Genomic DNA, 144,179 nt, shown 5'->3' on the forward strand with positions numbered 1-144,179 from the left:
ACTTGGCAGACCATGTCTCCTTTCACCCCGGAGACTGGGCCACTTGCCCTCTGTACGCAAGCCTTTGGCTTCCCCCAACATTGTCCTCACTAGCCTCTGGTTGGCTTTTGCGACTTGCAAGCAATGGGCCATCTCAAGGTCTTTGTGTCCTCAGATGCCTGTGGCTGGGCCTCCTGCCTCACAGGTTCACTGTGATGGCCTTACTGTGCCAACTTTCAACTCCAATCCTCTCTCTCCTGCATTCACCTCCACTGGAGTTTATTTAACATATTTTCTTATTTATGGGTGTCTCTATCCGACTGCCAGTCTATATAAATAGGCACCCGACCCATCCTCTTCCCCTCTGGTCTTCTGGCTTCAAGGAAACTTAGAAATAATTTGCTTTTCCACCTGTATTTGTTGAGCAAGTGCGTGATGGTTGAATATGACTTGCAGGGTGCCTGGGAGAGCATGTGTATTCTTCCCTTGTGGATTTTTTTTTGGGTTAGAGGTTGCCTGTTTAGGTTTTTGCCGTCCATTGTTCTCTCTAATTATCCTAATTATGCACCACACAAAAGATGATAAAAAAGTTTAGCGAAGACAAAAGTGTCCTTGGCAGGAGGAAGGAATTGGAACAAATTGGAAAAAGTCAGAGCCCCTTTTAGCCACAAGGAAGTGGGCAAAGCTGGACACAAAATATACTGATGTTTTTCATGCGCACACACCTGTGTGTGTGTCTGTGTTTGCACGTGTGCTCAGGATACACTGGTCTGAACGGGAGCACTGGAATGATGGTGGTGTGGCCGATGGTTGAGGCTCTGGTGAGAGGCGGGGCTGTTTCCACTTGCTCATTAGCTGGTCAACTTTCTTTTCTGCTCCATGGCCTTTAAGATAAGAAGGTGAAAAATTGGTTTTAGCTCATATGCTAAATCTGACTGGGAAGTGAAGGGAAAATCATGTCCCTCAGTGACATCTGCCTTAAGTGTTTAAGGAAGGAGGAATACTGGACTGGACTTGACCTTACTTGATTAGATGACCCCCAAAGCATGTTGGTGCTCAATTCTAGACTCCTCTCATGTCCTGAGTTAGGTTGGAGACTCTGAGAGGAGAGGGGATTCTCTATATCCAGGGCTTGGCTTTGGAGGACATAGGAGGAAGATCCTTGGGGACAGTGGGAGGTGACTGTCATCTGGATGATGAAGGAATGAATCTCACTATCTCTCTAAATTCTCGGTACTGAAAAGTGAGTCCTTAGAAAAACTTTATGTACTGGATCATTTAGGATACGCATATACCCCCCCCCCCCATGAAATCTTCATACCATTAAGGTGACTGGAACATCTGCCATCTTCTAAAGTTTCCTCTGTCATTGGGACAGGGGTTGTAGGAAAGCATACCCTTCTCTGTAGGCACCGCAGGGCTGTGAACTGCAGTGGCCATCTTGTGTAGCTCTCTGGAATGCATTTGTGATGACACCTGTTGATGTTGGTCATCAAATGCAAGGACCTAGAATGACAAGCAAGACGAGCCCCGAACACACCTGCAGGATGTTACTTAGATTTGGCTAATTGAGTGGGAAGACAGGTGAGTGTGGGCAACGCCATTCCACAGACTTGGGTCTTGGCCAGAGCAAAAGGACAAAGCAATCTGAGTACAAGTGTGCATTGTTCTCTGGTTGCCTGACTGTGAATGCGACATAACCACTCAGCTGCTCCAAGCGGCTGCCAGTGTGACTTCCCACAGTGATGGACTGTACCCTTGAATCGTGGGCTGAAATAAACTCTCCTTCAAGTTGCTTTTGTCAGGAAAATTAACTAATAACTAATTAGCCAATAGAGCGTCCATCCCTCTGACTGTTTCTGCCACCATCCCCTGCTGGTCACCATTTAACTCTGCTTGGATGAGTGTCTTCCATTGCCCATGGGACAGGATGCAGAACTTCCTGGTCTTCATGCCTGGCTTGTTTCCCTTAGTGCACTGCCATCAGTGTCTCTGCCCTGCTGTGGAGGCCACTGTGCCTTCTGGTTTTTAAAGAATGAATGAGTGCTTCCACAAAGTGCTTTTAATGAAGAATAAAAATATATGAAAATAAAAACAAAGTCCTAGTGAGAGCCAGCTGGTGAGCCCTGTGCTTAGGGAAGAGATGGGCTGATGTCTCCCAAGTGCTTCTCTGCTTGGGGGATGTGCTTCTGAACTTTCTTTCGTTTTGGAGCCAAATTGAGTGGATTGGTCTGTGTTCTGCCTCTTTCCAAAAAAGGATTTGAAGTGGAGTAAGAACACAGCCAAAGGACAGACAGTGGGAAATAAACCACAAGAAGAGCTCAAGAGATCACAAATCAAGGTCCCAAGAAGGGTCAAGACCTCCCAGACCAGTCCTTTGATTCAAGGACCTGTTGTCAATGGGTTTCTCAAGGATGGGAGGCTTCTTGGCTTGTAGAGATGGCTGGCTGAGGCTAATACACAAATCTGTGTTTTAATCTGTTTATTGAAATGTTAAAACATACTGCTTTATAAATATACCCAACAGGCACTGATTAACCAACTTCCCCACCCCACCGTGGTGGGTGTGGCAGGGTCTTAGCCAGCCATATTGTTCCCCATCTGGACTGATGAACTCATTTCTTAAAAATAAAAGGAAAACAACTCCTTACTTAGGGAACTTTGTGAACATAAGGAAAGGGAGCAAGGTTTTATTTATTTGTTTGATTTCACTAAAATTTCAAGATTTTTTTTCCCCCTTTCTTTCTGGCCTCAAAAATTTAATCTACCAAACAGTGGGTGATACCAGCAAAATCACTTCCGGTGCTGAAAAAACAATTTCTTTTTTACACTCTGTGATTAGAAATGGGAGAGCCAAGTACTCAGGAGCCACATCACAGCTTCCTGAACAGGGACACAATCTTAGGGACATAAACGCTCTGCTTTCCCCTGATTTTTCAGCTGTCACTCAGCCACTTTCATTACGTGTGGCACTGCGTGAGTTCAGCCCGCAGCGATAGTTTGGGCAATTACCTGCAAGAGAACATTGGTGTACAGCCCTGGGAGGTGGGCCATTGTGCCTTTCCCGAGAGAATCAGTCACGGCCTCCCTCTTGATGGAGCCAGCTCTGCCAACGTGAGGGGAACTGTTCCAAAATGAACCCTGGGGGCATTTACTTCCCAAACAGCCTTGGCTGCCCAGGGACAGGATGGGGCCCCGGGTCAGAGGAGGTGAGCGGGTGCATTGTGGGTAAAGTTGACTATTGTGGGGTCAGAAGGATCCTGTCTTTTGAGGTTCTAGCCATTCTGGGCCCACTGGGTCTCTGGGATGGCAGTGTGGAGTGTCCATCTCTCTGCTGTCTGTCATCAGTGTCCCTACAGGGCTTTGGCCAGAGAGACCAACCCCAGTACAACCCACCTGGTTACTGGATGTATGTGGGATCTCAGATATGCAGTCTGGCCTGACAGTCCCCCAATATTGGTCTGCAAAGCTCTATGGGTACTGGGTAAATTTTTCTTTTTAGCTTTTATAACTTCTCTTTTTAACTTTAGCAGGGATTTCTATTAGTAACAATAATTATTATTACTAATAAACACATTGCTAAATTACTATTAAATAAGTATTAAATGTAGAAATTATTACTGTCTTTGAACTTTTTATTTGGGATTATTTTAGATTTACAGAAAGCTTGCAAACTTATCCCAGGAGTCCTTATTCTCTTTGACACTGTGACCCTCATCATTGGCCATGGCTGAGGAATGCACAGGTTGAGGCCCAGACTTCTCACATGTACCAACAGCCTTGCTGGATGTTGACCTCTGGTTCCCACTCCAAGCTGCAGCTGGTGGTACCTTTTACAGCACAACTCTTCTTTTAAAAAATATTTTTGGCCGGGTGGTGGTGGCGGCGGCGGCGGCGGCGGCGGCGGCGGCGGCGGCGGCGGCGCAAGCCTTTAATCCCAGCACTCGGGAGGCAGAGCCAGGCAGATCTCTGTGAGTCCGAGGCCAGCCTGGACTACCAAGTGAGTCCCAGGAAAGGCGCAAAGCTACACAGAGAAACCCTGTCTCAAAAAAACAAAAAAACAAAAATTTTTATTTCATTTGCACTGGTGTTTTGCCTGTCTGTCTGTCTGTGTGAGGGCATCAGATCCCCTTGAACTGGAGTTACAGACAGTTGTGAGCTGCCATGTGGGTGCTGAGAATTAAATCTGGGTCCTCTGGGAGAGCAGCCACTGAGCCATCTCTCAAGCCCCACACAACATAACTCTTTAAAAGAGGTGTACTACCCAGGGCTGGGGAGAGGTGGCTCAGTGGATTAAGAGACTGACTTGCAAGTGCAAAGGCTCAGTGGATTAAGAGACTGACTTGCAAGTGCAAAGGCCTGGGTTCAGATCCCCAGCACCCATGCCAGACGCCAGGCATAGTGGCACATGTCTGTAATCTCAGGGAGGCTGATCCCTAGGGCTTGCTAGCTGGTCAGTCTAGCTACTTCAGCGATCTCCAGGTTCAGTGAGAGACCCTGTCTCAGAAAACAAGGCAGAGAGCTGTTGAGGAAAACACCCAATGTCAACTTTCATTGTCTACATGTGCATGCAAGTGTGTGTCTTCCTACACAGAGGAGCACGCGTGTGCGCGCGCACACGCGCACACACACAATCATTATGGAACATTTCCATGGTTGTTATATAAGTACAGCTTGGAACAAATGAAAGGATAAAAGCAAGTTAGTGGGAATAAAGGTGTCACACATACAAATATGAAGTCACAGAGAGTGAATGTTCGGAATGGGACCTTTGTTTCTTCCACAGATCCCCTGGGAGGTTGTGCTGCTTCAGGTCCACTCTGCAAGGTGGGAGCCATGTCCTGGCTGGGGTGGGATTGGGCACACAGCACAGCATCTCTTCCATGCTCCATGGGGACCTGAGCCCTGGTTGGGGAACCATGAAAAGAGAGAAGGAGCGAGCAGAGAGAAACTTTCAGGAGGAGTAAAGTTTGTTTCAATTATCCAGCTGACCCTTCACCCCCATTTCCATGGGTAATCAAAAACCGGCTGGATGCATCATGCTTTAAATAAAGACATCATTTCCCTGACAAGAGAACAAGCAGACAGGTAATTGCATGGGGTGCTGGTCCAATTACACTTCGGGAGAGGCACTTTGCTGTGTGCTGGTGAATAACAGCCCTCAGCACGCGGTCACACATCTGTGGAGTGCTTCTCCTTAAAGAGACTCCACAGGCGCAACCTGTTTTCTCAGGACACAAGGATGGTGATTAGTACCTGCTTTTGACACTGGAAGGAACCCTGCAGAGGCTGTCAGGGGGACCAGACACCCAAAGGGCTCTAGCGCAACATGAAGTCCTGATATATGTGTTTACAAGGTAGGGCGTTGCCGAGCCCCACAGGGAAGCCTAACAGGGTTTTGACAGCTCTTGTCTTTGTTTCCTGACTGTGTTTTGAAGCTTTTGAGGTCTCTCACTATACAGAGTTTCCACCTGGTGTGTCCATTCTAAGCATCTCCAAATCATGTCAGGGAAAGGAGAGCTTTGGCCTAGCCTTGTTTGGTGGATGTTGCCTGAGAGTCAACTTTGTTCTTGGAAGAGGTACCGGGGACCCCAGAGCTAAGTGGGCGGCCCTTCGTGTGAGATGGATGCTCACGTCTGTGATGGCACATGGGGTTAATAAACCAGAAAAGGGGTGGGGACGTAGACCCAGGGTCCACTGCTGGTCATCCAGAAGAGAATGAATGGCTGTTTCTCACAAATGGATGTGGAGTGTGTTGGCTTTTCTGAAATTGTGTCCTGTGCTGTGAACATCAGTACTGAAACAAGTGAGAATATTCCCCAACTTGACTCATTTGTTGAGCACATACTTTGGAGGTCATGAATTTGGTATTTGAAGAGGGGGAAGAGACAGTAGCAAGGTGGTGACTGGGCCCTGGCTCCTGGAAAGAGCACAGGGGATGTGTCTTACATGGATTTGACTCATGGGGATACCAGAAGCCTTGCACATTGCTCCAGTTCGTGAGTTCATCTTGAATGCCCATACCCAGCGTCTGTCCAGATGGGATTAGGGAAGCCTTGCAATTGAACTCCGAGCTCCCAAAGCCAAGGTAGCCCATTAGTGCTCCCAACATAGCTGTGAATAGGGATAAAGGTGCCAGCCATGGTGTGAGAACAGCGTAGCCTGGACTGAGCTTGCTCTTTCCAGCTGTGAACCTTGAACACAGGCTTCTGGTGTCCTCTCATAGCTTGTGACTCACTCATTTAGCAGCATTAACCAGTTTTACCTTTAAAGACAGTTTATATGAACTGCAATTTGACCAAAGAACCTTGATCTTAGTATGGAGCCATTTCTCTTTATCCTTGAGGGAAAAATGACCTTAGAAAGTGAGTTGATTCTGAATTTTTTTCTTTGATGACTATGGCCATTGAAGCTTTTTGGGTGTCTGTTGCATGTTGTGGACAAGCTCTATGGTAGTGCTTAGAAGAACTACTGAATATTCTGATAGAAGTCGCATATTATACAACCCACCCTTTAATTTTTATTGTTTTATCAGGTTTTTTTCTGATAGAGTCTCATGTATTTCAAGTTGACTTCAAACTCCCCGTGTATCTGAGGAAGACCTTGATGTCTCCTCCTGCCTCTATCTCCTGAGTACTGGGGCCACAGATACACAATACCTCATATGCATTTGCACCATGTACACATGTGCACCATGAATACACTCAAGCACACTTGGACACACACACACACACACACACACTCATAGCAAGTACCAATAAATCAAAGGGGATGCTGATGTAAGAGACGGGTAGCTTCCTCATGTGCTGAGCTGCAGAGGAGACACTGGAGGCTGTTATGAGAGATGCTGTAGCTGCATCAAGGTCCATCAAGGTTCGCACGAACCAAGGATACTATACCTGGCCCTGCAGCATCCTAACTGCCCCAACTTCACATTCCTGAGGCTCTTATACCTGTGATGACTTGCATGGCTCGAACATAAGGCCATGGGCACTTGCTCAATTTGATCCTTCCAAGGTTTAGAGGAAATGCCCCCTCTCCTAATCTAGCTGAAAACAAGGCTGAAGCTTACAATCACCTGGAGACAACTGATATCAAAATGGAGCAAATCTGTGGCCATCTTTTGAGTTTCAAAGTCATGACCATTCAGCCTGCAGACATTCATAGCCAGCAGGACTTCTGGCCTGCCATGTCTCAGGACATTTTCTTTTAACTAGACCCTTCTCTGCTTCTCAGATTGCACCTAGAGAAACTCTGATGTTTGAAGGTCAGCCGAGTAATTACTGCTTCACTCTTGACAAGGTCAGACAGAGCAAAGTGGAGACAGGGGCAGAAGAAGAAACTCCTCTTGGGGGAGATCACTTTAGTGCAATATTCTAAGATAAAAATGATTGCAAACATACCCATGTTGAACAAATTCACAACATTTTAGCTGGAAATGGCACCTCAGGGACTAAGGGACGCTCCCTGCTCCCCTGCCATGGCCGTTTCCACAAAGGAAATACTCACACTGAGCCTTGTCGATGCTCATGTCAACCCCATCTCCAGAAGGACCAACACTCTGGCTCTCTCTCAGCCCCGGAACAGCCTCATCTCTAGAGCAGAATGTTACACGAACACTTTCTGGGCCTCTTGGGTTTCCAGATCAATAGTCACGGTCCCCAGAGACTTTTGAAGTCTCTGCTTCGACCTCTTCCTGTTTTCTGAGTGTTGCCCCCGCTGCTGTGTTGAGTAAGGCATAGAAAACAATTTACTTCCTTTTTCTGAGCCAGACCGAGCTTTATCTCTACTGGAGTGTCCTCCAGGTTCCTCAAGATGCTTTATTTTGTTTTCTTCAGGGAAACATGGAGTTGACTCAATTGCCAGCTTCAGGGACACCGTCTTGTTCTCTTTCCTCCTCTTTGCTGAGGTGTGTGGGGTGTATGCAGGGCATCTCTCTGTGCTGAGATTCTGCTTATGCATCAGGCACTGATAGAGAATGACAAGATACCTTGCTGGCAGACTAGCAACCTCCCCAGAAGATGAGGGGGGAGGGGAGGGAAAGGGAGAGAGAGCAAGAGCGAATTTCTAGGTTCCCCTCACTTCCATGGACCTGAGGCTGTATCTCTCAGGACTGGCCTGGGCCACCTGGCTTTAGAACAGAACTTCACTGGCTGAGAACCTACCACCCTTCGTAAAGGTATGTGAATATTGCAGGCCATCAGCATATAGAAGCTTCTTGTGGTGTTTTTAAACAACAAACTCCTTTGCCTCCAGTGTGTTTACCTCCATGGCTGCGTCTGTCAAAATGTTTACTGTAATTCATAATGGCTGTCAGAAACCAGGCCCACAGCTGATGTTCTGCTAAACAGAAAAAGACAAGTAAGGGAGCTGGAGAGATGTCTCAGCATTTAAGAGCACTTGTTACTCCTGCGGGGGACCTGGTTTGGGTTCCCAGGACCCACAGGGAGGGTCATAGCCATCTGTGATTCCAGTTCCAAGTGAACCAATGTCCTCTTCTATCCTCTTTGGATAGCAGGCACACATGGTACACATACGTACACATAGGCAAAATACTCACACACATAAAGTAAAGTGATCTACATTTTTAAGGATTAATAAACAAATACATTGATAAGCTGAACTTCATCAAAAGTAGCCTAATTAAATTAAAGATGTGAATTAGCTAGAAGTATACATTAGCCCAAGAGTTTGGAAAATACACCCCTCTACACACACCCACATCCCCACATGCACCCCTAAGTATCCAATGACTTGATAGTATTTACAAGCATTCTGATCAGCCACTCGGCAGAATCATTTTTCAGTGAGATTTCCAAGGGCTCACAAACCATACATTTATACACATGCTTGCCTTTCCAGACTTCTAGATGGCTAAGAGTTTGAGGGAATCTCAGATAAGCCTGGGAGGCAGGTCTAAGGGAGACAAACCTCCCCTCTCCTTAGAGAAAGTATATAGTTTAAGGCCGAGATGCTAACTGCTGACCCAGCAAAGGACAGGATGTAACTGAGAGAGGAGGCATGAGCTCACAGGCAGGCAGAGTAAATGTCTGGGCTGATTTAAAATAACACTGTGGCCCCTAGCCACCCTACCCATTGTCCCTGCTAAGAGAAAGTCTGGGATCATAGGTGAATGCCAATCAGAGTGGACCTTGAGCTCTGGATCCATCTCAGTATCTGCAAGGAGACTCCAAGGCTGGGGTGGGAATCCTGGCTTCCTTCAGCACTTGGCTGGGCAGCCAGGGGAGGGATGGTCACAGAGGAGGCGCTCTCTGCTCACAGGGTTACCCAGAAGGACCTGAGGGACTACTACACAGCTGCCTGGGGAAATGAGCTCACGGTGAGGGACCAGGGGTCACCAGCCAGAGACACCTTTTCCCTGGCAGAGGCCACAGACATTGTGTACACAGAGCCAGGCCTGGAAAAGGAAGGTGGGAGGGCCTTGACTTAATGCAGGGGCAAGCCAAGGGGGAGTGAGCCTGGGCTGCCAGTCACAGCTGCTGTCTCACCGAACCCTTTAAACAAAGGCCCGAGAGCCTATTGTGAGACATGGTGAACACCCCAGAGAGCAGGAGTCTCCAGGTTTGTAGGTAGAGAAGATACAAGGACAGGGCTTGTCTTTGGGGTCTCAGGACTCTGTCACCCCTCAACCACGGGAATGGCATACAAATGGTCTTGAGAGGGGCGTGTCTGTTTCTCAGCAGGTCTACAGAGCAGGCAAGGCAATGGTTGACTACTATAGGGAGGGTCTTGAGTGTCTCCTTCGTATCAGTTGAAGTTTGTGATGGTTTCCAATTCACAGCCACACTGAAGCATTTCCATGTGTGGCAGTAAGGTGAATTTCCTTTCAATATAAGGGAACTCAGAAGAAGGTAAAGTGAACCAGAATTAAGAAAACCAAGAGTGGGACATGAATTTTGCCAGTTATTCTGGTATGGGAGCTTGAGGCAGGAGAATCACTGGGGAGTTTCATGCCAGCCTGGCCTATAAACCTGCCTATGTTACAGAAAATGGCCTGTCACAGCCAGTCAGTGGGACTCATGGCTGGGGTACAGAGTCAATACACCGCACAGGTTCACTAAACAGCATGTGCTCAGCAGGAACTTTCTTTTCATTTTGACTCTATTTATTAACTTGCTTTTATTTTAATGAATCAGTCTTTTATGGAAATAATTGTAGCTTTGTAAGAAATAAGCAGACTCCCTATGTGTTTCCACACTGGCAGTGGTACAGACTTTCCTAGCATGTCAACGACCTGCTAGTGGCCAGCTGACTCTCCCCTGCTACCCCATGGCCCTGCCCTCTTCCCAACCTGGTAACCATTGTTCTGTCTCCTTGCCCCAGAGTTTGTCACTTTAGGGATGTTTATAGTGGGATAAAGGCACTTGCGGGTGAGCTTGTTAACCCGAGTTTGGTACCTGGGACCCCCACGGAAGAAGATTTTCCCCTGGCCTCCACATTTGTGATGCGGCATGCTCATACCCACATACCTGAATATATACACACAAACAAGTACACAAGCAAACAAATGAATGTATTTAAACTCCAGTTCTACTTCATAAAATTTTTAAAAGAATATTTTATAAAGATTACATAGTGTGTAGCTCTTGGGCTCTGGCTTTGCTCATTCAGCCTAATTCTCTAGAGATTCACCCAACTTATTATTTCGCCTCCCTATTTTTATTTCTATTTTAAATTTCTTTGGTGTGTATGCTCTTGCATGTGCAGGTGTGGGGCTGGGAGAGGCATCATGTTCATGCGTAGAACTTGCCAAATAGAGTAGGATAGTTGACCAGTGAGCCCCAGGGACCCTCTTGTCTTTGCCTCTCTGATGATAAGGTGACAAGTGTGTATTAGCACACCCATCTTTCTTCAGCTGGGTTTGGGGATCGAACTCAGGTCCTCATGCTTGCCTGGCAGGTACTTAACCAACTGAGATACCTCCCAGTCTCCAGTTTGTGTCTTCTTATTGCCGAGGGAGATTCTATGACACAGGTATGCACAGTTAGATTAAACGTGCATGTGTGGAAGACCAGGTAAGCTGCTACTGGCTCTGGCTATGAGGAATGAAGCCAGGCTAAACATGTATGGTGCAGGCTTTGGTGAGAGCATGCTTTCTTCTCTTGGGGAAGCACTCGTGTAAGATGGTAGCTGGCTGCATATTTATTATAACCACATTTTCTAGATGCTCATAGAGCTGGCTGCCATGAGTACATCCTTAGTGACCTCTCTCTTATGCTTTTCACTAATTTTCTACCTGGATTATTGTTGGATTTTTTTTCACAGTTAAGTTTTCATGACTCTTTATAAACTCTAGACCAGAGTGCTTTGGTAGCTCTGTTGGTTGCAACCATGTCCCCCATGTTTGTGGCTCTGTTTTTCTTCTCCTTCTATAAGGAGAAGCATTCACAGAACAAAGAATTTTCAATTTGTTGAGGTCTAACATAGCAAAGGTCTAACCTTATCTCACAGTTTCTGCTGTGTGGGTGACTCTCCTGCCTTAGATGTGCAGGGTTTCCCTGGTCCTTTCCCCTCCAACGCCTCACAGTTTCACAATCTGTACTTCTTTACTCTACATTTGGAGCTAATTTTAGTCTAACTGAGGTAAGCACAGACTGGAATTTCTCCTTTTGCTTTTGTGGACAAGAATAGATTCCCTATTCCATAAAGAGTTGATTCCTCAGTACCATATGCAACAGTGCTAGGCTTTCCCCACTGAATTACCTTGAACTTTTGTCAAAAATCGACTGGAGTGTGGTGGCACACACCTTTAATCCTGCACCAGGGAGGCAGAGGCAGGTGGATTGTAGCTGGAGTTTTCGCCAGTCCTGCTCGGGCCCATAGCCACTCAGAGCCAAGTAAACACACAGAAGCTTATATTACTTATACACTGTATGGCTGTGGCAGCTTCTTGTTAGCTAGATCTTACAGCTTAAATTAACCCATTTCTATAAATCTATACCTTGCCACGTGGCTCGTGACTTACCGGTATCTGTACATCTTGCTTCTCATGGTGGTGGCTGGCAGCATCTCCTGCCTCAGCCTTCCACTTCCCAGAATTCTCCTCTCTGCTTATCTCACCTATACTATACTTCCTGAGTGGCTACTGGCCAATCAGAGTTTTATTTATCAACCAGTCAGAGCAACACATTCACAGCATACAGAGCAATATCCACAGTACTTCCCCTTTTCTTTTTTTTTCAAAAAGGAAGGTTTTAACTTTAACATAGTAAAATTACATATAACAAAACAATTATCAAGCAAGAATTACAGTTACAATATCTAGTCTATTTATAATAGTAGATCTCTGATTTTGAAGCCAGCCTGGACTATACACTGAGACATTGTCTCAGATGGGCACTTTATACAGGTCCATTTCTACTTTGTGTTATTATGATGACATGTCACTGACCAGTATGTCTATTCCTCTGAAAACACAGCCTTGGTTACCATGGCTCTCTAATGAGTTTTCAAACCATGTAAATCAGGGTTTTCTTCTTTTATTGTCCTTTCAGATGTTAAAAAATTCTTACTGGGATTTTAATAATACTTGATCTACACCTTTATCCCAATTAGGGAGATAATTGAAATTTTTACTGGGTTGAATCTTCTAATCCAGGGACCCAATAAGTCTTTTTATTATTTATATTTTCTTTGAGTTATTTCATCAGTGTTCTGTAAGATGCAATCTGTGAGCCCTTGGAATGTTTTGTTAGGGTATTACATAAGTGGTTTTGAGTATAAATGACATTGTAATTTGAATTTTGATGGAATTCGCTGGTATCATAGAAATATAATTAATGTTTGTATGTTGATCTTGTGCCTGTGGAACTTCTTATTAATTCTGAAGGTTTGTTCTTTAATTCTTTAGGAATTTATACACAGACAGTCATGCCACCTTCCAATGAGGACACTTTCATTTCTTCCTTTGTTGTCTGTGTGTCCTTCCGTAGCCTGTATTTTGTAATATTTTTCCCACTTTCTTTCACTGGCTGAAGCTTGAGAAGTGTTGGTTCAGTTCAATGGACACCTCCCTCTCCCTCATTAGCTCATCTTGCTGGCTAATGTTCACTTTGTAGCATTATGAATGGTAATCGTCACACTGAGAAGATGACATTTTTCTTCCAATAATGGGTATTAGATATAATCATGTGGTCTCCTTCTTTATTCTGTTAATGTGATAGAACACATTGAATATATCCCAAACCCTTGGTCATGGTGTGTGATTCTTTTTATATCTTAGCATTTAATTAATAAGGCTTTGCCCAGGGTTTGTGTCTAGATTCATGAGGGGTGTTGTTTCTGCTTGACTTTCTTCATACTAGAGATGTCAGGATGATATCTGGGTGCATAAAACATGGTCTTCTTTCCAGCCTTCGGATAGAACTGGTATTAATTTCTCTGTGAAATTAATTCTCTACACCAGCACCTAGAGACTTCTTATTTGTGAGTTTTGAAATCACAAATTCAATTTGATAATAGTTCGAGTGCTGTTCATATTATTGATTTCAGATGAGGTGGATTGTAGCAGTTTATGCCTTTTGGAGAACTGGTCCATTTCATGCACATTATTGAATGCATCGGGGTTGAATGATTCCCTTGGGAACCTTTTGAAGTCTGTGGGGTCTGTTGTGATAGCCCCTGGTTCATTTCTGATATTGATAGTTTGTGTCTTGTCTGATTTTTTCCTTTGTCTGTCTTTGAAGAGATTCTAAATCAATTTTATTAAACTTGTCTAAGAACAAGCTTTCTGTTTCATTGATTTTTCCCTCTGTTATTTTTGTTTCAATTTTATTGATTTCTTTCCCAGCCTTTATTATTTTCTTCCTTCTGCTTGCTTTAGGATTATTATACTTTTGTGTATGTGTGGCTACTTTGCAGAAGGAACTTAGAGCTTTCACCTAAAACTGTCTTTTCTAATGCTAACATTTCATCTACAAATTTCCCCCTCAGTATTCTCTAAGGTGTGCTCCACAAATTTTGAGCTTTTTTTTTTTGCTTCTATTCAGCAGTGTACTTTGGATTGCCTCTGAGACGACTTCTTTGACCCGTAGGTTGTTTTCAAGTGTGCTGTTTAGTTCCCAAGCATTTGGAGCTTTTCCTGTTTCCTTTCTCTTATTGATTTCTAGTTTTATTCCATTATGGTTTAAGAACACACTTGGTTTTATTTTAATTCTTTAAGTCTGTTTAGGCTCCTTTATGACTTAGGATGCAGCCTCTCATTGTGTAGCTGTTTGGATCTATTGAAGATGCAGAGGCCACATAGTAGGTGTAACAGAAATAATTTAGTATAAGAATAACTAGCTCTTCAAGAGTCACTCTAAGACCCAAGAGTATCCCCATGGATGACAAAGAGAGCACCAAGGAAGAGAATGTGGAGAGAAACTAGACCCTGGGGAAGCAGAGGCATTGGCTTGTTTAGCATGACTACAACTCGTATGGAGCTGCTAGGCAAACAGTAGGTAACATTCCAGCATCTAAGTTGGAGACAGCCCACTCACAGCTGGAGACATAGGTGTGTGCTGAGAGCCTGGGTATGGGGCACACAGGTCTTTTGAGCTCACAGGTTACAGGTGAGAACAGGACTATTCCTGTTGTTAGCACCATGGATGTGCTAACCAGAGCCAGACTACCCAGAATGGCAGGTGTTTGTGAGTTGCTGGACCTTGGGAGGCTGCTGAGGCTGAGCTCTGGGTCTGTGCTGTGGGTTGCTTCTTGGACAAGGCTGCTGTGGTGCTCAGGAGGTATGTTTTGAGGCCCATGGCTAGGGTAGTTCCATGGCCCACCCCACGCCCACACCACTGACCCTCAACTTGGAATGTTCAGGAAACTTCTTTCTCTTGAAGTGTCCTTTCAACATTCTCTGCTGGGAAAACCGCTCTGTGCACAGCGTAGGGAAAAAAGCTGGATAGAATTGCACTGTTTCCCATACAGCACATATGGAAGGAAGGGTGTGTGGGGTGTTGAGCCACGCTATGCTTGTAATTGACACAGCTAGAACAGATGCTCAGCAGCACGTACCCTTCTACATGGTGACCTTCCTGCCAACAGTGCACATCTCTGCTTTTGCCTCACAAGAAGCGGGTGTCTCTCCTGCTGAAGAGGTTCCTACCTGTCTTCAGGGTGAGAAGGTGGAGGTGCTGTCTGCTGCAAAGGCTGTGCTCTTTTAATTCAGCGAGGGTCACGCTGAATATTTTCCTCGCTGAAGACCAAGTCGGAAAGTTACGTGCCAGCATCTCATGTATAAAACTTAACAATTAAAAGCAGAGCCAAGAAGCACAGCCTAGTTAAATAGAGATAAAGATATCTGTGCGAAGCTTTCATAGAAAACCCATGCAAAGCCACCCCAGTGGCTTACCAATTGTGTAACTGCTTGTGAGTTACAGTACACCGATTTGGCTTCCTTCTTCAGTAGCCATCCCATAATTTCCTCTCCTTTAGCTCATTACCTCTTGGAGAACCTGGTAATCCCCAAAGAGTCTGAGGAATCCCTCTTCTGATGCCACAGATATCCTTTGTGAGGATTACAGCAAGAAGTCTGTGTGTCTTTGTAGCCCTGGAGGGCCTCTCTCCAGGGCACTTTGGCTCGCCTTCAGTGGAGGGTCCATCGATCTGTGACTTCATCTGAGAAGGCAGGGAGTGAAAGCTGTAGCTCCCCACTGGGGGACCAGAGTCAGGCTCCTTGCTCTTTTCTCCTGCAGAGGTAGCACTATCTAGCAGGCTGATCATTCTTCTACTGCTAGGGATGCCACGGCTTGGCAGTTGCTGTTACAGGTCTCCATGTGCCAGAAAGCTTGCTCTGTTGGGGTGCCACTGTTACCTATGGTCAACAAGCCCATCTTGCCTTTGACAACCAAGTGCCACTACTGTTCTGAGATCATCTCCACCTTGTGATGATGGAACTACTCTTCATGATGACATCACCCACAGCTCTCCCTGTCCACAGAGTTGTGGGGGGATGTGGGTGCTCTCTTGAACTTCTCAGTGCTCCATCCAGGAGCACTTGTGGCTCTTCATGAGAAATGTAGTTGACCTAAGCCTTTGGATTCCCTTGTCCTTGTGTGAGGGAAGCCCTGGTGCTTTAACTTTATTAGTTGGAGGTCACCGTCACTTCCAGATCTCTGTCTCCTAGCCTAGGACACAGTTAAAGCTGTATCTTGCTGTTTAGCCAGCACATTAAACCAAAGACTCTCTGGGGAAAATACCTGTGTCAGTGAACTCTTGGGGGTCACTGCTGTGGGTCCCTGCTCTCCCTCATGGAAACTCGCAGACTCATTTGCATATGGTACATGGTGTCGGCTGGTAGGTGCTGCAAGCATGGTCTCCTTGGTTGTACCCCGATTTCTTCCTGGGTTATTCTGAGTGCCTGGCCCCAGTTACCCTGCTCATGAGTTTCAGTGCACACAGGGGAAGGTCATGGTGAGTTCCATCTCTTACAAGGTATCTGCCCCAGGTGAGGGTCTCACAGGGATCTCCAGCTGAGGAAGGTAACTCTTCTAAGACAGGGAGACACAAGAGGGTTCAGAGCAGCTGACTCAACCCAGTTCTTTCTCATGAGTCTGAGATACCCTCATTCCAAGTTTCAGGATTCCCATTAACCGCCCCCCGCACCCCCTCAATTCTCACATGAAAAGCTTGGCAAGACTTTGAACTTATCAACTTGCACCAGTAAATTTTCAATCAGTGTGTGATTTTCAGCTATGTCAGCCCCCCAGCTCCAAGGAACAAGAGATTCTTCAGGGCTGTCATGGAAACTGTCTGACTTTCAGAGCATGACTTGAGGTGCGAGTTAATGGAGCTGAGATTGTCATTTTCTCTGTGTAAGCACTCAAGGACACTTATGGAAATCCATTGAACACCACAGTTCTCACACTCGCCACTACTGCTGTGTGCATGGCCACGCCATTCCAGCTCCCAGGGCACCTGCTCTACTTGTCATTTTAACTCAATTGACCCCAATTGACAGCTTGATTCATTTTAATGCCCTGGCATGCCAGGGGTTGCAAGACTCAAATTTCTCATTGGAAAGGAACTTAGCATCCTGTTTGAGTCCATAGCCATCATAAAGTCCATCCCAATGTCCCGTAGGGATCTACCCTTGGGACCACATATTCAAGACCAAGTCTGTATAGACCACTTGTATTCAATCAGGAGATTAGCACCACCCTGGGAGCCATGTTGGGAAGTGTAACATATAACAATTAATGATGCTCAGAGAGCAGCTATTAGATGTCAAGGGGCTCTAGGCAGTACCCTGAAAGGGCACACGTGGGTGGGCTTCTGAACTCCTGGAGAAGCTGTGGTTTAGACTACCAGAGATGGGTGCTGGAGGAATGACTACCATTGCCTCTGGAAAGGAGTCCCAGCAAGTGGGTTTCGAGGGATGGTCCTACACCCGTGACATGTTTGCCGTAAGTGTCATGTTAGGTACAGTGTGCCCTCTGAAACCATATCATCTGTAGATTCAAACAGCTCTGGCTAGAACATGTTTGAAAAGGCCCTGAGAGGTAACTCAGGAAAAAGAGACATCTCCGTAGGTACAGTGCCTACTAGCCAAGCATGAAGACTTGACTTGGGATCCCCAGCACCTACGTAAAATGTCTGACATAGCAGCATGTGGGGAGGCAGGGGTGGACAGATCTCTGGAGTTCACTGGCCAGCCAGCCTGGCAAATCAGTGAGAGACCTGGCTTCAGAAAATGAGGTGGAGAGTGACTAAAAGTGGTGACACCCAACTTCAACCTATGGACTCCATGTTTGCTTGCACATATGTCTGCTTACATATGTATGTGCACATACACCAGACACACATGAAGAAAGGAAGAACTGAGTCAGCAAAGACTTCTTCTTTCCTGTCACTCTCCAACAAGACAGCACAACAACCATTTACATAGTGGCTGCTTGTGTTACGTACCATAGGTCTTCCGGCTATGACCTAAATGTAACAAAGGATGTGCATGGCTTCTTTGCAAAGCCATAGGAGGTCTACACGAGGGACCTGAGCACCCCCGGATTGGGATATCCTTGGACTGATCCCTGTGCACTCTGGGCATGGCTTGGTCTGCATGCGTGCAACTTGCCACAGTGGGTGAGTGTCACTGATTCATTGTTGGAGCAAAGTGTAGAGACCTTTTTAATTTTTTGTGCATGTGTGGTTCCTTGTGTGCGCACACACACACACACACACACACACACACACACACACACGTGTATGTGAATGCATGTGTACATGTTATCACATGGATGTGGAGGCCTGAGGTGGATGTTAGGTATCTTTCTTTGGGGGCTCTCTGACTATTTTTTGAGACAGAGTTTCTCACTGGACTGGAGTCTCAGCCTAGACTGGTTGGCTGATGAGCTTCAGGCCGATGATCTTTGTCTCCATCACCCTGATCCTCAAAGTCAGGGTTACAGGAACACACTGCCATGCTCAGTGTTTTATGTGGATTTTGGGGACCAAACTCAGGTTTTCATGCTTGTCCTTAATCTGCTGAGTCAGATCCATAGCCTGCCCCCCACCCTGTACGTCACTACATTTATTTTCTGCACATATACTTAAAACCGTATCAAATCATATTATAATGCTTGTCTTTACCATCAAACATAATTTAAAAACTCAGAAGTGTTTTTACCCATACTTTTTCTATCATTCTTGTTCCTTTCTGAAATTCTAGGGGTTTTTCTTTATACTTTATTCTTTCTTCTAATACTTTCCCACTCCTTTTGAAGAGCTAGCCCAGCGGTTCTCAACCTTCCTAATGCTGTGACCCTTTAATACAGTTCCTTATGCTCTGATGGCCCCCAACTATAAAATTATTTCATTGCTGTTTCATAACTGTAATTTTGTACTTGTTATGAATCATAATATAAATATCTGATATGCAGGACATCTGATATACAACCTCCAAAGGGATCCCGACCCACAGGTTGAGAACCACTGCTCTGGCTCATTCCCTTATTTGAGATAATCTTGATTTCTTCTTGGTGTTTAAGAGTCTCACTGGATATGGGGACAGAGTTGGTTGTTTCTTTCTTTCATCGCATGGAAAATGTCTCACCCTTCCTGCTGGTCTCTGGATTCTGAGAAGCTGCTGTCCAACTCTCCTTCCTCCCTGGCTACCCATGGTTAGGGTGCTCCACACTTGCTCCACACTCACTTTGGTCAAATCTCTCCATCTTCAGCGGCAGAAGTTTGATGCTGTGTGATTTGGTGAGGGATTCTTTGGGTTAGGGTTGGGGTTAGTTGTTAGGATTAGGGTTAGCGTTAGGGGTTAGGGTTAGGGTTAGGGCTAGGGGTTAGGATTAGGGTTAGGGGTAGGGTTGGGGTAGGGGTTAAGGTTAGGTTAGGGTAGGACATAGGTTAGGCTTAGGTTTATATTTTGATTAACGTTTGTATGAAATGATGGGTTAGTGTTCACTTAGCTTTTTGCATGTGCAGATTTATGCCATTTGGTGTATTGAAGTTTTTTTTATTCTTTCTTGAAAGCTTTTTTTTTTTTTTTTTTAAATTATTTTGAGAGAGGCTCTTGCCCTATAGCCCAGGCTAATGTTGAACTTGCAATCCTCCTGCCTCAACCTCGTACGTGCTAGGATTACTAAACTCGTTAATTAGCCAGTTTTTGTTTTTTCGCCCCCCCCCCCATTTTATTTTATTTCTTTTTTGAACATAAAATCATTTTATGTTTAACTGCAGGAGAAATAAGCTGGTTTTTTCATGTGTTTAAAAATGCATCTTTTTATATGTATGATGTTCGTGTGTCTGCATGTTTATGTGCGTGAATACAGATGCTCACATGCTACGGTGTGCTTGTGGAGGTCAGAGGGCAGCCTCGGGTGTCAGTCATCACGTTCTGCCTGTCTGAGGAAGCATCTGTTTTGTTCATTGTTGTACTGGCCAGCCTAGGCAGCCCTCAACCTTGCTGCAATTATCCTGTCTCTGGCCCATCCCCCTCCAGGAGAGTGCTAAGACTGCAGATGTGCGACCCCACCCAGCTTTACACAGGTCCTTTGGCGTCAAAATCAGGCCTTGATTGCACGGCAAGGACTTTTATCCACTCAGCCATCTTCAGCCATCTTCATCACTTTGTAAGGCCCACTTTCCTTTTCCTGTTTTTCCAGAATTCTAATGTCACAAATGTCAGATCCTTTTCAGTCTCCTGGGTCCCTGGTACTCCTGTCTCTGCTTCCTCGTGTGTTTCTTTATGTTGTCCTCAGAGGTTTGTCTTGATTATCTTGTTTCCAGAGCTCTAGTTCTCCTTGCTGCTTGGTGCCTTCCGTTTCTGGTGAGCTGCCTAGTGAGCACTGAAACTTTTGGTGATAGTGTTTTTTCCTTCTAAAAATGACTACTTTAAAAACTTTTATTTCTTTGCCAGTCTTCCCATTTTCCATGTGCTCAGGGTTTATTTGCAAATGTTCACTGAAGCCGTCTACCATGGTTGGCTTTCTCCTGGCCAGATAACCAATGCCTCTCATCGTTGGGATTGTCTCTCTGGCTCTCTGTTCCCACTCACTTTGAGGTATGGGTCTCGATATGACTCTTGATTTTTTTGGCATTTGGAGGAGTCTGGTGTGAGAGTCTGGGTCCACTGAACCCTCTGCTGTAGCTAGAGGCGTGACTGTCACTTCTCGTCATTGACATGATTAGGTCGTGAAACACCTGAGATATTAGGAGGGGTCCTCTGGCACACCTGTGAGGTTGTTTTTGGAGAGGATTGGTTGAGGGTAGAAGACCGGCTTGGATGTGGGAATCCCCATCCCCTGGGCTAGGGGCCCAGACTGAAGTAAAATGGAGGTAGTGCTGGTACAAGCACCTTCTGTATGGTGGAAATACAGGATCTCAGCCATATAACCCCACTGTTGTGCTCCCCTTGTGCCTCCCCTGCCATGGTTGGGGTACTGTATCACACCCAGCCACGCCAAGCCTTTTCCCCAATAAACTGCTTCCAGATGGGGGCTGGGACACAGTAACAGGAAGAGCAATGCTGACTCCTGTCTTCCTTTGATCTGCTGGGGAAGGGTGGCTGAGGTGCAGGCTCCTGCTCAGCTCCTCTATCTCCTGCTATACCTTCATCCATGCCTCCCTGTCTGAGACAGAAAGTGTTGCCTTGTCCTTGTCCCACGTGGCCTCCCCTGACAGTGTGAACACCCTGGAGCACACCTACCCAGTGGAGTTACACTTAACAATGAAAAGGAGTGTGCTACCGAAGCACACTCCAGCGTGGGCAAGTCTCAATAGCACTGTCTCAAACAGAGGCCGGACTGAGCAGCGACTTCCTCCGTGCTTCCATTTACGATCGTCTAGTAAACTCTGGGCCTAGGAGCAGATCTTTTGTCACCAGGGTTTGGAGTGGGAGGAAGGGGCTCACCACAGCATGGTCTGAGGAGCTTTGGGGGGAATGTTCTTTGTCTTCATTGTATTGGAAGTAACACTACCATACCTGCTTGTCAAAACACACAGAACTGTATGTACACCTGGAAAAAGAGACTTCATTGTATATGCATGGTGCTTAATTAAAGACCAGCTTTCTGTAGGCACGGGGGAATTTGAGAAGCTGTGCAGCATGAATTGTTAGGAGAATTGTTAGGAGGTCTTATTAATAAAAGCAAACCTGAGGCCAGGTATTGAAAGATCAGAGAGACAGAACAGGCCACAGCTTCCTCACCCTGCCAATTCCTCAGCTGATCCTGTTTCCTCAGACTGGAAGCCTCTGTGTCCTGAATCTCAGCTGAACTGCTACTCACAAGCCTAAAAGCTTAACCAGGCCAGAAGCTTCTAGTTCCTGGTCCTCACGTCTTATATAGCTTTCTGCTTCCTGCCATCACTTCCTGGGATTAAAGGCGTGAGTCATCATGCCTGGATGTTTCCAGGGTGGCTTTGAAATCGCAGAGATCCAGACAGATCTCTGCCTTTGGAATGCTAGGATTAAAGGTGTGTATACCACCATTTTCTGGCCTCTATGTCTGTCTAGTGGCTGTTCTGTTCTCTGACCCCAGATAAGTTTATTAGGGTGTACAATATTTTGGGGAACACAATATCACCACAAAGCTGACTACTTCTCTCTCTCAGTCTGTAGTCAAAGGATCCTGCTTTCAGCTTTTCAAATGTAAACCCTCAGCTCCCATGATACATTTCTATGTGATGTGTTTATTGTAGAGGCAATGTTTGCATGGGATGTACCCATGACATTCTGTGTCTCCAGAGTGGACAGCCAGCATGGTGTACTGACTACTTTCCATGTCCTTCTGACAGAATACTTGACGGAAGTAACGGAGGAGGAAGGATTTATTTGGCTCAGTGTTTGAGGGTTCAGTCAACCAACAACCACTGCAGGAGAGAGCAGCTGCTTGCTCACCCCTGGATGAATTAAAAAACAGAGATAAATGAATGCTATTGTTCATTTGACTTTCTCCTTTTCCATTTTTAGTCAGTCTGGACGGGTACTTCCTGCATTTGGGGTATGTGTTTCCTCCTCGTCAGTCCCCTGGAAAGGCCCTCCGAGGTGCACCCAGAGATATCTCCCCCAGGTGATTCTGAGTCCAGTCAAATTGACAATGAAGTTCAACCACCCAAGCCATACTTCGAGCCACCCATGCAGCTAAGAAACTCTAAGCCAGGAGTGTCCAGCCCTAGCCTCTGGGCTACATGAAGCCCAGGATAACCGTAAAAGCACTATACAAAATCTTAAACATTGTTTAAAGTGAGACTTGTTTTGTTTTTTTAACTTGACTGGCCAGTTTTCAAGTACAAACTTTGTAGATGACAACATGGCCCAGAGAAGCCAAACATTTTTCTTAATCCAATCAAGGTGACCGTGGAAATTAGCCGCCACAGGGGGTTAACGCTTCTAGAACTCTGACTCACACACAGGCTCTGGGGACTTGTTCCCATCTCCCTTTGAACTCAGCATGCTATCTGTTTGCTGGTTTCCTGGCAAATTATTGTAATTATATGAAACAATAACCATCCCCAATACAGCGGTCTGAATTACATTATCTCCCAACTCTGTTTATAGTCCAAGGCAATCGGGAGCAGCATCATTTTATCTGACATGTTCTAGGCTGCAGGGACATATGGACGGCCTCCAGCTGGCCTAGGGGTCTGTGAGGCTCTGTGTTCACTGGAGGAAGGAGAGCAGCCCTGGGTGGTGGCTTTGGTCTCAGCATCCTCCTCCAGTAAGAAGGAAGGTTTAAGACCTGCTTTCTCCACTTACCACTCAGAAGAGCTACCCAGGCCTGAGGCTGGTCCCCTCCCTTGTCATTGAACACAACACAGTCTTAAAATTCTCCCTCCCTCCCTCCCTCCTTCCCTCCCTCCCTCCCTCCCTCCCTTCCTTCCTTCCTTTCTTCCTTCCTTCCTCCCTTCTTCCTTTCTTTCCCAAAGGCCCATAGAAATGAAAGACTTGGCCAGAAAGAAGGGCAAAATATTGTCTAGCATCTACAAATGTAGTTCCTTTAACTTAGAAGGCCAAGCCTCAGGGCCAAAGACGTGACTCAGTGGACGAGTACTTGCTTAGCACATGTAAGGGCCTGAAATCCCCACGACATGATATCTGCACATGCCTCAAACATGTGAGGCATGCCCGTGGCTCAGGGCCATTGCCTGGCTCTCGTCTGCATTTGGTTTGGGTCTCCCATTTGTATTTTCCCCCAACCGCTCGTGTTTGCTCCTTTGCCAGATTTCCACCAGGTCCATTTCAGCCTCCTCAGTGAGACTCACCCAACCCACACCATTAAAACTGCCACCTTCAAATCCTTCCTTCTCTGCTCACACTTCTACCATGCCTTGGTCACCCCCTTTCCATTATATGTTTTCCAGCACATTATATAATTATTTTGAAAAAGCGGTCTCTTGCTGCTTTACTAAAACAGGAGTCTCCCAGTAGGAGTTCTTTTATTTAGTGTTGTCCTGTAGTGCCAACTCATAATCTGACAAGTTTCACATCCTTGGAGCTTTCTCTGTCCCAGCAAAAATGGGACCCATGACCGTCAGTGTACAAGGCTGTGCTTTGCTCTAAGCAGGCATTTAGCAAACACTGGAAGAGAAGGAACAGATTTTTTTTTTTTTTGCGGGTGGAGGCTAAATTGAAATGGTTGTCTGGTTTTTATAAGTCACAGGCCTGTTTAATGTCCTTCGGAGCCACTATATCAACTTAGTGATTTGTGAAAGTAAGAGTCCTCAGTGGCGCTGCATTGATGCCAACTAATGAGCCGCAGTGCGGCAGGCTGTGGGTGCTGCAGGACCCGAGCCTTGGCGTCCCTAGGCCGCCGGCTCCACTACACCACTTGGCATCACGTGGTGCCTCTTCTGTCCCTCCCTCTTGCTTTCTTGAATTCTAGCAAAATGCCTGATTGAAATGATGTCCAGAAGTATCTAAGCAGGGCTGGAGAGATGGCTCAGCAGTTAAGATCACTGGCTGCTCTTCCACAGGACTGGGGTTCAATTCCCAGCACCTACATGGCAATTCACAACTGTCTCTAACTCCAGTTCCACGGGACCTGACACCCTCACACAGACATATAGATAGGCAAAACCCCAATGTACATTAAATAAACCAATCTTTTTTTTAAAAGCATCCAAGTGTTGGCTGAGGAGATGCTTGCTATGCTATCAGGAGGGCCTGCATATAAAACTGGGTGTGGTGGCATGTGCTAGGGACCCCAGTGCTGGAGAGGCAGAGACGAGCAGATCCCTGGGGCTTGCTGGTCAGACAGCCTCGTCTGATGGACAAGTTCCAGGAGAAACCCCAACTTGATCAAATAAAGTGGACAGTACCTAGGAACTATATCCAAGGTTGACTTCTGGCCTCCATGTATATGTCCTTATTCTTGCACACATGTGAACACATGCACACACACACACACACACACACACACACACACACACACACACACACACGTACACCAACCCCCAAAAGGAAAAAAGGATACCTGTAGCAGGAATCTTAAAAGTTCTTATTAATAAAATCAAACCTGAGGCGAGTTATTGGGGTTCATGCTGGTAGATCAGAGAGACAGAACAAGCCACAGCTATCTCACCTCGCCGGATCCTCAGCTGGTCTTGTCTCCTCAGACTGGAGGCCTCTGAGTCCTCATCCCAATGGCTCTCAGCTGAACTGCTGCTGGAAAGCCTGAAGCTTAACCAGCCAAAATCTAACCAGCCAAATGCTTCTAGTTTCTGGTCCTCACGCCTTATATATCTTTCTGTTTTCTACCACCACTCCCTGGGATTAAAGGCTGGCTTTCTGGGGTTAAAGGTGTGTGTCACCATGCTTGGCTATTTCCAGTGTGGCCTTGAACTCACAGAGATCCAGAGGGATTTCTATCTCTGGAATGCTAGGATTAAAGGTGTGAGTGCCACCATTTTCTAGCCTTTGTATCTAGTGGCTGTCTGTTCTCTGACCCCAGATAAATTTATTAGAGTACACAATATTTTGGGGAACACAGTACCACCACAGATACCTGTGATTGAGCTGGATGGAGACAAGAAACCAAAGAAGAGAATGCTCCTGATGTTAAATGCTATCAGTAGAGTGTCCAAGGCTCTTGGGGAAGCGGATGGGAGTACACCGGCTGCCGCACTGGCCTTGGGTTCCCACAGGCTGAAGGGATGCTGCTTGAGCTCATGTTGTGCAAGGGCCTTGGGACAGATGAAGATGCACACTGCCATCTCCATGGTCCAGGGGTCTCTCAGACCTGATGATCCCTTCTAACATCCATTAGTTGGTGACCTGTTCTAGCAGTGCATCCTGGGAAAGTGGGTGTCGGCTGGTGGTAAGGCAAAGACACCCTTAGCGCAAATGACCATGAATGCTCTTTAGGAGACTATGCTCTCGTAAGTCATTTGGACCTTGCTGTCTGACAAACACCCTAAACACCGCAGAGCGGAATGACCATCTTGTGTTTGGCCCATGTGGAAGTTCAGAGTGGCTTCCCCAGAGCTCTCTTTTTGTGTTGCTAGACTTATGGGTATGTCTGTGGTTGAGGGCAGATCTACTGGGGTTTCATGTGGCCACTTACCACCCAGTGCACTGGCCTGCGCTAGGGCTTCTGACCAAGGCAGGGCAGAATACTCCGAGCACCTTGAGCCCCAGGCACAGCATCGCGATGGTCATGGACCAGCCAGCACTGAGGAGTGGCGAGGAAGCCACCATGTCTCTATGCCAGGAACAGCCAGGCTGCAAGGTAGGAATGGAGAAGGGGATGCTGGGGCTGTTTGGGGCTGGCTACACATAGTAATTTTTAGTGCTCTGACCCAGTGGGGCCACCCTCCATGGTGAATTTCTCCATATTCTTTAAAACATGTTTTTCACTGTATTTATTCACTTTAGTGTGTGTATGGAGGATAGCAGTCTCTTATGTGGAGCTCAGAGGACAACTTGCAGGAGTCAGGTCTCTCCTTCTTCCAAGTAGGTCCTAGGGATATAACTCAGGTTATCAGGCTTGGTTGGCAACAGGTCCTGCCCTGTATCTTTGTCAGTTCAACAGATGTAGTGAAGGCTTGTGTGTGATGCTCACTGTAGCCTGAATACTATGTACACTGGAGCAGCATTCAGTACCAGTGGAGGAAGTGGGGACTCCACTCAGGGAGTCTGGGCCAGCATCTCCTCCTTTCCTCTGGCTCTGTGCTTACTGGCTGCTGACCTGGTGGAAATGACTGTCTCCTTTTTGTGTGTTACCCATGGACGAACTCTGGGGAATTCAGTTTTCATTGTTGCTGGACAGAGTTTGGGAGTTCCAGGAACTCAAGAGAGGAGAACTGTATTGGCTCCACGCAAACAGAGGAGTGCCAGCTTCAAGGTGATTGTGGTAAAACTGAATGTCCTGGGAAAAGCAAAGTATATGAATAGTTTTCAGGAGATCGCTCACATTCGGCTGAGAAAGGTACTTTGGGAGAGTACCCGCGTAACTCTCACTGACCCCTAAGGCTCCAGAAGCTTCCTGAGCTACACAAGTCAATAGCGATTACCAGCTACTCGTCTCTCTGTAGCAACAAAATGTCTGTTGAAAGAAACTTCAGGAAAGAGAGTTTGTCTTGGCTCAGCTCCCCTGTATTGAGGGGATACAGTCCACCACTGCAGGAAAGTCACAAGAACGTGAGGCCGCCGGGAAGCAAGCAGTGAGAGATGGTGCTGGTGCTCAAGGCTTTTGGTTCGGTCTGGCAGCCCAGCCCTAGAGAACAGAGCTGCTCACATTTGGGGTGGGGCTGCCCACTGCGATTAACTCAGTGTAGATACTCTGCCACAGAGGTGCCCAGAGGTTCATCTTCCAGGAGATTCTCGATCTTGTCAAGTTGACAAGCAACCTGAACTAGCACAGGCCAGAACTGGGATTTGAACTTAGTTCTTCTTTCTCAACTGAGCCCAACACCCAGGCCCTGCCTAAGGCAAAGCCAGCTGGACATCAGGCTTTCTCCTCCAAACATCTGCAACCTATTGCCCATCTTTGCACGAGCCATGGCGTTTGTGTATGAGAACGAGGGAGTTCCTTTGGGCTTGGACTCACTCGCTCTCTTTCTGCACATTGTGCCTTTGTAAACTCTCTCTTGGCCTGCCCAGTTATCTTAATTTGTTTAAGCAAAACATAATTTCATCACCAAACGGAATTAATTTAGGTGAAGCTGTAGTCTGACTAACAAGCAATTGAGTCTGACAGGTTCTGGGCATCCTTGGAGATGGGTTCTCATGTTCAGGGGATGGCATACAGAACCAGGAAACCCCACCCTTACATAGACCCTTCTAGGTTCTTCTTGACCATGACGAAAGTTACAGAGGCCCCTTTTCTGTGGGAAGATTCACACATACACATAATTTAAGTTCCAAATTCACTATGGGCCCTGGAAGGGGACACACACACACACACACACAAAGAGAGGGGGGCAGACAGAGAGGCAGGCAGAGAAGCAGACAGAGTGGGGGTGGAGGAGGCATGTGTCCTCATGGGCAGCTCAGAGCTTGGTAGGGTGGACTGTTTGTGCAGAGTGGGCCTGGCTAAGGGGTGTGGATGCTTAGAGGGTAACAGAGCAGTTGAGGAAGGGTGTTGTCATCTCAGAACCATGATTAGGATGGGAGGGGACCTCCTGGAAGAAGCGTGGCCTCTGGTAAGGGCCAGAGGCCATCAGAGCCAGCGTCCACCTTTGCCTTTCTAATCTGCAGTGTCTCCCACCGAGCAAAGACAGCACAGTGCCAGACGGCTGACTAGGAAGCCGTTACCACGGAGGGGAGGGATGAACGAAGGCAGTCACAGGTTAGGATTTAAATTAGAGAAGTCACAGGAGCCCACAACCACATTCAGTGGCCCCTGATACACACACTGCTAGATTTAGAAGCTGAATGTTTATTTTAACGGTCCCTGTACTGACAAAGCACAGCAATGTGCGACTCCTGCATGTTGTTGTGGTAAGGATGGATGTCGGTCCATGTATAACTCTCCTAAACATTGCTTGGATTAAAAGAAAAGTTAGTTGATACACACTTTTAGAGTAGTTTTAGGCCAACTAACAAGTGGCAAGGGGAATGTCTGGGGCTGGAAAAGAGTTTGCTCGGTGGTATCCCAGCGGGTTTGACTTCTGAATCCTTAGGCCCTACTTATAAAACTGGGTGTGGGGGCACGTGTCGGAAACTCTTGTGATACTGATGGAGGATGGTACATGGATGGAGACAGCGACAGGCAGATCCCCAGGGCTCCATGGCCAGCTAGCCTAGCTGGATCAGCAAGCTCCAAGGTCAGTGGACGACTCTGCCTCAAAAAGTAGGGTGGAGAGTGATGAAGAAAGACAGCTGACCTCTCGCCTCTGCGAGTACACACACAGACACACACAGACACACACACACACACACACAAGAGAGAGAGAGAGAGAGAGAGAGAGAGAGAGAGAGAGAGAGAGAGAGAGAAAGAGAGAGAGAGGTGATGCTTGGGACCCCAGTACTGGGGAGACTGAGGAGGAAGGAGTGCTTCTAGTTTGAGGTCAGCTTGGGCTACATAGTGAGTTCTAGTTTAACCTGAGCTACAGAATGAGATCCTACTTCACACACACAGAAAAAAAAAATCTAAAAATGATAAGAGAAGGCTGGAGAGTTCCTCCCTGCTGCGTTGAAGTCCATCTTTCCTGCAGTTTCTCCTGCTATTAGGATCTTGTGTTAGTGAGGTGTGCATGTGACAGTCAGTGAGCCCACCACTGTGTCACATAGGTCCTTACCTGAGAGTCCACTCTTCCTGTGGTGTATTTTATGGCTTTGTTTGTGTATAGACATGTGTCTATGTGCACGTGGAGGCCAGGGGTTGATGACAGGTCTCTCACCAAACCTATGGCTCACTGATGTGGTGACAGCCTGTCTAGTGAGCTCTAGGGATCCTTCTGTCTCCACTCCCAGCCCTAGAATTGGGATTACAGGTGAGCACTGCCATGCCTCATTTTTAAATGGCTTCTGGGAATCCAAACTCAGGTTCTTATGTTTGCAACAGCAAATGTTTCATCCACCAAGCCACCTCCACATGCCCCGGATTTTGGCAGTGGTCTTCCTGGTACCCCTTGACAGTATCATACAGATGGTTTCACCGCTGCTAATGTCCTCTGGGTTATGTCTGTTCATCCCTTCTTCCCCTCCAACTGCGGCACTCACAGATCTTATTGTCCCATGGTTTTGTTAGTTCTAGAGTGTCTACAGCTGGAGCCACACAGGAAGCAGCCTGTTGAGTATGGCTTCTTTCACTTAGCAACATACACTGAATGTGTCTCTTTGTAGCTTGATGGCTCATTTCTTTTTATTGCTGAATAATACTCAATTGTCTGGCTGTGCCAATGTCTGTTTATTCTTTCGCATACTGAAGGACATCTCAGGCGCTCCCCTATTTTCACTGTGATGAATAAACCAACATTAATCATCTGGGTGAGAGTTTCTGTGTGAACATCAAGTTTCCAACCCATTGTGGAACAGTGAGCTTTTGTTTTTGAAGATCACAGTTGAGGCTATGTAACATAAAAGGGTCACATCACATTCACTCTCTTCTGTATGCCTTTCCTTCTTAAAAAGATTTTTCCAGAAAAAAAAAAAAAAGGATTTATGCAGGAATGGAAAGCTGTCAAAGCCTAGAGTGCTTACCCGGTGGCCAAGCGGGTGACTGTGGTACATGATGGACTGAAATTAGGTAACGTTGTCTCAGAAGCCACTACCTCTACATCCAGTTCCCCCAACACGCTGAGCAACTCAATGGGTTTCTCACCTTGAACGTGGATTTTGCAAACCTGGCTGGGGTTTGGGTTTCCTCTCCGCCCCGGCCCACTGAGGGGCTGTTTTGCTCCTGAAAGCTTTGAAGATCAGCATTGGTTCTCTCCACCGTTCTTCTGCATGTCCCTCTTGGACCACCTCTTCCCCCGTAAAGCCACATGTTTGTACTGGAGAATGTGACCCTCAGTGGGCAGTGGCACACACTGGCAGGGCAGGGGTGGGAGTCCTGTTTTCTGTGTGAACGCTTGACATTGGGCCAGCTGAAGTGACGGGAATCTGGATTCTGCTCTTCCTTCCTATCCAATCCCCTTAATTTCACCATCGGTCCAACAGGGGTGGCACCACTGGTCCCCTCCTTGTTTAAAATCGGCTGCGTCCATAGACATTTGCCTGGGAGGAGAGTGGTGGTCTCCCAAGAGGTCCCAGCAGGAATCCATTGTAATTACAGATCAGGCTTGAGAGAGCAAAGCTGTAAGGGTGGCAGGTAGGTCTGCAGTGTTTCAAATGGCTGAGCTTCCTACCCACGACAGTCGGTTCTGGCTATGATTTTTGTTCTCCCTGATAATGGGCTTGTGTTTGCTGGAACCACCTGTCACTGAGCTTCAGCTCCCGGGGTACCTGCTGAGATCCTGCCATTCAGCAGCATCTTTCCCACTAGGCAGGGATGCAGCTCTGGAGGAGGACATCGGTCTGCGTTATTCGCCAGCGGAGTACTCTGTGGGCTGTCTTCCCCTCCCATCAGGACACTTGCTGCTCTCTGCTGCTCTTCGCAGACTGCCTGGCATGGGGTCCCACTTACCTCTCTCTCAACTCCCCATGAGGCAGGCTGAGGTGGGAAGCACTCCTCCCTTCCTTCTGGCTCCCCTCCCTTCCACTTCCTCCCCACCCGCCCACTGGGACTATCAGAGAAGTGTTAGTAGCTAAGTAAGTCTCTACTCATTATGCTTCCTTCCTTTGGATGAGGGCTCAGAATTCAGATGTCTTGACTCTGATTCTGCCACCAGGACTCCAACAGTACCCTCAGGCACCATTTCAGAACCGACCAGGGAAGCCTTGCCTGCCAATCAGGAGGGACACCAAAGCCTGCTGTAGTACTCATGTGCCAGGTGACAGTGTCACCCAAGGCAGTCAGCTACAGATTTGTGGGTGACCCCCATGGAGTCCACCTTGCTTGCCCTCGGGGGGACCCATGGGGCGACGTACACTCGGCAGCCTCCTCCACTACAGCCTTCTTGCTCCTCTGGAGTGTCCCAAGAATTACCTTTCCTGGAGAACCACACTAGAGACACATCCCAGTAATGAAGAAGGGCTGCTTTGCTGAGGGGTGGAGGAGGAAGAGGCAAAGGTGGGAAGAACCACTGGGGAAGAGTTCAGAATAGTATGGTTTTTTACTGAAAACACAAATGAATCAAGCTCTTATCCATGGTAGGCATAGATAGCCCTCTGTGTTTTCACATGAATTATTTCATCTACCAGTCCTGGTGGCACACACCTGTAATCTCAATATCCAGAGTGCTGAGACAGGGGGATGGTGAATTCCAGGCCAGCCTGGACTATGGCAGTAAGACCTCAACATTAACTAAGGAAGGAAGCAAGGAAGAAAATGAATTAAGTTGGGCATGGTGGCACATGCCTGCAATCTCAGAAATCATGAGGTTAAGGCAGGAGGATTGCTATATATTCAAAGTCAGGCTGAAGACCTTATCTCAAAACAAAATAGAACAAAATTAAATGAAACATGAGCCAGCGAGTTTACTGGGGTTATAGCAGTGTAGTGACTCAAAGGCCGTACCACCTAAAAGCCCAGCCCAGCATGGGGATGAGTGGAGAAAGCTGCCCACCTCCCTACAGCTCAGCACAGTCTGCATGCGGGCAACTCCACCCAAGAGTCTCCTCTCACTTCACCAGCCTTGAATCCAAGGAGTCTGCTTCCTTCCTGCAGTAGAGAGTGTTTGAATTCAGAGGAAGTAGCCACGAAACTAAAGAACTGTGTTCTGCAGAAGCCACATGGGGTTACTCCTACTAGCAGAGTGTGAGGATTTCTCATCCTCCAAACTCTTACCAAGATTTGTTGTTTTCAGTTTATTATCCTTACTGTGCCATGCCAGTGAATGGGAAATCATCCCACTGGTTTTTCCCTTCAAACCTCATTTTGTGACGGGCTCTTCCTAGATAGCTTAGACTAACTTCAGTCTTGGAATAATCTCATCTCAGCCTCTCCACTGCTCTTGTTCATTTAGTTAATTTATTTCTTTGTGTATGTGTGGGCATGTGCGTGTGACATGGTACATGTATGGAGGTCAGAGGACTATTTGTGGGAGTCAATTCTCTCTCCTTCCACACGTGGGTCCCAGGAATGAAATTCAGGTTGTCAGCCTTGGAAGCAAGGGCCCTTACCTGCTGAGCCACCTTGCAAGTCCTGCTGATTTTAAAATGGAGTTGTTTGGACTTTTATCATTGAGTTATAAAATTCTGTGCATGTATGTGTGTATACATGTGTATGATCCCATGTGTGTATGTGTGTGAAGGTCAGAGGTCAGCCCTGGGCATCTTCCTCAACATCTCACTGCTTTATTTATTTTTATTATTTTGAAGCTTCTTACTTTTTTATTTATTATTATGTGAGTGTATGTATGATGGGGAGTGGTGTGCATGTACCACAGTGTGCCCAGGGAGGCCAGAAGAGAACTGTGGAGTCAATACTTTCTTTCTACCTTTATGTTGGTTCTGGAGATCGAACTCAGGCCATCAAACTTGTACCACCAGTGTCCTCACCTTCTGAACAGGATTGCTTATCAACCTTATCATGCGCAACAGGACCTCTGGCTGAATCCGGAGCTCATTGATTTGGCTAGCATGGCTGAGCACCGAGCTCCAGGGACCAGCCTGTCTCTCCTTCCCTGCACCAGGTGTGCAGGTGTGCACCACTGCACCTGGCTTTACCTCAGGTCCTTGTGCCTACATGGCAGATACTTCCCCAGCTGAGCCATCGCCTCAGCCAATCACGTTCTTCTTCATACTTCCCAAATGCATCAGATGGTCCGCGTTCTCCCATTGCGCATCCTTTCTCTTTCTTGATAGAGTTTTTGACACACAGATGTTTTAATGAGTCATTTTTTTTCTACTTTTCCTTTCATTGCCCATGCTTCTGGCATCGTCTCTTGGAGCCACTGCCAAATGCAAAGCCCAGGTTTAACTCCATGTCTTCTAAGAATCTTAGAGCTTTTGATCTTTCATGTATCTCTGATCTGTTTTTGAATTGTTCTCTTGCAGATGGCATGAAGCTGAGGCTAACTTCAGTTATATATCTAGCATGTATATCCAGCTGTAAGGCCCCAAATTGTAAGACTTAACAGGTAATTGGGCTTGCCGTGGAAGTCCGGTGTTATTTCAATCCCTGGGACTCACAGAAAGATAGAGAAGAACAGAACTGATTCCTCAAAGTTGCCCTTTGACCTCTCTGCTTCCACGCACATGATGCACATATGCATACACAGTAATAATAGTTTTTTTTAAAAGAATATATGTAGTTGTAGTATCTTTTCTTTCAACGAAACTTATTTCATAGCATAGTTATATACCGCCCCACCCCAATTTTTAAATGCAGGGCTTTGCTATTTAGCCCAGGCTGGCCTAGAATTCATGATCCTCCAGATGCTGGGCTCACAGACATGTAGCACTACATGTGGAACAATTTGACTTTAAGTAAGGCCATCTTTAACAGCTGGCTTGCAAACTTTCTGGAAAATCTAACATCAGCTTTCTCAGACCAGCGCTTGCTCAAGCTGGCCCTGTCACCCCAGCACTGAGAGGACTGACGTTTGGAGTTTCCTTGAGGAACTCTCAGGGTGGGACAGTGGTCACAGAAGCTCAGGTGGGGACGGGTGTCACCAGCCTACCTAATATTTCCCTCCAGGGCCTGACTTTCCCTTCCTGACTGGAAGGACAGAAGGTGGCCTGGTATTAGCTTATATACTCCTCCTGGTCTAGTGGTGGCTGACTTAACCTCAACTGGATGTGGCAGGGCTTTGAGTAGAGACCTAATCTTCATCCTGAGGTTGCCTGAGAGCTCCTTGCAGGGCCGTGAGACCAAATCCAGGGTCCCCGCTTACGTTTGAACTTGACAACACCATAATGTTTTAGCATACACGTGACCCATTGGGTCTGGGGAGAAACTTATACTGTGAGAATTCATCACGCACTATTTGGGTCATACTTCTGTGGGTTGAAAGAATGAAGCATAATTTTTCTAAAATTCAAGTTTGTCTCACAGTCCTGCCTTTCAGTCTCCTAATCCAGGAAGTCCCCCACAAGGTCAGTTCTGGTTCCCACTGACATCCTCCTGGCTGAAGACTCAGGACCTCAGAGTGAGAAGGGCCTGACTCTGGACACTTCATGGATCTAGAAATGTCATCATAGGCAATGAGGGATTTGAACCTACTAGAGTACTAGCCATTGTGGGTAACTGTGGACTTGTGTGTGTGTGTGTGTGTGTGTGTGTGTGTGTGTGTGTGTGTGTGTAGGGCATGTGTGTGTATGTAGGTATATGTGTGTGCCTGTGTGTAGGTGTGTGTGTGTATGTGTGTAGGGGAGTATGTATATGTGTATAGGTGTGTGTGTGTGTGTGTGTGTGTGTATGTGTATGTGTGCCTGTGTGTAGGGGTGTGTGTTTGTGTATGGTATGTGTGTGTGGTGTGTGTGTGAATGTATATGTGTGAGTGCATGCCTGTGTGTAGGGGTGTGTGTGTATAGGGGCATGTGTGTGTATGTAAGTGTATGGGTGTGCCTGTGTGTAGGTGTGTGTGTGTGTATAGGGGTATATGTGTATGTGTATAGGTGTGTGTGTGTGCCTGTGTGTAGGGGTGTGTGTTTGTGTGTGTGTGTGTGTGTGTAGGGGTGTATGTGTATAGGTGTGTGTGTGCCTATGTGTAGGGGTGTGTGTTTGTGTATGGTATGTGTGTGTGGTGTGTGTGTGTGAATGTATGTGTGTGTGTGTGTGCATGCCTGTGTGTAGGGGTGTGTGTGTTTGTGTATGGTATGTGTGTGTGGTGTGTGTGTGTGTGTGTGAATGTATGTGTGTGTGTGTGTGTGTGTGTGTGTGTGTGTGTGTGTGTGCATGCCTGTGTGTAGGGGTGTGTGTGTAATTGAGGATTCAACTGAGAGCCCTGTTGCCTGCCAGGCAAGCACTCTATCACTGAGCTACACACCCAGCCTGTTTTGTATGTTTTATTTTGAAGATCCCACTCTGTCAGCCAAACAGGACTAGAACTTGTAATCCTCCTGCCTCCGTCTCTTGAGTAGCTAGGATTACAGTTTGGCAACACCACACCTTTCTTAGCTCGGGGACAAGAGTGCTATGGGGCTGTTGGGGCTCACAGAGGTACTGTAACGCCTTCTGATAGTGAGAAGAGAGACGCCCTTGGTAACTGTGGTTCTTGTTCACAGGCTGATACAAACCTGGGCTACGCAGGTGATGAGGAATGGAGGCTTCAGAACCCACCCACCCTGCCCCATCCTCCAGGGACCAGCCAGCTCCTGCCCCTGGTGTTCCAGGGGGCCCAGGTGGGCAGGCCTCACCTCGCCTGACCCTGGGCCCTGTCATCCTGCCACCAGAGCAGGGCTTGCCCCCAACTGTGTTCCTGAAGGCTTTGCCTGTCCCTCTGTACCACACAGTACCTCCTGGGGGTCTCCAGCCACGTGCACCCCTGGTGACAGGAAGTCTGGAGGGGCCCAGCGTACCTTTCATCCTCAGTCCCTTGCTGCAGCCCGAAGGGCCCAGTCCCACCCAGATGGGCAAGCCGACCACCCCGGCCCTGACTGTGAACATTGTGGGCACACTGCCTGTACTCTCCCCGGGTGTGGGGTCCACGCTGGTCAGCACAGGCAGGGTGAAGAATGCTGGGAAGTACCTGTGCCCACACTGTGGCCGGGATTGCTTGAAGCCCAGTGTGCTGGAGAAACACATCCGATCCCACACGGGGGAGAGGCCCTTCCCGTGCACCACCTGTGGTATTGCCTTTAAGACCCAGAGCAACCTATATAAACACAGGCGGACACAGACACATCTCAACAACTCTCGGCTGTCCTTGGAGTCTGAAGGGAGTGGGAGCAGCCTTCTGGAAGAAGGAGACAGGCCTGGAGAGACTGCCTCAGTGGATAGCCGGGGAGATGAAGGAGCGCCAGAGAGAGCGCTTTCCCCAGGTGCCCATCCCACCCTTGCTACTAAGAACAGGGAACGGATGATAGAAACAACTTCCTGTCTTGGAGCCACCCTCCCCCACAGGGAGGCCCCTGTGGACCAGCCCCAGATGGTGTCACCTGAGCTCCCACTAGCCAGCCCACAGCCTAGGCGGAAGCTTCCAGAACCAAAGCCATCCTCCTTGCAGAGGCAGCAGGAGACATGCGCAGAGAAGCCCTGGGACTCCAAGGCCTTGGAGGGCCAGCTGAGGAAGTGTGAGAGCACAGACTCGGGCTACCTGTCCCGCTCAGACAGCGTGGAGCAGCCTCCTGTTACCTCCAGCCCCTTGCACAGTCTATCAGAGCACAGTGCAGAGTCCGAGGGGGAGGGAGGTCCCGGCTGCGGGACTTCGGGCAACGGGGTCGAGCAGGGAACGCCAGGGGCCAGCCTGGAGCTAGAGAAGAAGAAACTGGAGGAACGCATTGCCCAGCTCATCTCCCACAACCAGGCAGTGGTAGACGACCCACAGCTGGACCACGTGCGGCCCCGCAAGACTGTGCTGTCCAAGCAGGGCAGCATCGACCTGCCCATGCCATATACCTACAAGGATTCCTTCCACTTTGACATCCGGGCGCTGGAGCCCAGCCGCAGGAGGGCTGCGCTCAGCCCTGCTCGTTCTACCTACACACCCCTGGAGAAGGCCAGACCCCTCTTCTTCCACTCTGTCCCCACACAGCTCTCCACCACCGTGGAGTGTGTCCCTGTCACCAGAAGCAACTCATTGCCTTTCATTGAGGGGTCGAAGTTGTGGCCAGAGCCGCGGGACCCACAGGATGCCTTTCCCAGGATGCAGAAGGCCCTGAGCCCCAGGCTCACCCCAGCTCGGCTGGGAGACCGCCCAGGAGTGACCTTGGCAGGCATCCCCAGTGGTCACCCTCGGGCCCTGGTGAGACAGGCTGCTGTGGAAGACCTGCCGTGCACCCCTACTGGAGACCCCTCGGCTGTTGCGGAGGACCTCGATGGAAAGAGGGCGGCAGTAAAGGAGGGGGTGGTATGCAAGGGCAGAGCCGGTAAGAAGTACAACCAGAAGAAGCAGATGTTCTCCCAGGAGAAATGGCAGGTGTATGGGAATGAGACGTTCAAGAGGATATACCAGAAGATGAAGACCACCCACCAGGGAGGACAGAAACACAGGGAGGTGAAGCAGGGCCAGAGGTCGCGACTGGACCTGCCTCCCCAGGAAGAGGTAGTAGGGACTGAGGGTGCAAGCCTGTCTCGAGACAATAGGATCCCTGTCCTGGGGGATGCCACAGCAGGGGCCAAGCCAGGATCTTGGGGAAGTAGACCATCCCTGGAGGACTCATTGGAGACTGGGTTTCCTAAGCAACTGAAGGCAGTGGCCAGAGCCAAGTCCTCTCCTACCCTTGGCAGCACAGATGCCCTCTGTCTAAGCAGCAAAAGCCCTCTGCTCCTTCCATGCGAGAAATCCGACCTGAGATGTCAGCTGTCTCCAGAGCCTGTGCCCCTCCAAGGAAGAGACTTAGAAGCTCCTGACATGGCTTTGCCAGACCCCGGTGAGGCTATAAAAGAAAGCTGCCCTGGGGACCAAACTGTCCTCCGGCGGCCCAGTGATGGGTCTGTGGGTCCCCAGCTTGCAGAAGACAAGTCACCGTCAGAGAGAAAGCGACTAAAGGTGGAAGGACTGGACCATGAGGAACAGCTAGGGCCTCTGGAAGCTGAGGCTTCAAGTGGCTTTCTGCGGACTGACTCCCAGCCACCCCAGAAACAGGTCAGTGATGCTGAGGAGGTTCTGGGTAGCTCAGCTGAGAGTATCCAGCATGTGACCATGACCCTGAAGTCCTCTGATGCCTCCTCAGCTGTTTCTGCTGTTGCCCTGAGGTGGCCAGGGCTAGGAGACAAGGATCCCACATTACCTTCTGTATCTAGGATGTTTGGACTTCACTCCCTGCTGCCTGCCCAGCCCCAGGATCCTGGTGTTCCCACTGCTGTGTCAGGTGGTTCCTTTGCTCCCAAGTACCTCCTCAGGTTGCCTCAGGGAGAGAAGCCCTCACCACATGTTGCTCTGGGGACTGGGAAAGGCCCCGACTCTCTGTGTACAAGTGCACAGCCTACAGAACAGGCCCTTCTCGCTGGATCAGAATTGGGAATGCTCCGGCTACCTGGAGCACACTCAGGCCCAGGTGAGGCAGCTGGCAGCTCAGAGGATCCTAGCTGGTCCAGGTCACTGGATGGAAGAGAAGAGGCACAAACAGGAAGCGAGAAAAGAGACAGGGCCGACAGCAGCATTCCCAACACCGGCACCGCCCAGGAGACAGCCTCCATTGTGCCTGCTCACACATGTGACAGTCATGTGACCAAGAATGCAGTGGGTGAGAGCCACGCCATCCATTGCCTCTGCAGAGACAGCCCACCAGCAAGAGCTGGAACATATGGGAATCTCTTGAACCCATGGACATTGTTCCAGAAGCTGGGAACACCTAGGAATGCCCTAGAAGGTCCTTCTTCAGAGACCAAGGAAGGGCTGCCTGTCTGCTTTCCCTCCCAAGCACATTATTTCCCCACATCTTTCACAAGGCCCCAGGGTTTACCCCTGGGCCAGCAGAAACTGGCCTTGTCACACCACTTAGGGACCCCCAGAAGCTGTGAGGCCCCAAGCTCCTTCCCTTCACTTAAGGCTGAGCCTCAGCTCACCTGGTGTTGCTTAAGTCGCAGCCTGCCCCTGGCCGCAGAGCAACAGAGGGCAGCTCCTGGGCACTTGTCTCCATGCTCACCTGATAGAAGCCTCCAGGGTAAGAGTGACAAAGGGCTGCTGCCCAAGAGCAGTGGAGGACGGACCAAGACAAGCCGAGGAGGAGCGACTTCGAGGGCACCTGAGGTAACACTAGCTAGGCCTGGGGACTTGGCCATGAGAGAGAGAGACAGGGAGAGAAAGACTGGGGGGAGAGAAAGGAAACAAGAGGGGAGGGGGAGAAAGGAAAAGCAGTGGATCTATCCCTGTGGATATCACCACCATTGTGACGTTTTCTGTTCCCAAAGGAGGCTCGGGTGGCCATACATGGGGTGGGAAGAAGTAAAGGCCCTAGATATGAACAAAACCCAACAGATTCATAAAAATGAAGTGATAAAGATCTCTTGTACTAGGGTCTGGGTCGTGGCTGACTTGAAGTGCTTGCCTCACAAGTTTGAGGACCTGAGGACCCCTGTTTAAAAAGCCAGGAGTGATGGCAGGCCTTTCTAATCCCAGCTCTGAGGAAGGTCACTGAGGTTGGCTTAGATTAGCCTAATCCTTGAGTCCTAGGCCAGTGAAAGACCCAAAACACAAGCTGGATGGCTCCTGAGAGAAGACACCCAAGACTGTTCTCTGACCTCCATATGTATGTATACACACCACACACACACACACACACACACACACACACACACACATACACACACACACACATGTATACACACCACACACACACACACACACATGTATACACACCACACACACACACACACACACACACACACACACGCATGTATACACACCACACACACACACACACACCCAAAGAAATATTTCACTAGAGCATCCAGGTAAGATATTTGTGATTAGACATAAAACTTCATTCTATTCCTGGTAACAGGCAAAACAAAAAAACAAAAACAAACAAACAAATCATACCGTCCTTAACTCTCTAGGTCATCTAAGAATCACAACTATACTTTTAAAAATATATATATCTCCCCAGAAACTAGAAACTCATGTTAACAGATAAACTTCAGACAGAAAACCAAAGCAGAACAAAAATGGAACAAACTAAGGAAAGCTCTTAAATGGAGAAGCTCACTATCTCGGGTGCGCTAGAGAAATCACTCTAATGTCATCACAGTAACTGGTCTCAGATCTAACTCTGAGGTCCTTAGGAGCAATGATAAGAAGGAAAATGTGACAGAAGTTTAAGGAGGGTCTTTCCAGGGAATTGAGCCATGAGTGTATGGCCCCATCTTCAAAGGGTTGAGGTCTTCTCCTGTTAGAAGATGGCATGGGTCAGGAAGCTAAAAGGAGCCTCGAGGCCTCAGTTCTAATTGGGCTTTATGGAACAAAGACAAGGGTGGGACCTGAGACTGTTAAGCAATCCCCAGGGGTTAGGGGTGGTGATCCAAGGTCTGGTTTATATTTCTTCCCTCCAAATTGTAGGGATTCCTGAGGTGGGTGATATGGACTATGGCACTAGGTAACTCTTCACTCATTTCAAGGGTCCAGCATTTCCACTGGAGGTCCAGTCTAGGCATGGTTCTGGAAGGTTCCATGTGGCATACAACTGGTTGCTGGGTAAGAATATCTCACAGGCTCAGACCATTTGATAATACAACATTTTGGTGTCTTAATTTTCATAGATAGATATCCTGTCTTTAGAGAGAGAACCCATCATGGTGTTCTCCACCATGAGGACTTTGAGTGACATGATGACAACATGCTTGGTATTTTCAGCTTCCCTACCCAGCAGTCTCAGAGGCAAGGGCTCAGGACCAGGTATCCAGTCCACAGTGGAAGAAAGGACTGTGCCATAGGAGGGTGAAGATATCTCATGAGAACAGCAAGCAGAAGAAACTGAGGCTTCATTCCAAGAGGTAAAATATGTGGCCTTCTCTTCCCCTTCCATGCTGACTTGATTTCAGGAACCCAGGAACTGAATGTGGCATTCAAATGGCAGCTCACTACTGAGGGATGTCTTTCTGTACTCTGTGAATATGTGTTGCTATGACTGGATAATAAAGAAGCTGCTCTGGCTTATGGTGAGGTATGTTATAAGCCAGGCAGGAAATCCAAGAGACAGACAGGAAGAAGAAAGGCAGAGAGAGATGCCAGCCTGCCACCCTGCCACCCTGCCACCCAAGGAACAACATGCCAGCGAACTGGTAACCCATAGAATATGTGGCAAAACATAGATTAATAGAAATGGGTTAATTTAAGACAAAAGAGCCAGCTAGCAAGAAGCCTACTATAGGCCATATAGTTTGTAAATAATATTAAGCCTCTGAGTGATTTTTTTTTATAAGCAGCTGTGGGACCACAGGGCTGGGTGGGACAAGGCCGGACCAGAGAAACCTTCTGACTGCATCTTACCCCCTGAGGGAGGCTCCTATTCCATTGGTCTGAAGTTCTGCTGCTCCAAACCTGCCTCTATTGCCCATTGCCCACCCAGCATGATACCACTGACCTTGTAATTGTTTACTGGTGTCTTTATAAGGCAGGAACACAGTAAATAGTTGAGATAACCAGGTTGAAAATACATTAATCTAATTTTAGTCTTGAGAGAGTATGTGGTAATTATTACTTTTAATACATTTTTAATATTTGCAAGAAAATGTGCTTTTTGGGAAAAAAATTAAAAATCCAGAGAAGCAATCCCAAGATTAGGGATAATTCTCTGAACGTTCAGAAGCACTGTCTTCTAGAAAAGATCAGGGACATCTTTTAGGAGGCCTTAAAAGCTCAGCAGCAGTTCTTGGGACAAGTCCATCAAGCTAGGGGTCTGTCTAAAAGTTGCAGTCACATCATAAAAATCAGATTTCACACGTGTTTGTATCTTCCACTCCTCTCAAGTTATCAGAAGTTCTGAGAACATGGTGCTTGCCCTCTTGAGTGGCCATGGGTGGCCAAAGAGGAGTAGTAGCCACCCTGGCAGGGTGAGAGCTGTGCTTTGTAAATGTCTCAGTCCCCATCTCTCTCTAGCACTGGATTTTCATCCATGTTTCTTAGATGTGTTTATGCCTACCTCCAAAGACACTTGAATTTGGAGATCTTAATAGTTGACCTTGTGGGAGCCAAGAGAGGGCATCTCTATTAGAGAAGTGCTTTATAAGTGCCTTAAAGGTGAACATGTAGAGTTGGGCAAAAGGCAGCAAGGAAATTCTAAGCAAGGGCCTTGTTTTAGTTTTTAATTGTTTGATAAAATGCCATGACCAAGGCAACTTATAAAAGGAACTACTTTATTTGGGGCTCATGGCTCCAGAGAGTTAGGGTCAGTGACCATCTTGCAGTGACCAAGCAGGCAGACATGGTACTAAAGCAGTGGCTTATCTATTCATTCATCTATCTATCTACTTATCCACCTATGTATATATCAGTCATCTATCCCATCCATCCATCCATCCATCCATCCATCCATCCATCCATCCATCCTTCCATCCTTCCATTTATCCGTCCACTATGTGTCTGTCATCTGTCTCATCTATCCATTCATATAGTGTCAGTCATTTATCTCATTTATTCATCCATTCAACCATGTATCTATCAATCATCTACTCTATCTATCTATCTATCTATCTATCTATCTATCTATCTATCTATCTATCATCTATCTATCTATCATCTCTCTCTCTCTCTCTCTCTCTCTCTCTCTCTCTCTCTCTCTCTCTTACTTGCTTGTTTTCTGGTCTCACCAACCTGACTGCCTAAATATTTTAAGTTTTTTGAGACAAGTGCTTGACTTATGTTCCTCCTGTCTCAGTCATCTCGGTGTGGGACTATAGGCATGTACTACCTACCATGCTTGGCCCAGATAGTTCTCTTTCTTTAATTGTTTGTTTATTTGTTTATTTGGGTGCTTAAGATTATACCCAGGGCCATACAAATGCTGGCCAAATGGTCTACCACTGTGCTATATCTCTAGTTACCACTTTTATTTTCATAACAGAGTGACCATCTTTAATTTTAATGACTCATTTTCTTCTCTCTTCCCTTCCATTGAGCATGTGCTTAGTGGGAGAACTTAGAAGTCTCTTACTAACCATGATCACACATTTTCTTCTGTCATTCACCTTAGGTTTCAAATTCCAGCCTTTTCAAATTCTGCCTTTTATTTATGGTGTGAGTTATAGACAGATGCTCTGAGTTTTGCAGGTAGCCACCTGGTTGCCCTAACGTGACCTATTTGTCTATTTTGATGCAAATATTACACCATTTTGATTATACCACCTAACCCCAGGATTTTCTATATAAGGCTGATGAATTCAAGACAATGTAGTACTTCTATCAGAATAGACAAAGACTGCTTGGAGAAATAAGGTGGAGAGGGACTTTTGATAAGATTTTAAGGAAAATCAATAGAGAAAGGGAGAAGGATGGTCTTTTCAGCCTATAGTGTTCAGCCTGGAGACCATCTCCCTGGTAAGTGGAAGGAAGCCTTGAGAGGGAATCTTCATGAGACTCTGCTCTAGAGAGCAATAGCTTCCTCACACAATGTCCATCAGGCTATACATTTGTCCAGGGTTTTATTTGAGATATAGATCTAATTAATGTTCTCTCATCTTGACCAGAAAGTCCATAGCCTCCTGTGTGGCCTCTTCTTCATTGACATCCTGTCTTTATTGGTCTGATTTTTAAATATTTTATTACATGTATTTGTTTGTTCTGTGTCTGTTGAGGTCAGAGGACAATGTACGGAGCAGGCACTCTCCTTCTACTGTGTGGGTCCTGAGGATGGAACTCAGCTCGTCAGGCTTGGTGGCAAGCACCTTTACCTGATGAGCCATCTTGCAAGGAAGGTTTACTGATACTTAAATGTAGTTGTTCATAGATATTGTTTTATCTCCAATAAGTTTAATTAATTTTCAGACCTGCTTGGTAAAAGTCTGCTTTGTTCTCTTGCTCTTTATTTTTATTTTCAAACGTGTGTGTGTGTGTGTGTGTGTGTGTGTGTGTGTGTGTGTGTGTGTGCTGTATGTATATGCATGCATATGGAGGCCAGAGGTTTCTATCCAGCCTCTTACTCAGAGTATTTCCACCTCATCTTTTGAGGTGGGGTCTCTCACTGAACCTAGAGCTCATGAATTCAGCTTGGCTGTCTGGCCAGCACAGTTCCCTGTCTCTACCTCCCCAGCTCTGGGACTGCAGACTCTCACTACCCACTGCACCAGACTTTTTGTGCTGGTATTGAGGATCTGAACTGAGTGAGTTCCTGTGCTTAGCATGGCAACTGCCTTTCTGATTTAGTCATCTCCCCAACCCCACAATCCTTTTCTTTTTAAATCACATTTTAGAGTTTGCTGAATTTGCTCTTGAAGATCCCAATGTCTGAAGCCTCCATGTCTGCCTGTTTTACTTATTAACTCTCACTTCCAGCATCTGAATCCCTCATGTTCATGGTATGGGAGCTTAGAGACTTGAGTGGAAAGCACTATTCTTGTGGTGGATGGGAGAATGCTTGATTTACTTCTGCTAAGTACCTGTCAGATTCTAGGCTAAGAGAAGTTCTTGATGTCTCAGGCCCTATGAGTTGAGGAAGGTCTCTTCTCTTTATAAAATTGACTGGAGAGATTTCTCCCCCTTCTCTCCGGGGCAGGATGTGGGGGTGGGAGCACTCACTTCTTAGTCACTTGTGTGGTGAGTGCATGGCCTGATATTGCCTCAGCTCTCTACAGCAGTGGAAATTGACCCTTGACTTCCATTAAAGTCCTGTCCCACCTGAGCAAGGGAATACATCCAGAATTCACCTAGTCTGGCAAAACCATTGGGATGAAAACAACCTTAACCACCCAGGTTTTCTGTCTTGTGAATTTTAACTGTTTTGTACCTTCCATTCGTCTATTAATACATTTAAGTGTATTTAATTTTTAAGAACAACTTGGTTGGGGTTGGAGAGATGGCTGAGTGATTAAGAGTACTGATTGCTCTTCCAGAGGACCTGGGTTCAATTCCCAGCATACATGTGGCAGCTCACAACTCCAGTTCCAGGGGATCTGAGCTCCAGATCCAGGGGATCTGACACCCTCACACAGACATACTTGCAGGCAAGATACCAATGTACATTAAATAAAAATAAATCATTAAGAAAAAGAACAAAATTGTATTTCCATGGTAAGGAGGGCTGTGATATGACTAGTGTCAGGTCAGGCGCTCTCAATTTCCTGTGCCTTATCATTAAGGAGTTTTTTGTTGGGCATGGTAACACACAACTTTAGTACCAGTACTCAGAAAGCAGAGGCAGGTGGATCTCTGTGAGTTTGAGGTCAGCCTGATCTACAAAGAGAGTTCCAGGGCAGCCACGGTGCTACACAGAGAAACCCTGTCTCAAAAAAAAAAAAAAAAAAAAAAAAAAAAGAAAGAAAAAAAGGGAAAAAAGACCTTGTTTTTACTCTTATTATTTTTTTAAGCTGTGATTTCACTAATTTGACCAAGCTGATCTCAAACTTTTGACCTTCCTGCATGAGTTTCTGAGAGCTGGGATGATGTGTGAGAAGTTGCACATTTTGATATATCCACAAGGCTATCTTTTCTTCTTCAGCTACCCATTGTTGGTCTTGTCTAAGAAGCCTTCCCTAACTCTCAATCTCCTAATGTCATGAGCATATAAAGACTCCCTCTGATATTTTTTCTAACATACATAAATACATGCCTTTATATATATGGAAGAATTTGGTTTGCTTTTTGTGACCTAAACAACCAGGGAGCATGGATCAAATGTGATTTTTCATTTGTTTTAGCAACTAGGTATGACTTCATATTTTTGAAACTACATATATGCTTATATATTGCTCATGCATATTCCACATATAGAGATTTTGTTTGATTGGAAAACTCTAATACATTATGTAGAATTTACATAAAAACCTCTCAGATCTGTATATAAATTGTTGGTCCCTGATCTGTTTGCTGTTTTTAGCTCCTTGTTTATACTTGAAGTTCATCTCAGGGCTTTCCATTCTGTTTAATATCTCTCTCTCTCTCTCTCTCTCTCTCTCTCTCTCTCTCTCTCTCTCTCTCTCTCTCAACACTGTAATGAAAATGGCTGTTTCATTAATGAAACTACACATGTTAAAGGACAGGGAGTCAAAGGCACGGGGTCTGTCTGGAGAGTAGAAATGAAAACACAGAGAAACTTCGTGCTTGTATGCCTAATTACTCCTGTGTTAACTTGAGACCTGGAGATTCACAAAGTTCTCAGAATCCATCTGCACTGGACCCACAGCAAGCACTGGACCATGGAATTGGGTTTTATTGATTAATTCATGGCGGTATACAAGCACAAAGTGCTCAGAGGCTTGGCTGAGGAAGCTTCCGGCAAATGCTATATAGATGGCACCAAATGATGGGAGATGGGCGAGGCCGTGTGGGAGCATGGCAGTCCTAAAAGGCACACTCCTCACCAAAGGAGTGAGGCTCACCCCAGGCTCTGAAGAAAGGATTCTAGTCATCCTGAGGGTCTTCCTTGTGCACTTGCTGTTCCTGTTGAGGGATGTGCAGCTGTTCTTCAGTCATGATGCAGTTTATTCAGTTAGAGAAGTCTGTGAGGTATAGGGATATGGGCAGGTAGATGGTGGTCCTGAGCTCACCTGTGCAGCATATGGGCTCTGTGCACAAGAATCTGAGACCCCTTGACCTGTCAGCCACAGAAGCAGAGCTTTGAGCATGGTCACAGACATCTCTCAGCTTCTACTCTTTGCTTTGATATGTCCTTGGGGCTGTGACAGGAGCTTGGAGACACAAATGGCAGGATGGAGCATGGTCTTTGTCTGGGTGAACACATGTGAGGCTGGCCTACACACCAACCTGACAATTCCCCTAGATAGCTAAACACGAAGTGATGTTTAGAGGAACCAAGGGTTAATATATTCCAACCAGTGTCAAGATTCATGACAACAACCTCAGCCTTCCCCTTTCCTGAGTCAACCAAGGGCCTCTAGTCCAAACTGAAGCCCCTGAGCTCAGTAACTTAACCAACCAGTTTTCAGGAATTCCTACTGGACTGACCTGGGTAAGAAATGCTCCCCATGACTGATCTCCATAAGATCGAGGAAGAAATGGACCATGAAATGCATAAAGACCCAAAGGATAGAGAAGAAGCTTTTATGGAGCCTAAGAGTCCAGTTCAACATCCGAATCTAGAGGGGCTTCTTTTTAGAAGTATAAATGAGAAAACGGATCAGCTCTGAGTTGCAAATCAGATGTGAACTTGGAAAAGTGAGTTGATCTTAAATTCAGCCTTGAGGAAACAAAACGAGAAGGAACAGGTCTAACATCACGTACGAGGTTGACATGTACCTACTATCAGTCACGTGCGTGCTTGAGGTCCTTCAAACCAAAGCAAGCATTTGGAGGAGAAGGGCACTCACATCCAACCCTTGAGTGGGATTCTTTAGAAAATGGAACTTGAGGTGAGGGTTTTAAGGCTAAGTGACTAAGGAGGGCGAGCTCTTAGGAAGAGGACAGGAAGGCTGTGAGGAGGAGGGCAGGGAAAGGGGAGTAGAGATATGTTGTAATGATAATGTTGTAATGTAATGGGGGCCTCAGCATGGGCCTCCAGGGACTCTGGAGAGAGAACTGTACCATTTAGATTGTCCTACTTAGAGGTAAGTGTGACTGAACCTCCTCATCCTACACCACCTAGTCTGCCAGAAGGGAGTGAGGTGAGGTGGGAAGTTTCCCAGGCATACATGAGCAAGTTGAGTTCCCACTGTCCCAGATGATATTTGTGTTCCCCCACCAGTAGAAGGGGAAGAGTTGTGTAGCCCCGAGGGAGAACTGTTAGATGTTGCCTTACAGCACCTGGCATGCCTGGTGGGGGGGGGGGGTGGTCCCTGAATGACAGGAGATGAAAAACTGCCTATCCAGGCTAATTTTCTGAATGCAGCTGCTTGGGGGAGGGGCTCCACACAAAGACTCCTCTGACAGGACCAAAGCAAGATGGGAACAGCCCCAGCCAACAATAGCACCAGGGTCCACGTGGGCTCCTCAAGAATGATGGGGCCCAGATCCCGCTTGGGTAAGATTGCCTTGGGGGCCAGGAACTCTTCTGACAGTCCCCCAGCAACTTTGATTGAATGACGGTCCCCAAGGTCCAGGTGATGTGCCTGCCATCCTCACTGCCTGCAAAGGGGCAAAGGTGAGCCTGCACACTTGCTGGCAGCCCGGTCCCCACAGGTCCCACTTCCCTTCCTTCCTTTGTCTGTGGGCTTTGAAATCACTGCTGGAGCTCCAGTGGGCTTGGGGATGGGGATGCGTGAAACAGCAGCCTGCCCTCCCTCCCCTGATGGCACTCTGGGGGATTTATGGTCTTGACAAACGGGACAGAGGCATCAGGGAAAGGAGCCAGGTACCCCCACCCCAATTCCCAGGGGCGACAGCTCCTGATCCAGGTGGGCAAGACAAGTTTTTTTCAAATGTAGACACCTGGAAAGATGAACAAAGAGCCAGTGTCTTGTTGTCGGTGATAGAAAAAGTCAGTATCTGAGGGGATGCTGCATTCTTCAGCCCTTATTTAAATAAAATTCTGCAGTCAGCCCCTGTGACTAGGTCCGGTGCCTGGGTTCTTGGCAGAAGCTCAAACAAACAAGGCAGGAGAGTAGCTAAGCATGTTGCCTCTTCTCCAGAAGGTCTGTGGAGCTCCATGGGAGTCAAGAGCTTGCAAAGTGAAGCCTGTACAGGGAGGGGGCTCCCACAAGTATTTGCAAACAGTGCAAAGAGCTTTCAAACAAGCTTAAGGCATGTGGCAGTGGACCTTCATCTCAGTTTGCTTACCTACAAGATAAGGGTGCTAGACCAGATGGCTGGTCCACTTAGGGCTTTACCTGCTTGCCAATAGAACACTGGGAACCCACATCCTAAGAAAGGGTACAAGTTCATTAGCGGGTTACTCGCTAGATACATGGCATGCATTACCAAGGGCACATGCCAAGGGGAGTGTACAATCCCTATGATAATCAGTAAAGTCAACTCCCAGCCCTTTCTCTTGCCCCATCCTTGAGATGAGTTCCTCTGGGTTGTGAGTGACATTTTGTTTTGGGGACCACTAGATCAGATGATCTGGAAGGGGCTCTCTGATGGGGAATCTGTGCAGACCTCAAGATGCAAGCTGCCAACACCACCCATGATGGCAGCAGTGACCACGTGTGGCTCTTAACACAACTGTAGTTCACATGCTCAGTAGTCCAGGGGGGGGGGTGGCAGCTATCATGCGGATCCATGCTGATTATAAAACATTTTTACCTTTGCACAAAGTTCTGTCCGGTGACCTGGTTAGCAAGTAGCGAAGGACTGGAGTCTAACATCAATATCTACCCACAGCATCATTTCCCCAAGCTGTTCCTAAGTAGCATGAGTAACACGGAAACATGATCTCAGGCTGGGGTGTGCCTCAGTGGGCAGAGTGCCTTCCTCACATGCATGAAGTCCGGGCTTCCAGCCTGGGCATCGCACAACCCAGGCATGGTGGTGCTCACCTGTGATCTTAGCACTCAGAAGGTTGAGGCAGGGGAATCAGAAGTACAAGCTCATCCTCAGCTAAGTAGGAAGTTCAAGGCCAGACTGGGCTCCATGAGACCATGTTTCAAAACAAAATGTCAACCCCATCTCACTTAGTCCCTACACAGCCTTGTGAGTTGTGTGATTTCAACCCTCACATCCTGTGGCTAGAAGATGAGTTAGGAGAGTGGGCTGAGGAGAGAAGGTGAGCAGGGGTGGGTGGGTGAGGAGTCACTCAGAGCTTATCAACTTCAAGTCTAGCCCCAGGTTTCCCAGCTACCCTCAGGGCCTCTCTGGCTTTCCTGGCACATACTAAGTGTGCACCACTCTGCCCCACAGATATGAAGGACGTTTCTGGCAGAGAGCCAAACGACTGTGCAAGCCACCCTGGTTGTCAAGAAGAAACTGTCTCCCCCAGCAACTTGAGGGGTTGGAGCCACGAGGGACCCTTGGGACGGCTTCATCAGAAGTGGCAGGTAACACTTTCCCTGGAGGTGAATCCAGCTGAGGGGCACAAAGGCATCAGGCTCTGGCATCTGTGTTGGAATAGTAGTAAATGGGCAGGCGCCAGGCCAGATCCAGAGGGGTCACGTGTGTGAAGGGCCATGATGAGGTTTTTATCTGTGAGACAATCGGTACCAATCTATGGAAATGGCATGGGGTAAGATGTCAAGATGCCAGTTCTGGGCAGTGCAAACATAGTCCCGGCCGGGCCAGGCAACAACAGGCCCTGTGTGTACAGGTACAGATCCTGTCTGGAATCCGGGAACGATCTGGGAATATACACACTAGGACTCCTGATGCTTCTACCTCCCCTATCTGTAGACAGGAAGTGAGCTCAGTTCTTTGCACAATGCTATCATTGTAAGGCTCTGGGGAGGAGGCAGTAGGGGCTGTGGTTGGTGTCGGAGCCCACGGATAGGATGATAGTTCTGTGAGAAGTACATGTCCAATGCTTGCCTTGGCAGCAGTGAGGACCAGGCTCAGAGGAAAATGTCACCTGAACTCACAGAGGCTACTTCCTGGAAAAGAGATGTTTCAAGTTCCCATCCCTGAGCAACTAGGACAAGTCAGTGAACTTCTCTGGGCCAACATGTCTCCTTCCTTGCACCCAACAGTGATGACACCAGACTTGGTCTTGCTTGCAGAGACTTGCCTGGGAAGAATGGAGCCATCTGTGAGAGGCTGTGGGGCCCATCTGGCCAGCAGTATCTGAATTACCATCTCTTCGTGTCTGGTTGTTGACTGGTTTGTTCAAGAGCTGACCCTGGGCTTTGTCCTTAGGACCCCTGGTGGGGCATTTACCCCATCTCTGTGTAGCTCCAGCACCCCCTACAGGCGAAGGGCACTTGCTCCACCCCTCTTCCCCTTTACCCTGTCCCCAAAGTCTCCTCTTCATGTAGAGAGGAAGATGAGGCCTAGTGTTTTGCTACTCAGAATCCACCTGATGCAGGGATCCACTCTTACTGTTGGATGGAAAGCTGCAGATGGCAAAATGCTATTTTTATGAAAGAATCTCAAGGGGAAGGCTGGCTTGTAGAAAGATGAAGGAACTCAAGCCTACTTTTTCTCGGTTGCCCATGGCACTCATCTTCATCCCTTTGTTCCTTATTCAGTGAAATCAGCTACTAGGCTCAGTGATATCCTCTGTGGAGGACATCTCAGAGCTACATATGGGTTCGTCTGTATATCAGAACGAGAGAAAAGTCTTCCATACAAGGGCCACAGGATACTATATGACTATGCTTTCTCAGTGTGCCTTCATATGACAGTATTGATAGCATCTGTGCTTTCTAGACTCTTAGGGCATGCCTCTTCTCATTCCTTGAGAGGTCCTTCAATTTGCATCCCATTGTTGGGAACCCAGACCTCAGAGCCCAGGAAGGTAAAGAGCTATAGACAGAGGAGTCCCACATTGAAGGGACCCCATGTCAGAACCATGGCCCCTGCTGTCTGCTCTTCATTCTGTGTTTCCATGTGCCCCATCTTCATCTGTTCCCATCAGAGTTTGGTTCTAGAATTTTCCTTCATGTGGCATGGAGCTCCAGTAACATCCCTGATTGGCCTCTGCTGCTGATCTGTCAGGGAGCCGATGGTCATGGATGTCTGTGGGCAGGAGGTTGCCAGCAGTCACAGGTGAACGCTGACAGTTGTCGTCCAGAATGAACGTCTCCAGCTCTCTTCCCAAACAACTTTGGAATGGTGACTCCAGCTGTTTTGGGTGCTTACACCAGCCTAGTTATAGCCCTAGGCTCTGTGCTGTGCAGGTGGGAGGGCCAAAGAGAATCCCTGCTCTTGATAACAGGGAAGACAGGTTGGCTGGCTCCTTCTCCATCTTTGGCCACACTGAGAATGGCACCAGTGACCTGTTCACTTCCCCATGGATGATTTTGACTGTAAAGCTAAGACACCTAAGGTCTGGCCTATAGATCCAAATGCTCAGTATGTGATCACAGTGGCTTCTGGGTGCAGCCGTACTTTGCAGCATCCAAAGTAGCTAATGATGTTGGTTGTTAATACACATATGTGTGTGACAGTGGCATATGCAGAATGCTGAGTGAAAGAGAGACCGTGGTGACCAGTTCTCATGCTGAGAGGAGGAATCTAAAGCCACTCTTATGAGTCTTGGTAGGAGGTTCCCTTTGGAGAGCAGGGCCTTTTTCTGGAAAGGTGGGTGTGGCTTTCTGGCTGGGTATTGGGCATGTGAAGGAGAATGGCCAGGAAGGAGGAGTGTGGGGGAGAGTGTAGGAGCTGCCCTGTGGGGTGGTCCAGTTAAGGGTGCATCATCATCTAGCATGCTTATTGGATGTAGGCGCTTGTGCTGGTTTCCCATATAATACCATCACAAACCCGGTGCTTCCTATCCCCTCATGGTTCTCCCAGGCAACCCCGGAGCCTCATGCTCCCCAAAGGTTCAAAAGAGAGGCTTCTCCCTGTTCTTCAAGCCCCATGATCCTAGTTTCTTTGGTCTGTGGCCTCATCTTTCCAGTAGTTGACTCCATTTTTACACGGCCTTGTCTCCTGTATCACCATAGGTAGAGCCACCCTCAGCTTTTCACTTCAAGGACACCTGTTATTGTATTCAGGGTCCCACTAAACCTAGGGTCACCTCATCTTAATTAATTAATAAGTTCTGTAGACCTACCAACATCATTTTCACAGATCACCAGGGGTGTTCAGGCCTTTGTAATTCACTCCCATCCAATCTCACATAAGTGGTTGTAACTGTCTTTGAATGAACAAAGGGCATGGTATGTGTGGACATCAGTGTGTAGACAGGGACAGTAAACACATTTACCAGAACATTCCAGTTCACCTAAGCCGTAAGAACAGACTCAGAGCTGGGGAAACTGCTCACTAGGCGAAGTGCTTCCTGGGTAAGGGTGTAGGTCTGAGTTCAGTCCCTGATACCCAAATGAAAAGCCAGGCATGTAATCTCAGCACTGGGGAGATGGATACAGGAGACTGGCTAGGGTTCACTGAGAAGCCAGTTTGGCCAAATTGATGAGCTACTGGTTCAATGAGAGACTGTGTCTCAAAAGACAAGGTGGCAAGTAATTGCAGGGGACACTTGATGTTGATTCTAGGCTTTTACCAACATCTAATAACACTTGTACACGTGTGTGTGTGTGCGCGCGCGCACGTGTGTATACACACACACACACACACACACACACACTAGTCCCCACCTCCACCCAGCCTCAGCAGCAGGCTCTGTAATACTTTGGGATACAGGATTCTCAGACTTCAGGTAGCATTCCTCTCAGGAACCTTGGGACAAATCAGTGTCCCTTTCAAGAGAAGGCTGGGAGACTGGCTGGGAGAGCCATAGGCAGGGCCTCAGCATGCGGCTTTGTGGGCTGAGTAGACATTCAGCTCAACATTCCCCTAAAGTGTGCCTAGCCTTACCCTGTGGCCCCAGCCTTGGGAATTATGTAAGGCAAAAAAAAAAGAGCACCTACCCTCTGCAGGCCTTCCTAGGCCCACCTGGGAAGTGCTGGCCCTGCTCATGGGCGTGCATGCACTGGCTTGACCATGAAGATACAGGGGTCTTAGGATGATCAGAGCAGCCTTAGAGCGCCACTGTCTCTTTGATCTCTTGAAAAGTTCCTCTCAACCTAGAGGGAGGCTCTGTATCCACCCAGCAGGATGTCTGTGAGGTCCTAGACAATCCCCCATGTCCTTCCACTTGGGAGTAATCTACTCTCTATAGTCCAAACTCAACAGTAGCCTGCCATAGCTTTGGTACAGTCCCAAGAACAAAGTTGTAGGCTAATGAATAAGACCAGGTCTCAACAGAAACAGAAACCAAGGATTGAGGGTGCTAAGTTAATTATCCCAGGGGGAATTGCTTGTACCCCATGTAGGTAACAGCACCCTGAACAGCCTGCAGGGCTCTCAGGTGTCTGCTCTCTTATCTGATCTTTGAGCAGCAGGCTGAGCCTGGGGGTGGGGTCCCTAGTGCCCATTTTCAAAGGCCTCCTGCCCCTGTAATTAGGAAGAGCCAGAAGCACAGCCACTGCAGGGCAGGTGTTGAGCCTGCAGGGTGAGGTCTACATACTGACCTGGGAAGAATTAATCACTGTGTGTCTTTATTGAAGTATCAGAGGGGACCTCAGAAGGGGTGGCAGGGCAGCCCAGCAAGCTGGAGTTGACAGAGTATGATGGACACTTGAGTTGGGGGATGGGAAAGCATGTCAAAATAAACACTGCTTGGAAACCAAGGGGCCAAAGGATTTCATTACCACTGCTCAACAGTATGTCCATGCTAGAGAAGTGAAGGGCACTCAGAATTGAAAGGTGTGGCAGACAAAATGCTCTAACTTCAAAGGAAGCCAGGCAGGGCCTTGGTGGTCCGCCATTTATAAATGACCGTGCTGAGTGTCCTTGACAGAGTGGGTGCTGGACGGAGAGACCTGAGCTGATTCCCAGTGATCAAGATGACTTGGGAGTGTGCCTGCCACTATGTATGCAACTGTGGTGTGTGAGTACTTGTAACTGTGAGTATTGTGATTGTGTATGTACCAGTGGATGTGTGTATCTATGACTGTGTGTTACCTGTGATTGTGTGTACCTTTGACTGTGTGGGACTACAACTGTGTGTGTCTTTTTGAGGGTGAGAGAGGAAGAACTTACATCCCAGGGCAGAGTGATATGTGGTGACTTGTGTGGGTAGTCCAAAAGCCTGGAATTGGAGAAAACCGATGGAATCAAAAGAAGAACTAGAGAATCTCACTGATTGGGGATGAGGAGTTTGCTGGTTCAAAGGTGGGAAAATCACGGCTTCTGGCCCTGGAGGCTCCCAAGAAACAGACATTTCCAAATACTGGTCAAGAGCACACATATCCAAGAACAAGTTAGACTTAATATTTTTTCATAGTTTTTGAAGTCTCTTCCTGTCAATAACTTAGGATGAGACAGAGTAAGAGGATGTTTTTAAAAAATATTTTTAAAGATGTTTGATTTCTCTCTAAACCATTCCAATGGCTCAGAGTTAATCACTCCGATTAACAGATGGTGTGGGATGAAGCTGTCTGTAAGCAGAAGGCCAGTGAACTTAACAAGGAGGGAGACCCAAGGCAAAAGATTCTACACTGATTCCAGGCTGTGAGATACTCCTGAGAACAGAGCCCTTTTAACTTCCTTAAACCTAAACCCAACGTTACCTTAGCCAACTGTTCAGCAAGGCAAAGAGGGATCTAGAACTTCCTAGGTAGATACAAGACTTTCCAGGCCTCCAGGTCCAGTAAATGTGAAGACTGTGTATGTGTCTGTGTGTGTGTATCTGTGTGTGGCTCTGTGTGTGTATGTATACATACAATCACAAGAAGCAGTTATATAGATTTAATCGTACAAGCTTGAACTACCTCATTGAAAAGACTGGTTTTTAAATAGTAAGTCACTGAACATCTCAAGAAAGCAAATGTCTACCTTATAATCCAGATGGTTGGGGTGCCACCAGATGGTTGGGGTGCCCCAACCATGAGGGTGGCTGCTTAGCTGGGAACAGGGGAACCTCTCCAACCCCCTCTAATAAGATGAATGCTGGCAACTCCAGCCCCATCTCTCTCTGCCCCTCCATGCCTCCCTCCCTGCTTCCTTCCCTCTTATTGATCTCCCTATTTCCTCATCTCTCTTGGCTTCTCCTCTTTGTCTTCATCCTGCACTCACACATGCCCTTCAGCATAATTTTCACAGTAGACATCCCTTCTCCACAGTGGCACCTTCTGCTGTTTCAGTTACCCATCACCTAGAGTGGTGGAAACATTAAGTGGAAACTTCTAGAAATAAACAGTTTGCAAGTTCTTAGCCACTTTTATAACATCATATTGCTGTAAATATTCAACTTTATTTCTAATTAATCTCTTCATGGGCCTAATTTATAAACCAAACACAATTGTAGGCAGTGGTGTCCAGGTAAGCACAGAGTCAATTTAGGGCTTGATACTGTCTGAAGTTCTGGTCACCCATGGTGGGTCTTGACACATATTCCCTGTGAGTAAGGGGACAGCTGTGAATTGATTGTTAAGTGAAAATTACAGCCAGGATGTTGAAGGTCATGGAGCTGATGGAAGTGACCCTGGGAAGCCCACTTCATTCACACTCATGGGGGAGTCAGGCCAGGTGATGAGCGAGCAGGAGAAACCCAGCAAGGATGACTGTAGGGGAAGAGACTCAGGGGTCTCAGGCCCAAGAGAAGCACCTCAAAGATATTGATGAAATCCTGTAATGTGTTTATGAAGGGAAATAAAAAATGCATCCTTCTGTGGGGGGGGCCTGCTATGGAAGTCAGTTGACAATAAAGGAGCCCCTTGGGCACCTCATAGGTGTCAAAACGGACTCCACATTCATCAATACCTAATTGGCTTTTATTGATATTCTTAGTTAATGCAGAGCTTGCTTTTATAACTTCTAATAGTGGGTTTACTTTTATTTTATCTTTGTGGGCCCATGTCTTAGTTTTTTGCTGTGTGTTGCCCCCTGCCCCCCCACTTTAGGCTTCATTGTTTTTCAGGACAATGGTGAAAGTTGCTAATTCTCTTCTACATACGGTGAGAGCTCGGCTCCCTTTGTTGACTAGTGCATCTCAGGTACGTTCTCAGTGGCCATGACCTTAGACTGGCCATGCCAGGGCCTCTGCCCCAGGGTGCCTAATTCTGTGCTAAGTTCTTGTGTTCACCGAGCAAATACCTGAGCAGAGCATCTTCGCTGTCCGCTGAACGTCATCTGACAGTACAGTTGGAACCCAGTTCCAGACCTTCACGACTGAGTAGGAAGGACGAGGGATGGAACCCAGGGGTTAAAGCCTTTGCCTAGCAGGTATGATGCCCTGGACTGGATCCTCAGCACAACAACAATAAACAAATAGATAATAGAAAGGAAGGAAGAAAGGAAGAAGAAAGAAAGCCAAACCACACATAGCGGTATATGATCGCAATCCCACACTCAGTTGGAGGTAGTAGGATCAGGAGTTCAAGGTCATCCTTGGGTATCTAGTCAGTTTGAGGTCAGCTTGGGATACAGGAGAGCCTGCCTCCAATAAATAAATAACTAGCATATAAGTAAGATTGAAGACCAAGTGTAGGCTTGGACATTTGGTTGTGTTTTCAAGTTGTGTCAATCAAGGAAGAATCCAGACAGCAGGTGTCTAGTTTGGATGGCAGTGGGCAGACCAGCATAATTCAATTTCACAGAATCATAATCTTCAATCTTAGGGCTCATCAGCTGTCACCTCATTTTCACAGATGAAAACTCTGGAGAGATGAAGGTAGCTAGTACCAGCCTGTTACTGCCCCTTTCATCCTCTTCAGGCCTCTCCTACACTGTGGTGGGGACCAGAGTCTTGAAGGGTGGGCCAGGCCCTAAGGCCAAAAAAAACAAAAACAACAACAACAACAACAAAAACCACCACCACAACCACCACCACCACAAAAAACCCATAATGAAAATTGTCTTTGAAAATGCTGAAAAATCCATTCTTGGGTATGAATTTGTGTGTACAAGTGAAAGCAGAGATGTCCACAGACAGCGTGTTGGCAGATAAGCTAGAAGAAGAAGGGGAAGGCCATCTGGGCATTCACCCACCTGGGCGGCTCTGGAGCTAAGCAGTAAATCCAGGCACAGAAGACAGGGGCATGAGGAGGTCTCAGGTGTCCCCGCTTCTCTCCGGGGCATGGGCCCTTTGGTTTTAGCACTAAGCCTCAGAAAGGCCTGTGCTGTCTTAATGGAGTGGTTTGCTGTGATGGGGATTAGGCAAGATACTAGAGTTGCGGTCTTCCTGGGTCAGGGGCCGGTGAGATGCAGGTGACATCACGTCATTTACATGTATATGCGATGGGGTTTAGCCTTTCCCCTGCACACCTGACTCTTACCAGCTTGGAGACAGGGGGCAATTTTCCACCAAGTGCCAGCTTGAGCCAGCTGGATCTGGTTAGCTCAAGACTGACCTTTCAAGGCCATGGGGGAAGTTCACCAAAAAAATCTTGTTCTGAAAATGATTTTTCCACTGTGTTTCCCAAGCTGGGGTCTCACTTGGGAAGCACTGTGGGTACAGCTTGTGTGTACATATGAACATTCAGCCACGGGCTCTTGTGTTATATTCCAGAAGGGGCTGGGAGATGGCTCAGTTAGTAATGTGCTTGTCACACAAGTGCAGAGACCTGAGTTCAATCCCCAGCTGGGGCTGGGGCTGGAGAGATGGCTCAGCACTTAAGACCGTAGACTGCTCTTGCAGAGGACCTGAGTTGGTTTCCCAGCATGCACCTCAGGCAACTGGCTATTGTCTGTAAGTCCAGCTTTGGGATCTTGAACCCTCTTCTGGCCTCTGTAGGCACCTGCACTCACATGCACATACCCTTGCACAGACACATAGCACTTTCTTGTTTTTGAAAGGCTGGGTTTGATGGGGTGCACCGATCCCAGTGCTGCGGAGGTAGAGACATGAAGATCTCTGGGGCTCAGTGGACAGTCAGCCTAATTAGGGTCCAACCTTGTCTCAAAAAAGAGAATGAATAATACCCCCAGGTTGACCTCTGGCCTTCACATGCGTGCATACATGAGTACCTATATACACATGCACACCCATATCTATACCTGCACACATGCACACTCAAAGGAAAAAAAGAAAAGAAAAAAGCATCTGAGAACTCCATCAATCTGTCCAAAGGGCAGACCCCACCTGAGCGAGGCTGTTGGGGCGTTCGGCTGTGTGGCACAGGACGTGCACTGCTTTGATGTGCTGTACCCTGGCTTTCAGAACATAATAGGGGGAGGGGGCAATGGGTGCCACATCCCTGGGACTTGTTTGTGTTTCCAGTGGGACATTCTCTTCTCAGTGAGCTGGAAACGAAGCCGCTTCCAGTCTCATTACCATCCGCCTAATATTGCAGTTATTGACCCAGGGCTGCAGAAAGAATCTGTTAATTAGTTTGGGCGGCTGTTGTGTTTCTATGTGCATCTCTCTCGAATGGATGACATATCCGCTTTGATTATTATTATTATTGAGATTCCTTGCAGTAAAAAGGCCTTTTCCATTAAGTGAGCCCTGTCCTGTTTACTCTGGAGCTGGGGCTGGGGTACATTAGAACATTCTGTGGTAGAAAGATTACTCTTATATATTTCCTTAGAAACGAATTTTGCGGAAGCGAAGGGAGAACATTGATGTAATGGAGGTTAATTATTTGAGTTGTTTTTTTTTTTTTTTCTGGGTGGATTGGAAGGCCTGCCACTCTTCTCAGTACACAGACTAAAATTGGAACACTGAAGAGGAACCGAGTGTGGCCCTGTGCCCGATGACACATCCGAAGCCATACTGATTGAAGGAGATGTTTTATGGAATGATAAGAAGTACATTGGGTTTATGATCTGCTGTTTCCGGCAGGCAGCATGGCTTACAGCAGTAAACATGGTGATGTTCTCGCTGTATCTCTAAAGGGAGTCTGTAGAAACAGCTCTCAAATTTAAGTTTAGGAAGCAATCTCTGCAGTCTCGAAGGCTCATCTCTGTCTATACCTCTGGGCAAACTTGTGAGGAATGACTCTTGTCCTCATTGTGCAGACAGGAAAACTGCAGATAGAGACATGCGTCTACTGACCTGTATGCAATCCCTCAGAGGAGAAATCTGGTGGACTGCGTAATAGTTGGCTTTACTCAGTTCAAAACGTCCACGTGTTCCCTCAGAAATGGTGTTGAACTGGAGTGGGTGGTAACACTCACCAGTAATCCCAGACCTGAGAAGGCAGAGGCAAGAGGATTATTGTGAGTTTGAGACCAGCCTGGACTATGGAGTAAGACACTGTCTCAAAAAGCAACAACAACAACAACAACAACAACAACGATAACAAAGCCAAAAACAAAGAGAAAGGAAAGAAAAATAGGGTTACATCCACATGACCCCTAAGTAATTATTTACTTATGTTTTGTTTCAAGATCACTCAAAAAACAAACAAAAAGCAAAAACAACCAAACTAACCAAAAACAAAACAAAACAAAAAAACCACTCAAAACCTTACATTTATTTAAAACAGAAACTATTTACCATTTTAGCAAGTAGAAGACTGATATGGTATACTCAAAGGCAGTGTAACAAAGCTAAGCAACACTACAGACAAGATGTTTGGTTAATACATTCTAGCCAGAGTCCTGTGGGCTCAGGCCCATGAGCTCAAGTTACATTGTGCCTCTGAAGAAATTGGCTACTGTGGGGAGCATCTGAGACCAGTTGAGACCTTTTTGTATGATCTGAATGTTGAGAGGAACTAGGTTGGTATGGCAGGAGAGAAAGATACAGAGAAGGGTCAAATTAGTATATGAAAACATTCCTGTTGGCAGAGAAACATGGGCCCCACCAGCACCAGCACCAAGGCTCTTGGGAACAGAGATGGTATGCTGTGAGAATGAACCCAGAGTGGGTCCTGGTCTTTCCAACAGCACCTGCCATTAGTCCTCAGATATGTCATCCTTAATAAAACTTGTCTGCTGCTCTCCATCTGTCCCTGGTCCAATTTTCCTTGTTCTGGACACAGGGATCTGGAAGTGACAGTGTGTGCCCCCTGCACCCCAATTTCTGCCTGTAACACTGGTGGCGATCCCCAGGCACATGTTCAGAAGGATCTGGAGGGAGCCAGAGTTGAGGCTTTGTCTTCCAATTTAAAGAGAGAGAGAGAAGAGAGAAGGAAAGGGAGAGAGGAAAGGAGGGAGGGAGGGAGAGAGAGAGAGAGAGAGAGAGAGAGAGAGAGAGAGAGAGAGAGAGAGAGAGAGAGAGATGATTTCTCTTTAATGACTTCCATGGATACTACCTCCAAAATGCTGTAATACAGTCAATGAGGCTGAGGCTTGGGCAACCATTTCCCATCCAGCACCTCTGTCAGTGAGATTGGAGTTAGAGAATCACGCAGGCCTTGATCTATGACTCCCGAGGGACCATGTGATGCTGGTGTGGAGGTCAGAAGTTGATGTTGGGTCTCTTTCCCAGCTGTTTGCCATCTTGCTTTTAAGACAGGGTTAATCACCAAACCTGGAGCTTGAAGATTTGGCTAGGCTGGCTGGCTGGCCAGCAAGCCCCCAGAGAGTTGCCTGCCCCTGCCTCCTCAGAGCTGGGTCTGTAGGCGCATGGTGCTATGCCTGGCTTCTACTTGTGTGCAGGGGTGAACTCTGGTCCTGTGGCTGAGCCCTCCCCTCAGCCTCCTGCTTCACAGTTTCAGCAGAGACTTTCAAATTGCTTGCTAATTAATCTCTGCCTGTAGCATATTAGAAGATCCTTCTGTCCCTTCATCTCACCCAGCTGTGTCCTCTGACCCCCCACAATGTGAGGCATGCTGCCCTTGGAACCCAAAAACCCCAGGCCTCTCTGCTTGCTTCTCCCCGAGTCTCCTCCCCATGTCTCAGAGTTGTGAGCATCACCACAGGCAGGAACCTGAGAGTTCTGCTCAGAATCTTTTTCTGTTTAGATCTCAGAGAAGTTTCTCCTGAGCAAACTTGAAGTCCACTGGGCACAATTTGATGTTCTTTCCAAATATTAATTGATTTGTTCTCCAGCAGAGGCATGATGTCTCAGCCCTGCTCAGGGACAGTCTTGTCACTGCTAAGGACACAGAGCCACACAGGACTTCCTCTGTGCCTGGCCAATTCATTAGACCCGGTTAGCAATTTGCAGAAGAGATTAATTGATTTGCAGGCTGCTGAGCCCTGAGTGTTAGTCAGCCCTCTCCTGGCAGCAAGCTCAGAGAAGCACAGGCCACCCCTGGGAACCCAAGAGAGCCAACAGCAATATGGAAGGCAGTGAGCAAAGACTGGAGAGGGGGTCATTCTTCATCACAAACAGGAGCTTAGACATGGCTATCTTGATCCCTTCTGGGTCAGGGTTGTATGTAGGGCCCAAAGCAGGGACTTCTGGGATAAAACAAGAAGACTGGCCATAGAAAATGTGGGTTTCTTAATTTTTTTTTTTTTGTGGTGTGTGTGTGTGTGTGTGTGTGTGTGTGTGTGTGTGTGTGTGTGTGTGTTCAGATGAACACATGCTCCACCTTTTTTCTTTTTCTTTTTCTTTTTTTGGTTTTTGAGACAGGGTCTCACGATGTATTTCTGGCTGTCTTAGAACTCACTGTGTATACCAGACTGGCCTGCCTCTGCCTTCCCAGTGCTGGGATTAAAAGCGTATAATATCGGGTCCATTTGAGCCATTTTCGTTCTTTCTTTCTTTTAAATTTTTAATTATGACGTGTGTGTGTGTGTGTGTGTGTGTGTAGGAAAAGGAGGAGGAAGAGGTCAGAGGGCTCTCATATCCCCTGGAGCTGGAGTTACAGGCCTGTTGCGGATGCTGGGAATCGAACTCTGGTCCTCTGCAAGAACAGTATGTACTTCTAACCATTGAGCCATCCTTCCAGCCCTCTCCACCTTACTTTTTGAGTCAGGGCCGTTAGGCTGACTAACTAGAAATTCCCCTCAAATTCTCATCTCTCTATTAATTTTTAATAATTAATAATTAACTGGCATTATTCTGGGAGTGCTAGAAGTAGAACTCAGGGCTTCCTGTTTGAGGGGCAAGCACCTATGGCCTAAACCATCTCCCAAGCCCTTTAAAGATTTCATTGCGGCTCAACTGATGCCCTGTTGTCTGATTTTGAACACTGGACATTGTATACCTGTGTTAGGAAGATTCTGTTGTGAGGAAAGTAGACTTGATTCCAGTTTGACACACACACACTAATTACAATTTTAAAAGAAAGAAATCAAGAAAATGGCTCAGCACAGCAAGGGGGTAAGCAAGAGAAAGAAGGAAGGAGCCATTATCTCACGTAAAAGGAAAATAAATAATGGCTTCAGGTTTGCCTGATGTCTGCTGGACTTGGTTACTTTGTCTCTGGGCAACAGGAACCTCCACAGACTCCCCATGCTTCTGTGACCTCAGCTGCTTGTCCCAGCCCAAGTCCCAAAACTAAATCTCTTGAGCCTAGCCTGGGTCGCTGCCTGTCTTTAATCCAGCCATTGAGATGTTGTATGGCCACCCGCGGGGATTTAATCACCTCTGTGGAGCTGCCTAAAAGAGGAGGGGTCAGAGAAGTGACCAGAGAAGATGTTGTTTATCCATGCAAACTTGGAGATGGTGTTGCGCCCTAGATTAATGCAAGGAAACACGTTCTTATGAGTGGGTGCTTGCTTTGACACCCCATGAGGGAGGAAGGCCGCAGAAGATGCCATGGGCACTCCTCCAGGTGCTCAGGGGCCAGCTAGAGGACCACGTCTCCTTTATGAAGGAGATAAGTCCTGAGGTTTGCATGCAATTACTGGCCCTGCTGTGTGCCAGGCAGTGTGTGGGAGCAGAAGACGGGCAAATGGGAACCCGGCATGGCCCTTGTCCTTTGGGAGAGCTGGGTCTGGCAAGGGGAGCCGACAGAGACTGGTAAACAAGGCATTACAGATGCAGCGCGGTGAGCTTGCTGATGTGATTAAGCTTCCGAATGAGGGGTCTTGACAAGGCCGGCTAGAAGAGAAGGAGGGCCGGGCAGACAGGAACTGGAGGGGGGCTGCAGTGCCGCACCTGTCCCCAAGGCCTCTCCATCCAGCCCCCACTGCAGATGGAGGGCTGGGGTCTGGGGGATGGCTGGTATCTCCATCCTCCCCGCTTCCCTCCTTGAATCATAAAGATTATTTTTTTAAAACCATACTGCTAAAACAGCCAGTGGAGGCAAATAGCACATAACCACTATTTACCTGTTTATCTAAAACTCTGTTTCCTTAGAATCATTAATAGAGTCTTGTTTACCAGAGTAACTTGTTCTCTCTCTCTCTCTCTCTCTCTCTCTCTCTCTCTCTCTCTCTCTCTCTCTCTCTCTCTCTCTCTCCCTCTCCCCATCACTCCCTTTGTTTTTTGAGTCAGGGTCCCATGTAGCCCAGGCTGGCTTTGAACTCCCTATGTAGTCCAGGATGACTGTGAAATGATCTTTGTGCCTCCCACCACCAGAGTGCTGGGATGACAGATGTGCACCGTCATGCCTTGTTTATGTGCTGCTGGGAATTGAACCCAGGGCTTTGTGTATGCTAGGCAAACACTCTACTGACTGAGCCAGCTCAGCTGGGAGATGGGGAGGTAGGATGGAGTCTGAAGGAGTGGTCGAGATGGGGTTACTTGAAACAATAAGCATGTTTTCATGCAGATGGGAGAGGGCTTCTGAAAGCCTTTCGGTAAACTATACCTTTGGTTTAGGAGAGTCCCCTTCCCAAAGGTACTACAAACGAAGTCTGAATTTTGTTCTAGAATTTTCTCATGTGGAATGTTAGAACAAGCAACCAAATGGAAGCAGAGGATGGAGTAGGATGAACAGCATCCTCATCCCTGTTGGGTCCTCCACTCTCATCCGCTACCACCCCTCCAGTTCCCAAGCAGCCTTTTTGGTTAGAACCTTTAGGATTAATTCTAACTAAGGTGTTAGCAGAAAAGCGAGACAGAAAACGTCCTCAACAGTGAGTCCTGGAGGGGACTTGTTAGGTGATGTGCCACCAACCTCAGGTGACAGAATCACAAGGAGAAGGGGATTTGCAGTTCAGTCCTATAAGCCCCCTGATGATGTCATGGGGAACGTTTGATTTTGATGCTAATAGCCTTTTGCCACCTGCCTAACCTTTTCCTAATCCCTTTGCATCAAGAGGGGTTAGGTGTCCACATCTGGCTGGGAGCTGAGAACAGGTTGTTTTGATGAAACTTGTTTTTGCCGGAGCATCTGCTGTCCTAACGCTTTGCCTTGAAATCCCCCAACTTGTACCCAGCTCACCTGGGAAGCCGCTGTCCTCGCCTCTCAGCTTCCTGTGAAGCCGCGGGCGGGGGCGGGAGCGGGGGCGGGGGGCACACAAAGACCGGTAATTTCATTTGTGGACTTAGAATTCATTTGTTTCTAAGTCAAGGGACATCTGTCTCTTTTTGCCCGAGGCTTTCATCTGTAAAATGGAGTATAGTCACCGCTCCTGTGATTCATCTAATCTGGCTCTTGTCTAGGAGTCCTGACTCACACCAAGGTGGGCGGGTGGGGGGGGGAGGATTGCTGAGAGGCCCACCTTACAGGGGTCCTCAAGGTCCTAGCGCTGTTTACAAAATTATGGCACTCAGCATGGTGACCATGGTAGTAGACAGTAGGGGGCGCACTACCGTTTTTACCCCAGAGACAATGGTTTGCGCCCATAGGAGTGAGCCATGGAATCTCATTCAGGGAGTGGGTATCTAGGGAGACGCAGGGAAGGCCAGTTATATGGTTCATGAACATCTCCAATGGCTGTCCCAGAGGGAGCTCAAGGAGTCCCTGGTACTCTGATCAAGGTCCCTAGCCTCCAGACAGGCGCCCCGATTCCTGCTGGCCTTCACCCCAAACTTGGATGCTGGCAGGGAGGTTGGAGAATCAGCTACAACAATAAGCAGCTTCCTGCTTCCTCATTTGAGGGTTTTCGTCCAATGTTTTCCCTCATCTGATTTTCAATATGGCCCATGGGGTCAGAGGTGTCTATCAAGGCCACCCCCTCCCCATCCTCACTGGCAGGGAGCCATGCCCAAGTTCATACGTGCAGGAAAACATAGGTCCTTAGATTCCCCCACCCCTCTCCTACAACTCTTAAAATGTTGGCTTATTTCTTTAACTTTCATAAGTATTTTTTTTTTGTCCCAGTCTCAAAGGCATTAGTGTTTGAGGGCTACAAGGCACCTGGCATGCTGAAGACGGACAAAAGCCACTTCTAAGCACAAACGTTTGAAATTATTAAGTGTTCATTAAAGCACCCCCGGGTGCACAGCACTCTCAGGGATGTTTGCTTCTCAATTTTCTGTAATTTCCTTATTTTTTTTTCTTCTAGCTAAAGGCAGACGAAAAAACGAACTCCACGCATTTGAGTCTCTGAATCATAGTTAATGTGCGACGCCCCCTCCCTTAACTGCCTGTTTCCCCGCTGCCTCCTCTGTCGCCTTTCTTATCAATCTGATAAACTTCTTATTCCTTTTAACCCCTACTCCGACTTCCACTCGGGACATGAATGCAAAAGCCCCCCCCCGCCCCAGCTCTCTCTACACCCCCCTCGCTTTGGGCAGGGGGCTGCGGGCTGGAAGCCGCAGAAAAATCGAGAAGGTTGTGGCGCAGCAGCTCAGGAGCGGGGAGCGGGGAGCGGGCAGAGACTGGGGGCAGCTGTCTGGCAGGTGGCTGCAGGCTGGGTACAGAGCACATCCTGGGCAGCCGCCCACGGGCCCCAGCTCCCCCCCCCCCCAAGACTGGCTTCCGGGGGGACTGGGGAGCTGCGGCAGTGTGTGGACTGTTCTGGAAAAACACAAAGCTCCGAGCCCCCTCCCATCCGCTCTCCTGTGACTCTGGTCTTACATGAGCAGAGAGAACAACAACTAAAAGCTGTTTTTCTCTTTCCCTTTCTTTTTATTTTTTTTAACAACAACCTCACATAACCTCAAAAAGTTAGCCATGAGTTTACCAAAAACTTTTTATGAAACTATTTTAACCTCTGGTGGGGGTTAAAAACAAGCTCTGTGGATTTATTATCTTGAAAAAAAAAAGCGGAGCATGACTCTGTATTTGCTGGAAAATTGTCTTCCAAGCTTCAACGGCTCCCCCTACCGCCGCCTGCGAGGAATCGCAGGCGCCGACTGCAGCAGGAGCTGAGGACTGCAAGCTGCCGGGGACCGGGTCCCCAGCGGGTGTCTGGACCCCCACCACTGCATCCCGGGTCTGCTCCGAACCCAAACCCGGACCCTTTGCTAGGCCTTAGCTTATATTCTTTGGAGTTCAAGGGGCTAAACTGGGAGCATCTCGATCGCCAGCTGGGCTTGTTCTGCAAGCCTGAGCTGGACCCCTGCAGTGCAGGCGACACTTACAGTCTGAGCACGCAGGCGACCCTTGCTTGTTTATTCCTTTTCACTGCTTTCACGTAAATGCCACCCAGATGTACTAAAGGAAGAATGATGACCCCCCCCCCCAGGAAGAAGGACAGGAGTGCAGGCGGGGGGCCTGGTAGAAGTTTAGCGTTGCAGAGAGCAGGGTGAGGGGTGGGAACCACCTGGAGATGGGGTGAGGGTCCCTGCGAGGAGGAAGCTGGATGTGCCCCCACCCCGCCCCCAAACACACTGGCTTTCGTTCAGAACTAGCCATGTTTTTACGAAGTACCCGGGGCGGGGGGGGGGGGGGGGAGAGAAAACCGTTCAGAAAGCCAATGTAAAGCTGGGGCCGAGAGGAGCTGGCTCGCAGCCTGCCTAGCCAAGGCAGCAGCAAGCAGCCAGGCTTGGGGCATCTGGGCCCTCACACCTGGAGTCCTGTTGGTGAAGACTGGGCTTTGCTTCTGTGCCTCAGTATCCCACCTGAGGAAGACAATGACAGTGCTGGGGGGGGGGGGGGAGCAAAACAACAAAAAAATCCCGGTAACCTCAGCTCCCATACAGGGAGAAAGCCAGATCTAATCTTTACGGAAACATCTAGAATTTGGTACTAGATTGATCTTCCAGTGTTTACATGATGCGCACCCTTGCGCACACACACACACACACACACACACACACACACACACCCGATTTCAACACCGTCAAGAGATCTTTGTTACTGAGGTCGTTGGGGGGGGGGGTGCTCACTGCCATTTCTCATGTCATCCAGGCTCAGGAAAGACAAAGGGCAAATCCAGTTGTGGCTGTAGCTTTTTTGGGGTCCATGGGTTGGATTTGAGGGAAAACAGTCCCCCCCCCCCCCCCAGCCTGGGAGACTGTAGGAAGACAGTAGCTTTTCCATAGCTGCAACTCTTTAGAAGTCCCTTGGGGGATGCGGTTGCACTTGGGGAAGGCGCACTTCCTCTTGTCATCCGGGAAAAGTCTGTTACCCCCACCCACCCACCCCCGGGGGCATGTGTTCTTCCTTCCCAGCTTCTCACTGAACCAGGCCCGTTTCAAGTTTGGCCCTTGGCTCCAAAGGTTCATTTGTGGTTTGGGGGCATCTTTCCTAAGACGGACTCTTTCTTGAGTATACTGAAGGTTCCCGTGAACCAGAGAGAAGGGCTCTGATCTAGCCTAGGCTCGTGTCTCTCCTGATGGTAGGACCTGGTGTTCTGATGCCTCTAGTGGTGGACTCCAGCATAGCACCCTGTTGCTTTGTCCAGAAGCCATTTCCTAGGGAACTAGGTTCTAATTGTTCCTTCCCCATTTTCCCTCTTGACATGAGGACTGGCTATATAGTCCAGGCTGCCTCAGACTTGTGACAATCTTCCTGCCTCATAGTTGCCACCCCACCAGGCTTTACATATTGTTTCTCACAAAGGGCAATCTAGCATCCTATTGTATCCTAAATCATTGAACGTTGTGATGGAGACCATTAAGAACCAAAGGCATGTATTGCATCTACCTCTGTCCATATGAGTTAAATAGAATATGTTGTTGACTCTCACAAACCCACAGGTTAATGACTCAGAGGAAATTGGTGGTATATGTTTTAATCTTAAAGCAATTATTTTTCTTTTGCAGTTGCTTCTGGGTTCTGCAGGGATTTCATTTCTGTCATTTCTGCCCATCCCCTCTGTAGAGTGAGATGCTGCTAAGTGGCAGAGGAAGCTCTTCATTTTCAGTTATTAATTTCTATCTGTTGTGTTCTGTTGTATCTAATTTTAATTAATTGAAGTGACATTTTATTATAAATGCAATGCATAATTTAGGAAAACTGAAAAAATGAGAAACCTTCTTAGTCCATTCTAAGTAACTGCATTTTGAAGCTCAAAATGAACCAGATCTGGCATGTTCTGGAAGCTTCTCTAAAGGGCAGGATTAAGCTTCTCATTTTGTTTGTTTTTGTGTTTGCTTTGCCACAACTGAGGTTCAACAGCTTGAGTTTCCAGAAGCTCCCGAGGACATGGGGCATACTTCTTCACTCCTCATCTAGCCTCTCCATAAATTTGAAGATCTGCTGTGCAGTCATCTGAGGAGTTAGATAAGGAAGGAATTGATGGTTTCTGTCAGTGTGCAGAGCAGAATGGGAAGCCAGAGGAATCAATGCCGGCTGGAATCGGCTATTTCTAGAAAAGACCAGCTTCTTCCCTAAGTCTGTGATTTGTTTCTCAGATGCAGATCCATTAGATACTTCATGGGAGACAGGAGCAGATGACCAAGCCTTGCATTTTGTGTCTGCCATTAGGTAATGTTAGTTAAATCTTTCATCTCACCTTTGGGGTGAGCATAAGGTGCTGGGGGTCACCTGACATGCAGGGTAAACAACCATTTCATCTTCTGGGGTCTCAGGAAACATCAGTGTCCCTGTGGGTTGGGAGAATGATTGAATATCCATCACTACTCCTGGTACCAAGAGTCTAAAATCCAAGTCAAAAAGACTTAAGCACAAAGCAAGTCTGTTTGTTTTGTGGGTATTTAGCTGGACTAGGGACTTAAGCCATGGCCCTACATGTCATTCCTAAAAATCAGAGTTAGTATCCTTCTTGGATACTTCTGGTTATCTCTAGGCTATCCTACCTCTGATGGCGTCCAGTGGCTTCTAGTGGCCCCACAGAATCCTCCCCACTTAGTAATTGCAGTAGGGAGATTACTAGCCAAAGTCCCAGCATGGAGTCTAATTTGGGGAAGTTCTAGATGTTGGTAGCCCTGGGTCCACTCCTTCACCAAATGGGAGGCGGCAGTTGAGTGGACCACTGTGTTCTGAGGAAAGGTGTCTTCTAAAGAAGAATCTGGTGAGGAACGGCTGTGGAACATAGATGGTGGGGGTACTTTCACCTCCAAAGAGGTAGAGGAGAGCAGGAATTTTCACAGCCAGTGAATTCTATTCTGCACATTATGGGCCACATGTCAGGGGGGTCTTAGTAGATTCTGGCAAAGGAGGGCACTGACCCAGATGGTTTTTATTCCCATGTCCTGTCTACAGCCCTCACCTCTCTGAAGGATTGCTTTTGATCAACAGAAGCCATTTCTCTCTAGCTTCTTCCTGACCTGTACTTCTCCCAGGAGCACACCTCTGGAAAATCATCTCCAGGAGAACTGGACACCAGTTATCTATAAGTTCCAAGATGGAGCCATGTACCATACACGCTCCATACCCCCTTTTTTTTTTCAACACAAAGAAGGCAAAGGGTCTGGGGGACAACCTAAAACACAGCAGAGATTAGAGGAAACAGGCCAACTTCTACTTCCGACGCTGTATTGATTACGATGGTGGCCTGGGTCCCTTTAAGTCCCTGTTACATAAAGTGCTGGTTGGTGACATGTGTTCTGCTCACATTTCACGAGGCAGCTGAGCTGAACTTGCAATGTGCGTCTTTAATAACGTCTTTGTCATCGCCGGAGCTGCTGGCTTGAGTCACCTAATGTGGCTGTCAGGGTACAGCTCTCTGCTTTCATCCCAGCTCTTTGAGATTTAGAACCTTTAGATCCCGAGGACAATGCCATCATAGAGATTTATCCTCAGCCCTAAGAGCCCATTTTCACTCAACATTAGGACAGTCACTTTCATTTTTCCAGTAGATGCCTGTTCGCAATTTTCACAAAATATGTTCTATTTTGCTTTTCTAAGGCGGCCTTCAAGAGATTTGTTTGGAGCAACATGTAGGGCTTATAATTGTATCCCAAATGTCTGGACTAATGACTGTATTTGTGTTAAAATCACCCCCATTACCTTTTCCAAAACTAATTTTCTCAGATAATGTCTCTGAATAAACCGAACCAGCATCCATTGGCGTCATATCAGGCTAATGTGTTTTTCTGAGTAGCATTTTGTAATTCAAAGTAAAGGACTCATGTTCCTCCGCTCAGGATGGGGCTGTGTCCTGATATGCCCACGGCTAAGCAGAGAACACCTGAAGCCCACATGTGCGCCGAAGTCCTACCTAACGTACCGCACACCCACCCTTGACATGGGACACTGTGGGGTGGCAGTTGTTGTCCTTGGTGGAGGGGGGGCTGACAAGTGGTTGCAGTCACCTTCAAGAGACTGTAGGACCCCACAGAATCAGCACCAAAATGGATGGTGCTCAGTGGCTACTGAATGCACCTTACCTTTTCACCAATGCGAAGCTCTAAAGTCACCTAGGCAACCCATTGTAAGATGCGAACCATTTGGTAATTGAGAGAGGGCCCTATCAAATGGAAGGCTGTATGTATTTGGTCATGCTCCCTTTTCTTAGGATAACTTTTTTGGGGGGAGAACCCGGTTTTGTGGAGAGTCCTTAGCACAACATATTCTCTGAGAGGTCCGATGGGACTGAAATGGGGCCAGAGGCTCTTGCTAGACTAGAGTGCATGTCTGAAGGTCAGATGAGATTTGACTGGACATGGGGCAAGAATGCTTGCTTTATTCTAATATAAACAGAAGACCTGCCACCTACACAGTACCCTGTATATGGCTGTTCAGGATCAATTCTACATCTATGTGCTATTCTAAATAGTCATCCATTTTAACCTTCCTTAAGAATGTGCATGTCAATAAGGCTTGATGCACATATAAACTCACAGAGACTGTGACCACATGCACAGGGCCTACATGGGTCTGTGCCAGATGAGGTCCTAGAGCTTAAAGGAGAGGTAGGCACATGACCCCATCCCTATCCCAGAAGCTATATCCAATTGATAGCCACTTGCAAATGAAGAATAGTGGTCTCCAAGGGAGTCTAACTGGAGACACAAACCACTCTATTTATTTCTCATTTATTTATTTATTTTTGGTTTTTCAAGACAGGGTTTATCTGTGTAGTCCTGGTTGTCCTGGAACTCACTATGTAGACTAGGCTGGCCTTGAACTTGCAGAGATCTGCTTGCCTCTGCCTCCTGAATGCTGGGATAGTGTGTATCACCACTGCCTGGCTCACAAACCACTCTTAAGAGTAAGCCCCAACCAGGCCCAGCAGTAATGACCAAACACAAAATGAACTCAATGTTATCTTTGGAGGTTCTTTGTTTCATAATTTTGTCAGGGCATTAAAAACAAAAAACAAAAAACAAAAAAAACCTTACTGATCCTTTGTGTATACATTATGGCTGATATTGTGTTTTTCTGGGATTCCAATGTCTGAGAACATGTGTGCCTCTGTGTCTATATGTGTTTCTTGTGCTTTTTCTTTGGATCTTTTTCTTATTTGGTTGTTTTGTCCTTTCTGATTTCTTTGTTTTTGTTTTTATCTTATTTTATTTTATTATTATTTCTTAAATGCATGTTTGTTTTCTAATGAAAGACAGATCTGGTCTGAAAGAAGGGAGGTTGGGAGGAACTGGGAAGATTAAAAAAGGAAAACTGTAACCAGAATATATATATGAAAGAAGTCTATTCTCAATAAAAGAAAAATATGTGCATGAGAGCACATAGAGGCAAGAAGTTGACTTAGGTGTCTCCCTCATAGGCTCCTCCTTAGGGTAGAGTCTCCCACTGAGCCCTGACTTTGCTGATCAGTTAAATGGCTGATCAGTGAGCCTTGGGGCATGTCTCTGACTCCCCTGTGCTTATTCATGGGTTCTGGAGACTAGGCCTAAATCCTCATGCATACATGATAAGAGCTTTACCAACTGCCATCTCCCAGCCCCGTCGTAATTCAGTGCTGTCCACTGTTCAGCATGATGTCATCAGTGTCTATTGTCTTGTATGCTCTAAGAATGGTCAAGCAGGGGTCCTCTTAGCTAATGTCCATGGAGCATTTACTCTAGACCGATCATAGCAATGAGCCCTATCAGCATTACTTTTAAACTTTTTTTTCCAATTTTTTTTATGTGTATGTGTGGGAGTATGTGTGCACAAGAGTGCAGTTATCTGCAGAGGCCAGAAGAGGGCATCAAATCCCCCGGGGCTTGAATTACTGGTGGTTGGGAGTACCTTGATCTGGGTCCTGGGAACTGAACTTGGTTCTTGCAGAAGAGCAGCAAGCACTCTTAACCACTGAGCTATCCCTCCAGTTGATTTTAAAGCTTCCTTCCTTCCTTCCTTCCTTCCTTTCTTTTTGTGACAAGAATACAGGGGCTTTGAGACTCCTTCTAACGATGAGGAAATGGCTAGGACAGCTGACCAGCAACCTCACCAGTGCCCCAGCATCCTTCAGCTCACCTGAGCTGTGGTGTGGTTCCTGTGGGTAGCAGGGTCTCTGTGGCATCCTTGAGGCACTCATATTTGTGTGTGAGATGGGGAAAGGACACGAACTCTAGGAGCAAGCAGGCCATACTTGGCTACAAGGAAAACTGGGAAACAACAGTTTAGCCCCACAGTGGTGCACTGCTGCTGGGGGATGGATGGATTTCTGTAGGACTTCCAGCAATCCCTACATTGGCTGCTGTCTGGATCTGGTTAGGAGGTCACCTGGCTATATTGTCTTAAGAGTCCAGAATAGTGTTCTGGGAAGTTCTAAACAGCACTGGGCTTTTATTGATAAACAGAGGGAGGACAGGAGTGAGAAGTAACTCTGTGCCCTGACCTTGCAAGCTTTTCCATTAAGACAGTGATACAAAGCTTGATTGTAAATAATCTTATTTAGGGCCCAGAGCTAACTCAGTTGGTAAAGTGTTTGCTATGCAAGTGTGAGGACCTAGGTCTGATCCCCAGAAACCACATAAAAAAGTTGGCTATGGCAGCATAGGATTGTCATCCCATCAGTTGGGGAGCAGAGGCAGGTGGATACCTGGGGCTCCCCAGCCAGTCAGTCTAGCCTACTCCGTGAATTCTAGACCAGGAAGAGACCTCGTACATATGAACAACACTAAACTGGCTCAGCAGTATATTTATATCTATAGGTATTTCTATATATGGATATATAGCTATATAAGAAGTCATGAATTTGAGAAGGAGTGCATGGGAAGAGTTGGAGGGGAAGAGGAAGGAATGGAAATGATGTAAATATGATGCTCGTGTATGACGTTCTCAAAAAATAAATATAATTTGTAAGGGTGTACAGTTTTTGAGAAATGATACCCCAGGTTGACCTCTGGTCTTCACATGCACTCACATACAACATGTGTGTGTAGCCATACCCAAAAATGTGTGCACACACACACTCTATTTCAATAAAAAAAGGTTTCACTAAACCTTTGCATGCAATTATTTAGGTCAAGAGTTGGCAAACTTCTTCTGTGAAAGCCAAGTCACGATGACTTTTGACTGTAAGCCCTATAGTCCCACGGAAAGCACTCAACCACACTGCTGGAGAAAGCATCCAGCAATGAACAGATGTGGTTGTGTACCAATAAAACTTTATTTACAAAAACAAGTGGAAGATCAGATCTGCCCTTCAGACTATTGTTTGCTGGTTGCTGGTCCAGATAATCTACAGATAGGATGGAATGGTAAAGGCAAGGATATAGGGAGATTGTGGTATTTGGGGAGCAGGTAAAAGGTGAAGCTTTTACTGATGTTTCACATTATTGTGGAATTAAATATGACCAAGTCTGGACTTCTCCAATAAAGACCAAAACCCACAACGGGTTTAGGAAGTTTTTTTTCTCACAAATAACCGCTGGGGTGTAAATGGTCTAGGGCTTGTACAGTGCTCCATGGTGTGCTGTGGACCTGGGTTTCCTCTTTTTAGCCATCTGATCTCTTTACCATAGTCTTTCTTTTTCATATTCTAGAATGTCTGCAGCAGCTCCTGCTGTTCGGTCTGTGTGCTAGTGAATGGAGAGGAGGAAGGAGAGGACACACACCCCTGTGAGAGGCACGCCTTATAAATCGGGCACCACTTCTCTCATATTACCTAGGCCAGAGCTAAATGGGCTAGCCATGTTCAGCTGCAGAGTAAACAGGTTTTGGACCAGCAGGCCTGCGTACCTGCTGGGAAGTGGCTTCTTACAATGGTGGCACACGCCTTTAATCCCAGCACTCGGGAGGCAGAGCCAGGCGGATCTCTGTGAGTTTGAGGCCAGCCTGGGCGACCAAGTGAGCTCCAGGAAAGGTGCAAAGCTACGCAGAGAAACCCTGTCTCAAAAAAACAAAAAAACCAAACAAACAAAAAAACAAACAACAAAAAAACCCAAAACCAAAACAAAACAGAAAAACAATGATAAGGAAAGCGATCAGAAGGAGGCCACTCTGAGCTCTGCCACAAAAGTTAAGATACAGGCAGGCAGTCTAAAGAGTCTCCATTTGTTTCCTTAGAAGGGACGACTTCAGTGAGTGTCGGAGCCAGCAATGCTTCCTAGATGGAGTTGACTCCCTAACATCCAGAGCTCACTTCATATCTTCTTTACTTCCCATTTCTTTGACCCAAACTGTTAAGTCCTGGGCCTTGTGTCTTCCCAAGCACAGCAAACTTTTCTTCAGTGAAGGTCAAACTGGAGAAAGAGAAGGGTTTTGATTCTTTGACCTCCGTCTCTCTGTCTCTGTCTCTGTCTCTCTCTCTCTCTCTCACACACACACACACTTTATTTCATTTTTTTTTTTTTTGAGAGAGAGAGAGTTTCTCTGTGTAGCACTAGCTGTCCTGGAACTCATTCTGTAGCCCAGGCTGGCCTCGAACTCACAGAGATCCACCTGCCTCTGCCTCCCGAGTGCTGGGACTAAAGGCGTGCACCACCACCTCCCACCATTCTTTGACACCGCTTTAAGAGATTTTGTTATCAAATGTGCCACACAGTTCATGAGCTTGGGGACCCTGCTTCCCTTCTTCTACCTGTTTCCCCTCCTGTACCCGAAGGAGTGAAGTCTCCTCTTTGTCTCCACACTGCCATGGTTGGTACTCTGCCCTGCCATTTCCACAAAGTTGCCACTACTTCCCACTATCACCCACGGAAGAAGCCTCGAATTATATGGTGAGCCTCAGTAATAACAGCAGAGAAACACCTTGCTATTGTTGATGTGGAACAAGGCGTGAGATTTCGTCAAAACTTCAGGAAAGCATCCTATTATTCCTTCATGTTTATTCTCCTTCCCAGCCCCCCCTTCACCTGTCACTCAGGGAGAGCTGCTGAGATGTCTACACTGTGTGGGATTCGAGGAGGGAGACCCTCCCCACCACCACCATCAGCAAGGGTACAACAGGCCTGGGTGGGATGGCACTTCCTATCCCAGCGGGTGCCTGCTATCCTAGGGCTGGTAATCAGCCGCTCTTCAAATACCTTCCGTTACCTTTAAACTTCGGATTTAGTCTTTAAATAAAACTACTTCTTTAAAAGAAGGAAGAAAAACAACAACAACCCTTGATGAATGCACACTGACATTAAATGGAGTTTGAAAAAAAATGATCAAGGTTTACAATATCATTATAATCAACAAGAAGAGAGGGACCTAGTCCGTCATTATCGCTGTTGCTCACGCATGGATGGGAGGGGAGAGTGGCTGCAAAGTAATCAGTAAAAGAGATTTTCTGTAATGCTGATCTGACTATGCCTCCTCCCTGGAGCCCACCTCAGCCCTGGGCTCCCTCAGATGCTGTGCTTTTGGTCTATCCTGGGACAAGCCTCCCTCCGAATCTACAGGTCATGATAAACGTGGGGGAGGGGGATGTGCTCCATGAAGAGACTGGATTTGGGATTTCTGGAAATATCTAGACAGGCTAGTTGCCATCCATTAAACTCATTTTACTGCTTTTACAAATTAGATGTATGTGGTGTGTGTGTGTGTGTGTGTGTGTGTGTGTGTGTGTGTGTTGTGTTGTGTGTGTGTGTAAGGCATCTCCAATGCCACAGCACACATGAAGCAGTCAGGAGACAACTTTCAGGACTTGGCTCTCTGCTTCCACCATGTAGGTCCTGAGGAGAGGAGATAACCCTTTCAGTCTTGATGGCAAATGCTTTTACCCTCTGAGCCATCCTCCCGTCCTGACCTGCTTTTGAATTAGTACCCATGTTGGAAACTGTGTTGACTGAGACCAAGCACTCTGGTAGCTGTTGATGAGGTAGAAGGAACGGACTGGAGATTACCCGTGATGAGGGTTGCACTTGAAGAATAAAGAAGAAAGAGCCGCAGTGTCAGCTCTATGCTCTCCACCTTGGGTTTGGATGTGAGGGTATCAATCACCTGTCTGACAGGGTCCAGAACCATTGAGGAGACAAATTCCCAGGCATGTCTGTGAGGGTATTTCCAGATTGAGATGGGAAGACCTACAGTAAATGTGGATTGCACCATTCCATGGGCAGAGACAAATTAAATGAAAAGGTGAAGTGAGCAAGGACCAGCATTCACCTCTCTCTGCTTCCTGACTGTGGATGCAACAGGACCGGTTTCCTCATGCACCTTCTGCCATGATTTATCTGCCAGGAGGGACTGGGTCCTTGAACTATGAGTTGAGATCAACCCGTTCTTAAATTGTGTTTGTCAGACATTTTGTTGAAGCAAGCAACAAGACCAGTAAACAGACATACCCAAGAGACTAGTCCTCTGTGTGTCTGGTGGCCACAGTCTACTTCATACTTCTGCTTAGTCCTGAATGTGCAGCAGGCACCGAGGGAAGATCTTTAAAGGATATCCTGGGGCCTTTTCAATCTTGTGGGCCAGAAACCATGACTGTACTCATGTGTCTGTAGTTGATGACTTAATTTAGGGCAGATGTTTAGAGGGCTATAACTCCCATCTTTTGAAAAAGAGTAGAGGAAAATTTACCCCCCTGTGGTGTGTGATAGTGGCTGGAGGGGTGGTCTGCCTGTATGCCGTGTACTCTCAGGACATCTCCTGCACTTTCTGTTTTGCTGATTGACATTGCTGGCATCAGACCTTCATCATAAGCAGCCAATCCCTTCTACCTTAGCTGTCTCATAGGGGTAGGTCCAAGACTCACACTAGGTTTGCTGCTGGATTGGTGCTGACTCTGTCTCTGTCTCTGTCTCTGTCTCTGTCTCTGTCTCTGTCTCTCTCTCTCTCTCTGTGTGTGTGTGTGTGTGTGTGTGTGTGTGTGTGTGTGTGTGTGTGTGTGTAAGCCAGAGATCACTTTAGATCTTGTCCTTCAGAAACCATCACCCTGGTTTTTGAGACAGGGTCTTCCACTGGCCTGGAGATATCCAAGGAGCTAGATGGTTCCCACCAAGTCCAAGTCCAGAGACCCTCTTACCTCGGTCCCCTCAGTGCTGGGATTAAGCACATGCCACCATGCCCAGTTTTTTCTGAATTGTGACGCTCCACCTCAGGTCCTCCTGTGCACAAGGCAGACACTTTACCCGTGAAGTCATCCTCCCAGCCCTGAAGCTCTTGCTGCTTTCCCCCATATTTGCTGTGGGAGCCCTACCTGTGAGCGGTCCTGACAGTACAATGTCCTGTGATTATTAAAGAAAACCGCTAAAAACAAAGAAAGCAAACGTGTGCTTATTTTGAAGACCATCAGGGAAGGAATGACGGGTCATGATAACGTCTTAGAAGAGAACAAAGAAAAGATGTGGATTTCTGGAAGATTCTTACAGTGTGTCTTCTAAGATGCTACATTCAACTTCTCCCCCAAGAGAAAGGGTTTTGTATAGTCCTTCAAAGGACATTTAGGGCCGTGGGTGTTCTTCATCTTTAAATACACTCTTAGAGAGAGGTTGGCAGCACTGTGAAGCTCCATATACTCGGTTTCCCCTGTTGTAAACATCTCCCGGGAGCATGGCAGTTGTGGGATAGCTAGTGACATTCTATTAACCCATGATCATTAAGAAATTTCACAATCTTTTCCTTGTCATAGAATCCCATCTTGAGTGCCACGTGACATACAGCTGAATCTCTGGGCTCCTCTTGGCTGGAACCATTTTTCAGAATGTCTCTGTGATGATGGTTGGAGGAGTACTGGTAATCTTGTAGGAGAACCCTCCATCCAAGTTTGTCTGATGCTTTCCTCATGATTAGACAGGGCCTGTGGTGCCAAGAAAGGGACTACAGAGAGGGAAGCCATTTCACCAACTCCGTGGTTGTTGTCCCTGACCACCTGGCCAAGGTCACACTTGGGTTATCCACAGTCTTCTTATCCTCAAAAATTCTGCTGTGTGTGTGTGTGTGTGTGTGTGTGTGTGTGTGTGTGTGTGTGTGTGTGTGTGTCTTATAGAAACATCCAATGCCAGGGTCATTCTCTCCTCCTCTACAGCTTTCCCTCAAAGACACACTGTGCCCTCCATCCTTGGGGTTTTCCCCTTGCACCCCATTCCTGTTTCCTCTGACATGAGATCTACTTAGTATTCCTGCAGCAATGTCAATGCACACTTTTTCAGAGCTATGGTGTGAAGCTGAGGTCACCACAGTCTTTACCAAACCAAACTGTGACTGGAGAAGTAAATTACTTATATTTTCCTTGAAATTATTTGATAAGAACCACATTAAAATCCTCGCTGAGAAAATATACCCCAAACCTATAATCAGAGAGATGAGGTCTATAAAACGTAAAGAACCAGGGGTACATTTCTTTAAGATTTTATTATTTACCCCGTACTATTTCAACAGCTCCCATCTCCTCGCTCCCTATTAATCAGAAGGTGGGTACAGCTTTCTCCCTCAAACAAGCATCCTAATAGCAGCTCATGAGCCGATTCTCTCCCAGCCGGTGATGTTTACTGCACAAAGATGGATAGCCCCGGGTCTTCATAAGGAGGGAGACATATTTTGGAAGCAAATAGACTAGTACTTTTTAAAGATAGGGCTTTTGAAGGTTGAATTTGTATACAGAAGTTTCAAATAACTCAGAGACAGCAGGGTTAGGTTCCTGAATACAGAGCACTGACTTCCCGTCCTGGCCATCGGTGAGCCCTTACCTCTGTCATCAACCTACTGTGACTTCCTGAGTCTGTTTGGTATCCTTATAGATAGGTCCCTCCTGCCCAGGGTCTCTCTGTCTAGGCTAGGTTGCAATCTTTTTCTGTATATATACAGCTGCAAGATGTATACATCCTAGTCTGTCTATCTGCCTATCTATCTATCTATCTATCTATCTATCTATCTATCTATCTATCTATCTATCTATCTATCTATCTATCTATCTCGTTAGCCCAGCCAGTACTCTACTTTATATCACATCTTTCTTTTCCCTTGTCCCTTCTCCAGGTGTGGAGGAAGAAATGACCACCAATGGGTCTTGGTTTGTGCTGACACATGGTTTTATTCAGAGCCCTGGCTGGCCTGGAACTCACAGCAATTTTCTTGCCTCAGCCTTCTGAGTGCTGGGATTACAGATGTGAGCCACCAGGCCCCGCTGGCAGAGAGGTCTTGACTTAGCCCTTCAAAGGCCTTTCTTCTTCAGGACCAATCCTTCCTCTTCCTGTGAGTGTGGGGGCTTTCTTATGAGCCCCTTGACCTCAGATGTTGAGCAAAGATGTTTCTTCTGGGGAAAAATCTGCTCTTGCCTGTCTCTGAAATGTGTGTTGTGGACAAGTTCTACCACAAAAGCCAAAGTTTGTGGGTTTTCTTTTTATTTTTTTGGTCCATTCTAGTTTAAGAGAAGGCTGTTTGCTTCTTTTTCTTTTTTCTCCTCCACTTTAAAGATCTTGAGGGGAAAGTTAGGAGCATAACAAAACTCTCATGTAGAAAATGGCCTCGAACCTGCAATTACTGGAGCTTGGCCGCCCTGTTTGGAACCTGCAGGCTTGTTTCTCCCTAATGTGCTTTTTAAAGGTTATTATTCCCATCTGGCCACCGTGGCTCTCTCATCCTTTCCCTGGAGTTTAGGGGAGGCTGGTTCGGGCTCTTCACCCCGAAAGAACCTTCAAAGTAATAGACCCTGTTTAATAGTCTCTCCTAATGGTTAGGGGGCCATCTGGGAAGAAAATGGATAGCCTTGGGTTCTCTAATAATGGCCAGAACAGAAATGTATTTTGAGATCAGATATACTAACCATTTTTCAAAATGGACTTTTTGAAGGTTGGGTTTCATGCTGGTCTTAAATACACGTATACACATATTCCACTGTGAAAGGATGTGAGGACTATGCTGGCCATGCACGGCTTCACTGTGCTTTTTTGCCTGTCAACACGGTGCCTTGAGTTTCTCCACAAGCTGTTTTCTTTTGAGGCCTATCAAGAACTCTCCCACTTAGAAGTTTTTGTTAAGTGCCGCCTTCAATAAAGGAATATTTATTGATAATTATTGCTCATTCCAAGTTAACTGGGTGCTCTATAGCCAATCCCAGGTCAGCAGTCCCTCAATGATACAAAGCCTGGAGCAAGGGTGGGTACAATGGTTGGCTGTCCAACGCAGTTCTCAAACAGACTTCTTTCCGACCCATGTCCCTGCCCTCTATCCTAAGGTAGGGTGGTTAGATTTAGCAAATAAAAATACAAGACACCAGTTAAAGTTGAATTCCAGATGTTAAATTTGAACTCTAAATGGACAACAGGTATATATATATATTTCTTTCAAATTTCTTAGATTTGATTATTTTATATGTGTGAGTGTTTTACCTGAACATGTGTCTGTGTACCATATTCATGCCTGTTGCCCATGGAGGTCAGGAGAGAGCATTGGTTTACCTGGAAGTGGAGTTATAGACAGTAGTGAGCTACCATGTGGGTGCTGGGAACCAAGTCCATTTCCTCTGTAAAAGCAGCAAGTGCTCTTAACCATGGAGCCAACTTTCCACCCTGACATGTGTATTTCTAAGCATAAGTGTGTTCCAGATATTATACAACATATACCCGTGTTCACCATGAACTGTTACATGCCTGGGATTCACGTGGACGGAGCATCTATGTTCTGTTGGCGACTCTTCACTATAGCAACACAGAGCGGGGAGCATCTCTCATCCCTGGGCGCAGCTCTCCCTGTGGGGAGTTTCAAATCTGATTTTTCTTCTTCGTCCAGGTCTGTTGGAGACTTCTTGCTCGTGTCTGGCCAGGCTGCCTGGGGTCTTTCTTCCAGCCAGGTAGATTTCTAGGCTGTTATTCCTACACTTAGCTGATTACCTCTTACAAGACAGGAAACTGCTTCCCTCCTGCTGACCATCCTGACCCCCTGGGGTCGCTGAAATCAGTGCTTTTGATTTGTCTCTCTTTTCTGTCCATCTGGACATCCAGGCTCTGATGAGTTTATTGCCTGCTCAGGATGTGGTCACCTCAGCAGGGCCGGCTCTGTGGTTGACCAAGGGATGGAAGATGTCCACCGTGAAGAGCCATGTCCCTTTTCCTCCTTTCTGGAAGCTCGTATGCTGAAGGGGAAGGGTTAATTGCCTGTTCTCTTTGAAATGGATGAGGAGGACATCAAAGGTGTGACTCCACGTTGAGAAAGACAGTCCCAAAGCAGTAATCAGGGACTCTGATCGCACAGGTAGGGTGAATCTCTGCAGGAAAGCCTATTCTACGTTTTATTATCCACCTCACATTACTTCATCTCCTCACACCCTCTCCACCTTGTATTTATTAGACCTGGGTATGGCTTTCTTTCCTGGATGGAACTTCTACAATAATGAAGTATGCTTGACAGTCATTTGCAGGGTTGGAGGATGTCCTTGTGAGAAAGTATTTAGCCCTGCTTTCCTCTATAGGGGACAAGTAGCTGGGATAACCTAGGCTAATATCTGTTTAAAAAAAGAAGTTGAAACTTCCTGAAGTGACAAGCAGACATGTAGGGGACAGTGTCACTTTTACCACACTGCTCCCCAGAAGGCCTCGGGGATGTCCCTTCTACTGTCCACTCCAAACCTCCCTTTCCCAATTGCTGAATGGGCTGTTCTAATGTTCATAAAAGGCCCAAGTGAGGAAGCTCAACCTGACCCACGTCCTGTGTTTCCAGCCCTCCTTCCTTGATGGTCGCTCGTGAGTTTTCTCTTACACTTCTGCCGACATTCATGCAGCAGGGTAAGCTACTTTATTTCAAGACCAGTGTGCCAGTGGAGGAGCCCCTGAGCTGTGCGTTCCTTTTCTGGGTTAAATTTATGACTTCTGTGTTTTGAAAGCCAGGATGAGTCCCTCCGTGAGCCTCGGCAGTCATGTCCGACTTTCAGGGTTCCTTTTGCTGCCTTTATGGGATCTTAGAGTAGGTCCATTCAGTTGTCAGTGGTCTCTGAGGGCGTTGTGAGATGAGGAGGGTCACCTTGTGTACACGATTGTCTCTACACTGTGAAAACATCCAAGTGGACAGGTATTTGTGGGTTCAGGTGAGCCATGGTGCCTGAGTGCTGCCCAAGACCATCACCATGAGAGGAGTCTGGAAGCAGGCTAAAGTTTCTGCCCGTTGCCTTCTCTTACTCTGGGAAGGCCTGAGTATGGTCTTCTTCTTCTTCTTCTTCTTCTTCTTCTTCTTCTTCTTCTTCTTCTTCTTCTTCTTCTTCTTCTTCTTCTTCTTCTTCTGTTTTTTGACCACATGCCTTCAGTTTCTCTATTTAATCTCCGAAGTTCAGCTCCGAACAGCTGCCAGCCCCTCCCCAAGGGGAATATTCAGGGCACCTGTGTTGTTTACATTCTTCCGCCAAGGGAAGGCCCCTCCACATTCTTTCCTCCAAGCCTCTCCAATCACAGAACAAACTCCATTGTTGCGTGTTGGAGTAAAATCTTTTGGGAAAGATCATACGTATTTTTTAAATTACATTTATTTATTTTTATGTGGGAACTGGGAGTATTGCTTATGCCACAGTGAATATGTGGAGGTCAGAGGACAAGGTTCTCTCCTTCTTCTTTGTAGGTTCCAGGGATCAAACTCAGGTTATCTGGCATGGTGGCAAGTTCTTTATCAGATGAATCATTTTGCTGTCCTGGATTGGTGGTTTGTTGTTTGTTTTTTACATGCCTCTGTGTATACTTCTAGGCGGTTCTCTTATGTCAACTGCTGCTCTTTAAAAAGAGGAAAAGGAAAAATCTAGAAATGTGTTTATGATTTTACCTGTTGGGTATTGCGCGCTTGCATGTGCTCTCACGCACCCACGTGAAGGTCAGAGGTCAATCCAGACTGTTGTTCCTCAGTTCCTTTCACTTTCCCTTTACCCTCATTTCTTTTTTCAAGACAGGGTTTCTCTGTGTAACTTTAGCTGTCCTGGAACTCGCTCTATAGACCAGGCTGGCCTCGAACTCACAGAGATCCACCTGCCTCTGCCTCCCAAGTGCTGGGATTAAAAGCATGGGCCACTATTGCCCGGCCTACTTTGGTTTTTGAGACAGGATGTTTCATTGGCCTGGAGATGCCCAGTGAGCCCCAAAGACCAGACCTGACTGCCTCCATCTCACTAGTTCTGATCTTACAAGCAGACACTGCTATTTCAGGTTTGTTTGTTTTTTCTTTCATTCATTCATTCTTTTCTTCTTCTTCTTTTTTTTTTTAATGTGGGTTTTGGGACCAAACTTAGGTCATTTTGTTTGCAGGACAAATGCCTTACCACCCAGGCCATCTTCCAGCTCTGGCTGAAGATTCTTTCTGAGGCTGTACTGGACTTCTGGACCTCTCTCTCAATTTTGCATTCTATCTCTTTTCCCACCTGTATTTTTGGGTTCACTTGCAAGTTTGTGCACTACTGAGTTTTTGGATTGCAAGTGCAGCTTAACCAGACTGATTGCATTTAGAGCGAGTCTAACAGAGAGCTCCCAGGGTAAGAAAGCACTCCGTCCAGTTTCATGTCACAAAAGAGGGAATTTCTAAAGCTGGTATGAGTTTGCAGAGAGACTCTGTAGGGTTCTGTGGGAGTCGGGCCGTCTTCACCACCATCCCTCTTGTTTTTCCGCTCCTGCCTCGGCTCTGAAGCAACAGGCCCAACCTCCAAGTTCAAGACTATGTGATCCACTCTCAGTCCAGCTCTGCTGCCTCTTGATTCGTCTTCTCCACTTGGGTCTGGAAGAACTCGTGACGGCCCCCTTTGTTTTCTTATGGGAATCCATAGAAACCACACCGTGCTTCTGCTGAGAAAACACTACTTCAGTGGGTTGTTACGCAGCCGTATTGCAAGATGAAGCCAAGCCGAAAACACTTCAGTGGTCCCTTTGTCCACCCGCTTAATTTCTTTCCCACACTCCTGATCAGAAAGTGTTCTTGAGTGAGTTTTGGCGTAAACATTTCTTCTTTTTTATTCTTCTCCCTTTATCTCAGTCCTTCACTCCTAAGAATATTTCAGGCCCCCACTCGTCCACTAATCCTGTTTAGAAGAAGTTTCTTTGTGCCGGCTTTCCCAAGGCCCCTCTCCTGCACACAAAAAGAAGGGATGGAGAGAGCCAGAGCCATGTGAGAGAGGAACAATCACCAAGCTCTACACTCGGAACAAGTAAAAGCAGCGCACTCCCCCTCCCTGCCTTTCTGAAATTTGGGATTGATCAAAGACCACAATTCTCTCTGAACATCTATCTTTCCACAGAGACTGCACCTAATTTTGTTTCTCCCGAAGGTGATTGGAAAACCAAAATTGATGGGGCCAGCTCCCACACTTCCCTTCTGGCCTCTGCCTTTCCTTTGACTTAAGCCGCCCCCACCCACGCCCTCTCAGGATTAATGGGGGAGCCAAGGGAAGATCTTTCTCCCTGGCTGTTATCATTGAAGTGGATCAATTTCTCCTTTTTAAGGATGCAAGGAAAAATGAGCTCTTCCAAATAACTCAGTTATATTTTGAGAAATGGACCTGCCTTTCACAGGCTCATTTGGTTGTGAGAAGCATTAAAAAGTAATGATTCAGAGTAAGTGTGTATGAGTGTGTGAGGGGTGTGTGTTGTCTGCATGTGTCTGTACGAAAACATGTGTATGTGGGCATATGAGCATGGAGTTGAGAGGTCAACCTCAGGTGTCATTTCTCAGTAGCTGTCCACCTTGTGTTTTGAGACAGAATCTCTCTCCCTGGAACCTGGGACTCAACCATTAGGCCAGACCATCAGGCTGCCTGTCTCTGCCTCCCCAGCAACAAGATTACAAGTGTGCACTGCTGTATGTGGTGCTGGAGGTCCTAGCTCAGGCTGTTGTGTTTGCAAGGCAAGCGCTTCCTCCTGAGCTACCCCTTCAGCCTGGAGGAGGGTCACTGGGGCTCAGTTGTGGTGTTACAGATCTCAAAGAGTATTTCAATAATGCTATTACAGCTGCCCTTCATCCCAGCTCTCTGGAGGCAGAAACAGGCGGATCTCTGTGAGTTCGAGGCCAGCCTGGTCTACAGAGTTCCAGCATAGGCTCCAAAGCTACAGAGAGACCCTGTCTCAAAAAAAAAAAAAAAAGATATTTCTAGTTCCTGCTCCTCCTCTTCCTCCCTATCTCCTTTTCATCCACCTGTATTTTTAGGTACAGGCTACGATTTGGGCAAAAACTTTAACCTGACTGATTTTTTTAACATGACTCTACATACATTGATATGTCTTTCAAAAAAAGGGAAAAATAACCTTCAAAAGAGAAATGTTAAATTAGTTGGCTAAATTAAATGTTAAATGAACTAACAAGGAACTGAACACTACTAAGAAAGGCAGACTCTGACATAAAATGTGTGATTACTTCAGAGACAAACTTTCAGACACTCAGTAGAGGACACGTTCTGCTCCACAGTGAGATTATGAAAACTGCGTTTTTCTGTTCCTTTGACCCCCATCTCTCTGGAGAGCTGGGCTTGAGGCTCCGTGACCATGATGTCTCCCCTTGAATGGTTTTGGGAGGTGACATTTCCATGATTCCTTAGGCTGTCCACTTCTGACACTTGAATCAGATGAGGAGCTCTTATGGCATAATTTGCAGCCCATCTTTTTGTGGCATTTACCATGGCAGCAATCATTGTATAATTAGGTTTAATTCCTTCTCTTCAGTCACGTGAACACTACATCAACTGTGCAGAACTCCATTCCTTCAATCATTAGCAATGAACCTATATTTAACTCCAGGGCAGGGTGGGGTGAGGGAGGTCTTCTGTCCTTATTCCTTGTCTGCATGTATTCTTTGGAATTATCACATAACTAACTGAAGTTCTTAACTGGATGTACAAGCACATGCACACACATATGCACACACACATGCACACACACACACACACACACACACACACACACACACACACACCCTTATGTACTTGCCTATCTGCTCTGACAGGCACATTCAGAGATGAAATGTTTACCTATTATGCATAAGAGACAGAGAACCAAGTGTTATGTGTGTGTGTTACAACCTGTGTGTACCATGAAGACATGGGGGTTGTGGGTTGGGGCCTGCACTGTCATACACCATCCCAGAATGTTTTCTCTAGCAGAATCAAGATGGCAGCCTGAACTTCAGGGCTCCCTCACCCACCGACTCCCTCCCTTTTCTCCGACGAGAGCTAATGGATCTACAACATTATTTTTCCTGTCAGAATTAATAGGAGATATTCTTTCTCAAAGCCATTATTTAAGTAATATTGCTTACAGAATTGCTGAAGCAGGATACCCCCCTCCTTCTGCAGGGTGTAAATCTTCAAAAACGATGAAGCAATGGCTTAAACACATCAATTATATTCCAAAGCCTGAACTTTTCTCTCTACCATTTTCATTTAGAGTTAAGAAAGTTTGAAATTAATGACCCATAAAGTAGATTCTCTTGAATTAATTTTGACACTAAAGGATTCAAATAATATTAACATCCCCCTTCATTTGGATTCCTTTCTTCTCTACAATTTGTCCTTTCTTTATTTTGGCGCATTCTCTTATTGTCTGGGCATGGTTAAAGTTTTGACTTAGCAAAAGAATTTAAGTGTGCTCTCCCACTCAAATACGGGTGATTTTTGGCCAAGTAGAGGAAGGATAGTACGTGAAGTTTTCTCAGACTGATTAACTTTCCTCAAAGAAGAGAAAAATACAAGAGAATGAAGAGACGGTTCAGGAGAGGCAAGGCTGAAAAGAGGCAGTAAAAAACACCGCAGATTTGGTTAGAGATGAAACAATCAAACACTTTTTCCTCTTCTTTTCATGAGCCTCTCAACTCTGCTAGAGAATCTGTGCTTTACTTACTGGCCTGGGAGGGTCTATCTCACTCTCAGCAACCTGTTCTGGCCCTTGGGTGGCAGCGCTGATTTGACTTTTAAGTGCATTTTAACACAGTATGGCACCTGCTGGGAGATATCCTCATTGTTTTCAGCCCCAATTTTAGAGGCAACATCATAATTTGCCTTTTAGTTTTTCTTTATAATAAACAATGACAAGGAGCAAAGGAAAATACATGATTTTTCAGCCTCATTCACACTACAAACATACACACAGACACACACACAGACACACACAGACACACACACACACACACACACACACACACACACAGAGATGACACACTTTAGTTGAGGTAAGAAGACCACTGTAAGTGGTGCCATTTCCTGGACAGGGATTCTGGATGGTACAGATAGAGACAGTGAGATGAGCAGCATGTGCTCACTGCTGTCTGCTTCCTGACTGTGTGATGAGCTGCTTCAAGCTGCTTCCTGCTGCCTGGGCTGCTCACTGTGATGAGCTGTACCTGGAACATGAACCAGGACAAACCCTTTCTCCTCTAAGTTGCCCTTTGTCAGAACATTTAGTCGTCATGGCAACAGAGAAGGAAGCTAAGATTAGCAGCGGCCAGCAGTTCTTTCCTTCTTCCCACATCTTATACGGCATTCTCTCTGTGCACATTATATATATATATACACACACACACACACACACACATATATATATACACACACATATATATATGTATGTATGTATGTTGTTTATATAAAGTGGCATAAAAATCTTACCATGAGGGGCCCTTTCATTTAGCTACCCAATGTTGGCTCCTTACTGTTCTAACCAACAGCCATTGTCTCTTGGATGGTGGTGTGAGTATTATCTCACTTTATGATACTACCAGCACAATTTTCACAGTCTGGTGAATATTTTCTAGATTGCTTTTTTTTTTTTTTTTGACAAAGCTTCCTGTAGCCCAAGCTGGTCTCAAACTCACTATATAACTGAGTGTGGCACTAAACTTCCAATCCTCCTGCCTCTACCTCACAATTCCCAAAGGCCCAACATGCCTGGCTAAATAATATTTTTTCAGAAGGCAATCCAAGGCTAAGTTTGCCCTCATGGTCCCTGTTCTTGAACATCTTAAATACGAGGGGGAGGAAGCTAGATCATGGTGTTGACCTCTGACGATCAAATTCAGACCATAGGCATGTAGGGTAAACACAGCTGATGTTAGAAAATAGTGATGATAAAAGGCAGTTAAATACCAATTTCTAGTCTTTTCCTTGAAAGCTCTGGGCCAATGTGCTGAGCAAGAGCGTCTGTCCTCCCCTGTCTTTCTCTGGGGGATTCGAGGTTTAGGACAGCTTCTCCAGGGGTCTGGTCGTGTGTCCCTGTACCCGGGTAGCCTCTCTGAATGTGCCACTTGTTAGGTCTTTTCCAGTGAGGACGCCTCGGACGTGCCCCACACTCGCTCATTACTTTCTGCTTGCGAACCTCCATTTTACACAGACCACCTAACCTGTGTAGGTGATTTTCCTCAGCAAATGTAAGATAAACAGCTCAGTGATGGTGCTAGGGAAGTTTTGATTAATTCACTGGCAGGGTTGAATTCGATCTCACAACCAGTTTTTAAAACATTTCAAACCAGCCCCATGCACAGAATTGAAACAAGCCGAGAGGCTCATGTGATCCAGACATGCTAGTTTAACCTGAAACAAGACTTGTGGATCGTGACAATGGCAGGTGGTCCTGAGGTAACAGTTTTCTAACTCCACACATACAAAGGGCCCACTTTTCTAAGCACTGTGTACAGATGGCTGCAGGTGACCCAGGACAAAACTAGGCCCTGCCTTTGTTGACTGCTGTGCCTGCATTGGGTATCTCACCTGATCCGGGGCTGGCCTTTAGGCTTAGGCCTGGGGTTCTGTGGGGTTGTCCTCAGAAGGGGTTTCTAAGGTATGGAGGACCATCCCTCTCCAACAGGCCCCCCTACATCTCTTCTAATGACCTCCCCACACTTTTATTATTATTATTAGGATTAATGGAGGAGTATTAATTCTATCCCTAAAGCTATTAGTTAAATCACAGTTCTCTGAAATTGCTGAGACGGAATAATTTTTCCCCATTCCTGGCTGTGTAAATCTTAAGGAGTGATGACTCTCCGCCACAGGTATGTTGATTGCATCCCAGGAAGAGACCCATACACAATTTCCACTCAGCAACAAGAGACTTTAAAAATCAGGACGTGTAGAGTACCAGCCTGGGTTCACCTCAGCATTCAACGCTGACATCTCTCTAATCACCTTCCATTATGATCTCAGAATCCTATCTTGACTCTGTATTTGAAAGGTGCACTTTTGTACAATGGACATGTTAAAAAAATTTTTTTAAAGACTCCAGGCAAGATTTTAAGCACCATTTTGTCCTAAACATAGTCAAGGTACAGGATGTCTGTGAGGGGAGAGCCTGATTGCCTTTCATCAGAGAAACTGAAGTGATGAGAATTGCCAAGAAAGTGACCTTAGAGAGAAAAGACTCATGATGACTCTGAGGAGAACTTTCCAAAGATTGCATTAGAACAGAAATACCAGAGGCTCCCCTTGCTAAATGCACTTTTCTGGTCCTCTCTTGGGTCCCTCCTGCTGGTAGAACTGGAGGCTGAAGCTATCTCTGCCAGCTCTCCAACCACCCACCAGCTTCTGGCCTTCCCATTCCTTCCTGGCTGCCGTCAGCATCCAGCATGGCTCATCTTCTCTGCTGAGAGGACTGAAGACCCTTCCTGCCACCGATTTGCACCATCCCGTCTCCTAAAGAGGTTACATAAACAGTCACACATCAGTAACAAATGAAGGGACCCTCAGACAGTGCACCAGTGTACAAGAGGGACTTCAAGAAAATGGTGGGATACTTGCATGGCCGAATAGTTCAAGTTTATGAGTGCCACAGCCCTGGGGACAGGTACTGCCTGGGTGGTTTCAAGTCTTCCTGTAGATAGCGGTGGGGTTGGGACGTCACCTCGATGTCCGAGCATCTTCTTGCTGCATCTTTCACAGTGCTGATGACACCTGCTTGGTGACATTTGTGTGTGTGTGATTACGGCTCAGTGGGTAAAGGCCTTTGTTGTAAACCTGATGATCTGAGTCCAGTCCAGGGACCCACACGGTAGAAGGAGAGAACTGACTTCTGAAAGTTATCCTCTGAGCTCCGCATGTACACTGTGGTACATGTGCCCCCCAACAATAATAGTAACAACATGTTAAGAATAAAATAAATCTTGCCGCTTTTAGGTAGTAATCTCCATGAGGGATATCAGCCTCCCTTAGTGCTGAATAAACGCCTTAGCTCTTGGAACAACATTGGCCACACTCAGTGTTCAGTCAATACTCACGCTCAACAATACGGGCTCAAAAATATGGACTTAAAATGGATTCAATAAATACTTGAATAAATGAGCAAATAACCATTCACAATGTGATTAGTTTTAAAGATCTGCCCAGCTTTTTTTTTGTAAGCGATTGCTTATTTTAATTGCCAGCACATTGTGTGTTCTTTAATGGCAGAGACACTTTTGAACAATTTAATCTCAAATCAATTACGAGTTCCAGAGATGAACCCACCTTCCTGTTTATAATTTCCGCTCGCTTAGAAGGGCAGCAGGCTGACACTGGAGGCTTACATTCCAACTTCAGATTTCTGAGTCTGTGGACTCCACATGAATGGAATTTGGGGAGCTATTGGGATGAACCAAAAGAAATTATTCAAATTACTCACATTTTGAGATAATGATATTTGAGTAATACATTTATTAGCATGTTAATAAGGCCTGGAAATGAGACAGCCCGGAGCAGATTTGACATTAAAGAGGCCGATAATGCCACTGTCAGTCTGTCGTGCTGTCTCTGCCTGCGTTTTCTTTTTAATTATTTTACAGTTTCTTGTAGCCTTTTCAAGAGGGCTAAATTTGCAATTGCTGTAACTGCTTAAGCAGTCTCTTCCTCCTGACGTGGCACCGCAATTATTTCTGAGAGAAATTATTAAGAGTGCGGCCTTTAATCAGGGGAAGAACACGCAGCAGAGAGCCTTGGTGAGAGAATTCTCTAATAAGATTCCTATAATCAAGTGTGGGCAGTCGGGTTCTGAAGATGCATGGAGATGGTAGAATCTGTAATTCTGAAGATGGGGAAGTGATTCATAGGGTATGGAGCTGAAGCCTAAACAGGATGGCATTTTGCACTTTAAGATCTGACCAGAGCAGGGCTTGCTTTTGGAAAGGGGCCATTCATTTCAAAGCAAGTTAGTGTCCTGCTTCAATAATCCAAATTAGTTTAACACACTTCGGTGACATTTTTTGGGCATTTTTCACAATTATTAGCGATAATTCACTTTTCTCTGTAGACTGTAGGGTTGAAAGCAAATTAAATCAATAGATTTTCTTCCTTTGCTCTCTCAGATGAGCCAGAAGTTATCAGTCAAATGTGCACACGACCTTTCTGCTTAAGCTTAAAAACCCAAACAACCTGTTGGGAAGACGTTTGGCCAATCTGATTATTTTCTCTATACTAATTGGTTTTATTTCTTCATTAAATTGAATGAATTGCCTGGTCATTTCGTCACTGTGGGGATGAAGCTTGATCCACTTAAGAGTGAGTGGCTGTCCTTGGCAGACCATGGAGCTCCAGACATGTCGGCCATTGTGACAGCTTCCTGGTGAGGATAGAAGCAGACCCCAAATCAACCCACTTTCTCCACATTGACGTTCATCTTCCTGGTTGAGACATGGAATCTGGGCCCCCAGGAGACCCTAGAGACCTGGGAACTGGCTTTCTACCTCGGATGCTTTTCTCCTTCCAAGCCAGTCTTCAGGTGGCATCAACATATATCTTTGAAAAACCAAATGTTGACCCACACTGAAAACATTAGCTCTTTCCCAGAAGGCATTTGTACTCTGAGATGAAAATCCCTGTTGATACCCTACCTTTACTTTTTCCCCTTTGCTCACACCCTCCTTCCACACTGGGGTCAGTGGCCTCACTACAGTCCCTTCGTCCCTAGATTCTTTCCTAGTGTTTGTTCTTCCGTCTTCTAGAATATCCTTGGCGTGTGGACAGTGCAATCACTCCCAATGCCATTAACCATCTCTCCAGTGTTTCCCCACCTTTGTGGCCGGGTTCTCCATTACCTTGTTCTGTCTATAGCAGTTCCTAGTTGTCACTCTGCCGTATCTCTACCCTCTGTCTGGTGGCTTCGCCTGAATCACCTGCACTCTTCCGTGTCCCTGCCCTCGTCACAGGTCCCCTGTCCCCGTTACAGCAGAGTCCCTTGAGGACCAGGTTCCTCTCAGTTGTGGGGTCTCTGGGTTCTTGAGCAATGCATCACCTGCTTTGCTGAGACCAGAGGAGGTGTGCCAGCAGCTGGCTGCCCCATCACCACCGCACTGTCACACGCGCTCCCCCAGGCGGCCTGGGAGGGCAGCCCACAACTCTTTAACCCTTTGTGCTCCCCTGTTCATTTTCAAAGCTGGTTTGCTCAGGATTAGTGTACACAGTAAACCTAGCAGCTGACCTGTGGAGATGGGAGATCTTTTTAGATCTTTGTGCTTAAATATAAGGGGTAGATATTTCTACACACTTTGTTTGCTTTTAGAAGCCCAGGAAAATTTAGGCATCAAATGGGTTTGTGATACCCATGCCCATAGGAGATGGATTGAGGAGGTGACACCATGTGTGGAGAGGACATAGGTGCCATTGACCTGCTTTATTTTCAGATAGCATCCCCCCCCCCCCCCGCCCTGCCTGGGGCTCACTCACTTGGCTAGACTGGCCAGCAAGCAAGACCCAGTGATCCTTCTGCCTCAGTTTCCCTGGTGCAGGGTTTACAAGTGCATAGCATTGTACTCAACATTGGTTTTAGGTCTCTAACTTGACAATGTAGCCAGGTGACCCTATAATAGTGAGGCCTACAGTGGAAAAACTACCTGTGAGGACCGCCAAATTGTTTTTTTATTATTATCATTATTATTATTATTATCATTATCATAATTTTTCTCTTTCTTCTTTTCCCCATTCATTCTTCCCCCTCTCTCCCTCCTTCCCTCTTTTGTTCTCTTCCTTCCCCCTTCCTTCCTTTCTTCCTTCCTTCCCTCTCTCCCTCCCTCCCTTCCTTCCTTCCTCCCTCCCTCCCTCCCTCCCTTCCTTCCTTCCTTCCTTCCTTCCATTTTTTAAAAAGGGAATAGAGAACCCATAACATTTACTACAAGCTTAATGCATGAGCTTTAGCTTGTCCAGAGAGAAATCAAGCATTAGACAGTTTGGGAGTCTGGGGAATGGTTTTAATATGTCTGTAGAAAGGTAAACAGAGGAAGTGTCGGGGACTTCAAAACTTATTAACTCTGAGGAAGACAATTTTGTTTAAAAAAGGCAATGCAATCTCAATGTTCAACACAGCTCAGTTGTGACAGGTGTGCACCTGGCTTAGACTAGCCACCTAAACAAGGCATGGAGTCAGGGCTCTGCATATGAAGGTTAAGAGGATGAGCATGACAGGACAGGCGTGCTGTGTGCAAGGGAGCTGAAGTCTTGGAGGGAGGGTTTTAGAGGAATAGCTACTCTCTCCTGGCCTTGAGGGAGGTCTTAAGTTAGCCTGTAAGCTAAACAGGAGGGAGAGATGAATCTCAGAAGACTCCAAAATGAAAGAAAAAGATGGCTGGGTGGACAGGTTGCTAGCTTTCCTAATAAGTAGAAATGTTTGAGGTTTTCAAACTCTGTGCATGTAGAACTTTAATCAAAATAAGAGCAGATTTGATGGTGTGCCCAGTGCATCTTCCAGGGATCCAGGCATTCTAGAAAGTGTTTTGTTTTGTTTTGTTTTGTTTTTTCCAGCTCATCTCATAATGCAGTCTACCTTCTTGGAAAGGATTACCTCGTGGTTCTTTTGGCCTGACTGTGGGTTTCTGTGAGGAAATGGAAGAGAGAGGAAGGGGGGGCCAAGGGAGAGCAGGTCTAAGAGGTTATTCTGTCTTTTCCTTTCCCACACGGAGACAACCGCCACAGCAAATGACAACACCCCAGGTACCCACCTCAGCCCTGCCGCCTGGCACTCTGGTAGAGACCAAGACATGTCATCACTAAGGTGTTCTCACCTGTGGTCTAGCAAGTTCTCTAATCCTGGCTCTAAACCTGGCTCAGGACCAAGGGACTCAAAGTGATCTCAAGTTAACCCAAAGAAGCCTAGCTGGAGGGTAGCTCTGTGATGAGAACAGACACCACCACGAACACTATTTACAATGTATATGGTCATGGAGTCATCAACTTGGCAGCTTGGTTTTACCATTTCCTTCCTTGGAGGAAGTGAGGACAATGCGTTTGCTAAGTGTGAATTGGAGTAACCAGAGTCCTATAAACATTGTGTGAGCTGAGGCTCACTGTGGAGACTCAAACAGCCTACTAGTCATTCTTGGCTCACTTCATGATTCTAGATGTATAAAAAAAAAAGACCATGTTCCCTCTTTCAGGTCTAAATCTGCAGGGAGAGCCATCTTGTGCCAGCACAGACTTGCCTGTTGGTCATGGGAACAAAGAGAAGGACCGTGATTCCCAAGAGACTTCAGAACCCATCGCTCCTGACACAAGCTCAAAAACCATCCTGGAACGAGACAGTTCAACTCTGAAGGTGGGAACCACCATTCTGAGGCACTGTTATCTACCCATCAACTAGACTTGTGCCTTTATTTCCATATCACTATCTATGTGGTAAAATTTCCTGGTCTCTTTCTGGGGCTCCCCAGAACCTAAAACCAGACAACAAAACAAAGCAACCAAGAAAACATTCCCAAACAGTCTACACTAAAAAATTAGATAACTTTAGGGCTGGGATATGGCTCAGTAAGTAAAACACTTGCTATTCAAGTGTGAAGACCGGAGTTCAAATCCCTAGTGCCCAAATCAAAGCTGGATGCATATCTTGAAGGTCTGTAACCTCAGCACTCCTATAGGAAGATGGGAGGTGGAGATAAGAAAACCTCTAAAAATTCTGGGGTCAGCTAGTCTGGCGTATGCTGAAAAACAACCAAGAGAGCCTGGTGTGAGCCAGGTGGAAGGTTGACACACACCTGAGTCTGTGTCAGGTGTCACACGTACAATTGGCCGGCTTTGGCTATGAAACTGTTGGTAAGTTTTCTTGAAAACTCCAAGCCTGTGTAATTAATTCCCCCGAGAAGAAAGAGGCTAGCACATGTTGAGTGTTACTGCAGTGTGAAAGCTCCCTAGGCGAAGACAGGAAGTGTGGGACCAGCTGGATAATAGAGTTGTTCGGCTTTACGCAGAGACCTCTTTTGTATCAATCAGGAGCTTGGCTGAGGTTAATGTGCTGATTAGTTATTAATGGAAACTTATTGAGGGCATCCTATTGAGGTTCACACTCAGGGAGGAGTCATCAGGACCTCAAGACCTTGCTTTCATTGCGGACTGTGTTTCTGACCACAGTTTTCTTTATGCCAATTAACCTTTCCCCCACTTCTCTTCCTTTGCACTTTATTGTAGGATGTTTCTCTATCTGCTCGTGAGCATAATGACTGTTCTCTGGAGAAGGAGTGTGCTGATGGCTCAGAACTATCTCTGCAATGTAATGCATACTTGGCAGTGTTTCAGGAAGATCCTCTGCTCCAGGGCAAGAGTTTTGATGCTGGACGCGCAGGGACTCCACTGCCGCCTTCCCAGGAACAAGTCTCCATAGTTCCCAACCTGAGCATCTCCCCAGATGTTTCAGAGCCGCCTCCGTCCTTTAGATCTAGAGGGACATTTCCCCACCATGACATTGCTACCTCTGTGGCTGCCACCTGTGTTTCTACAGGGACACGAACAGGACACAAAACACTGGAGGTTCACAGTGCAGAGTCCTATGCAGAGGAGGCTCCGGCACAAAGCTCTCCAGATAGGCGAGCCATACCAGAAAGCATAGCACAGGCGCTTCTGCCAGGGAGACCTTCACCTGGCAAAATATCACCTGGAGAAACCCATTTAGAAATACCGCCATCAGGCCCAAGTTCAACCAGTTCACAACAGGAGGAAGTAGGACCCCAGGCAGATTTTCCTTCCTGGGGCCAATATGGACATGGGGGAGTGGCCATGCAGTCTGCTGCTTTAGGGGGTGAGAGTAGGACATGTCACACTGAAGGGTTAATTACCCCCAAGAGTGTCACGGCTCCTTCTGACCAAGGGCAACCCTCCGAAGTCTCTGAAGCCCCCTTGAGATCCCTCCGAAAAAGGAGTTTGGAAGGAATGAGAAAGCAGACTCGGGTAGAGTTCAGTGACTCCAGCAGCGATGATGAAGACAGACTGGTCATCGAGGTATGATGTGCCTCCAGAGAAAGATGGTGGCCACGGCCAAGGCCTGGGGATCCTCCGAGACAGCATGACCAAGTGGAATGGGCACTGAGCTCTATAAAACATCCATAGACTCTGAAAGCCATCTGAGATTCCTTCAAGCCAGCTCTAACCAACACCATGCCCAGATCCAGCCTTACCTTCTTCAGCTTCTCTCAGACAGACTTTGGCCTCTTCCCACTGTCACCTGGAAGAGTCAAGATGGCCAGCAGTACACTCTCAAGGGGCTCCAACTTGATGCAGTAATCTGCACTGCCTCATCCAGTAAAATGACACTGACCAGGGAAGAGCCATATGTGACACTGCTCCTGACCAGGGACACCCTGCAAGATCACGCCCCTGACCTCTTCATCACTATGTGACGAGTGGCAAGCACACCTGGATCACTGGGGAGGGGGGCTTGAGGAAAAAGGATGGGGTGTGAACTGAGCATCAGGATGGTTCTGCGAACTTTTGAATCCAGATGCATTCAAAAACTGGTCAGGGCCAGCCATCCCAACGGACAGTGTAAATACACATCACCATGCCTAGAGCCCTTTTAAATGTTGCACAAATGGTCAATACTTGTTTCTGGTTCAAAAACACAAGCACGTATGGGCCCTTGTACCTGGTGCCTTTTCTGTGAGAGACCCCCCCTCCTAAAAAAAAAACGTGGTGGTTTTTGTTTTTTCTTTTTTTAGATCTTGCAAAGGAACATTGCATTAAGTCAGTAAAATAGTCACTGGAATGAGTCATTTTTTTAAAAGGGGGAAAATTCACTTATTTTCCTCTGATTATTTTTGTCATATTGGGCTCTGAGCAGTTTCAGAGGGTTACATTTTAGTAATCTGTACAGCTTGAACTGATGCCTGTGCCTCATGATGGAGTCTTTCAGGCTTCCTCCAGAAGCTTCCAGGACATTAGTTTTAATTGGAGTTTTGACGCTGTTTTACATCTTGGTAATTTTATTTTGGGGACTTGGTGTTATTTTGCTGTCAAATTAAATCAGCCTTTATATTGTGCATTTCAGAACAGCACAGATCAAATCCCCCAGTTCCCCAAGCCAGTGCGCCCCTGCGTAGAGGCAAATAGGTCTGCGTCAGTCAGCCCTCCACACAGGCCCCGGGTTCCCAGCCTTTCTCTTCTTCCCCTTAATTATATGAGAGGGAAACTTCAAGAAGTTTACACTGCCCATTCCTCTATGATTTTCAATTTGCCTTGGTATGATTTTGTACAATTTGTGATTTCTAGCCAAACTTTTGGCTTAACTCTGAGGTAATGATGCTCATGTGACATCCTGTGCTCTCAGGCAAGGCAGCCATGAGAAGCATCTCACACTCGTGAACATAGTTTCCTAAGCCCTTACCTGTGAGGAAGTATGGTACAATTTCAAGTACTTTCACGTAACCTTTCCAGCTTTGCTGTTATCCACAGAGAGCCTCAATGCACGAACAGATTCCTGTTATTATATACCTATGTCTGTGTTCATCATACACATGTTCAGAAATATCTCACTGATCTCAAACCCAGCCAACAGGAGTCGAAAAACTAGACATCGCCTCTGTATGCTTCTTAAATCAAATGAGAATGACATGGTGATCGGCTACCCTTTGGATGGCCTGTGCCCGACAAGGGCACTGGAAGAAGCTGTCAGAGCCCCGTGGAAGAGAGACATGATCCTGATTGGGTCTTTGGCTGGGAGACCTTGTGACGGCTGCCTCTGTGCATGTTTCCCTGGATGAGAATGAGACCTGGGCAGAGGAGCTAACTGTGTTGTGGGGGCTGAATCCTGGTGGGAGTAGCTGATAGAGAGACCATGGCTCCCTTACATCTGTGTCTTCATAGCTTGGAAATGTCCCCGAGGAAGCCATTGCTCCAGAGTTGTCATTTGGGGGACTGATTCACAAATACTGTTAGGATATTACTGCTATGTAGCATGTGAGCTGAGGGAAGGTTCATCAAGTTCCTCCCCCACCAGAATTCTTGATTTTGGGGTACAATCACCTACCTTATAAATCAGAATTATAAAACAAAGGGCACAAACTGAGTGGAAGAGAATATGTATGTAGGAGGATCTGGCTCCTTTGCCTCAGCAGGTACAAGCCAAGAGAAGAAAAATTACCTTTTAGATCAGAGGCTCTCAACCTAGGGGGCAAGACCCCTTTCATAGGGTCACCCAAAACCATCAGAAAACACATGTTTACATTATGGCTCACAACAGTGGCAAAATCACAGTTTTGAAGTAGCAGTGAAAATAATTTTATGGTTGGCGGTCACCACACCACGAGGGACTGTATTAAAGGCCACCCTACCAGAAAGGTTGAGAACCGCTGCTCTAGATCCTTATTTCCAGGTGACTACTGAAATCTAAGAGGGTCACCATGCCCATGTCATAACTGTGGCCCTAAAAAGCACACTATGCCACATGTCACATGTTCTGCCTCTTCTGGGCCACCATAGCCAGCTGCCACTCCCAAGCCTATATCCAACATTGTGAGATATTGATTCTATCTTTAAACTCCTGTGTCTCTTACAAAGACAGGCAGCTCACCAGATCCACCACTTCACCTGGTCATTTAGTGAGTTTCAATCTTCCCAGGAGTCCTTTACTTTAAATCAACATGAATTTGTGAACCTTGTATTTCAATAGATTTTTTTTTAAACCAAACGATTATTTTGAATGAGCTTGGGAGGAGCTAGCTGCTGAAAATTATCCTAAAGTAAGATATTGTTTGGTTTGGTTTGGTTTTAATGGGAAGTCCTTTTTGCAATACACACACACACACACACACACATACACACACACACACACACACACACATATATATATATATATATATATATATATATATATATATATTATATAACAGTCACTGGTTTTTATAAATCTAATTTTCTTAAGGCAAAATACAATCATAAGAAAATTATGAGAAAACATTCATCCATAAAACCCAAAACTCAGCTTGTGTTACTAAAATAAAATTCTGGTATTACCAGTTGATCATTGCTGCAGTTTGACAATATTACAAGCACACATCACATGATGGTTCAGGGAAAACACATCTCTTTTCTGTGCTGAGGATGGAGCTCAGTGGTAGAGTGCTTGCCTGGCATGCATGCAACCCTGGGTTCAATTTCCAGCCCCACACATAAAAAAATGTTTCACAACAAGGCCAGTGCATTCTTTGCCAGTACTGCTACCCTTATGTACCTTCATGTAGGAATCTTAAGCAATTGGTGCCTCAACTTCCTGCATGGATATTAGCTCCAGGGATACCTGCATGGACTGTGAGAAAGAGGCTTCAGATTCTTTGCCATGCAAGTGCCACTGATCATGGTGACAGCTACTGGCCATTGACTGTCCTCCTTAACTGCTGTGCCTGGCTGAATTTTGAGATGCATGGAGTAACAAGGTCTCACCTCTCCACTTGGCCAACTCTTAAAGATTTGTGAGTTTTGGTTGCCAGCCTGACCCGCCTCCTTGTAAGGTGCCCTGGGAACAGCTCTTGCCTCCTGTTAAGTATAAGCTTGGTGTTTCAGAGGAAGCGAAGACTCAAGACCCAAGGCTCACAACTCATAGTAACCAGGACAATCTGTCATTTGTTTTCAAAGTGGTGGTGGGAGAGAAACAGAGAGAGAGGGGAGGGTGAGGGCAGGAAAGAGACAGAGAGGGACAGAGAGAGGGGGTGGGAACAGGAGAGAGAGAAAGAGATGGGGGAAGGTGAGAGGGATGAGAGAGAAAGAGAGAGAGAGACAGAGACAGAGACAGAGAGAAACAGAGAGAGAGAGAGAGAGAGAGAGAGAGAGAGAGAGAGAGAGAGAGAGAGAGAGAGAGAGAGAGAGAGAGAGGTCTTCTGGATTTAATAAAAGCACAACCAATAACTTTTTTTTTCTTTTGTTTTTTGAGACAGGGTTTCTCTGTGTAGCTTTGTGCCTTTCCTGGAATTCTCTCTGTAGCCCAGGCTGGCCTTGAACTCATAGAGATCTGCCTGGCTCTGCCTCCCAAGTGCTGGGATTAAAGGCGTGTGCCACCACCGCCGGCCACAGCCAATAACTTGGTGGGTAACTGAGAACCAGCTGGAACCTCCCTTGGCTAAATGCTGCCTTCTAAAGCTGGGGTCTGAAGGAAGCTTAGCTTTGCGACAGTGTGGTGTGACCATTGTCCTCAGCATGAAGATAAACGATTCTCAGTCTCATGCCAAGAAGTGTTTCCTTGCACTCACATCCATTACTTAGAATGATAGCATCATTCATTTTTTTCACCCAGCATCGAAATTTGCATTTTGCACAAAATTTGCCTGGTACAGCAGATTTTTATAGTTATGGCAATGTGCGAGTGCTCAGCTCCCTAGATGTCCTTTAATAGGCATGGGGGAAAGTGGCCCACCTGGCTCTGGGGCAGTCCGATTCCTACAACTGCAACAAAAGGGGCCTGTGTTTCTTTTCACTCCAATTCTTAGTCCCCAGTTTAAGAAGTCCTGGCTTTGGAAACACTACGTTTGTCTGTCTCTTTCAAAACTCATTGCGTATAGATGTCAGGGTCTAGACCAATCTTGAGTGCTAAATTTCAACCCTTGTGTGTGTCTTTTCATACTCTGCATTGATGTGGTAATATGTGTAATTTGTTCTGTAGGGATATACAAACATGTGAGCATATTGCATCGCCATGGGGAAAAGGAGCGGGGTGAGGGGTAGGGCACAGTCCTGGCCACGGGGAGCACTAGGGAGTGACTCACTTGCTGGGACTCACTGCTCTACCCTTTGTTCATGATGGGGAAGCACTTGGCTTCTTGGTTGATGAATGTTCCCCCTTCTTTATATGGTTAAATTATTTTGTTTTGATAAAAATAAAACTTAAAAATGAAAATGTCTTGTGTGATTTATTAATTTTAACCTACACCATCCACCATAAACAACAACTTCCTGTAAGACTTATCTTCTGATTATTCCCAACTCATTAACCAGACACCCTTTCTGCCATATTGGAATTTCATTCCAGTCAACAAAAAGGTGAGATAATAGCAAATTACCCTATTTTCTTGTGCTGTTACTTGTCCCCACGTGCCTCATTTGTCATATGACTTGCCTTAATTTATAGTTTTTAACTTAGAAATGCCTTTTAAGATTCTTAAATGTAGCTAAACTTTGAAACCACACGAGAGTACTATCCAAAGTACAATAATCTAAAACTTTCCCCCTTGGAATTGATGTTTCTTGGAAGCTTGATTTTATTCATTAACAAAGAAAACATTCGTACATCAAAATCATGCCTCTTTATGAAGATAGCGAATGTGTTCATTGCAAGAATGTTTTCCAGCCTAGCACAATGTTATCCCTCTGCACATACAGCTTCGTGAAGTCAGTGGGCCTGCTGCTTTGGAAGAAACTTGGAACACACGTACTAATTGGTGGCTCTTAACTGCTTATTGCCTAACTCCTCAAACTATGGTTGTAAGAAATTAGTCCATTAATTTTCAAACTTCAGCCATTTGAAAACCATCTCAATGTTTTTTGGTGATATGTTTCAATACAACACTTGCGGGTATATTATTTACTTAATCTTTTTATTTAAAAAAATCTCTGCAATACAGGAGAGATTATTGCTTTAAGCAACAATGTCTGTGAAATATCTCATTTAGTGTAATAGTTAGGTATCTGTTCTAATACACATTTAAACACAAAGTCATCAAAATCTTTCATCCATGTACCACTTAAATATTATCTTTATGCCACCATTGGTGTGCTTTTTACACTTGGGGAAACACTGAGATAATCTAAAAGGTGTAGGTGCAGTTGGAGTCTCCAATTATTCTAGTAAGCATAGTTTCTGCCATTATCTGTTTTTCTCTCCAAGATACTGACATGAAGACCTCATGTACAAATGTAAATATACAGGTGAATTTTCTCCATCAAAATTTACAGCTGAGGGGCTGGAGAGATGGTTCAACAGTTAAGAGTGCTGTATTAGTTTTGTAGAGAACCTGAGTTCAATTCTCAGCACCCACATTATATGGCTCCCTATTGTCCATAACTCCAGCTTCAGGAAAGAAACAGTGACCTTTTCTGGCCTCCGTTGGCACCTGTACTCACGTGGACATACACATACATAGCCTCACACACATGCATGTAATTAAAAATAAATAACTAAATAAATGGGTGTTATAGTGCATGCCTTTAATCCCACCACCCAGGAGGAAGAGGCAGACAGATCTCTGCAAGTTCCAGCCAACTAGTTAGGGTATACAGTGATACCCTATCTCAAAAGAAAAAAAAAAGAGTTGATTTTCCCTGTGGCCCATTATTATCTTTTTTTGGTGTATGTGGCTAGGGGACAACCTACTACTTATATTCTGCTAAATGAACAGAGCAATACAATAACTCATAATGACACATTGCTATACCCATAGATCAATACATTGCTCAGTCTTCATTAGAGAAGCAGTAGATGTAATTAACACAGAGACCCATGATTGGACAATGTCCAGAAACTGAAAGATTTTAGAATATTTGACCCCAAATGGGATGTCTTTATCAAGCCCCTTTCCTTGAGGCTTGGAGGGTCTACGCATCAGAGGAGTTAGGATGATTGTAAGATCCAGACGTGGAGGATGACTCTAAGAGACAACATCTTCCAGACACAGGAGGGCTGATGCACACAGATAAATCCTCAGAAACTGTGACAGCACACACAAGAACCACACAGGTTCAAACCAGACAAAATGCCAGCATAGATGAAGGGAAGTGGGGAAGAAGTCTCACTTAGAAGCTATTTACAATTGAAGGCTGCTGGGAGAGGGGAAAACAGTTTTCTCCGATGGAGTATGTGGTGGTTTGAATAAAAATGCCCCCTCAGGCTCAGATATTTGAATGCTATTTCAAATATATGGCACTATTTGAAAGGATTTAGGAGGTATGGCATTTTTGGAGTAGGTGTGATCATGTTGGAGGAAATGTGCCACCATGGGGTGGGCTTTGAGGTTTCGAAAGCCCATGCCAGACCCAGTTGGGTGCTCTCCCTGCCATCCCCACCCCTCCCTATGGATCTGAGTGTAGCTCTTAGCCACTTTTCCAAGCACCACACATGCATGCCACCACGCTTCCTATCATGATTATAGACTAAGGCCTGAAAGTGTAAGCAAGTTTCCAGTCTTACTTTCCTTTAAAAGAGCTGCAGTGGTCATGGTGTCTCTTCACAACAGTAGAAGAGTGACTACCCTATATAGTCAGGGTTTCTATTGCTGTGATAAAAACACCAGGACCAAAACCAAATTGGGGAGGAAAGGGTTTATTTGACTTACACTTCCAGATCATAGTCCATCACTGGAGGACATCAGAACAGGAACTCAAATAGGACAGGAACCTGGAGGCAGGGCCTGATCCAGAGACCATAGAGGAGTGCTTCTTACTGGCCTGCTCCCCATGGCTTGCTCAGCCTGCTTTCTTATAGAACCCAGGACCACCAGACCAGGAATGCACCACCCACAAGTACTAGGCCTTCCCCCATCAATCACTTATTAAGAAAATGCCCTACAGGCCTGCCTATAATCTGATCTTACAGAGGCATTCTCTTCCTTCCTTCCTTCTTTTCTTCCTTCCTTCCTTCCTTCTTTCTTTCTTTTTTTTCTTCCTTCTTCTTTAAAAAAAATTTTTTTTGAGACAGGGTTTCTTTGTGTAGCCTTGACTGTCCTGAAATTCACTCTGTAGACCAGGGTGGCCTTGAACTCACAGAGTTCTCCTGCCTCTGCCTCTCAAAGTGCTGAGATTAAAGGCATGGGCCACCACCACCTGGCTGGGTATTTTCTCTATTGAAGAAGTTTCTTCCTCTCAGATGACTTTAGCCTATGTCAAGTTGACATAAAACCTCCCAGCACTGTGATTAAGACAGAATGGTACTGGGTACATCAATCACAATCCAGAGCAGGCCCCATGCTCAGGAGTAGTTGATCAACATAAATGTACTCCATGTTTTTTTGTGTACTTTTTTTTTTTTTTAATCTTTTGGGGTTTTGAGTTTGAGTTTTTTGTTTGTTTGTTTTGAGCAGGAAGGGAGGTGAGGAGGATCTGGGAAGAGTTGGGAGAAAGGAAAGAATGTTATCAAAATATATTGCATAACCAATTATTTAAAAGGCCACTAAATAAACTGCAGATCTTCACCTCCCCCTCCATTCCTCCCAATTCAATCCCCCAATCCCATCTCCAGCTCTGCAGCAGACCATCTGCTGCAGCTTCCCTTCACCCACTCCAGTCCCCCATCTCCAGTGGGTCTCACAGATCTTCCACTCCTAACTCCCCCCACATTGCTTTATTCCAGCCCCCAGCTCCTGCAGGTATTCTCTAGGAACCCATAGGCCACTCTGGCCAGGGATTGAGGTGAGCTAACTGCGGATCTTTACCTCTCCCTTCTCTCCTCCAAATTCAGTCTCCAACTTTCACCCCATCTCTGTAGCAGCCCTCCCCAACTTCTCTGCCCCCATCTCCAGTGGTCCAGCAGATCTTCTCCTCCAGCCTTCCTCTCCACTCTTCCTGCTATCACAGCCCCTGACTCTAGCAGACATTCCTTGGAACCCACCAGCTAACCCCACTAGAGGAGCAAGTAGACCTGTGAAGCATGTAGGCAAGCTCCAGCTCTTCATTCTCTCTTCTCTCCTCCAAATCTAATCCACCAGTCTCATCTCCAGCTCTGTGCAGACTACCTGTTGTAGCCTCTTCTCTCTCCTCTCTCTCTCTCTCTCTCTCTCTCTCTCTCTCTCTCTCTCTCCTAATTCCCAGGGGACTAAGCAGGCCCTGATGTAACATTTTTCTTTCCTCCCTCCTATAGACCCCCTTAACCCCCCCTCCTAGCCCATTCCCATTCCTAAATGTCAGCTCCCAATACCTAGGAGCACATTTTACCCAGAACCCCCCCAGTTGTGGTTGATAATATTGTGCACCCTAATAAACTTATCTGCGGGTCAGAGAACAGAACAGTCACTATATTAAACATAGAAGTTAGGCAGTGATAGCCCACGCCTTTAATCTTAGCATTATGGAGGCAGAGATTCTTCTGGATCTCTGTGAGTTCAAGGCCACACTGGAAACAGCCAGGCATGGTGGCACACACCTTTAATCCCAGCACTTCAGATCTCATGTCTTGCTTGGGAAAGACATATGCCTTTAATCCCAGGAAGTGATGGCAGAAAGCAGAAAGGTATATAAGGTACCAGGACCAGGGACTAGAGGCTATTAAGCTTTGAGGCTTTTAGCAGCAGTTCAGCTGAGATCCATTCGGCTGAGGACTCAGAAGCTTTCAGGCTAAGGATTCATGGAAACAGGATCGGATGAGGAGTTGTCTAGGTGAGGTTAGCTGTGGCTTGTTCTGCTTCTCTGACCTTTCAGAATTCACCCCAATACCTGGTTTCTGGGTTTGTTTTTTATTAATAAGACCTTTTAGAAATTCATCTACACCCAGTGGCCACACCTAACAGGAGCCCAGAAGAATTCCTTCTAGAATTTCTCCACTGGAACGCAGAATGACCCCCCAATCCCTGAGAAATACAACACAGCTGAAACACAAGACAGGGACTTCAAAACAGCCTTTATGAATAGGATAGAAGTTGTTCAAGAGGAAATGAGTAAACCTCTTAAGGAAATCTATGAAGACACAGACAAACAATGGGAGGAAATGAATGAAACAGTTCAAGACCTGAAATCGGAAATAGAATTGATAAAGAAAACCCCAACTGAGGGAGACCTAGAAATGAAAAATTGAGGAACTCAAAGAGAAACCTCAGAGGAAAACCTCATCAATAAAATCAAGAGATGGAAGACAGCGTCCCAGGCATTGAAGACACAGTAGAAGAAATGGATACCTTGGTTGAAGAAAATATTAAATCTAAAACAAAATTCTGGCACAACATCCATGAAATGTGGGACAAGATGGAAAGATAAAATCTAAGAATATATAGGAATAGAGGAAGGAGAAGAAACCCAGGTCAAAGGCAGAGAAATTTTCTCAACAAAATCAGAGAAGAAAATTTCCCTAACTTAAAGAAGAAGGTACCAATTAAGGTACATGAAGTATACAGAAGACTAAATAGACTGGACCAGAAAAAGGAAGTTCCCCCCAATACATCATAATAATCAAAACACTAAAAATATAGAACAAAGAAAGAATATTAAAAGGTGCAAGGGAGCTGGGCAGTGGTGAACACCTTTAATCCCAGCACTTGGGAGGCAGGGGCAGGAGGATCTCTGTGAGTTTGAGGCCAGCCTGGGCTACAGAGTGAGTTCTAGGAAAGGCACAAAGCTACACAGAGAAACCCTGTCTTGAAAAAAACAAAAACAAAACAAAACAAAAAAGCTGCAAGGGAAAGAGACTAAGTAATATAAAGGCAGACCTATTAGAATAACACCCAACTTCTCAATGGGGATGCTAAAAGCATCCATGCTAAAAGCTAAAAGATGTCCAGAAGGACTTGGACAGATGTTCTACAGACCCTAAGAGACCACAGTACTATACCCAGCAATCATCAATCACAATAGATGGAGAAAATAAGACATTCCACGATAAAACCAAATTTAAGCAATATCTACAAATCCAGCCCTACAGAAGGTACTAGAAGGAAAACTCTAACCTAAAGGGGTTAGTCACACCCAAGAAAATACAGTGAATAAATAAGCCCAGACCAGCAAATCAAAAGAGGGGAAATACACACACACACACACACACACACACACACACACACACACACACACACACACACACGCACGCACGCATGCACGCACCCACCATAAAAACAAAATAACAGGAATTAACAATAACTGATCATTGCTATCTCTCAACATTAATGGTCTCAGTTCCCTAATAAAAAGACACAGACTGACAGAGTGGATGTGAAAATAGGACCTAACCTTCTGCTGCATACAAGAAACACACCTCAACATCAAGGAAAGACATCACTCCATGCCAAAGAGTTGGAAAAGACATTCCAAGCTAATGGACCTAAGAAAAAAATCAGCATGGCCATTTTAATAACTGACAAAGTAGACTTCAAGTCAAAACTCATCAGAAGATATAGGAAGGACACTATATACTCATCAAAGGAAAAATCCAACCTAAACATGAATGCACCAAACACAAGGATACCGCTTAAACACATACTGACCTTCATACACTGATAGTGGGAGACTTCAATATTCCACTCTTGTCATCGAGACAAAACATAAGGAAAGGCTGGAGCTAACTGATGTCATAAACCAAATGGACATAACAATTATTTACAGAACACTTCACCCAAACACAAAAGAATATATGCTCTTCTTATTACCTCACGGAACTTTCTCCAAAACTGACCATATACTGGGACACAAGGCAAGTCTCAATAGGTACAAGAAAACTGAAGTAACACCCTGCATCCTATCTGACCACCACAGATTAAAACTGGCATCAACAACAACAGAAAGCTCACAAACTCATGGAAACCAAACAACTCTCTCTTGAATGAAAAATGGGTCAAGACAGATCTATGTTTGCTGTGGGATGTTCTGTATGGCAAATGTGTTGCTCTGATTGGTCAATAAATAAAACACTGATTGGCCAGTGGCTAGGTAGGAAGTATAGGCGGGACTAACAGAGAGGAGAAAAGAAAGAACAGGAAGGCAGAAGGAGTCACTGCCAGCTGCCACCATGACAAGGAGCATGTGAAGACGCCGGTAAGCCATGAGCCACATGGCAAGGTATAGATTTATGGCAATGGATTAGTTTAAGCTATAAGAACAGTTAGCAAGAAGCCTGCCACGGCCATACAGTTTGTAAGCAAAGTAAGTCTCTGTGTTTACTTGGTTGGGTCTGAATAGCTGTGGGACTGGCAGGTGACAAAGATTTGTCCTGACTGTGGGCAAGGCAGGAAAACTCTAGCTACATATTTTAACTTGGGAGGCAGAGACAGGCAGATCTCTGTGAGTTCAAGGCCAGCCTGGTCCACAAAGCAAGTTTCAGCACAGCCAGGGCTGCTACACAGAGAAACCCTGTTTAGAAAAAAACTATATATATGGAAATTAAAGACTTTCTATCATTGAATGAAAATGGAAATACAACATATCCAGACTTCTGGGACACAATGAAGGCAGTTTAAGATGCACTAAGTGCCTACCTACATTAAAAAAAAAAAAAAACCTGGAAAGATCGCCTATCAGTAAGTTAGCAGCACAGCTGAAAGATCTATTATGAAAAAAAATAACATCCAAAAGGAAAAGATGGCAAAAATAATCAACTGAAATCAATAAAATAGAAACAAAAAAAAATTACAAAGAATCAATGAAACAAAGTTGCTTTCTGACAATTCAACAAGATTGACAAACCTTTTTCCAAATTAACTAAAAGGCAGAGAAAGAATATCCAAATTAACAAATTAGAAATGAAAAGGGGGACATAGCAACAGACACTGAGGAAATCCAGAGAATATTTTAAAAGACATATTTTAAAAGTCTATATTCCACCAAATTGGAAAATCTAAAAGAAGTGAATAATTTTTTTTACATACTACTTACTAAAGTTAAATCAAGAGCAGATAAGCAAATTAAACAGACCTATAACCCCTAATGGAATAGAAGCAGTAATTAAAAGTCTACCAACCAAAAATTAAATAAAATAAAAGCCTAGGCCAGATGGTTTTATCTCAGAATTCTACCAGATTTTCAAAGAAGAGTTAACGCCAATGCTCCTCAAAATATTCCACAAAACAGAAACAAAAGGATCATTGCCAAATTCATTTTATGAGGCCACAGTTATCCTGAAACCCAAACCACATAAAGACCCAACAAAGAAAGAGAATTACAGATCAATTTCCCTTATGAACATTGATGCAAAAAATACTCAATAAAATACTTGCAAACTGAACCCAAAAACACATCAAATAGATAATCTATCACGGTCAAATAGGCTTCATCCCAGAGATGCAAGGATGGTTCAACATAAGTAAATTGATAAATATAACCCACTATATAAACCAACTGAAAGACAAAAATCACATGATCATCTCATGAAATGTAGAAAAAGACCTTTGACAAAATCCAACACCCCTTTATGATAAAAGTCCTGGAAAGATTAGGGATACAAGGGATATACCTCAACATAATAAAGGCATTTTTCAGCAAGCCAATAGCCAACATCAACTTAAACGGAGAGAAATTCAAAGTAATTCCATTAATATCAGGAACAAGACAAGGTTATCCACTCTCTCCATATTTATTCAATATAGTACTTGAAGTCTTAGCTAGAGCAATAAGACAACCCAAGGAGATAAAGGGGATACAAATTGGATAGGAAGAAGTAAGTATATTTGTAGATGATATGATAGTATACCTAAATGACCCTAAAAATTCCACTGGGGAACTCCTACAGCTGATCAACACTTTCAGCAAAGTAGCTGGATACAAAATTAATTCACAAAAATCAGTAGCTCTCCTATACACAAATGACAAACAGACTGAGAAAGAAATCAGGGAAACAAAACATTTCACAATAGTCTCTGTACCAGCTGGTTGTGTGTGTCAACCTGACCCAACCTAGAGTCATCAGAGAGGAAGGAGCTTCAATTGAGGAAATGCCTCCTTGAGATCCAGCTGTAAGGCATTTTCTTAATTCGTGATCAATGGGGGAGGGCTCAGCCCTTGGTGGGTGGTGCCATCCCTGGGCTGGTGGTTCTGGATTTTATAAGAAAGCAGGCTGAGCAAGCCAGGAAAAGCAAGCCAGTAAGCAGCACCCCTCCATGGCCTCTGCATCAGCTCCTGCCTCCGGGATTCTGCCCTGTTTGAGTCCCTGTCCTGACTTCCTTCAGCAATAAACAGCAATGCTGAAGTGTAAGCCTAATAAACTCTTTTCTCCCCAACTTGCTTTTTGATCAGGGTATTTCATCACAGCAATAGAAACACTAGTTAAGACAGCCTCAAATTATATTAATTATCCTGGGGTGACTCTACCCAAACAAGTGGAAGACTTGTATGATCAAAACCTTTAAGACACTGAAGAAAGAAATTGAAGAAGGTATCAGGAGATGGTGAGATCTCCTATGTTCATGGACCAATATGATTGATTAGTATAGTAAAAATGGACATCCTAACAAAAGCACTCTACAGAGTCAATGCAATCCCTATCAAAACTCCAACACAATTCTTCACAGATCTTGAAAGGATAATTCTCAACTTCATATGGAAAAACAAAAACCCAGGAGAGGTATGCACCCTCATGGTGGGACAGTCAGGAGCAGCAAGGCAGCTGGTCACACTGTGTCTGCAGCAAAGAAGCAAGAGAGAGATGAGCGCCAGTGCGCTGCTGTCTTTCTCCTTTTCTTTCAGCTGAGGGCTCCAGCTCGTAGACCGGAGTTGGCCACATTCAGGATGGGTCCTCTCACTTTCACCACAAACTCTTTCATGGACATGCCCAGATGTTTGTTTCTTCTGTGATTCTAGACACTATTCAGTTGACAATTAGTGGTAACTATCAGACACCAAGTAGACACGTCTGACGCAGCTTTAGATCAGAGGGCCCAGTGTGCCCAAGAAACACAGTGCGACTCAAACTCCACAGATCTCGTCAGTGAAATGCATATGGGTACTTTCTGGTCCTGAGCACCTGTGGGTTCTTTGGGTTTGGTTGTAATGACCCATGACTTTGGTTGGTGCCTTCCTTCTTTTAGGGGAAACTGAGGCCAAGAGGGGTTTGCTGTTGCCCTGAGTATGAAGCAAAGCTGTTGCTGCATCTACCATTTCTGCAAAGGCCACATTTACCCTCTCAGATTTTCCACTGTGTCCTGACATCTCTGTGAGGAATGGAAAGAATGACACATTTTTAAAAGAGATGTTCTGCTTTGGGGTTTGAAAATATTGATGGATTTCTGGTCAACTGGAAATTACCCAGAAAATTAAATCATCTGGACTTCTCTCCTGCCCCCAAAATGTTCCAGTTCATCAAGGTCCCATTGTGTTTGTTTCTGTAAAAATAAAAGTTCTCTGAAGACATTTAGATGCAAGGACATGTCCACGGTTCCTACGCAGTCTCATAATTTATGTACTTCAGTTGACATTCCTTGGGTTCTTTGACAGAGACCATAAGAGCAGACAAAGAGAGAAGATGTGAGCAGTAGACGTCACCAGAAAGCCTTTGGAAGACAGATACTTCACATCCTCAATTATGAGGCAACCTGATGCTGAAAGAGCATAAATTAATTTAAAAAACCTCCTGCACAAAGGAAATAATGGAAAAATGCATCTCAGGTAGTTATCCCTTTTGTGCTAAAAACAAGTGATTTGGAGAAAATAACCACATAGGGCTGAATAGGTTCATCTTATTATGTTTTTCTGGTTTTAAATTTTTAAGGGAAGAAAAAGAACAAGAAGCCTCCATTGTTTCAACAAACATTGATTGGTTATTTAGTATGTTGCCAGGCACCAGGCTACACTTTTTGTGACTTTTTCTACTCTTAAAATTACTTTCAACCATGAGAAAGAAACTTCTAGATGTCTCATTACTGATTCCAAAAGTGGCTCCGGAAAGGCCATTTCTTCTCAGTTTTTTTTTTCTTTCAAAATCATTATGATTCAACCTAGGGGTGCAGCTGGGAATAGTATATGCTGTTTTTCCCACCTGGAGCCTGAGTTTTGTGTATGTGTGGAAGGAGCTGGTTTATCTTAGGCCTTGGGAAGCACCCATTTTTAAAGAAAGGGCCCTGGGTTACTTACTAGGATTAATGAGGATTTCTGGTCAAGTTCCCAAGGAATCAGGGTAAAGGAAAAGTCAGTATGTATGTGAGTTTTATCTGGGAGCATATTGGTACCCACACCTTAGCAAAGGAGTTTGGGGAAGCAGGATGAGTGGAAAGAGATGCTGACATAGATAACCACAGTTTTGACCAACCAAGGATGCTCTGGACCCTAAATGGCTCTTTAAGCTGGCTGAGCTTGGATCTGTCACTCACAGGATGTGGGCTTCTGGGATCGCCTAGAAAGACCTGTAACCCTAGGGGGGCAGCCTTCTGTATTTGAAGAAGCCAGTGGCTGAATGCAGGTTGCAGACAGCCCTCCCAGCAGCTGGGGCTGTAGTCGGTTGCTAAGAGGAACCTAGGTGGCATCTCACAGTATGTGTGTCTCACTGTAATGAACTTCCACTCAGAATTTCCCCCAGTCCTCTTTCCTCTCTCCCACCTTTCTTCTCTCCTTCCTCCCTTTTTTCTTTCCTTATTTTCTTCCCCCTTTCCTCCCTGCTTGTAGGTATCCAGCCAATACTCATCAAGGATCTGCCATCTATCACCCAGGCACAGTCTCATGGAGACACCATTAAGCAGAATGTTACAGCATATGGTAAATTCTAGAAAGAAATCATGCCATGTGAGAGCAGAGGAGACTGCTGGAGTCACCCACAGAATAAGGAGCCCTTCAGGTCTGACTCTGAGAAAGGAATAAAAATGAAGGGAATGGTTTTTCCAGGTGGAGAGAGCTTGGAGTTGGAGGAACTAGAGAGCAGCGTGGCCTGGGCATAGCATGGGGCTGAGGAGCTGGAGGTGGATTTGCAGGGATGAGGGCCAGTTCTGGAGACCACTGAGGGCAGAGTTGAGACAGTTTTATCCTAAACATTGTGACCAAGGCTTTATACCATGTGTGGGGACCCACAACAAAGGTTTTCATGAAAAGCTAGAAGTTGGCTTCAAATTCACTGTTGTCATTGTTAGTGCTGCCAGGACCTTGTGCATGTTCTGCAGTTACTCTACTGAGTGAAGTTATAGTCCTGGCTTGAATGTAAATGGACATTAACCTAGAGGGATCGTGATGTTCCTGGGAATGAATATAGGTGAGCTGAAAACATCTTCATTCAAAGTCATTGGAGGAGCTGAGCAAATTCCCTGTAGACCTCTTTGGGGTTTTTGTCTTGCTATCTCATTTATGCTGATCTGTATAATTTCACAAGAGTGCATCTAAATGGAACAATCTAGACGATGAAGTGAAACTCAGGAAGGGTTGGTCAACCACAAGATTTGAAAACCTCAGTTCATAAACTACCTAATAAAGATGTAGATGGCTTAGATGGCCTTGAAGTTTTTGCCTCCATCTGTATGAACAGATGAAAGGTTCTTCTGACATGTAGAATATTCCAAATGTCTGGTCAACCATTGTGTTTTATAAGTCTCACAATCTAATAAATTCTCTGGGGACTTAGGAACAGAATTTAAATGAATTGAAATTTAAGAACATTCTAGAAGCTTAGACTCATATCTGAGTGTCTATGTCCTCCATTGCTCTCAACAATCTTTCTTCAGAGAATGGCAGAAGAGAGTTTTGGAAATACCTGTTTGTGGTGGGGGAAGCAGGCCAAGAGGGTTTGTGGTTCTGCTTGGGATTCACTCAGTGCCCTCGCTGGCTGATTTACTTTGTTCGGCTCACACTTTGTTTAACATAGATTTGGGCTTTGAAAAGCTTAATCTTTTCAATTAGTAGCTGAGCTCTTCCCTGTGGAGATCATCCAATTAAAAATCCAATTCATAGGTCAGTGTCTCTGGCTCATCTTTTATTTGGTGCTTATCAAAAACGGTCCACATCCACCAAGGGGCTCTAGGGGGAAAAGCACTTCAAGATGCGCTAGCTTTGGGCAGGTGAGCTAGCTCAGCAGGTGAGGAAAGATGTATGCTGCCAAGACTCAGCCTGAGTTTGATCCTGAGACCCACATGATGAGAGAAGAAGAGAATGGATGCTCACAAATTGTCCTATGACCTACACACACACACACACACACACACACACACACACACACACACACACACTTTAAAAAGTGCTCTGTCTTCAATGCATATGGGCCAGGAGCCCAAGAGCAGAAGGTGCACACTGGTGTCTAGCTAAGGAGGACTGCTGAGCATCCAGACTGTTCAGCATCTCTAACCATCAGTGGCTCCCAGGCAGCCGGAAGCCTGTGGTACAAAGGCAGGCTGGGCTCATTGTCCCAGCCTCCAGGTCCCTGCTTGGGTTAGAGCAGCTAACCCAAAGCTTGATGCTCCCCCATGGGGCCTTATAAATGATCAGCAAGCTCCTGCTGAGGTAACTCAGTTCTCTCAAGCGGCAATGGAACTAAAGCTGAGGTCTACCCCATGGGACGTATATGCAAAAGTGCATTGTCAGAGCCAGAGATTGTTGCAGTCCTCGGCCAGGACAGGCCTGTAGACAGGGGTGCAGGTGAGAACCCTGAACCATCAGAACCTCACTGTGTGGATTTCATCATATTTTATCCGAAGAAGAAAGAGCCAGCAGAAAAATAGAATGTGCTGGGGGGTGGGGTGGGGAGGGTAACACTACAGATTATAGTCTGGCTTTATAATCAGTTCTTTGGAAATTATAGACAGATTGAACAAAATGATATGCTTCAGAGCAGCAGGGAGCCTAAAGGTGGAAATTGAATTGACTGCAACCCCAAACCAAGAAGCTGGGGTGGGGGTGGGGGCTACATCATTAATCACCATGGTGGGCTCTCCTTATTGGTTTGCTACACAGCAAGAGGAAATGTAGCCTTCAATTACAGACACATGAGTTTCAAATGACTACCTGGTGTACCTGAGAGGAAGCATACAACCTTGGGCCTTGGCCACGTGCTGATGGTGTGAACAGGGCCATAAGCCTTGTAAAAGGTGCAATTAGAGAACAAGGTAGGCACCGCAGGGGTACATATAGCCCGCCATTGTGAGGGTCCCAGTGTGCTGGTGCTCTGTGGAAGCATGCAGAGTGCTCCCTCCCTCCCTCCACACCCTTGCCGAAGCTCTGGCCTGAATAGATTTCACATCTGCCTTACACACAAGCACCTAAAGTTGCTCTCAGCCATTCTGTCCCCTGGAAGTAACAGGGACAAAAGGTAGATCATGTGTGGCTTTGAATGACATTCAGGAGTTCTCTAAATGTCAAGATAAATGTAGCATGGGAGAGCTTTTTCTAATTTTATGACTTCTTCAGCATCAAATGTCACTGGAACCTTTGTTAAGCTTCCAGAACTTTCTTTGTGTTCGTAGAGATTTCTGTGATGGAGTTAATTCTAGGGATGGATGCTGGTTTCCTTTACCAAGAAAGACTTTTGCTTCCAGAGAGAAGAGAAATCTAAAATCAACCCGATCTCACTGCAGTTCTCCTGGGTTTGCTGTCTGGCACCACAGTCCCGCCCTGGGCTTAGGCTGGTTCTGAGACTCTTCTGTGCCTCAGTTAATCCTCAGTGAAAAAGGAACCATAAGAAACACCTCCCAGGTTGAGGACATCTCTACGGAAACAGTTGTGGTCCTCAACACCTTAAATATCAACCAAGAACCTCAGAGAGTATCAGTTAAAAAAACAAACAAGAAAATACTCTTGTGTTTTGTAGATAAACTAAAGACTGTTAATGAAAAAATTATTTCTGAGATCTCTATTATGGAATAGCCACCTGTGTCTATTAGGTTATAAATGAAAATGGTAACATGTAAATTTGTTTGTTAATCCATTTTGAGCTAACAATGCTAACTCCATCACATATTTGGAAATAGAAAATAACACTTTTCAAAACAGCTTCCTGAAAAGACAGGCACTGCCCACTGTGTTCGCACATATCTTTAATTTCTTCTTTTTCTAGATGTATTCACTTTTCTGTTTTACTTTGTGTGAGTGCTTTGCAAGCACACATGCATGTCTGTGCGTCGTGTGTATTCAGTATTCTCAGGAGAGGGCGTCTAATCCACTGGAACTGGAGTTACTGGCAGTTGTGAGTTACCATGTGGGGTCTAAGACTTGAATCTGGGTCCTCTGGAAGAACAGCCAGTGCTCTTAACCCCTGAGCCATCTCTCTAGCCGCTGTACTTGTCTTTAATGTCTGTTTCGAGTTTTCATTCTGTGTTGCCTCTGGAAGACACCACTCTGTGCATAGATTAAGTACTGGTTACTTGTTACCAACTCTGGACAAGCGGTGAACCAGCCTCCTAAAGGGCTGTGGGGTAGGGACCCCAGAGCACCCCTTGTGTTGTTACTTGAGGAGGAACAGTTAAGCTGGCCTTTGGACCCAACTTTTGGCCTGCAGGATCTGTTTCTATCTCTACCATTCACGCATAATGCTGGCAGTTAAAGGCAGGTCTGGGGTCCTGTAAATAGACTGGGACAGCTGTGAAACATCGTGACATCTTTCTGATATGGAGATGGAGATATCCCCTCCTGGGCCTCCAAAAGCCCCTTCATGGCCCACCGAAGTCACTGCTATAGCACTTTGGAATTGAGAGTCATTAAGTATCTGAGTATTTCTTTAATGACCTGAACCCCGATCTGAGAGCACCCCTAAGGACCGAACACCGCTCTCGGTGGATAAGTATATCCATCTGCCCACCCTGAAGTTTCAGAACCCCATGGTCACTAGACAGACAGCTTCTTCCTTGGTTTGCTTTGTGTAGAACTGACTCCAGATGTGTTCACAGCAAACAACAGAAGCAGGTATGTTGAAGGCTGAATGAAACGTCATTCTCGCGAGGAGCATGGATCTCTCTTGCCTTGCTTTATTTGACAAAAATGGTAGGTAGTTTATCAAAGTGACTTGCAACTAGGGGTGCATTTGGCAGCCAAGCAAAATAATCTCCCTTTCTCTCCCTCCTTCTTCTCTCTCTCCCTCTTCCTTACCCCTCCCTCTTCCCTCAGATCCAGTCCCCTCTTCTCTTCCCCCCTCCCCTCTCCTTCAGCACCCCTCCCTCGCCCATGGACCATTTATTCTTCCGGCTCAAGTACCTCACAGCCTCCGCACCTTACATGTTTGTATTTGCCAATCAAAAAGAAAAATAGGAGAGGGGGGAAAAGTCACATTAGAATTCACGGAAGAAATGAGATTGTTTTTGAAACGCCGGCAACTGCATTTCTTTGTTTTATTAGCATAAGCGAATTATTAATTCAGCCCAGAAAAAGCATATATCTTTGTCACATAAGACACTCTCCATCCCACCAGAGACCTTCACACTCGGGGATGATGATAATATCGCTCTCCATTTGCATAATGCTTTGCAATTTATGAGGCCCTGTCATATACTCCACGCATTTAACTTTGGTAACTATGTGGAATAGAGTTTTTGCCCTGGGTGAGACCCAGAAGGAAGCACAGGGATTTTACCTCATTACCGCCATGCCCCAAACATGAGTAAACACTGCAGCTTCAATCAGTGGCACCTGCAGGAAAAATGCCATTAATATTTAACATGTAACTTTTTTATTGCATTCCTAAACTTAATCAAACTTTCCCCCCTCCCTTTTTTATTCATAACTGGCCTTGGGGACTGCGGAGATCTGGGCCCACCTTTGGGGGTGACCATGTAAATACTCTTCCTTGCTGATAGAACTGCCATTGGCTAGGGCTTTCAACACACAAGACACATGCTGGTCCTTTGCTTCTGCTGTTGCTATGCGTATGCAGACACAGACACACATGCAGGCCGATCCAAGCGTGTGCATCCCGTGTTGGACCTTATCTGTCTACAGGCACAGCCCTACTCAAGTCAAGATACAAGAGACCTCCAGCGTCCAGAAGGCTCCCTCATGTCCCTCTCAGTCCATTACTCAGAAATAAACACTTTCTGGCTGTCATTGTTGACACAGATTCCCCCTCCCCCTCCTCCCATTTTTTCCCCATTTTTCGTCTGTGTGTTTGGTGTGCATGCACGTGTTTGCATATGTGTGGACCCATGTGTGAAGTCTCTCTCTCTCTCTCTCTCTCTCTCTCTCTCTCTCTCTCTCTCTCTCTCTCTCTCTGTGTGTGTGTGTGTGTGTGTGTGTGTGTACTAGTATGTACATGCTTATGGAGCCTGAGGTTGATGTTGGGAATCATTTTGTCCTGGCTGGTTTTGTGTGTCAACTTGACACTAGCTAGAGTTATCAGAGAGGAAGGAGCCTCAGTTGAGGAAATGCCTCCTTGAGATCCAGCTGTAAGACATTTTCTCAATTAGTGATCATTGGGGGAGGGCCCAGCCCTTGGCGGGTGGTATCATCCCTGGGTTCTATAAGAAAGCAAGCTGAGCAAGCCATGGGAAGTAGCCGGTAAGTAGCACCCCTCCATGGCCTCTGCATCAGCTCCTGCTTCTAGGATTCTGCCCTGCTTGAATTCCTATCCTGACTTCCTTCAGTGATGAACATCAATATGGAAATGTAAGCCTAATAAACCCTTTCCTCCCCAACTTGCTCTTTGGTCATGGTATTTTTTCACAGCAATAGAAATCCTAACTAAGACACATCTTGATGGCTCTTCTGACTTATTCATCAAAGCAGGGTTTCTCAATCAAACGCAGAAGTCATGGATATGGCTAGTCTTGTTCACCAGCTTACTCTGGGGAGTCTCATCTCTGCTGTCCTGGGCTGGAATTATAGGCAGGTTGTCATACCAACCCTCTATTAACGTGAGTTCCTGAGAATCTGAACTTTGGTTCTCACATTTGTGTACCAAGTGCTTAAACTGCTCCATGTCCTGGCACATGGGTTGGTTTCCAGGCTGAATGAAAAGGAGAAAATAAGCTGAGCTGCAGCCTTTATCTCCCCCTGACTGTGGATGCACTGTGTCCAGCTGCCTCCCTGCCCTGCCATCCAGCTTTCCCCTTCTGAATGGACGCAACCTCAAACCAGGACCCAACGCAAATCCTTCCTTCCTTAAGTTGCTTTTCTCAGGTGTTTTTTACCCCGATGAGAAATGTAGTTAATACAGGTGGATTTCAATGCATCCAGTTTGGGAAGTCACTTACAGAGGTGTGTGGATAGTGGTTTTGGAGCCGTGGGTGATCCTTACCAAGCCAGATGCTGTGGAAAAAGTAGAGCAAAGGTCAAGAAGGCCTCTGCCTCCACCCATCTGTCCTCGAGACCCTGGAACCCAGCCCTTCAGGGCTGACTCTCTGAGGAAGCAGCAAATCCTCCTCATCCTGTGTAATTTTGGAAAGATCAGGAAGGTTCTACAAAAGAGGATTTGGTAGCTGAATTGATAGCAAAGGAAAATAAATGAATGAAAGAAAATAATCATCGGCTCCCCAGTACAGTACAAACAGCATCTACAGAGCTCGATCTCAGGATAATTCAACCCAGATGAGGAGAACTTCAAACCCAGCCCTGGGTCTATCCATCCGGCCGCTGTGGCAATGACAGCAGCAGATCTCTTGAAGGTGGAGTGGGTGCTTGCGAGCCTTAGAGTGGCATCCAATTCTAAGCATATGGATACTGGTAGGCAAGTTTGGAGGGGATAGACCTGGAGTTAGATAAGACTCAGCCAAATCTGCCTTTCCTCAACAGTGAAGTGATTGGGGGTGGTGACTCCCATTTCTCAACCTTTAGTGTCCTTGTCTATAAAATGAGTGTGAATGTTTTTGCTGCCCAGAGCTAAAGACACTCTAAGTCCTGGCTTTCAGCAGCATCACTCCACCCAGCACACCACATGTAAACTTTTCTTCTGATTTCACAGGAACAGACACATGGTCCCATTGGGTAGTAGCCACTTGCTAGGGGTGGGTGGATGATGTTGGAGCCATTGAAGGTGATCCACAGTGATATCGTTGCACATTTTCCCTTCCACGGGATGTGTTTACTGGTGTGCGTGTCTGTACTTGAGATGCTTTTCCGAGACCGTGTTGGAGTAGTAACAGTGATAGAGTAGGAACAAGGACGTGTTCCTCCAAAGGGCAGTGTTAGACAGTCATACAAAGTGCCATGGAAAAGTCTGTGGCATCACAGAGAATGAGTGGAGAGGTACCTGTCATGAGTCCTTTTTCCATAGCCAGATCTTTGTAGAAATAAGGAAGAAATAATAAGATGTCCAAGCCGCACACAGGAGAGTAGGAAGCCATGTGTCAACAGCTGGTGCAGATTTTCTCAGGTTCTACTGTCACTAGTTGGCCAACAAGGGCCACTTCTAAGAGCAGAAGAGGCAGGAGCCTGTGCTAACCTAGTGCAGTGGCAGTGACCCGAAGCCACACGACAATCTGGGACACCTTGAATATGTACATCAGGAGATTGAGCCTTCTGTTGAATTGCACTGGGACTTTCCTCTTTTGGTGGCAAATCCCAGACAAACCTGCTGGTTTCACATTCCCACTCCCGACTCCATCATTCAGTGGGACTCAGATGAAGCCAGGACTAGAGGAGGGAGGGGCCAACCTCTATCAAAACCTCAAAGACAGGAGCAAGTCTGTGGGTCAAGGGAGTCATGACCATTTTCTTACTGTGGACAGAAGGAACATGATCTATGGAGGTGTAACTCTTAGATTTTGGTGGGCAGATGCAAGTGTCCAGATAGAGGGGAACTTCTGAGGCGTCTGAAGACTAGGGGAGATGTTTTAGTGAGGAAAGGAGTGCAAGTGAGAGCAGCCAGGATCTCAGAAGGACATGTGTGTTTTTCCTTGCACCGGGGCGAGGGAACTGTGCTTTGAAGATCCAGCAAGGGGAATGTGTGAGAACTCGGGGCTCTGGTGGAAAGCCGACTTTCCTGATTGGAAGCAGCTGTGGGCCTTTGACTTTTTGGAGGAGCAGAAAATTTGGTGTCTTTATGGACTTAGAGGTTACTCCAGATGACTTCCTGCCATCAAGATCCCACTGAATCACAACCGTTTTTAAACTTGCTCAGGCAGCCAGGACTTACATAGGTTCTAGATGGTAATGAAACATGCCTCTAAACAACGTCATGACGTTTCTCTCCCACGGAGCACTCTGATGACTGGATTACCACTAGAAACTCTCGGCATCTGGAGCTTACAGACATACTTCTCTTTTCCCTCGGAGCAATTTGGGTCACTCAAGCTTCTGAGCAGAGATATCACCTAGTCAAGCTCTTCTTTCATGATCTAATTCTTGGGAGCTCCAGGGTAAAGAGAAGCTTTGTTGTGTAGGGCCTGAGAAATTTCTAGAATGATAATCAGGTTAGGAGTCAATGATTTGAACTCCTCTGGAAGGTCTACTTATCTGTCAATTAGAATGAAATAGAGCACCTTCCTTTGGGTAATAGATTCCTTTGTATGTATATGTTCATGCACGTGTGTGTGTGTGTGTGTGTGTGTGTGTGTGTGTAGACCAGAGGACCACTGCAGGGCTTGTTCCTTGGGTGATAGCCATCTTTCCTTCAAGACAGGGTCTTCTGTTGGATTCTACCAAATAGTTTGCCTAGCTGGCCTAGGAGCCTCAGGGATCCACCTGTCTCTGCCTCCTCAGTGCTGGGATTCCAGACGCATTATGCTCAGTTAAAATTTTTTTTATCTTATTTTATTTACCTGTTGGAAGATTGAACTCAGGTCCTCATGCTTACAGGGCAGTCACTTGGCTGGCTGGGCTATTTCCCCATCCTTGAGGGTTTAATTCTTTAGCAAATTATCTTAAAATCATCTTATATTTACAAAATAAGTTGCCGAGCCAATGCAGAACTCCCAGAAACCTTTCATCCAGTTTCCTCCACTGATGACACCTGTTTCTGTGGGCTGGATCTGTCACAGACTGGAGAGAACACTGGTCCATTCCCATCGACCACATACTACAGCTTATCTGTCTTCCTCTGGTTTTCTCCGAATGTCTCATGTCCGGTCTGGGGCCTCGTCCAGGACACCATGTTATATTTACGTATAATGTCTTCTTAGATTTGTCTAGTCAGTGGCTTTTTCCCCAGAATTTCCTTATTGTTGGTGACTATGTTGGACTTTTTGTTGCAGTGATGCACAACCCAGGGGGTCTTCTAAAGGGGGAAGGTCCGTTTTGGTCCTTCACTGTGGGTCAGTGGTGAGTCAGGACATCAGGTGAGAGTGCAAAACTGCCTACTTCGTGTTGGCCAGAGTGCAGAGATGAAGACTGGGGGAAGGCAAGGGTCATGGCGGCACACCTTTCCAGGACGTGTCCTTCAACCAGACCCCACTCTCACTGCCTACTATCCCCAGGAAAGCCATCACATTAAGAGCCAATCGAGGCTCCATCTACTGCCCAGTTCAGTGGTCTGAGTCAGGAGTTAGAGATTGGAGCTACTGTTTGGGAACCAAGCCTTCAGCACCCGAGTCTCTGCAGGAAGTGGGTGGGGAGAGCACTTTGTGTGCTAATCCTGACCATGACCTTAAAAATGCTGCAGTAGTCTGGCCCAGTCTTTTATGCAGTGTCCCTCAGGTCAGGCTTGCCTGATGTTTTCACCACATCTGATTGGGCTTATAGGTTTGGGGGAAGATGACAGAGGGGACATGCCCTTTCATGCTGTCAATGATGTTGGCCTTGATTCTACCGGGTCATGTTGGAGGCATGATGATGTGTGTGGAGCAGGCTGAGAAGATCACATAGCAAGTCTATGAAGACTGGGTGAATGGAGCAAGTGGGTTTGAAAAGTTTTTCGCTTTTTCAGGTGAAAACCTCAGTTTCAGTTTCCCACAAAGATAAATCAGTCAGACTGAGTCCTGTCCTCAAGGAACCCGAAAACAGGGACTCCACGGCGCCTTCACCTCTGTCCCAGTCATGCTCCATTCTCTTTGTTTGACAGCCCCTGAACAATCGGAGCCGCTTAGAGCAAAGGCTGGAGCTGTTGGCACCCGGGGTTTGTGGGGACCCAGAATGTGAACCAGCATAGCAGTTTCTGGCCTGGGATGAACAGCCGGGAAGACAAAAGACAGAGGCTTAGAATGACAGCCCAGCATGCGGTGGGGACAGCAAGCCACAAGAAGGGAGGTCCTTTGTATAGCAGAACGACTCTCAGGAGGACAGTGTGGCCAGGAGGGACGCCCGCTGCAGCTGTTGTCCTTAACTTCCCAGACCATTGTGGAAGAAGGTTCTGTGCAAAGCAGCTCGTTCTTGGTGCATAAGCAACACTTTCTCATCAGTCTTTCTTCAACTTAAGTTGAAACTCAAGGTCTTTGATGCATACAGATATGAAGACAAAGTCCTAGCCCCTTCAATGTATCAGTCATGCAATATTGTAAGTCCTAGAAGGCACAAAACACATAAACGTCACTTTGAAAAATAGGAACTTCTGTACAAGTGTGAGACAGTGACCTATCTCCATACCAAGGTAACCATAAGAACACAGTGAACAAGCCACTTTTTACAAGAAGTCAAGGATTTTTAAATGACCAACTTCCTCTGGAGACACAGAGTCTGGCTGACTATGCAACATTTAAGTCTAGCATGTCTGCTCTCAGGAGATAGTTCAATGACCTCAGCACAGCAAACTTCATTGTTTCCAAGGCAACTAAGCCAGAAATGGCAACTCACACTGTAATTCCAGAATTTAGGAGGCTGAGGCAGGAGGCTCACCATGAGTTTGAGGGAAGCCTGGGCCACAGAGTGAGTCTGAAACATCTAAACATGTGGTTGCATGTGCAGGCTCTCCTCAGCTCATGATAGGAAAACATCCTGGTAATAAACTGATCATGTCAACTTGATGGGATCTGGAGTTGCTTGGGACACACATCCCAGCTTATCTGTGAGGGAGTTTCCAGAGGAGTTTACCCTAAGAGGGAAGACTCATCCTGGATGTGTGTTGATACCATGCATAGACCTGGGTACCAGTACTGGTGACAAAGACTGAGTGAACCTCAGAGCTCATCTTTGTCTCCCTCTGACTGGGGATGCAAGTGGCCAGTGGCTTTGTAGTCCTGACACCACGCCCTCCCCACCATGCTGAACTCTGCTTTCAAACTGTGACACAGAACAAAGTTTCCCTTTCCTATGTTGCTTTTATTGGGTATTTTCTCTCAGCAACAGGAAAAGTAACTAATACTCAGAAATTGAAAGCTTCTAAGTTGCATACCAATCTTCTTAGCTTATCCTTAACTCAAAATACCCACATTAGCCTCAAACTGGGCAAAATCATCTCTCACAAAGGCTATTATATCAAAGACTGTATTTCAAGTAATAACGGGGGCTGGAGAGACGGCTCAGGGGTTAAGAGCACTTGCTGTTCTATTAGGAAGATTTTAGGTTGCCTACATCCATATCAGGCAGCTCACAAATGCCTGTAACTTCAGCTCCAAGGGACCCAGCACTCTCTTTTGGCCTCCAGGGGAGCCTGCATACAGTTGTTCACACACACACACACACACACACACACACACACACACGCACTAAAAGGAGAAAGTGTAATGGAGTGCTTGCCTGGGTGTTTGAGGTACACTTCCTACTGAATGCTTTGTCTCCAAATGTGTTAAATCCCACTCTGGTCCCACCATTATCAGCCAGGTGCTGTCCCTTTGCTTTTGGGGGTCTCTCATTCTCAAGAATTCAAAATGAGATTTTTATCTTTGAGGGAGAAGGTGTGCAATCTGCCTTTCCCCTCCTTCACAAATATCCATTTAAGTCATATTTTCCTATTTGTTAAGGAAAGAACCGTACAGCATATCTAGGGACATAAAAGAAACCAAGTTCTTATTTATCGGTGAGGGGTGGACGAGGGAGGATCCAACGGTCTCTCAGGACTTGGGAACTCTCCAGAGCTTCACAGACATTCTCAGCTTTGTCTTCCTCACCAGGGCGGCACACAACCTCTAGATGTGGCTTTGGAAAGCACGGTATATTGCATTTATTTCTGACACGATTTTCCAGGGAAAGGTCCAGATCCTAGACAGATACTAACCAGTCACAGTGTGTCTGTGAGACAGTAGGAGGATCACAGAGCCAGCTTCTGATGAGAAACAGAAGCCTTGCCTAGGTCGGATGGTGCCTTCAGGACAAGGCCCATAGAAGGGAGGCCTATATGCATTTTGGTTCCTTAATGTGGTGGCCTATCAAAGCAGAGCTCCTCTGAGGGCTCCAGGCACAGTGACTACAGAGGTTGCCATCACAGATGGGAGTGGCTGGGCATGGCAAGTCTCTTCTGCCTGAGCTTGCCTCGGTGGTGCTCAGTCCCTGTCCTTCCTCTGGTTGGTGTACCCGGAGCCTGGAATGAAAAGTGGTGCCCAGTAAGGCTTTGCTACCTAACTCATTGGATGTTGTAATGGACTAGGGTTCTAGACCTTTGCCCATAGACATTAGGCAGATGCCTCTTTATTCTCTTCTGTGTAGAGTGGTTACAGCATCCCTGCTCTCTACCCATGAAATCTCAGCAGCCAACAATGCCCAAACACACAGGGATATGACAATGCAAAGTGTATTCTGATGTTGCCAATTGTCCCCAAAGGAGAAAATCACTATCATATAAGCACACTTATAAGTATGTTACCATGAGGAACTTATCAGGACTTAGGAGTTGGCTCACTTGGTAAAGTCCTTGCCATACAAGAGTGAGGCTCTTAGTTCAGATTCCCAGCATCCACAGCTATAATCCCAGTGCTGGGGAGTGAGAGACAGGTATGTATCTGGTTCAGGAGAGACCCTGTCTCAAAATATAAGCAGTAGAGAAAGACAGCTAAGCTCCTCTGGCCTCCACATGCATGCACCCACATGTGAGGGTACCTCACTCACAAGAAATGTAATTTACTGAGCATGTCCCTAAAACTCCTATCCAGGGCTGCCAGGAGGAGATGGTTCATCAGGGAAATCCTTGCTATGTGATTGTGGGGACCAGAGTTTGGATCTTCTGAATCCATATAAATGCTGTGGATTTTAGCAGCTTACCTATAATGATAGTGCTCAGATGAGCAAATTTGCTCACTAGACTAGTCCTATCCACTAGCTCTGGGTTCACCTGAGAGACTCTGCCTCAAAGAATAAGGTGGCAGATGATTAAGGAAGATTCCTGATGTCAATCTTGGGTTTCCAGTATATGTGCACACTCAACATCCCTACATACTACTCATATGCACCCACATGCCTGCAACAACAACAACAACAACAACACACACACACACACACACACACACACACACACACACACACACACACACACACACACACACACACCATGTACATAAGAAGGAGAGGGGGAAAAACAGTACTATGTGGATTGTACTCCATCCCAGAAAAGAAAGTGGAACCAGGCGCTAGAGAGATGGCTCAGAGGTTAAGAGCACTGGCTGCTCTTCTGGAGGTCCTGAGTTCAATTCCCAGCAACCACATGGTGGCTCACAAACCATCTGTAATGAGATGCCTTCTTCTGGCCTGCAGGCATGCAGGCAGAATACTGTATACATAATAAACAAATAAATATTAAAAAGAGAAAATGGAGTCAGATGAGAGGCCATGCAATGGGAAAGTCACATCTTGTTCTCACTGTTACTTAACGGCTTTGATGAGGCTGCAGCTGTCATGTGCAGAAGCTGCTGCTGACCCAGACAGCCACTTGCCTTGCTGAAGTTTCTGGGAGATAAATTGGCTTCGTTCGTCCCAGGCTTCATCACCATTTGCTGGCTGGTCCACCTGGACTCAATTCCTTTCGTCCTGAGTGCTTCCCACCCTTCTCTCATTTACACCCAGTCGGTCTCTCTCTCTCCGTAATGGAGAGGTTTGAAGTGGGTGCAAGTTTGCTTGCCATCTTAATAGTGTTTATTTATTTGGACCGTCAAATTCCTCTTGCGATGACAAATTTGCTCTGTGCTGAAGGTATGCTCAGGCTGTTTATAAAGGGCCCTGTAATTAAGTGGCCCCTGTCACTGGGGTGCGTGTCCTCCATCCTCTGCTTGGTGTGTGTAAAAGTCTCAGAAGGGGCCTTGCAAGGTGGATGTTTCCATCATGTTCACCTGAAGAGAGCAGACCTTTCAGGCCAAATCTTCAACACCTCGATGCTTTAATTGGCTTCTGAAGCAGATGTTGCTCTCTCCTTACAACCCTATCTCCTCTCTTGAATCTGGGGCTTCTGAAGGCTTGTTGCTCCCCAGAACTGGTCCCAGTGGATCTGAGAAATACTGTTTCCCAAAGTTTATTTAGACAACCTCTGGCCTGCTTTTTGCTTTATGTAAGTGTTTTCTCCTGAGCCCCACGCCTTGTTTTCCCAAGTGTCTAAAGCTACTGCTCAACATGAAGTCTTACTCGGGATTCCATTGTGAGCCAGAACAAAGGCTCCGAGTCAACATGGCCTCAGCAGAGGCCAAAAGCAGCTCCAGGCCCACCCAACCTTTTCCCACAATGCTTTTCTGTTTCTCAGAAAAGCGTTGTAAACATGGTCCCATGGCGAAGGACAACTTAAACATCTCATTGCTGAGGGCACTTGTTCTCAGCAAAGCCTTTAATCGCATCACACTCACTTTGCTGAGGCTCTTCCTGGATCTCCAGCTCTCCAGCCACCTCTCTGCCTCCTCTTCACCCGAAACACGGTGTGGGTGAGGGAGCGTCAGGGCAGTGGTCAAAAGGAAATGTCACAGGCAATCTTGTGTGCCTCCGTGACACGCCAAAAGGTTGACTTTAAATTAATTGAATCAGTCAACTCAGGAAGACAGAAGCCTGCAAGACCAATTGCTCAATATGCCAGCTTTTTAAACTGACCTGATCAAATCAGTGGCCGAGCCCAGGTCCTGCCTGGATGAACCTATGCAAACATCTATTTTATAAAAACTGATTTATTTTTCAAGGAAATCTGAGGGACCGATACAGAATGGTTAAGCCAAAAAAAAAAAAAAAAAGTGTAAATAGCATAGAATCAAGCCCCCCCACCCTGTCTCTGCCAGCTCCCTGGAACAATTTGTCATTTAATTTCTTTGAACATCAAAAGAATTCCTTAACTTGAGATATTTTCCAAAAACGTTATTAAATGACATATTTATTCCAAACAAACATTGAGCTGGAGGGAGGCCTTCCGTTATATATGTACCAACTAGGATGTGAAATTAAAATTCCCAAGAATCCAAGGCTTCTCTGCTCCCCTCCCTTTCCCTCCCGCTTCCCTGGCCTCTCCCTTCAAAACAAATGACAGCCATCCTAATGCGCACAAAAGAGCACCTCATTGTGGTTGCTTTTAAAAAGCTTTTTAAATTACATTTATTTACTGGGCGGAGGCCATGTGCCACAGCTGTGGAGGTCAGAGAATGACCCTGAGGGGCCCCGTTCTCCTACCAGTTGGGTTTCAGGGGACAGAGATCAGCTCTCAGCCTTGGCAGCAAGTGCCTTTACCTGCTGAGCATCTCATCTACCCTCATTGTTCTTCTGATTTGCATTTCTCTAACGCTTAGTGATAGCCACCTTTTTTCATGTGCTAATTGGCCATTTGTGTATTTTCTTTTTTTTTTTTTTTTTTTTTTTTTTTTTTTTTTTTTTTTTTTTTTTTTAAGATTTATTTATTTATTTATTATGTACACAGAAGAGGGAGCCAGATCTCATTACAGATGGTTGTGAGCCACCATGTGGGTGCTGGGAATTGAACTCAGGACCTCTGGAATAACAGTCAGTGCTCTTAACCTCTGAGCCATCTCTCCAGCCCCCCATTTGTGTATTTTCTTTGGGGGAAAAACACGTCTCTTTAAGTTCTTTGCCACTTTTGATTTTTTTTTTTTTTTGTCGTGGCTGAGTTTCAGGATCCACTGGCATATTGTGGACATCCACTTCGTTGGAAAAGCGATCTGCAAATGTCTTGCTGCTTCACTGTGTTGTTCGTGGCTCCCAATGCATGAAAGGGGTTCGAGTTGGCGTGGGTCAAGTTAGCTATTTCTGCTTTTGTTGTCTGCACATTTTCTTCTAAGAAATTTATGGCTTTAGTTTTATAGTTTCGTTGTGTGTGTTCAGATCTTTGCTACATTTTGCACTACTATTTATTATGATATTTATTACTCTGAGAATACACAAACACAATGTATTTTGATCATGTTCACCACCCACTTGTCCCAGATCCACTACTACCCTCCAGTCCATAGGTGTTGTACCTATGGACACCTCTTGCCACACTCGTCATTCCTATAGCTCCACAGGTTGAACTAAGTAGTGTCAGTAAAGGTCCACCTTCATTCTCATGCTTTTCTTTATTAGCTCACAGGTCCAAGTGGTGCTGCCCGTACACTCTTGAGTGTAGGATCACCCATTGGAGCAGGGTTGACCTACCAAGGGCCTCGTATCCCCAAAGAATACTGATTCTCTCTCCCTAGAGGCCGTTAACAGCTCCTCAGTTAGGAGTGGAGGCTTCTGCCTCCATGATGGAGTGTCGGCTGGCTTGATCTTGTGCAGGTCTTACACAGGCAACCATAGCTGCTATGAATTCACGAGTCTGACGTGTCCTGAAGTCATTGTTTCTCTTTGATCCTCTCAAAATCCTTGGGCTCCTTCTTCCTCGATGGTCTCTGAACACTAGGTGGAGGGCAGAGATTCAGATGTCCGTCTATGGCTGAGCTCCCCAGCATGTATTCTCTGCACTTGGACCAGTGTGAGTTTCTACATTAACTACCATCCACTGCACAATGAAGATTCACTAATGAGATCTGAGAGCTGCGCTAATCTGTGGCTCTAGAGACATGAATTTAAAGGGCAGTTTGATTATATGTCCACTTAACAAAATAACAGTAGTTGATTCTTCCCAGGGGCTTGTGAGTTCCTCAACCATGGGCTCTTGGCCAGATTTACTGTATCAGGCATGAGTTTCCTACTGCAAGACAGGGCTGAAACCCAATGAGAAAGTGGTTGGTCACTTTAATGGTTTGAATGAGGATGGTTCTCATAGGCTAATATATTTAAATGCTTGACCCCAGCTGTGGGAGCTGTGGCTTTGTTGAGGGAGGTATGTCGCTGGAGGTGGGCTTTGGGGTTTCAAAAGCCCATGCCATTCCCAGTTAGTGTTCTCTCTCTCTCTCTCTCTCTCTCTCTCTCTCTCTCTGCCTCAAGCTTTTCGTTCAGATATAAGCTTTTAACCACTGCTCCAGCACCATGGTGCCTGCCTGCTGCCATGCTCTCCACCATGGTGGTCATGGACTCTAACCCTCTGGAACCATGAGCCCCAAATTAAATGCTTTCTTTTATAAGTTACCTTGTTCATGGTGTTTTGCCATAGAAAAGTAATTTAAAAAAAAAAAAGAGAAATAGACATATAACTAAGATCAAAAAGTAACTGAAACAGTTGCTCCTATAACATTAAGGCCACTGTTGTACCTATGGACATCTCTTGCCACACTCGTCATTCCTATAGCTCACAGGTTGAACTAAGTAGTGTCAGTAAAGGTCCATTCTCATGCTCATAGATACCAAACTCTCCCACTAAAATCTGTCGAAAAGATTGTCCTTTTCCATTGAAAGTTTTTGACACTTGGATGAAATATCAGTTTAGGGCTCCCCCCCCCCAGGAACTCTTGTATTGAGACTTCCTTTGGTTTCTCCTCTTCATAGATCCCAGGACATCTCTACATCCACCTCACTGTACCACTCTATTACAGACACTGAGAATGGGGCATGCTTTTCTTGTTATTTTGTTGTTGATGTTATTTGTTTGTTTATTTTGTTTTTTGAGACAAGGTTTCTCTGCTTTTCTTGTTATTTTGTACCTTGGTGTAACTGAGCACCTCTCCTTTTATTTGCTAGAGTTAATTTGATCAGTGTTGTCGGGCCATATCAGCTCATGTTACCTGTTGAGTGTGCTACAGTAATCAGTATTTGGTACTTGGCATGCTGGAGGCAGCTAATGAGCCATCCCTCAGCATCCCCTGGGATCATAAGGATTTATTTGAAGACTCCCCTCACTCCCGAGGGCACTAAAGTCTTCAGCTGCTCAAGTCTTTCATACACAATGACACAGTACTTGCACATAACTGATAGATATGCCTGCATACTTTAAATGAGCTAGACTATGGTAACACCTCACACTATGCCAGTGCTACATAAGTGGTCATTGTACTCACTGACTATAGAGCAATGACAAGGAGAAAAGTCTATCTGCATTCACTATGGTTGCATTTGGCCCCCAAACACTTTACATCCATGGTTAGTTGGAGCCATGGATGTGGCCTCCACAAGGAACCTGGGTGACTGCTCTTTCCTCTACCCAGGGAGCAGCAGGGGCGACTGCCCAGGGTTCATTTCCTAACAAACTGAACAAACAAATGAACCAAGGACAGATGGCTATTGGGACAGTGGAAGTGGTCACTGTGTGAGGATATGTGGCAGGGTTGGGCCACAGCTATGTTCTCCTCTTTAGTCCTATTTTTCTAGATCTCTTTCCTCTTCCTATTCTGGACTTTGGGTCAGCTAAGGCCTCTGTCTCCAGACACCTTTTGTACTGAGTTGTTGACAGGTGAGCTTGTCCTGAAGCCTTAAGCGAAATCTGTCTGCATACAGGTCCTGAGTCCAAGTTTCCAGACCCAACCTCTCCCTAGTCCCTCTGCAGTGGTTCCGCTGAGCCTTTAATCTCCTTATCCATATAAAAGTGATTGACCATTCTGCCGTGTACAAGAGAGGCTGGGCTATGGTGCTGGGCACCCCTGAAGTGGCTCAGCAGAGGCAACCCTCCAAGACCACTGGTGTCATCAGACATTGCCTGATGAAGGACGTCTTGAGAACAAGGAGAGCAAGAACGAATATACAGCAGATCCCAGCACCTCTGAACAATGTGTGCAGAACAGGCAGCTCCCAGGTGCCTCTGAGTGGAAGATGTGTGTCTTCACATTCACCCACATTCCTCTGTCCAGAGGTTTTATTTGTCACTTTCTTCTGTCTTCAGCAATGGCAGAGGACATTAAATGACTGGTTTCACAACACTAGTGGCAGTGTCGATGAGAGCAGGTGGCCTGGTGGGAGCCGTGGGTTCCTGGAATAAACCTGAGCCTGTTCTAGAGGAACTTCAGAGGAGCTGAGCAGGTATGAGGAGGAGAGCACAGGGACAGAGAGTTTGGGGCGAGTCCTCTCAGCAAGCTAGGCTATTGTGATTGGTCTTTGAGAAGAACTCTTTCGATCTTTCCCCTCAAAACCTCTTATGTTCAAGTCTGAAACAGGGGCCGGAGGGGCCTACTCTAGTTTCAGCTGCTGGGAAGGGGGGCGGAGTGGGGGGTCTGCTCACACAGCTCACATTTCCTCAGCAGTCTCTCCTCTCAATGGTCCTTCAGTACTGGAAGCCTTCCCAACCCCCTCCTTACAATCTTTTCTGCCTTCCAACTTCAACCCATGCAGAGACCCAGCTGTCTGTGCCCATATAATGCTCTTGATCTGACTGTGGACCTGTATTCTGACCACTGATGACTCCAGATGAAGCTACCAACAGCTCCTGTTTTATCTACACCAGCATCCCAAGTGGCTTCTTTTCTCTTCCATCAACACAATCCACTCTCTTACACATCCCCAGAGCAGCAGTTCTCACACCTGTGGGTTGCGACTCCTTTGGGGGTTGAACGACCCTTTCACAGGGGTCTCCTAAGACCATAGTAAGACACAGATATTTATAACACAATTCATAGCAGTGGCAAAATTATGGTTAAGAAGTAGCCATGAAAATAATTCTATGGTTGGGGTCGGCAAAACATGAGGACCTGTATTAAAGGGCTGCAGCATTAGGAAGGTTAAGAACCACTGCCCTAGAGGGTCCAGAGGGTGTTTCTGAGAGCCACCAAGAGTGGGTGGGGTCTGGCCCAGAAAGCGGGCTGAGAGCTACTGAGGACCAGCCTTACTCAAAACTGAGGAGCCAAGATTCAGAGAGCAGTCCCTAGCTTTACAGGATGGAGCCTTCAACTAGATGGCCTTACTGTCCCATATCTCTGACTTGCTTGGAGACAGTGTCTCTTCCAAGGCCTCTCCTCTTGAGTGGGAATGTCATTCCTATATTGGTCCCACCACCACATTTTTGAACTGTAACTTGAAGGTCAGGGCATGCCCAGTCTCTCACCTTTGCCTAGGTTAGACCATGAGCTTTGCGATGCTTGAGCTGATGGCACCCAGAGGAGATTTTAGACACAGGGTAGATTTCCTTGGGCTTTAGACTTTAGATGTTGGGAAGGGGTTAATACATTTTGCATGTGGGATGAATATGCATTTTGGAGAGCAAGAGGGAAGATTATAGTGAGTGAAATGGTAGTTCCCTGCAAAGATATGCCCAGAACCTGGGAACATGGATTTACTTGGAGGAAGGATTTTTGGGGAATATAATAAAGTGCCAAGATTAAACCATTCTACATCAGTATGGAGCTGAAACCCAGAGACAGATGTTCTTACATCAGGGAGGAGACAGGGCAGGGAGGAGGAAGAAGCCAGACAAGGATGAGGGCAGGGATTGGGGTGGCTCTGGGGCCACCGGAAGCCAGATGTGAGACAGGAAGGTCTCTGCCTTAGGATTTTGCAGTGAGCTCAGCTGTGGAGACCTTGGCTTTAGATCTTTGCTATTGGGGGAGGTGTTCTGTTTAAGGCACCAACTGTGTGGTCATTGGTGACAGCAGCCTGGGCTGTCAACAGGTTTATTCCAGCTTTTCTTCTCTTCCTTCTACTAAGCCTAACTCCACCCGACCAGACTCTCCATACTCACCAATCCTTTGGCAGGTCTGGAAATGCTTGGCTCTTCCATCCTTAGGATGGTCTCAAATATCTACCATTAGGGAGGTTTTTGCAGACCACGCATGGTCAGTGGCCTCCCTCAGCTGCTCCACGTTGCCTCGTCCCATCCAGGTCTGTGTTTTCTTTCCACATTATTTACTTACCTGTTGCCTGTTCTCTCTCCACCATCATCAAGTATGCCCAGAGGGCTGTAGCCTCGTTCCCTTGTGCAGTGGACAGTGCCTGGTGAGTGGTTCTTGGCCTGGATGGATGAGATCAGAGACCTTTGGCCCTTCCTCAGCATGTGCAGGGGAAAGGTGTGCGCAAGGATATGGCCGAACTATTAGTGTACCTGGAGGACCCTGGGAGCCTTCAGGGCATCCACCTCCTCACTGGGCTATGTTTCTCTTCTTCTCTTGGCACTGAAGCCTCTCTAGGGATCCAGAGGTCCCATTCTCCCACACTCCGGTCACTTACGGCTACCTGGGTTCTGATTGTAAGTTTGGTGAGGTTGTATGATGTGTTATTTGTTCTTAGCCTGTGTGCTGGCTAGTTTTATGTCAATTCAACACAAGCTATAGGTATCTAATAGAAGGGAACCCCCACTGAGAAAATGCCTCAATAAAATCAGGGCTGTAGGCAGGCCTGTAAAGCATTTTCTTAATTAGTGATTGATGGGGGAGGGCCCAGCCCATTGTGGGTGGTGCCATCCCTGGGCTGGTGGTCCTGGGTTCTATAAGAAATCAGGCTGAGCACACCATTAGGAGCAAGTCAGTAAGCAGCTCCCCTCCATGGCCTGTGTTTCAGCTCCTGCCTCCAAGTTCCTGCCTTTCTTGAGCTCTTTCCTTGATTTTCTTCGATGACCAAAAGTGATATGTAAGTACAAGCAAAATAACCATTTCCTCTACAATTTGATTTTGAGAAACCCTAACTAAGAAATCCTGTCTAGCCTTGATCAGTTTTTTTTTTCCTTCTCCTTTCCAGGGGCAGGTTCCCTCAAAGTGGAGATCACCTTATTCAGACTAACAAATTAATGGCCACCAACCTCCATTTTGTCTAAGACTGTATAGCTCTATGTTGAGAAGCCATTGCCAGGCACCTGTGCTGAACACAGAAGGGAGTGTGTTATGTGTTAACAGACCATCAAATGCCACAGATGCTTATGCAGGGTGTGAACATGCTCTCAAGTGGTCTAAGGTTGTGACTCACCTGCCTCTTATCTCTGGGATAAACATAGGCTAGCCGGGGATGGGAGGAGCACATAGATGACCATGGAAACCAGCAGTTGGGGGGCCAATCTCATAAGCGGTGCACTTCGTAGGGTAGCAGTGGGGAGTCCCTGGCATCCTCTGGTGACATTTCAGGGGTGCAGGTTCCCAGCCTATGCACTTGGAATGAGTCAGTTTCAAGTGGAGAAAGGCACAAGGTCCCCCAAGGAGTCCAGAAGACTCCTGCAGGGTCCTCAGGGAGGCATTCAGTTCATCTCAGGTGTCAGAGCACATCTTATCCATGCGCAGATGTCAGCTCAGCTCTGCAAAATCATTTGATGAGCTACCCAATACTGACAAGTGCTAAGGTCATAAAAATGACAACAGTATGCACCTGACCCTCAAAGAGGTCCTTTCACATCCAAGGGCCATGCTAGGGTGAGGAAATATGACCATAGAGCGGGAGAAGGTGAGGAAACATGGGAGTCGGGCAGCAGACAGACCTAAGTTCTGGCCCCAGCATCTCATTTCTTAGCTTTATGACCCAAGTCCAATCACTGAATCTTTGAGTTGCCGGGTTTCCCTGGTGGTGGACATGCTCATGAACATCTGCTTTGTGTAGATGTTAGAGCTAAAGGATGATTCAGCAGATGGAGTTGTTTACAACATGCAAAACCTTCCTTCAGTTCCACCCCTGGCCAGGGGAAGAGATGCACCCTTTCCCATACATAAGTGGTACTACTGTGAAGAACTCACCTCAGCGCATGTTGGGTGCTAAAGTCCAACTTGTGGTTTGAAGTAGACTGCCTAGAGGCTCACACGTTCTCCTTGAAGCAGATTCATTCCATCCACATTTTCGGCGTTGTAGTTAATTCTTAGATTTTTGCAAAAGGAGTGATCCCCCAACCACCCTGCAAGCTGGGATGGTTTAGAGAGACTGTCTAGTAGTACCTGAACATGGCTTCCATCACCTGCAGTCATCTGGTCAACTGAGAGCTCTGAGTGGGCAGCGGTGGGTCCTTGGGTGATGGGAACAGAGGCTGTGGCAGCACTTTGCTAGGTGACTGTGAGGCACACCCCAGCAGCCCTTTGGAACCTGCGCCAAGTAGGCCTGTGTGGGCACACCCTCACCCGGGAGGCCCCACTGGCCTTCGCCCAGAGTGGAGGGCACTGGGTGGAGATCCCCAGGACTCAAGTTGAGAGTTGTCTGGAAGCAATTACACTGGGACAGATTGTTAGGGCTGTTCTCCTATTCTATTGGCTGCCTGTACCTGCTCATTTGCATGCAGGATGCTCCCTCTTCTGGGTTCTCCTTCCATCTCAGCATCAAGGAATGAGGTGGGCCCTTCTCTGCTCCCACAGAAGAGACTGAATTGCTGGGGACTTTGCACTCAGTCTTCTGTCCATTGTCACCTCTAGCCTCGACTTTGGCCAGACTAAAGTTGCCCTCCTTAGCTCTTAGAATGATGGCTAAGTGTTTGCTAGATGAGCAAAGAGTGCTGTTGGAGCTAAGGTCTGCCACACCACCATCAAGCAGAGGCAGGAAGTCTCCAAAGACTAGTATCGGCACTGGCCTTGTAGCAAAAAGGATGATGGTATCCATATGTGGAGTTATTTTGAGGAGCATATTATTACACACATGTCATTTCAGTTAAAATCTTCCCAACAATGTTGTGAGCCACTGAGGCATTGTTATTGCTACCATTTTTTTTTCCCAAGGAGGAAGCTAAGGCTTGGGGAACTGAGCCACATGCTCATAGCCCATATTCAGGGGGGCACCTGAATGAACCCAAGCTGGAGTGCTAAAGCCTTCACCCACAGTACCTCGAAAAGCAGGTGGAAAAGGCCAGCTAAAACCTTAATCCTTAGTACACAATGATATCCGGTTAGGTAGTTAGTTGATAGTCACGGTTTGGGCTTTCATTGTATTTAATTTTATAAATCCTTTCTGTTATTACACGACACGTGAGACTGGTTTCCATCTGTGCAACTGATGCCATCTCTTTCTAAAGCAAATATTTTGAGGGGGATTTTTTTTTAAGTGAAAGACAAATTCAAAGTGGCCAGGGTCAGGAGAGCACCCAGTCACAGCAAAGCTCTGGGTAGATTGTAGGAGACAGCCAAGCCCCAAGCCCCCAGAGACTTAGCCTTGCCTCTACCGAGTGCCTCCTTTGCAGACAGAGACTCCACTTTCTTCCAGTTGCTTCTGTCTCCCGTTGGTTGACAGCAGCCCCCTGCCTTTTCCTTTAGTTCCCTGGCAAATCACAGGCTTTCGAGTGAGGAGTGTGCCAGACCTCACAAGCTGCGGGGTGCTGAGCACAATGCTGGGGACCCCGATGATTGACAGAATCATCTCTGGTGGACCTGACTGTAGTCATGTGGCAGCACCTTGACAGAAGCAGGTGCCAGGCTCAGAGCTTATCCTAGGAGTCACCAGGCATCCCCTCCCTTTGAAGGCCTGGCTTGAGCTGTGGTGGCCAGGGTAGGAGTGGAAATGACCAGCCTCCCAGGGGTCCTGGGCTCTGAGGGAGTGAGAGGATGAGGGAGGCGAAGAACCAGGGGTATTTCTTCTAGAAAATATTATGTGCAAGCAGCTTTGGTAAAATACATATCTAGTGTCTTAATCCACTTTGTATCTTAGTTTCTTCTGTAAAAAAAATAACCCTGGTGGTGATGATGGTGATGGCCACTGCCACCCAGCAAGGTACAACAGGTGGAAATATAAATGCTTTAGTGTTTCCATAGATTGAAGTTGGCTCAGGAGGCAGAGAGGCATGTCCAGGTGCGTGTCTGTTTCAAGTAAGGTTTGGTCTGGGTCCTCAAGGTTAGGTGCCACTGTGGACCCAGCTCTCCATTCTGCTGCATTTAACCCAGGTAGAGAGCTGACTTCTTCCTGAACACCCAGTCAGTGCCTCCTGGTATGTCCATGGCTTCAAATGAGTGACGTGCCTGTCTAGAGAGCAAGGAATGTTTGTTGGACCTTGGAGTTCATAACACCTAGTCTAGTACCCACAGGCCCCTCCACCACCTTTCTAGCCAACTCACCTCCTCCTAGGTCTCGGTCTTCTTATCTGAGAAATGGGAGGGTAGTGGCACCCACTTGGTAGATAGGGTGTGTGAGCAAACTAAGAAGTATCCACTTTAGGGGTGGGGTCTGGGGCACAGCAGGGGTCAGATAGGTGGGAACCATGTTCCCCAGTGACTTCACTAATCATCCCAGAAACTGGCACTCTGTGAGGACTCTGGGGAGTGCGCTAACGTTTGCTTTCCTTGTCACTATAAGTTAACACTCGACAAGAAGCAACGCAAGGGAGAGAGTGTTTGTTTTTGCTCCCACTTTGAGGGGATTCCATCCATTCTGGGGGGAAGGACTTGGTGGCAGAGTCATAAGGCAGCTAATCCCATTGTCTCTGCAACCAGGAAGCAGAAAGGGGACATGAAGCGGGGTCAGACAACAAAACCACAAGGCTCACCCCCAACGACCCACTCCGTCCAGCGAGGCCAGGTTCCACAGCCTTCCAAAACGCCACCATTACCTGGGGACCGAGTGTCCACACACATGAGCCTCGGGGGAGCATTCCACATTCAAACCACCACAAATGCTCTCCGGAAAGGTCCTGAGTTTTCCTAAGGATGTCAACATTGGAGGACACAGTGCAGTCAGAGGGGCCAGTGGAGTCTTTCCCAGTAAGCAGCCCTTCATCTGTGATGGGTGGTCCGTGGTGAGTCACGTGCAGACTGACTTCACAGTGCTTCCTGGAGCAAGTCAAAAAGAGTGCTGTGGCCATCCAGCCCTTGGGGCACATGCTCTGCTATGGTACTTACCTTGGTCTCTGCCTACCTTGGAGTTACCCTTCCTTTTCATTCAAAATGGGGTCCCTCTCTTCACCTCACTGACAGCTCTCCACCCATGCTAATGCCCAGTCTTTTTTTCCTCAGCACTCATCCAGGTGTTCTGGTTAGGATGTGAGGTGTCCTTCCCAGGGCTCATGGGCAGAAGCCTCTGGTTCCTGGATCATCAATCAGTACTCTCTTCCAATTAAAGGGTTAACATACTGATCTCATCCAGGTGTTCTGGTTAGGATGTGAGGTGTCCTTCCCAGGGCTCACGGGCAGAAGCCTCTGGTTCCTGGATCATTAGCACTCTTTTCCAATTAAAGGGTTAACATACTAATGGATTCATAACCTGATAACATTGTTGGGGGACATTAGAAGCTAGGGGGTGAGGCCTGGCTGGTGGGAGATCACTGTGGTGTAGCCACAGCTTTGAAAGGGTGGATACTGAGGTGAGGTGGGTCACTTTGCTGGATTCTATATTCGACTGCCATGGTGCTCAGCTTATGACAGGGGCTCATGAGAATCAGAGCCTAGGGACCATGGCCTGAAACCTCAGAAATCATGAACAAAACAAAATCCATTCTCTCTTAACTTTTCTTCTCAGTTCTCCATCACAGAAAGGAACAGCCAAGACGCCAGCCCTGGCATCGTGTTAATTAAGTATTTGTTTTTGCCTCCTCGTCTTTCTTCCGCAGAGGCACTTCTTGTTCTAGCACAGAGCCAGCTCCCCGTAGGTACTTAACGAAGAGGGGGATGAACAAAGGAACAAACACAGAAGACGGCTTTCCAATCAATGTGTTTTCATGGTGACTCTGCTTGACAGCTCTGTAAACTGTGAGGTTAAGCCGAAGATTTTAGCAAAAATAAAACCCAACTCTCTGCTGCCGCCCTGATCCTTTCCAGGGTTCTGGCAGGCTCCCGGGCTCTGAGAAGGTGGCAGGGCGAACCTTGCCCTCTCCGGATTTCTGAACTTGAGTTATGACTTCCAGACTGAACAGCATCATTTCTTTGTTTAACTGCTGTCCTGCTGAGGCCATTGCTCCAGTCTTTTGGAAGGAAATGGTTTTCACACGAGAAAATGTGGAGTTCATTAAAAGCACAATTGTGAAATTTCTTTCCGAAGAAAACTCATCAGGCCCATGGCTTGAGACGCTTGGAGGAGCAACTTGGGTTGAGTCTTAGGAGTACCAGAACCAGCGGCCATGCAGGACACTGCCTTGCCCTCAGCCCCCACCCCTTCTCTTCCTTCCTGCCAGTGGTTTCTTCTGGAACCCTGGACTGTCTCTTGGGTGTGAGGTGGAGATCAGCAGGCAAATTCAGTATCTCTCTCTCTTTGTTTCAATTGAAGGATTTTATTACTTCTTTGAGAAGTTCATACAATGAATATTTTAATCATATTCACCGCTTCTCCCCCTCCCAGTTCCTCTCAGATAGACCCTCTTCCTAACCCACACAATTCTGTCCTTTTGATTTCCCCATTTGTGCTGCTCATATAACTCTTGGATATGTGGCCATCCACCAGGGCCTGGTTGACCTACCAGGGCTCACACCCTTGACAAAAACTGACTTCCAGTCTCCCAACAGCCATCAGTTGCCAATAACTCTTCAGCTAGGGGTAGTACTTGATACCCACTGCCTCTGGCTCTTACACTCTTTCTGCCCATTCTTCCTTGATTATCCCAGAGCCTTGGGAGGAGGGAGTGTGTATAGGTATACCACTTGGTGCTGAGCATTCCAGTCTCTCATTCTCGTCACACTGGAAACAACAAAGCCGTAAGAAGTGTTACATGAATGAATAAGGCACCAAGCATACATTTCAGGAGCAATGAGTCACCTATACCTATACATTCCTCTATTTTTAGCTGCTGACTCTGATGCTTAGCATTGGTGACTTAGGTGTGGGTGGTTCCCAAACCCTTGTTTGACTCATTCAACATTTATTTGCAGATGGATTTCCCCAGTTCAGTATCATGTTGTAAGATTTCATTTCCTGGTGTGGTAGGTTGGAGGTTGCCCCAATTCTTCATAAAACCTTCCATACCACATGATCCTTTCCCATGTGTGTTTTCCTGGGTCACAAGGGATTGACTATAGGATGTTCCTAGGCATGGCAGCCAGATGAGCTTGCCAATAGCTTGTTCACTGGGCTTTTTGTCCATACTGCCTATGAAGGACACTCCTGGACAGCTTGTGGAGAATGAGGGATACATGCAACAGAGCTGGATCATTCTGGTCTCTTTCAAGGACACTGTGAGTTCTCCAGCAGCTGATCTTCAGACAGATAAGTGGGCTTTGAGTGTCACGGGTCCACTCAGACAACAGATGCCTCAGTGACCATCACTACCACACTGGAGAACACTGCAACGTCCATTATTGTGTCCAGAGACAACTAGGTCCAGGTGTGGTGGTGCACACCTGTCATTCCAGCACTCAGGTGGCAGGGGCAGAAGGAGAGCCACAAGCTTGAGGCCAGCCTGGTGTATATGCTGTATATAGTAGATCCTGAATCAGTCAGTCAAATGAACAAGAAATGACTAATGTGCCACCCTCAAAGGCTTCTAATCTAGTAGGAGAAGTACAGTTTCTGTACCTGCTGCCACTGCTGGGTAATTCTTATTAAGTGCTTGTTTTATTTGTTCTAGGTGTAAACTCAAAACTTTATCCATATATACTCACGAGTACATATATACTCATATACATATACACTCTATATATGCATATATACGCATACACACTGTATATACACAATACATATACACTACATATACCCATATACACTCATAATCTGCACAACCCTCCTAGGTATATTCTGTCATTAGCCCATTTCATAGATGAGGAAACAGACTGGGAGAGGTCACACAGCTGGGCAATGGGGATTTCAAGAATGGGCTTTGCAGAGGCTTTGGGTAGGGTTTCATGCCATGAGGTGAAAAACAGGAAGCATGTGCACAGACAGTTTTCATCTGCAAACAGATCAAGGTATCCAACAGCTGCTGGAATCAGGCTCCCCAACTCCAGTGACTGGTCTCATTCAGAGGACACAGGAATCCACCAGTCTATCAGCCTCAGAAAGATGCAGTTGGTGGAAAAAATTCCTGTGTTAAAAATCAATGCTGCTTCAAGGTGGTGAGACAGGCAGGTGTGTTTGCATCGTGCCAACTTAACTTACACAGAAGCGTCCTCTCCTTCATCTGCTGGAATGCCTGAAATTCTCACCTTTAGCCAGAGGTGCCAGAAAGAATGCACAAGTGTTTGAGGTATGTTGAGAAGAGTGGTGTGTGTGTGTGTGTGTGTGTGTGTGTGTGTGTGTGTGTGTGTGTGTGTGTGTGTTATGCACATGAGCACGTCTATGTATGAAGTCTGGGAAGGGCTTCCTGGGAGGACTGGGAAAGACATAAGTTGGAGATGTTGCTGAGGAAAAAGTCTCTAATTCCCAAACCAAAGCTGTTCCCTGCAGACTTCCCCCTAAAGACTGTTTCCTCATCTGTGGAAGGACGGGAACAGACCCATCTGGGCACTTGTGCCGGCCAGGGCCTGTGGTCAGCTCAGCACCGCTCCTGATAGCTCTAGGGTATGAGCCTCAGGGCTCATGTAACCTTTCTCTCTCCCCCTGAGTATGGTTGACTTCCACAAGAAAGGGTTTTGGAGGAGCAGTAGATCCTGCTGGCCAGAAGTGTGGGTTGTAGACATTCTAGACTCGTCTAGGCAAGTGCTGCTCTCTCCTATGTGGCCATCCTGCTTCCTGACAGCTTCCACTGCTACGTTCCCTTCCTGTGGTCCTTGGGTTCCAGGGCAACCATAATGTGGGATAACTATAGTAAGATGCTTCTGAAGGAAGTGGAAGTAACCCAACGGGGTGGGGGAAGCAAAGAGGTGGGTGTCTCGGCTAGTGGATGATAAGTTCTGTGGAGCCATGTTGGGTCCAAGTACTCATATCTTGTTCTGTCCTCCTACTGTATCTCCCCCCACCCCATTTGCGCGCTCTCTCTCTCTCTCCCTCTCTCTCTGTTGTTTCCGTTCACAGGGTTGCATCTCACCATATGGTATGCATAGCTACCAGCAACCCCAGGCTCCATCTACTGCTCCTAGGAAGTCCATGGAGACACAGGATCATTTGGCTCTGGCTTTCTGGGTTCAGCGCTTAGGAGCATTCCTGGAACAATCTCTGTAGGCTGTGTTGAGTCCTATTGCTCTATAGCTACCACAAACAGTGGTTGAAAACAATATGGACTCATTATCTTGCACTCTGGGGGTCAGAGTGAAAACCAGGCTGGCAGGAACGATTCTAGATTCTGCAGGGGAGGGTCTGTGCCTGCCCTTTTCTAGTTCCTAACGGCACCTGCAGCCTTGGTTCTTGGTCCCACATCCCTGGGCTTCCCTCTTCACATCTCCTTCTATGACCTGCCTCCTGCTTCTGATGTACAAGGACATGTATGATGATGTTGGCATCCACAAGTAATCCTGTATGCTTCCTGTTCAATGGTTCCTTTTCCATTTTAGGCGACATGACCACAGGTTCTGGGAAATAAGATGCAGACCTTTGGGGACCTATTATCCTGCTTGCATCAAAGGGAACAAGATTTTCTGATTGGTAGGTACAGAGTCTCAAGCCTTGTCCTGGAGTGCCATCAGAAGTGGAACAAAGTTGGGGGA

General features: G+C 46.3%; 1 protein-coding gene across 1 annotated transcript; it reads left to right on the forward strand.

Moving 5' to 3' along the window:
• The first annotated feature begins 35,682 nt into the window (after positions 1-35,682).
• Positions 35,683-99,992, forward strand: Znf831 (zinc finger protein 831). Its single transcript, XM_006976032.4, has 5 exons — positions 35,683-39,276; positions 40,879-41,018; positions 49,972-50,108; positions 95,346-95,503; positions 96,373-99,992. Exons 1-5 carry the CDS (start codon positions 35,683-35,685, stop codon positions 97,183-97,185), a joined length of 4,842 nt encoding a protein of 1,613 aa, XP_006976094.2. The 3' UTR covers positions 97,186-99,992.
• Positions 99,993-144,179: the final 44,187 nt, after the last annotated feature.

This window comes from Peromyscus maniculatus, chromosome 4, assembly GCF_049852395.1.
Source record: "Peromyscus maniculatus bairdii isolate BWxNUB_F1_BW_parent chromosome 4, HU_Pman_BW_mat_3.1, whole genome shotgun sequence".
Taxonomy (NCBI): domain Eukaryota; kingdom Metazoa; phylum Chordata; class Mammalia; order Rodentia; family Cricetidae; genus Peromyscus; species Peromyscus maniculatus.

What these genes read in the sequence shown, in the direction of transcription:
- Znf831 (XM_006976032.4), top strand. Translation starts at nt 35,683, where the DNA reads ATGGAGGCTTCAGAACCCACCCACCCTGCCCCATCCTCCAGGGACCAG. An exon ending in CTGAGGCTTCATTCCAAGAG is followed by an intron (nt 41,019 to 49,971) that starts GTAAAATATGTG and finishes TCTGCCCCACAG; the next exon opens with ATATGAAGGACGTTTCTGGC. An exon ending in GAGACAGTTCAACTCTGAAG is followed by an intron (nt 95,504 to 96,372) that starts GTGGGAACCACC and finishes ACTTTATTGTAG; the next exon opens with GATGTTTCTCTATCTGCTCG.